This window comes from Scyliorhinus torazame, chromosome 10, assembly GCF_047496885.1.
Source record: "Scyliorhinus torazame isolate Kashiwa2021f chromosome 10, sScyTor2.1, whole genome shotgun sequence".
NCBI lineage: Eukaryota > Metazoa > Chordata > Chondrichthyes > Carcharhiniformes > Scyliorhinidae > Scyliorhinus > Scyliorhinus torazame.
In genome coordinates, this window is record NC_092716.1 from 61,039,774 (window position 1) to 61,183,952 (window position 144,179).

At 45.8% G+C, this 144,179-nt stretch overlaps 1 protein-coding gene across 1 annotated transcript; it reads right to left on the reverse strand.

Moving 5' to 3' along the window:
• Positions 1–7,817: 7,817 nt before the first annotated feature.
• Positions 7,818–58,821, reverse strand: dnaja2a (DnaJ heat shock protein family (Hsp40) member A2a). Its single transcript, XM_072518185.1, has 9 exons — positions 58,647–58,821; positions 52,535–52,594; positions 50,379–50,602; positions 50,219–50,299; positions 48,332–48,465; positions 21,207–21,403; positions 9,641–9,785; positions 9,141–9,268; positions 7,818–8,901 (listed from the first exon to the last, which is right to left on the reverse strand). Exons 1-9 carry the CDS (start codon positions 58,722–58,724, stop codon positions 8,710–8,712), a joined length of 1,239 nt encoding a protein of 412 aa, XP_072374286.1. The 5' UTR covers positions 58,725–58,821; the 3' UTR covers positions 7,818–8,709.
• Positions 58,822–144,179: the final 85,358 nt, after the last annotated feature.

Consider the following 144,179-nt stretch of genomic DNA (forward strand, 5'->3'; position numbering starts at 1 on the left):
ATCCCCTTCCACAGCCCCAAGCTCCTCAGCACAATGGCCAAGGGCTCTACAGCCAATGAAAACAGAATTGATCCCACCTTTCACCACTTCCAGGCCCATCAAAACCTGCATAGCCAGGTTCCAACGACCGTGGCCCCTCCCCACCCCAGTTGTGTTCACTAGGCTACCTTTACTTGCTAGTGTGGAGTACCCTGTCCAACCCAGTCCTGAAAAAAAGTGCAAAAATGCACCCCCAGAAAAAAAAACCAAAGCCCAAAACACTTGTAATCAACTGCAAACAAACGTAAACTACACTCCTCAGTTCAAAAAACGTAAAACCCATACAACAGGTGGAGTTATGGGGATGGCCTTAAATGGGGTGCTCTTTCGAAGGGCTGGTGCAGACTCATGGGCCAAATGGCCTCCTTCTGCGCTGTAAATTCTATGAACCCCTCCCCCCATCAAGGAGAAATGGAGAACGAGATAAAGACAAACACAGTCCCCATCCCCTCAATCCAAGTCCCATCTCTCATTTCAGTCCCAGTCCTTAGGTCTTCATGAACGCCTCCACTTTCTCATTAAATAGCAATCCCTCGAGTTGTGTGTCACTCTCAACTTCGCAGGGGAGACCACTCCAAACCTCACGCCATTACTATACAGTGCTGCCTTCACCTGTCCGAAGGCTGCCAGCCTGCTCGCCAACTCTGCCACCAAGTCTTGGTATATTTGTGTACCAACGCCGTCCCACTTCACGTCTCGTCTTTGCTTCAGCCAACTCAGGACCTTCTCCTTCACATGAAACTTATGGAAGCACATTATGACCCCCTTGGCGGCTCATTTGCTTTCGGCTTCGGCCTGATGTGGTCTGTCCAGCAGTTTACGGGGCGGGTTCTAGGCAGGTCACTGTCCAGGGTTGTTTCGCGCTGCTGAGTGACCCTGCCAAGAAGGACGAATTGAACTTGGGGACTCTACTTTATAGTCCCCAGGGGCTTCGCGCTGTTCGGGGCGGACCCCATATCTGGTTCCAAGTGATTGGACTACTTAAATCACTTTAAATGTGTCCTCTTGCTCTTGATCCAATCAAGTTTCTCCCCATCAACTCTGTCCAAGCCCCTCATGATTTTTAATACCTCAAACAAATCTCTCCGCCGCCTTTTCCTCAAAGAAAATCATCTGCTTCATACCTGAAGCTCTTCATCCCTGGAGCCATTCTTGTTAATCTTTTCTGCACTCTTCCTCAATGCCTTCATATCCTAAAGTGCGACACCCAAAACTACATGCAAGACTCCAGCTGAGGCTGAACCAATGTCCTATACAAGTTCAACATAATTTTGTTTTTGTGGTCAGTACCCCCATTTAGAAGCTAAGGATTCTGTATGCTTTTACTGCTCTTTTGACCTGTTTTGCCACCTTCAATGACTTCAGTGCACATATACAGCCAGGTGCCTCTGCTCCTGCACCCGTTGAGTTGTATCCTTTATTTTATGTTGTCCCTCCATGTTTTTCATACTAAATGAATCGCTTCACATTGAACTTCATCTGCCACCTGCTGGCCCATTTCATCAACATCTATGTCCTTTCCACAGTAACCTCTTCAATTAACAAAGCTTCCAAGTTTTGTATCCTTCGCAAATTTTGAAATTGTGCCCTGTACACCAACGTCTAGGTAATTAATATATCTCTGGAAAAGCAAGGGGCCCAACACAGCCCCACTACAAGCATCCATTAACCACTAATTGCTGTTTCTTGGCACTGTCAATTTTGTATCTGTTGCTACTTTCCCTTTTTATTCCATGAGCTATAACTTTACCCACAAGTCTGTTATGAGATAGGGGTTTGGGAGGGAATTCCAGTGCTCATGACATAGGTAGTTGAAGGCACAGGGTTTCCCCCCAAAGCTTTGATGCACAAGAGGCTAGAATTGGAGAAATGCAGGGCTGGAGGTTAGACATGGGGAGGGGTAAGGGTTGTGGAAAGATTTGAAAATAAGTATTTTAGCCTAGGTCACCAAGCACAGGGAGTGATGGGTGAAAAGGACTTGTGCACAAAGTTAGAGTACGGTCAATAGATGAATAGGGGATAAAATAGCTCATTACTACACTGTTGCTGAATTGCCTGAAGTTTTATTGTGTGCAGTCGCTTTAGTCTTGGCTTTTCTGACCTCCCCGAGAGGTTTCTTTCAAATGATTTTTTCCAACAGGTTCAGTACAATCCCTTGTAAGACCAGGAAAGTCTGCATCACAGCAAGGGATAACTTGTAAGCTGGAAACTCCTTAACATTTTAAATGGCAAGTTATATTTAGATTTTAATCTTCATTATTTTTGAAATTTCTTTGTATGAGATACACAATGTAAAACTCTCTTCCTGTGATATTAAAAAGGTCCTTTGTCATGTTGACCTCTTGAATAATTCCTGGACCCACAGCAAACAATGAAGGGTGTCAGATGAAGTTAAAAAAGGAATAGGAAAGTAATTTTAATTATCCAATAAAGAAAAGAATGGGAATGTTTGGAATTGATGTCAGTAATTTTAAAAGGAAAGAATTGGGCAGTTGGTGAGAATTAAAGCACTGAGTTATACTTTCTACTTTGAATGCTTATCCACAGAACTGGATAAAACATTTCCACACTTCTACTTAGTATGTTGAGCATAATAAGTTTTGCCCTAGAGATGTTCTTGGATTCACAATCTCATAACTAGAACTCACCATATGAAGCTAGTTTGTTTTTAACAAATATCCAGTTGAACAAAATGATCATGAATTGTAACATACAATTGCACCTTATTTCATATTACAGGTCTGGAGGCATATACCCGAGGAAGCACAGCTTCAGGCTAACAAATCATTTATTTATACAATCATGTTAATTTGGAATAGGTTTCAAGCCTTGTGCTTCTGTAAAGGCCACATGTCACAGCCTGGTTTTTGCAGTGATGTTTCTTCTGCTGTCTGCTGCAAAGCAGGACTTTTAATAAAATATTTTTAAAATCAGTTTGTCACGTCAACTAGCCAGTTACACAGTAGAAAGCAAGTGGTAGTTTGTTCATATGAACTAGTTCCACCTTCCATGGTCAGAACCAGCACTTACAATAGAGGTCCTTGAATGTTTCCTTGTGCATAATCAGTTTTTGTTAGCTTTCCTCTTACCTTCCAGATCATGAGTCAAAGTTGAAGGGCTTTGTCTTTGATTTGAGGGAAGTCCTGACAACGATGGATGTGACATTCCACAAGAATATACGGTTGAGGCAAGTTCATTGTAATCCACCTTAGCTGGGCCAACTTGTCCCAAATGTCAAGTGAAATACATTAACTTAATTATGCAATGATGCTCCAAGAAGCTGAACTCCAAGAAGATAGTCTCACCCCATTGTTTAAACGCTTCCCTAATTTACTCAGCATCATTAGTGCCATTTTGAATGGACTGGTGTTGGCACCCACACAGACAATAAGTGCCCAAGATAAACCTTTCATGAACTGCAGAAATCACTTTTATGATTCTTATATAGAGTAACTAACTTTAAAGAAATAGGAATTTCCCTGAAGGAAAGAAATTGCATACCAAGATTTCACTTCCCTTTTACTGCAACAAACTAAAATCAACATTGAACATTACTTAATGGGCAACGACACACAAGATATTCCCGATTCAGCTCTCAACACAACCAAAGCCCTTTATATGTTAAACCGCATTAATGTAGGATTGTTTATAGAATCATACAATTTAGTGAAGAACGTCCCCAGCTTTGGCTGGATTCCCACTCCTTGCCTCACCATGGTAATTTTTAAACAAAAGCACTTTCTAGCAATGCCTTGGTATGGGTGCCACTGTAGCAGTGGTTAGCACTGTTGCTTCACAGCACCAGGGTCCAAGATTCAATTCCCCGTGGGTCACTGTCTGTGCAGAGTCTTCACGTTCTGTGTCTGCGTGGGTTTCCTCTCAAGTCCCAAATTATGTGCTGTTCGGTAATTTGGACATTATGAATTCTCAGTGTACCTGAACAGGCGCTGGAATGTGGCGACTAGATTTTCACAGTAATTGCATTGCAGTGTTAATGTAAGCCTACTTGTGACAATAATTGCCTCACAAGCCCAGTTTCTTCAAATCGGGAATCCATCCTCCCTTGTGCTCTGGTGATTAAGCCAAAGAACAGTCCTTCTGCTTGGCATAGCAGGTTTCTTAACCCAAACTCTGTGGCTTGGTCTGGTGTTAATCTGTATACCACAAGGGTAGCTGCATCCTCCTTGGAATCAAAGTGTTAACTCATTGAAAGTAAAGTTCACGGTTTTTGACTTGGGGGCCCATCTCTATAGCAACCAGGTCACATAGGTTGCATCCTTCTCCACCTATTCTATTCTACTTTGAATTAAAGGAGACAGATTAAAGCATAACCAAGTCCAGCATTCATTTAAAAAAATAAATTTAGAGAAGCCAATTATTTTTTTTCCAATTGAGGGGCAATTTAGCGTGACCAATCCACCTAACTAGCACATCTTTGGGTTGTGGGGTGAAACCCACGCAGACACGGGGAGAATGTGCAAACTCCACATGGACAGTGACCCAGGGCCGGGATTTGAACCTGGGTCCTCAGCACTGCAGTCCTAGTGCTAACCACTGCACAACATGCACCAAAGTCCAACATTCATAACACTTAACTCAATTACAGGCACAATCTAATTTGCTGTACCTAAACTGGTTTGCTTTTGTAGGAATTAAAATAATTGAATTTAAAACAACTTGTTTTTGACATAGTTCCTTCATATCCTAGAACACTTCATAATCTATTAATCATTTGGTAAAATGTCACTGATTTAATGCAGAAAAACAGACAATTTGTGCAAAGCAAGGTCCTATAAAAAGCATTGAAAAATCAAAATTGTCTGTGATGTTGTTTGAAGAGTAAATGGTGACCAGGGCACACAACTCTGTCCTTCAAATATTGCTGTGGAATCTTTTGTGCCTACTTGAGAGCAGATGGTGCCTCAATTCAACATCTCAAAAGTGGACATCAGTCCTCAGTAGTCACTCAAATGACAATCTTATGCTTAAGACTCTGGAATAGAACTGGAATCATCTGACTCAAGACAGATTTATTTATCAAGTAACACTTAAAACCTCAAGATGTCCCATGTTGTAATGCAGGAAATGTGCCAGCCAATTTGCACACAGGGAAGTCCACAATGACCTATTTTAGGAAAAAGCAAAATATTGTGAATGCTGAAAATCTGAAATGATGCCAGAAAATACCCAGAATGCTCAGGTCTTACAACATCTGTACAGAAAGAAAGAGTTAATATTTCAGGTCTGTGATCTTTCATCAGAATTTGTTTTAGTTGTGTCCCTGAGAGCTGTGATTCCATCTTGAAGAACAGGTACAGTCACCAGCCAGGGTCTTTGTTCAATGTTTCATTTGAAAGGTGCCCCCCTCAGTATTCCACTGGAGTTATCAGCCTGGGTTTTTGTGCTCCACTCTTGGGAGTGGGATTTGAACCAATAATCTTCTGTGAAAATACAACCACTCAGCCATGGTATTATTCCCACTTATAAGCAGCTGTTGTAGGGTGGAAAAGGTTAGGCTATTATAATAAATACCGATTCTGTTACAACACTCCTAATTGTAATTGTGATTGGCAACACATCCGCCAAAAGCCAGTAACGACTTCCAATAGGCAGCAGTACATTGCACGGCAGCAGTATATTGTAATGAGTTAGTAGCTGTTACTATATTGAGGAAATGTAAATTTTTACTGAGCTTGAAACTATGAATTGCTGAAAGCACATTTTAATCTTTTGAATAATTCAGTTTGAAGTAGGAAAAATGCTTCCACTTCAATATGGGCCACTAACATCAAGTGCATGAATACCCACCCACCCCATCAGACTTAAACATTGGACTGAATCCACACACTAATTCAGATCTATGTCAGTGATACGAACAATTGCTCTTTCACTGAACTCTCCCAAGCACTTTCATAGATTATCATAGAATTTACAGTGCAGAAGGAGGCCATTCGACCCATCGAGTCTGCACCGGCTCTTGGAAAGAGCACCCTACCCAAGGTCAACACCGCCACCCTATCCCCATAACCCAGTAACCCCACCCAACACTAAGGGCAATTTTGAACACTAAGGGCAATTTATCATGGCCAATCCACCTAACCTGCACATCTTTGGACTGTGGGAGGAAACCAGAGCACCCGGAGGAAACCCACGCACACACGGGGAGGATGTGCAGACTCCGCACAGACAGTGACCCAAGCTGGAATTGAACCTGGGACCCTGGAGCTGTGAAGCAATTGTGTTATCCACAAGGCTACCGTGCTGCCCCTCAAACAGCAGTAAAGTCCAACTGATCTAGGCTGTAACATGGTGTAACCATGCAAATCACAGCATTTTTCGAAGTACAGCAGGTTTATAAATTACTTCGAAGTTTCAGCTTAAGAGCCTTGTATTAATGACAGGTTTGCTATATATCCATGAAGCAAATGAAAACCACGCAGCTCAGTGGCTGTAGTAGAATCATGTTCCATTTTTGTAACTGGTCAGCTTCTCAGCCTACTAGGGATTTTTTAATAAAACAATCTAACCCAAATAGTAATACAATCAGCTGTGATGTGCAAATGTACATTATAACAATAAAAACACAAGTGAAATCCTAAAAATTCAACTGGGTATTGTATTACAAAACGGTAAATGGAACGTGGCTATAAAGCTTGCCAGTATCAATTTCAAATTTATATTTATTCAAACAGGAAATACTACTTTTACAAAACGTTGGACTTCAGCTCGACATGCTGAATCCCAATATTCAAATCTTACAACTGGAAGTGGTAATGCAACTTCTGATTAGACAGCTTCCCATATTTTCTTCAAAATCAACTGGTACACTATAGGTAAAGTACTTTGTGCAAGTGCTTGCTTTTAACAGGAAGCGATATGACCAACATCATCATTCAAACAGGAAAACACATGTAGAAAAACTGGGTGAAGGAGTCTTTTTTGGACTGATCTTACAAATTCTCTTTCGCCTGCATTGCAATATTCACAAGGTTCAATAGTAGGCATATGAATACTGAAAAACTGTAGGACCACAGCTGTAAGACTTTCTGGAGCCAATAAAGTAACCATATAGAATATACTTCTACCTCAAAATAGTTGACTAAACTCTCATGCTTCAGTACTTTCATGGCCTCCATCTCGGTAATCACACCAAACTGGAGTTCTTCAGATTCTGCGCTCATGTATTTTCACCTCTTCTACCCTACCATTGGGCTACCTAGGTTTATTTCCATCAATCCCTCCACATCTTCACCTCTTTTGCCTTCTTAAGATCCTCCTTTAAACCTGTCTTTTGGTCATTCTCTGACATGGCATCTATTTTTGTTTTGGTACTTCAGAAGCTCTTGAGGTGGCAAAATACTATTTATATGCAAGTTGTTCGTGTGTACCAATAAAATCTATATTCATATACTTATGCACAAGGTTTTTAAAAAAAAAATTGCCATATCCCCAACATCTTGGCTCATTTAAGAAAATTGATCCAGTGAGTAACATGTTGATTTAAATCAAATACAAAGCCTCTGGCCAATGATTCCAATAAAATAAATGTCTGTCCATATCTTTAATTGATTCCCATTACTAAACAACAACGGATTGAATCCACAATGATCACCACTGCAGATGCCAATCTATTCAAATTTCACACAGGTAGCTTTTGCTACACATTTAGCAGATTGCACATTATTTTCAGCAAATGGCTGTTACATGTGTCACAGCTAAACAAATATCTGCCCCCAAATTCTTAAAACAGCCAAATATTTAACAGTGCATACAAATGATTCTGTTTTTTTCAAAACTTTTAATTTGAACAAACATTTTAACAGATGACTCAATTTTGGACTTCAGAAATAACTACTTAACAGTTTGAGCATGAAAAAAAACATGTTGAATTATTGTCACAATACAGAATGGTCCGAAGGCGTTGCCAGAATTTAAGGCAATGGGAGGGATGGAGGAAAAGCAAAAAAGACTGCCCAAACTTTATAAAGCAAACAGAATTGAGCCTGCTTCCAAGCATAGGTGCAGAGTTTAAAAAAAAAAAATCACTGTTGCAATTTGAATTTATTACTTAACCACAGAACTTTCAGGATTCTAGAAAAGAACCGCATAACCACATTATCTGTCACTTTGCTTGAACTTACTTTTGTTGAAGCTCTAGAAAACTTATAAATGCAGCTTGACTTGGGTTGACATGCAGTTGTTTGGAGATATGCACACCACTAAATTCTTTATTTCTACTTATGTTAGCAGCCCATGTGATTTCAGCCCATACATCAAGTGTACACAAAGAAGGGCCATACAACATCAGGAAAACAGTTTTGTTTTAAAATGGTGGCAGAAGGAAAGCAAAGAATTTACAGAAACCTTTCTTTAAAAAAAAAGAGATACAAGGACAGACAAAATTTGAGATACCAGTTTAATTCTCACCAGCTGCTCCCCTGCATAGGTCTCAAAGAATTGAGCACCTCACACTGTGCCATGGTTACTTTACTTTAAATTATACATTCGGTAAATATAATTAAAGTTACATATACAGCAAAGAGATGTCCATCAGAGTTCCTCTGGATTGAGTTGTGACATAAAGTCCAGTTTGGCTCTTAACAAAACCAGATGAAATCTGAAAATATCCAAAACTGAACAGAACATGGTTTGCAAGTGTTTTACCAAAGTTTACTGATGGGCACACTGTACACCAGGGCCAGTGTGGTGGCCACTTTCATCATCAGAGCTATCATTGTACGCTTCCCGTCGGTGTCCTCCTGCAGAGCCACGGGAGCTATCAAACTCCTGCAGATCAACTTCCTCAACGTCACCAATGACATCAGGAACATCAGGCCTTGCTGGGAGTAGATCTTCTAGTTCCTAGAGATAACACAAGTATCAACTTTGTACATTTTTTTGGAACAAAACGTTAGAAATCAATATCACATTCAACATGGAGCAAAAAGGAATTGAAAAAAAAAAAAATTCTTGGTGTATAGTGGATTAGGTTCTTCATTACAAAACCTTTACAAGTGCCAGATGCCAAAATATCAGATTGGCTAACTGACAGGAACAGAACCACCAAATAAGTAAAATAAGGACTTGAACTTTCCACTTACAGTTATTTTTTCAGGGCTAATCCAATTATTTTCAGGGAACTGAACATCAAACTTGATATATAAGTTGCCCTTTTCAAATGGATTACGATACTGTGGCATTCCTTCACCTTTAACAACACGAACACAACCTAATTGAAGATATAAAATAAAAATATTAGTATGGCTCTTTGTCAGCTGAGCACGGGATTCTAAAAGGAGCTGTGATGACAACCAGGTTGTTACATGGTCATTATCACTAATACTATTTTTTTTAATTCTGAATTTATTCCATTCATTGAATCTAAAGTCAACTGCCTTTGTGGGATTTAAACTCATGCTCTAGATAATTAATCAAGATTCCTTCCCCAGTAACAGAACCAAAATGCTACCATACCTCCCAATTCTTCTGTTTGTAATCCCCATTGTTAGAAAATGCTGTGTATTATAATTTTTAATAATCTCTACTCATTAGTAGGCTTGTGAATAGAAAATATTTTGTCAGCACCATTCATATCTACTACCTGGTTCAATAACTTTTCCTGGAGGATACTTCACAACAATCTGCCGTCCATCCAAATGTTGGAATGTGAATTGAAAGCCACAAAGTGCCTCAACAAGACCAATTTTGTGGGTCATGTGCAAGTCATTTCCCTCTCTTTGAAAAACCTAGGAATTTAAAAAGAAATGTTACATACAATGTCGTCAGTGATCTTGGGAACGAAGTGTAACATCATATTTTAAAGAGCATAAAACACACAAAACTAGATACGCGGCTCAATCATAGTTTATCATGACACAGTGTACTTCAAATGTGCTCTAGGTCATCTACTTACATAATCAGGTAAAACAAAAAAGAATTTATTAGTTACAAAGGGCAGGATTAGATTAGTTATTTAAACAAACAGTAGTTGCAGCATCACCTTCAAGTGTCTAACCTCCCAATTTAACTTTTTATTTAGTAATTTGAGTTTTGCTCATTCATAGTTTTTTAAAATAATATTTTATCAGACTTCCCGATAAATGAACTGTTTTAAACAAAAACTCTGAAAATTGTTCAAACATGGTACAATTGCCGCGCTAACACATGGAATCAGAGCTATCGAAAAACACAAAGGCTACATTCAAACCCCCCCCCTCGCCCCGAAGTATCCCCCTAAATCCCACAAATAAACCCCTACCTCTCCCCCCTCCCAACAGCTGATGGTAATGAACTCTTTGAAGTATAATGGCTGCCACCTCAGGTAGAATTGCTCTACCGATCCCTAATGGTGTACTTGAGGGATAAAAAGTCTATGAGGTCACCCAACCAGGCTGAGAAACTAGGCGGGGCCTTCCTTTGGTGAGTCCAATAACCCGAAAATGGCCACCAACGGACAAGGCTCCAGATCAATGTTCAGAACCACTGACATGGTGTTAAAGGAGAAGACACAAAAACTCACCGACTTTGGAAAAGATCAGAACAGGTGGATAGCCTTGGCTGGCCCAAGGGAACACAGCTCACACCTGTTCTCCACCCCATCAAAGAACCCACTCATCCTATTTATGGTTAGATGAGCTCTGTGAACCACCTAGAGTTGGATACGGCTGAGCCGTGCACAGGACAAGGTGGAATTTACCCTACAAAGGGCCTCATTGCACACATTCTCATGATAATAATAATCTTTATTGTTGTCACAAGTAAGCTTACATCAACACTGCAATGAAGTTACTGTGAAAACCCCCTAGGCGCCACACTTCGGCACCTGTTCGGGTACAGAGGGAGAATTCAGAATGTTCAAATTACCTAACAGCACGTCTTTCGGGACTTGCGGGAAGAAACCGGAGCACCCGGAGGAAACCCACGCAGACACGGGGAGAACCTGCAGACTCCACAGAGACAGTGACCCAAGCTGGGAATCAAACCTGGGACCCTGGCGGTGCGAAACAACTGTGCTAACCACTGTGCCACCCATCCAGATTGTGTCCCAACTCCTCCCGATCAAGCGACGTAGATTCTAATGAGATGGTCCACTCAGATATCAGAGATTCCCGCCCCCACTCGCCAACGGTAAGATTTCCTCTAACAGGGAAAACTGTGAGGAAGGCTGCGACGCCGGGGGAATTAACTAAGTCGCGCAATTGCTAATATCGAAGAGGTATGTCCCTGACAGTTGGAAATTTGCCGAGGACCCCTCCCAACTGCCGACTCGTCCAACTGTACACGGGTCTCTAAAGCACTGTAGCCCCTTCCCTTAAAAGCAGAATCCAAACCCGATGGCACAAACAAATGGTTACTATGGATAGGAGCCAGTAATGCCATGGCACTCAGCTTGTAATGTTGTTGGAGCTGTCTCCATATCTTCAAAGTGGAGATCACCACTTTGTTTGAGGTATATTTCATTTGAGAGAGTTACTAGAGGCTCGACCCTTTACACGACCTTGCCTCCATCCTCCCCCATATGGCGTCCGAATCTCTGTACCACCCCAACACCGTCTCCACGTTGGTCGCCCAGTAATATATGAGGAAATTGGATAGTGCTGTCGGCCCCTCTGGAGGTACACCCTGCAAATTCTCAGCACCCCATCTGCCCATATAAAGGAATTCACTAACTTGTTCAGCCCAGCAAAGAACAATTTAGCAAGAAAAATAGGAAGCAATGTAAACAAGAATATTTATCTTCACGGTTTGAACTCTGCCCGCCAGGGATAACAGGAGGCAACCTGATCCCTGCAAATCAAGCCTCACCATACCTAACAAACTTATAAAGTTTAACTTATGAAGCACATATGCCAATCATATGTCACTTGGATACCCAGATACCGGAAGCTACCTCTGGCCCAGCGGCTGGGTAATACCCCAAGATTGGCTGCTCTCACAAGGGGATTAACTGCAAAGTGCTCTTTCCTCCAGGTTTAACTTATAGCCTGAGAAGGAGCCAAAGTCTCAATCTCGACTATAGAGGAGACCGGATCTGTGGTGTATAGGAGGTCATCAGCAAAGAGTGACAACCCACTGGGTGCCACCCCCCACCGCGCGATCAATCCTCCTCCATCCCCAGAAGCCCTCACTTATCACCAGAGGCTCTATTGCCAGAGCGAAAAGGAGCGATTACAATGGGCACCCTTGTTCAGAAATGAAGTATTCAGAGCTTGTTGCATTAGTAGGAACACTTGCCATGGGGTTCTTGTACAGCAGCCGCAACCATCAAATAAATTTCTGTCTGAACCCAAACCTCCCAAGTACCTCAATGAGATACTTCCACGCCACTCTGTCGAATGCTTTCTACGCATCCATAGATATGATCACCTCCAGCTCAGGGGCCGGAGAAAGCAAAAGTTCAACATTCCTGCCGTATATTAGACAGCTGCCTTCCCTTCACAAATCCTTTCTGGTATTCGGTTGCTATATCTGGGACACATAGCTCTAACTGCAAAGCCAGCACCTTGGCATCACACTTAGCAGCAAATTGGGCCTGTAAGAACCACACTCCATGGATGGAGTGCTTATCTTTCTTTAAAGTAAGGGAGATGAAGGCCTGTGAAAGTGTATCAGGCAGGCAATCTAGAGCTAAAGCATCACTGAACATATTTACCATTAATTGTACACGCTGGTCTGAAAATGTTTTGTAAAACTCAACAAGATACCCATCAGGGCCCGGAGCCTTGTTCGCCTGCACAAGCCCAACCACCTGCACCTCATCCAAGCCTTGCGGGGCCTCAAGCTCTTCCCTACTCCCAGGAAGGACATCCTGCCCAGAAACTCCACCATATCAGACACCTCCTCAGGCAGCTCTGACCTATACAGAACCCTGTAGAAAGCTTCAAACGCTGCACTGACTTCCCTCGGTGCGGTCAGTAAACCACCCCATAAGTTCCTGACCTCCATAACCTCCCGAGAGGCCACCTGCTACCTCATTTGGTGCGCTAACAGATGACATGCCTTCTCTCCGTGCTCATATACTACGCCCCTTGCACGTCAGCTGTTACACCGCCTTTCCAGTAGATACCAAGTCAAACAGCACCAGGAGCCGCTTCCTGACTGCAAACAGCTCCAGGGTAAGAGCCTTTGAGTAGCATCGGTCTGTTTCCAGGATCTCTCCTACCGAACGCTGCCGTTCCTCCCTCACTGCCCTAAGTGCGCTTTATGAGATCATCTCTCCTCTTATCACTGGCTGAAGTGCCTCCCATAATGTGGAGGGAGACACTGATCCATTACTATTAAACCTAATGTACTCAATGGCTGCGGCTATGCGATTGCAGGACCCATTCTCAGCCAGTAGTGTCACATCTAAATCTCCATGGAGCCCGCTGGATGGGATCTGACCCCAGCTCAAGGTTTACAAAATGTGGAGTATGGTCAGAGATCACTATCCCCAAACATTCCGCCTTTCGGACCCCAGGAGCAGAGACTTATCAAACAAAAAGTAGTCTATTTATCTTATGTACATGTGAGAAAACAAGAATTCACGATCATGTGGATGCAGGATTCTCCATGGGCTCACACCCCCCATCTGCTCCATGAAAGTTCGAAACATTGTCGCCATCCCAGAGAGCCAGAGATTTAGGCCATGATCAGTCCATTTTGGGTTCCCACACAGAGTTAAAGTGCCCCCCCTCCACCCCCACAAAGACCAATCAATGAGTGTCCAAATCAGGGATGGAGGCTAGAAAACCTTTGATAAATGCTGCATCATCCCAGTAAGGGGCATATATTTTTACCATAACTACCAGAGTACCTGCAAAGGACCCACTCACTAATACATATCTACCGTTATAGGGTCAGCCACAACCCCAGTGGTCAAAAAAGGCACTCGCTTATCAGAATTGCTGCACCTCGGGCTCTAGGATTGAAGCTCAAGTGAAGCATGTATGTGCCCTACCAACCCCTTCCTGAGTCTGGTCTGATCCCTCACCTACAAATAGGTCTCCTGCAAAAACACATATGCTTAAGTTCTTTAGAAAAACTCTCGATCTCTTCAATGGGCCACGCATTCCCCTTGCGTTCCAGGTGACCAGCCTAATTATGGGTTTCCCAGCCTCCCTCCTTCCGGATAAGCAATTTCCACCATCAGGGATAAGCAAAGAAACCAATCAGAGGTATCGTTCAAAGGACCTCCCAAGATGTCAGCAGATCTCACCCCAGAAAAACACAATGTTCTGGATCAATCATCAGCCAGCTAACCTCCCCCACCTTCTTAAACCCTTCTGGACAATTGCTGGGTAAACCCTTACATGAGAACGTCCTATAAAAATTCCCCAGCATATTATTGGGGTACCCAAATGTGATGCTGAGTAACCAGGAGGCTATGGTCCGTTGGTATTTAGCTGAAGTGAACCACATTGATTAACCACTTTATGCTGGCCCTTTGAGGGGACCGTGTAGAAAGGCTGGTCTCACAAAGGATCCACATCAACATTGTTATTTTCTCTCTCAATAGACTGTCTAACCTGCAGAATGTTTCCAGCACCTGCATTTTATTGCTTTGCATTTAAGCACTGTTGCATAGGCCAGTGTTCTTCAAACTCGGGCGTGGGTCGTGTGCAGGTGTCGGGAGAGTCGCGGGGCCGTCCTTTGCTGCGCTCCCGATCATGCAAATCCCTATGCAGCAGCCGGCTTTTAATAACGCCGGCTGCAAGCGGCCTTTAAAATGGCCGCGAACATGTAAAAGAAATTCGGCCGCATTGCGCTTGCGATCATCGGCACGCATGCGCAAAACTATGCGCACGTGTGCCGATGATCAGGCGCGCATGCGCAGTGCGGCTGCTATTTTTTTTTTTATAAACGGTCGCAGCTTTTAGTTTTACAAGTTTGGGTTTTTTAAAATTCATTTTATTCATTTATTTTATTCATTTAATGATTATTTTTTTCATTTTTTAAAATTCATTTTATTTTTTTTACAAGTTCGGGGGGGTTTTATTTAATAAAATTTTACGGGAAAAAATGCAGAACTTTGGACAGATGGAGACTCCATACTTTCCGACACTGGAAGGCTTCACCTTCATCCAACAGATTCCATTGGAGGAGCGTGTACGAGGGCCAAAGGGACCCAAAACCATTTCCTCCATTTTTATCAGCAGCAAACAAGGTAAGAGAAAATGGTGGGCAGCTCAGGTCGGCCGGCGGGGGGCCGCTCAGGTCGGCCGGCGGGGGGGGGGGGGTGTCGCTCAGGCCGGCCGGCGGGGGGGGGGGTGTCGCTCAGGCCGGCCGGCGGGGGGGGGGGGGTCGCTCAGGCCGGCCGGCGGAGGGAGGGGTCGCTCAGGCCGGCCGGCGGAGGGAGGGGTCGCTCAGGCCGGCCGGCGGAGGGAGGGGTCGCTCAGGCCGGCCGGCGGAGGGAGGGGTCGCTCAGGCCGGCCGGCGGAGGGAGGGGTCGCTCAGGCCGGCCGGCGGAGGGAGGGGTCGCTCAGGCCGGCCGGCGGAGGGAGGGGTCGCTCAGGCCGGCCGGCGGAGGGAGGGGTCGCTCAGGCCGGCCGGCGGAGGGAGGGGTCGCTCAGGCCGGCCGGCGGAGGGGTCGCTCAGGTCGGCCGACGGAGGGGTCGCTCAGGTCGGCCGGCGGAGGGGTCGCTCAGGTCGGCCGGCGGAGGGGGTCGCGAAGGTCGGCCGGCGGAGGGGTCGCGAAGGTCGGCCGGCGGAGGGGTCGCGAAGGTCGGCCGGCGGAGGGGTCGCGAAGGTCGGCCGGTTGGTAAAAATGGGTCCCCGGAAAATAAGTTTGAAGAACACTGGCATAGACCATCCCAGGAATGACTGACCTAGAATGGAAACAACTGTCAAAGAATTCGAGCATCTTTCCCATCATTAGCAGACTATGCCATTTGAAAAATTTGTATTACTTACACAGATATCCATTTAGAGAAACACAAGTTTTGCCAAAATAACCTGCCTGAGCACAAATACATGATATAATATGGGTCTATCGCAACAATATGGCAACTACTCTTCCTTTCAATACCACAATGCTGATAAGCCAAAAACTAAATCCATTATCTGTCGTATATATTGAACAATAATCCAAACTATTAATTTGTGCACCCAAGTAATTTAATTATTTCTCTCTGTTAAAACACTGTTTTCTGGTGGACATTGTTTTTTATCCCTATGCACCCTTGTATATGAACTGTACACCTGCTCAAAAGATGTGTCTAAAAACTAGACGTATAATTAGAACAAATTATCCTGGATAGCTGGATTTATTATCCTGGATAGCTGGATTTACCATTCTGATTCAACTGTGAGAACTGATGCCGCATTAATCTTCTTGAATTAAAGTGATTCAGCAGAGTGGTTGCAGAACAGCATGCATTGCAAACAGAGTGGGAATTTGATGTGAATGGAAATTCAACGCAGAGCTGCCTGAAGCTAATTTTTGGCTCCAATACTTGTAGTGATGTGTGTTACAAGTAACCATTAATTTAATCTATCAATACCGCAAACTAGATTGGGTGGTATGGGAGCACAGTGGTTAGCACTGTTGCTTCAAAGCGCCAGGGACCCGGGTTCGATTCCCGGCTTGGGTCACTGTGTGCGGAGTCTGCACGTTCTCCCCATGTCTGCGTGGGTTTCCTCCGGGTGCCCCAGTCTCTTCCCACAGTCCAAAGACGTGCTTGTTAGGTGAATTGGACATTCTAAATTTTCCCTCAGTGTACCCGAACAGGTGCTAGAGTGTGGCAACTGGGGGATTTCCACAGAAAATTCATTGCAGTGTTAATGTAAGCCTATTTGGGACACTAAGATCATTAAGTATAAATAAAGGCAGAGAGAAGGCCCAGGAAACAGGGAGGGCCGGAGCGATTATTGTAGCATGTACTTTGTGAACTCAAAAACAAAAAATGTCAAAGAGTGGAGTCTCAGGTTTTTTTCTCCCCCCCTCTAATATAGGGCAATGGGTTAAATTAAGAAACTTGGTAACCGAATAAATAGAGATACCTCCACCCTGTCAACTACAAACCTGTGCCATTCAGAAATTCTAGGATGCTTCTTGTTTAATAAACTCCATATTTCAGGACACGGCAGTCAAACTGCGAATAGGTGACGACCAAACAGACAAGAAGAATTAGGCAGATAGTCCCACGAGTACATGGGTAGCTCACAGGAAAAGGAGGGACAGTGGCAAGGAGGAAGAGGTGATAAGAAAAGTAATAGCAAATGAAATTGCAGAGCCGTTGGCAATGATCTTTTCGTCCTCACTGTCAACAGGGGTGGTACCAGGGGATTGGAGAGTGGCGAATGTCGTGCCCCTGTTCAAAAAAGGGACTAGGGATAACCCTGGGAACTACAGGCCAGTTAGTCTTACTTCGGTGGTAGGCAAAGTCATGGAAAAGGTACTGAAGGATAGAATTTCTGAGCATCTGGAAAGACACTGCTTGATTAGGGATAGTCAGCACGGATTTGTGAGGGGTAGGTCTTGCCTTACAAGTCCTATTGAATTCTTTGAGGAGGTGACCAAGCATGTGGATGAAGGTAAAGCAGTGGATGTAGTGTACATGGATTTTAGTAAGGCATTTGATAAGGTTCCTCATGGTAGACTTCTGCAGAAAGTAAGGAGGCATGGGATAGTGGGAAATTTGGCCAGTTGGATAACAAACTGGCTAACCGATAGAAGTCAGAGAGTGGTGGTAGATGGCAAATATTCAGCCTGGATCCCAGTTACCAGTGGCGTACCGCAGGGATCAGTTCTGGGTCCTCTGCTGTTTGTGATTTTCATTAATGACTTGGATGAGGGAGTTGAAGGGTGGGTCAGTACATTTGCAGACGATACGAAGATTGGTGGAGTTGTGGATAGTGAGGAGGGCTGTTGTCGGCTGCAAAGAGACATAGATAGGATGCAGAGCTGGGCTGAGAAGTGGCAGATGGAGTTTAACCCTGAAAAGTGTGAGGTTGTCCATTTTGGAAGGACAAATATGAATGCGGAATACAGGGTTAACGGTAGAGTTCTTGGCAATGTGGAGAAGCAGAGAGATCTTGGGGTCTATGTTCATACATCTTTGAAAGTTGCCACTCAAGTGGATAGAGGTGTGAAGAAGGCCTATGGTGCGCTAGCGTTCATTAACAGAGAGATTGAATTTAAGAGCCGTGAGGTGATGATGCAGCTGTACAAAACTTTGGTAAGGCCACATTTGGAGTACTGTGTACAGTTCTGGTCGCCTCATTTTAGGAAGGATGTGGAAGCTTTGGAAAAGGTGCAAAGGAGATTTACCAGGATGTTGCCTGGAATGGAGAGTAGGTCTTACGAGGAAAGGTTGAGGGTGCTAGGCCTTTTCTCATTAGAACGGAGAAGGATGAGGGGCGACTTGATAGAGGTTTATAAGATGATCAGGGGAATAGATAGAGTAGACAGTCAGAGACTTTTTCCCCGGGTGGAACAAACCATTACAAGGGGACATAAATTTAAGATGAATGGTGGAAGATATAGGGAGGATGTCAGAGGTAGGTTCTTTACCCAGAGAGTAGTGGGGGCATGGAATGCACTGCCTGTGGAAGTAGTTGAGTCGGAAACATTAGGGACCTTCAAGCAGCTATTGGATTACGGTAAAATTATATAGTGTAGATTTATTTGTTCTTAAGGGCAGCACGGTAGCATTGTGGATAGCACAATTGCTTCACAGGTCCAGGGTCCCAGGTTCAATTCCGGCTTGGGTCACTGTTTGTGTGGAGCCTGCACATCCTCCCAGTGTCTGCGTGGGTTTCCTCCGGGTGCTCCGGTTTCCTCCCACAGTCCAAAGATGTGCAGGTTAGGTGGATTGGCCATGATAAATTGACCTTAAGTGTCCAAAATTGCCCTTAGTGTTGGGTGGAGGTGTTGACTATGGGTATGGCTCTTTCCAAGAGCCGGTGCAGACTCAATGGGCCGAATGGCCTCCTTCTGCACTGTAAATTCAATGATAATCTCTGATTAATCTAGGACAAAGGTTCGGCGCAACATCGTGGGCCGAAGGGCCTGTTCTGTGCTGTATTTTATAATGTTCTATGTTCAATAGGGGATTCAATAGTTTTGGGAACAGAAATGTTTTTCAGTGGTCAGACATGTTTCCAGGACGGTATGTTGCCTCCCTGGTGCCAGAGTCACAGATATTGCTGAGTGAGTATAGAACATTGCAGAGGTCAACAGCCTGAGATTGCGGTCCATGTCTGTCCCGCTGACAAGGGTAGAAAGGAGGTCCAATTGGCAGTTTGAGAGAGCTAGGAAAGAAATTTTAAAACTGGACCCCCGGTAGCAATATATAAATTGCTCCCAGTGCCTTACATTAATAAGAGTATAGAAATAGGTTACAGAGAAATGGCTAGAGAGAGGGTGCAGGAGGGAAGGTTTTAGATTCCCGGGACACAGACTAGTGAGACCTGTACAAGCCTAATGGTTAAACCTCAACATGGCTGGGATAAATATATGGGCAGGAGGTTTGCTAATGTTGTTGGGGATGGTTTAAAGTAACCGACAAGGTGATAGAAACCAGCGTGTAGATTCAGAAGGGCGAGAAGCAAAGCATGAACTGGAAGGCAGAAAATTACTGAAATGTGTGTACGGTGGAGGAAACAACGGCTGGAAAATAAAAAAAGGAGTTGATAAATATAGTATTGACTTCAATGCAAGGAAAATTGTGAAGACAGATGAGCGGAGGATACAAATAGACACTATGTATATCTTAGCCATTGTTAAAACATGGCTTAAAGAGGAGGCATGACAACAACATCCCTGGTTACAGATATAGATGGAGTTTTTTTTTAGAAATAATCAGAGCTGTGCAGAGGGAGTGGGCCCAAGTAGTGTGCTCTTTCAAAGGGTCGGTGCAAATTCAATGGGCCGATTGGCTTCCTTCTGCACTGTAGGGTTTGTATAGATAGAAACAATTCTTTTTTTTTATAAATATAAATTTAGTGTACCCAATTCATTTTTTTTTCCCAATTAAGGGGTAATTTAGCATGACCAATCCACCTATCCTGCACATCTTTTGGGTTGTGGGGGTGAAAGCAACACAAACATGGGGAGAATGTGCAAACTTCACACGGACAGTGACCCAGAGCTGGGGACCTGGGACCTCAGCGTCGTGAGGTAGCAATGCTAACCACTGCGCCACCGTGCTGCCCGAGATAGAAACAATTCTGAGGGACAGTATTAATTACCATTTAGAAAGACAAAGATTAATAAAAGGCAGTCAGCAAACAGGAAGATCATGTCTGAATTCACTTGAGAATTTCTCTGAGCATCAAGGAGAACTGAAGAGAGTTGCGAGTTTGAAGTAGTCGACATGGACTTTATCAAGGTCTTTAGCATGATCTCACACGACCGACTTATTGGAAATGGAAAGGTACATATGATCCAAGGAAAAGTGTCAAGTTGGATCTAAAACTCGTTCAATGGCAGGAGGCAGAAGAGTAATGGGTGACGGGTATGTTTGTAATTGGAAGGCTATACAGTGGGATTACACAGGGCTCAGTACTAGGTCCCTTGTTTTTTTTATAGCACATTTCAATGATTTAAAGTCAAATGTAGGTGGCAGGATTAAGACGTTTGCAGATGATACAAAAATGGACAACCCGTTATTTTTTTTATATAATAAGTGGTCCCGGTTCAAAATTCTCCCACAAGAAACAACATCCTTTCCACATCATCAGGTTAGCACAAAGACAGGTTACCTTCACTTCTTACTGTACAAGAACAGCACGTAAACAATCATTGGCATCAAGCCTGAGTTTCAGAACAGGAGCAGTATTCAGAACCATTAAATTGACAGCATAAAGAGTCCCAGACAGCTAAAAGGCACACAGCTTCAGTTTCACAAGCGACATGAATTTTGTTCAATTTACTATCAAATGCTTAATGAAAATAATTAGAAGACTTTGTGTTCCTAGTTTAAAAATGCAGCTGGATTTTTTCCATAATTACTTCATTTAAAGGGCACACATTCTGAAGTCAGGCCAGTTTTCTTTTGTAGCTGTTTCCACTGTGAAATATGCCTCAGAGATATTGAAATCCACTAGATGACATCAAGATTAATATGATGTGTTTTCACTCTATGTTAGACTAATTCAGCTGTATACCTGTTAAACCACAGCAGCAGTGTTTAGAAATATGAAAGCTGGCGTCATATTTAACAACTCGCAGTTAAGTCAAGTACCTCATGATCCTTCTCTTGTAGAACAAGGATAATATCACCAGGGTCCACACCAGGAGATTGGTCTGCTTCTCCACTGAATGTAATACGCTGCCCATGCTTCATGCCTTTATCTATGTGAACTTCTAGAATCTTCACTTCTTTTACCACCTTCTTTCCCTCACATTTCTTGCATCGATCTTTTTCATTAATAACTTCACCTGCAATGGTCAAAAAATAAAAAATATAGCTCAAGTTGCAATATAGAATAAACAAGCAAACTTTCAAAGGCTTCAGATTTAATATTTCCACCATACAACCTTTGTTCAGATAGTTTTAGGGATATAATAAAGACACGATTTACAAACAAGTGCAATGTAACAGATGTCTCTCTTTGCATGCACGCACTAGAATTAAAAGCAGTTTAGAAAGCTGCAGATTCAGTTTCAAAGTTCAATGGGTTCTAGAAACTTGGGTGCTTCAGAGAACCTCAGAAAATAGTAGTAGGCGCCACTGGGCTCTTTAAGGTTACTCCGCCATTCTATATGACCATGGCTGATCCTCCATCTCAACACCATCTCCCCTCTTGATGCCTTTACAGAAATCGATCTATTTCCTTCTGAAATACATTCAATGGCTTGGCCTCCACAGCCTTCTGTGGCAGAGAATTCCACAGGTTCACCACCCACTGAGTGAAGTTTCACCTCATCTCAGTCCGAAATGGTCTACCCCAGCAGTTCCCAACCTTTTCCTTTATCCAGACCATAGATGGTCATCAAAAGCTTTTGTGGGCCACAATTGACTCGAGCCGTTTTAAACATTTTTAAAAATGTTTTTGCATTGCCTACGAATGGCGGGAGTCAAACTTACATATCAACGGGTATTTAAAACGCAGCTATTTCTAATAGTTTAGGATGCACACTCACAAATACATGACGAATAATACCGTAACATCGATTGATACACACGAGGTACACGTAATTATATAATTTTCCTCCCACAGACTTGCAGTTCGTGAACCACTGGCCTAGCCCATATCATGTACAAGTTTCTTTTATAAAATAAACCTAGCAACAGCAACTCACGACAATAGGAGAGAAATTAAAAGACCATGCACCTCAGAGTCACTGTATAATCATTATTAGTGTCACAAGTAGGTTTACATTACACTGCAATGTAGTAATTGTGAAAATCCTCTAGTCGCCACATTATGGCGCCTGTTCAGGAACACGGAGGGAGAATTCAGAATGTTCAATACACCTAACAAGCACTTCTTTTGGAACTTGTGGGAGGTAACTGGATTAGCTGGAGGAAACCCACGCAGACACGGGGATAACATGCAGACTCCGCACAGTGACCTAAGCCGGGAATTGAACCTAGGTCCCTGGCGCTGTGAAGGAACAGAGCTAACCAATGTGCTACCGTGCCACCTATAAAGACATGGCAAGTTCAGGTAAGACTAAAACAATGTAGATCTAAATCTGTAACTATGCTCAGGCTTTAGTAAGGAGTTGTGCTGTAATCAATTTTCCTCCTGGATATACTAGGCGGGATTCTCCCGAATCGGCGCGATGGCCTGACGCTGGCGTAAAAAACGGCGCAAACCACTCCGGCGTTGGGCTGATCGGAAGTTGCGGACTGGCCAGAAACTGACGGCCGCTCGGCCCATCGGGGCCCGGAGAATTGCCGGGGGGGGCACTGCCAACAGAACAGCCCCCAACCGACGTGGCGTGATCCCTGCCCCCACCCAAAAACCGGAGAATACGGGACCAGGGAGCTGAAGTGTTAGACATGCCGTGGAGTTCTGTGCCTGTTACTTAACTGCCTATGCTTTTCATCAATAAACCCGTGTATTAACTGCTGGAAGCCTCCAGTGCATGTCTCGAGCCATCACTTTGGCGACGATGTAAACATTTTTGATTGCAGCCAACAATCATCGTGAATTGAGGAAGGAACAGTTGAGAAAAGTTAGAAGCTCCAGCAAGAGTTGGAATCATACAAACTGTGCGTGGAAATGCCCATCATTGGGAAACTACGCGATGGGCCGAATGGCCTCCTTTTGCACTCTAGGGATTCTATAGATTCCAACACTAGACCCATTTGAAAAGGGGTTAAGGGTTGGAGTCAATACATCGAACGGCTCAGTTTGCTTTTAACCGTAAATTAGATCACAGGCGAGGACAAGCAGGCGGTGATACTTCTGACAGTTTGCAGGCCCCAAATGTATAACTTGTTTAGGAACCTCATGATCTCAGAGGCACCCAATTCAAAGACATTTGACCAGATGGTGAAATTGGTTAAAGAACATTTCAACCCAAGGCCCTCGATATCCTCCATAGGGACCATGAAGAGTCTGTCTCAGCCTTTATAGGCAGGCTTCACCAGCTTGCTAAACACAGAGTTCCTGATCGCACTTACTGACGTGTTGCGTAATCGGCTGGTGTTTGGGATCCATAACCATGATAACCAGAAGACGCTTCTAGCAGAGCCGCAATTATGCTGAAAAAAGCGATCAAGATAGCTCAGGCAATGGGAGTAGACTCAAAAAAGCGCCACTGAGCTTCAAAGCACGGCTGAAGGGGAGGTTAATCAGGTAGAGGCGGTATGGCCACAAGGTCAATGGCGGGATCAACAGGCACAGCACAGAACCAAACGCGGTTCTCAGGATAGGACCTGAACCCAAGGACCAGGAAAGAGTCCGGGTGTCAACCCGAATCCGAGGTGGACTGCTATCGTTGGGGGGAGGGGGAGAAGAGAAGAGGAGAAAGAGACCATCCCAAAGAGATCTGCCATGCCAGGGAGTTTGTGCGCTTCCGATGCAACCAAAGCGGGCACATTCAAACATGTTCCATGGGAGGCAAAGCATGCCAATGCAACAAAATCAACAGCAGTCCACAACGTCACTGACCAAAACAACAGCATTAGCGGCAATCTATGGCGTCACTAAACATAGTGGAGAAGAGTTCTTAAGAACAGCAAGCAATGTATCGGTCGAATGTCACCAAAGTGAATAAGATGGCTCTGATTGAAACGGTCTTGAGGGCAAATGGTAGATCTCTTAAAGTGGAAGTTGACACCGGGGTTTGTTGACCCAAATGGGTGAGCAACCTTTCCAATATCTTCGAGCAGGAACGCATCCTTTAAGCTTGAAGCCAAGCTTTCAACATACACCGGGAAATAGTGAAGATTCTCGGAACAGCTAATACTGTAGTGGCATAGAGGACAAGGCCAATCTGCCGTTGGTTGTCATGGAAGAACATAGACATGGTCTGTTGAGAAGAGACTGGTTACAGAAGATCAGGCTCAATTGGCTGGATCTTTTTTTAATAAATATTTCTTTTTGAAAAATACACACACACACACACACACAATCAAACACAACCATAAAAAAGCAAGCAAACAGGAATGCAAATAATCAAAACAAATTAATATCTAACACCCCACCATCCTGCCTCCCGTTTCCCAACCTCCTTTTTTACTCCCCACTGCTGACATCTTAACTATTTTCGAGGTCGTTGATGAACGGCTGCCATCTATGGGCAAACCCCCCCACAGACCCTCTCAAGACAAACTTTATCTTCCCCAGCCTGAGGAACGCTGCTAGGTTGCTCACCCAAACCTGCGGTTTCGGCGGTCGAGTCCCGCCATTCCAATAAGATCTGTCTCCGGGCTACCAGGGAGGCAAAGGCCAAGACATCGACCTCTCTCACCCCCCCGGACTTCCGGTTCTTCTGACACTCTGAAGATCGCCACTTCTGACTCGGGACCACCTTCACCCTCAAGACCTCTGACATAACATCGGCGGACCCCTGCCAGAATCCCCCCAAGCTTCGGACAACCCAAAACATGTGGACATGATTCGCGGGCCCACCTGTGCACCGCCCACTTATCCTCTACCCGTTCAAAAAACCTGCTCATCCTGGCCACAGTCATAGGTGCCCTGTGCACCACTTTGAACTGAATAAAGCCAAGCCTATCACACAGAGGGCGTATTCACTCTCCTCAAAGCCTCCTCCCGCAATCATAAAACCATAAGACATAGGAGCAGAATTAGGCCACTCGGCCCATCGAGTCTGCTCCACCATTCAGTCATGGATGATATTTTTCTCATCCCCACTCTCCTCATAACCCCTGGTCCCCTTATTAATCAAGAACTTTAAAGACACTCCATGATTTGGCCTCCACAGCCCTCTGCAGCAAAGAGTGCCACAGATTCACCACTCTGGCTGAAGAAATTCCTCCTCATGTCAGTTTTATAGGATCGTCACTTTAGTCTGAGATCATGGCCTGCTTCTTGTTTTTTCTTCAAGTGGAAACATAGTCTCCACGTCCACTCTATCCAGGCCTCGCAGTATCCTGCAAGTTTCAATAAGATTCCCCCCTCATCCTTTTAAACTCCAACGAGTGCAGATACAGAGTCCTCAACTGTCCCTCATACGACAAGCTCTTCATTCCAGGCATCATTCTTGTGAACCTCCTCTGGAGCCTTTACAAGGCCAGCACATCCTTCCTTAGATACGGAGCCCAAAACTGCTCACAGTACTCCAAATGGGGTCTGACCACAGCCTTATATAGCCTCAGAAGTACATCCCTGGTCTTGTATTCTAGCCCTCTCGACACGAATGCTCTCTGGACATGAATGCTAACATTGCATTCTCAACATCTCTCAACACCTCCATCTCGGCCACCAACGAAGCAAGTTGCTCCTCATGTTCCCTCACCATCTCCACCTTCTGGATCGCGTGGCATTGGGTCTTCAGCCTCAGCTCCACACGGTCGATCCCCGCCTTAAGCGGGTCCACCACCTTCGCCAGGTCCTCCAGAGATTCCTTTCTCTGCTGGGTGAACTTCAAGAAGTCCACCAGCTGCTCCATAGACCATTGAGAAAGTAGGGCCGTCCCCATGCCCTCCGCCATCTTTCCCTGTGTTGCAGGAAACGTTTCCGATAACTCCTTTTGCCTAAAACCATTTCTGGTCCACAAATCCATCCACCGGTGGATTATACTCTTCCTCCACTACTCCTGCACCTTTTTCCATCAAAACATCCGCCCGTTAATCAGGAAAAAGAGCCCAAAACACCGCCACAAGCGGGAGCTGCAAAATGTGTGTCCACTCATACCATGGCCACCACCGGAAGACCAATTGGCTGGAAATCTTCAAACTATTTAATGGCATCGCCTTGAGGTAAAAAGCACAAGGATTTGAGCTGAATTAAGGACATGTGGTGTCAATCTGGATTGGATGCCTAAGTTCTTCAGAGCCAGACCAGTGCTATACGCACTGCATCAGAAGGTTGAAGCAGACAGAGCTAAAGAGATTGGAAGGGCTGGGCATAATCAAGCCTGTCGAGTTTTCAGAGTGGGCGGTACGGATATCACGGTCAATAAACCGAATTGTTCATTTAAGGATTTTTGGGGACTATAAGCTGGCCATAAATCAGGCTGCCCAAGTCTATCGGTATTCAATTCCCCGAATTGAGGACCTCTATGCTAAGCTGGCAGAGGGCCTCACCGATTCAAAATTGGACCTCAGTCATATCTTTCTGCAACTAGAGTTGGATGAGGAGTCTGAGGTTTGCTACAATCAGTACCCAAAAAGGCCTGTTACAGTAAACCAGACGGCCATTCGGCATTACTTCAGCCTGTGCCATCTTCCAGCACACGTTGGAAAGTCTCCTTCAGGGAATTCTCACAATGATGGTTTACCTTCATGATGTGCTCGTCACCGGCACTACACCAGAAGAACACATGGCCAGCCTACAGGAAGTCTTAAATGAGGTTTCATGACGCAGGGGTCCGCCTAAAACACAAAAATGTACTTTTCAGGCCTCAGAAGTGACGTCCCTACGACTCTGAGTTTATGGGACAGGGTTACACCCCTTGGAAGAAAAGCAAGACCATACGAGACGTCCCTGCACCCAAAAATGTCAGACAGCTTAAATCCTTCCTCGGTATGGTCAATTACTATGGAAGTTTTATTTCAAATTTAGCCACAACATTAGCACCATTACACCAACTATTAGGAAAGAATGAGCAGTGGCAATGAAGAGAACCCCAAAGAGGAAACCTTCTGAGTCGTGAACCAAGCATTCGTCTTCAAACCTCTTGGTGAATTTTGACCCGGGGTAAACTAATTGTGTTGACATGTGACATGTCCCCTTATGGTATAGGGGCAGTTTTATCCCACAAAATGGGAGATGGTTTGGAACTCTCTATTGCCTTTGCCTCAAGGACCCTTTTTGGAGCAGAAAGGTACTGTGCCCAGATTGAGGAGGGTGGCTTAGCGGTTATATTCAGCATGAGGAAATTCCACCAGTATGTGTACGGTCGACGGCCCAACATAATAACTGACCGCATTCTGTTAAGGGAAGATAAGCCCATACCACCCAGAGCCTTGGCGAAGGTGCAACGTTGAACCTAGTTGTTGGCAGCCTACAGCTATTCTTTTCAGCACTGGTCTGGAAGGCTAATTGCTAATGCAGATGCATTAAGTTGCCTGCTCCTACCCAAGAATATTCAGTCACCACCTGTGCATCAGGAGATCATTCTAGCTTTAAATTTCCTAGACACTCTGCCCAGTGTCCGTGGATCACATCCGCAAGTGGACCCAAAGAGACCCTATTCTTTCAAAGTTTAAACGAATGATACAGATTGGCTGCTGTTACAAGAAGTCTGAACAGCTGAGGCACCATTTCACTTGTCAGGAAAGGTTGACATGTGAATGTGGCATGATTCTGTAGGGAACCATGTCTCAGGCCAGGGTGCCCCGCTTTCAACAGTTACATAGTGCCCACCTAGGGCAGACAGAGGGTGGCACGGAGTTACATCTGGTGGCCAAGAATAGATAAAGCCATCGAAGAGCTAGTGCAACAGCGCCACCCTTTCCAAATGCAGCAATCTTTCCTGCCATCCACCAGCCTTCACCTTGCAAATGGTCAGATCGCCTGTGGAGCTGAGACCACATTGATTATGCGGCCCTGTTTATGGGCAAGATGTTTTTGGTACTCCGATGTTCACGATGTGGTTATTGGTTCAATAGATGAGGACCTCTACTTCGGCAGCCACGGTAGATGCCTTGCAGCAAGCATTTGCCATTCGTGAGCTTCCGGAGTAGATTGTTTCGGACAACAGCACCCCCTTCACTAGCGAGCCAATGGCATACACCACACGAGGACAGCCCCCAAACATCCAGCGTCCGACGGTCTGACTGGGAGGGGTGTCAAAACTTTCAAGAATGCCATGAAAAAGAAATCTCACTTCGGCAGTGGTTGGCTAATTTTTCCTTGTTGTACAAATCAACCCCTCATTCAACCTCAGGGGTCACACCAGCTGAGCTATTCATGGGTTATAGGTTGAGAACCCGATTGGATCTTGTGTTTCTAAATTTGGCAGGGAGGGCAGAAGCACATCAGGCCGCCCAGAAGAGTCAGCAGTCAGAGCAGAGGGGCAACAGGTCAGTCTGGATTGAAGACCAGGTTTTGATGTATAATTTCACCTGTTTGCCACGGTTAGAAGGGAAGGTTGTGGCCTGGTCAGGGTCGATCTTTTGTGGTCAATGTGAATGGGAAGACTGTCAGAAAGCAGGTTGACCTCTTGAGGAGTCAAGGGTGGCGACCCCGAAGAGTTGACAAGTCTAGCTAGCATCGTGAATGTTCCAGTAACTATATCCAGCCAAAGGGAGCAAGGGACTCCAGTTTCTGTTCAACCAGCTGTATCTGTCGAGGCAGGTGAAGCCAGTTCGTTCGTCGTTGAGGTGCCTCCCGAGATGGAACTGACTGTTAGCCACTCAATCACCCAAAACAGTGGCAAGTCTGTGAAAGGGCTACACAGGTCCCAGAGGTCTCTGGACCAATTTTACTTTTTGATGGACTCTTTCCCTTGTTATCTCTGTTAACACTTGTAACTTCTGTATGCAATGTGTGGGGTAGCTGTAATAAGGGACTAAAGGAGGGCGGGGGGGTCCACAGACCATGTGACCAGCTTGTGAGTATGTGAACCCCAGCTAATGGGAGAGTTGAGGGGCCCTTGGATCAGGACCCCAAGCAGTCTGGACCAGGCAGCCAAGTGTTAAGATCTGTTGTATAGTGTTCTGTGCCTGTTACTTAACTGGCTCTGCCGTTAACTACTGGAAGCCTCCAGTGTTCGTCTTGAGCCACCACAGTATTAGATCGACCATGGACAAGAAAACACCCGATTATCACTTACCATGGCATGTACTGTGGGTGAGAGACTTCATGTCCATTTTCCATGCGAAGCTCAGTACCATCACGACTGACCAAGCAACATCACGACTGACCAAGCTAGCCGAGTCCTGAAGGAAATAGCCACCATACAGCCTTTGCTGAGACAAGTTCCTCTTCACAGTGTGGACATGCCTGTCATGTCATTTGCCACTACTACCATGTTAAATGGGATAAGTTTGGATTCGACCTAACTATCCATGACGAGCTGTGAGCCAAAAAGTGCATTCCATAACCTCATTGCCTGGCTGATCCTTAACTCTGCCATTACCATGAAGCCAATAGGTCAATTTTAGTTCAATGAAGAGAGGGAGGAGCATTCCAAGAATAGTACCAGTTGGGATCTACAAGCGAGATGCCAATCTGGTGAAACCAAAACTACAGCTGAAGAAGCATGCTCTAGACAGAGCCAAGCAATCACACAACCAATGGATCAGATAAAAGGTTTACAGTCCTGGCACATCCAATCGTGAAAAGGGGTGGCAATTAAACTCATTAAAGGAGATGGCTCCACAACTATCCTACCCACAATGCTGGAGGAGCACAGCGCTTAAGTGCAAAAGATACTGCAATGCAAAAGATACAGCAAAAGCATTTGCAACAGTCTTCAGCCAGAGGTGCCAAGCAGATGATCCATCTCGGCCTCCAACATCACAGATGTCAGTCTTCATCTAATTTTATTCACCCAATGTGATATCAAGAAACAGCTTGAAGGCACTGGATACAGCAAAGACTATGTGCCCTGACATATTCCGGGAACTGTAGTGAAGACCTGTGCTCCAAAACTTGCAGCGTCCCTAGCCAAGTTGTTCCAATACAGCTACAACCCTGGCATCCACCCGGCAATGTGGAAAATTGCCCAAGTATGTTCTGTACACCAAAAAAACAGGACAAATATAACCCGGCCAATTTCCGCCATATCAGTCTCCTCATATCAGTGAAGTGATGGAAGGCGCCATCAACAGTGCTATCAAGCGGCATTTACACAGCAATAACCTAGTCACTGGCACTCATTTTGCATTCTATCAGGGTCACTCAGTTCTTGACCTCATTACAGCCTTAGTTCAAATATGGTCCAAAGAGCTGAATGCCAGAGATGAGGCGAGAGTAACTGCCCTTGATATTAAGATGCATATTGCACCAAGGAGCCCAAGCAAAACTGGAATGGGAATCAGAGGGAAACCCTTTACTGGTTGGAGTCATAAAGGAAGATGGTTGTGATGGTTGAAGATCAAACATCTCGTCTCCAGGGCATCACTGCAGGAGGTCCTCAAGGTACTGTCCTAGGCCCAACCATCTTCAGCTGCTTCATCATTGACCTTCCTTCCATCATAATGTCAAAAGTGGGTATGTTCACTGATGACTGCACAATGTTCAGCATGATTCAAGGCACCTCAGATATTGAAGCAATTCATATCCAAATGTGGCAAGACCTGGACAATATCCTGACTTGGAATGCAAGTGACAAGTAACATTCACGCCACACAAGTGCCAGGCAACAACCATCTCCAACAAGGAGGGATCGAACCATTGCCCCATGACATTTACATCACTGAATCTTCCACTATCAACATTCTGGGGCTTATCATTGCCCAGAAACTGAACTGGACCAACTATGAAAATGTGGTGGTTACAAGTGCAGTTCAGATGCTAGGAATCCTGCGGCGTGTAACTCACCTCCTGACTCCCCAAAGCCTGTCCACCATCTACAAGGCACAAGTCAGAGCTGTGATGGAGTACTCTTCCCTTGCCTGAATGAATGCAGCTCCAACAACACTGAAGCTCAACACCATCCAGGACAAAGCAGCCTGCCTGATTGGTAACCCTTCCACAAACATTCAATCCCTCCGTCACCAACATAGATGCAGGAGTGAGTACCATCTGCACAATGCATACTAAGGATCCTTAGGCAGCACCGTCCAAAACCACGCCTGCGACTAAATAGGACAAGGGCAGCAAATACATGGGAACACCCCCACCTGGAGGCTCTCCTCTAAGTCACCATCCTGATCTGGAAACATATCGCCATTCCTTCACAGTCGCTGGGTCTGCACGGCGACAGTGATTAGCACTGCTGCCTCACAGCACCAGGGACCCGGGTTCAATTACGGCCTTGGGTGACTGTCTGCATGGAGTTTGCACTTTCTCCCAGTGCCTGTATGGGTTTCATCCTTGTGCTCCGGTTTCCTCCCACGGTCCAAAGATGTGCAGGTTAGGTGGATTGGCCATGCTAAATTGCCTGTTATTGGCCAAAACATGTGCAGGTTAGGTGGGGTTATAGGGTTACTGGGAAAGGGCAGGGGAGTGGGCCTAGATTTGGTGCTCCTTCAGAGGCCACTGTAGGAATTCTATGGTTCTATGGGTCAAAATCCAGGTACTTCATGTGTTGGTGTACCTATACCTCAGGGACTGCAGCGGTTCAAAAAGGCAGCTCACCACCACCTTTTCAAGGGCAACTAGGGATGGGAAATAAACACTGCCCTGGCTAGCGATGCCCACATCCCGCAAATTAATTTTAAAAAACAACCAGGGGAAGCTTCATTACTCCAATTCACTCCATGTGAAAATGAAAGATACTGTATACAGCAACGCCTATTGGGCCTGATGTAATCATAGAATCCACAGTGCAGAAGGAGGCCATTTGGCCCATCGAGTCTGCACCGGCTCTTGGAAAGAGCACCCTACCCAAGGTCAACACCTCCGCCCTCTCCCCACAATCCAGCAACCCCACCCAACACCAAGGGCAATTTTGGACACTTAAGGGCAATTTATCATGGCCAATCCACCTAACCTGCACATCTTTGGACTGTGGGAGGAAACCGGAGCACCCGGAGGAAACCCACGCTCACACGGGGAGGATGTGCAGACTCCGCACAGACAGTGACCCAAGCCGGAATCGAACCTGGGACCCTGGAGCTGTGAAGCAATTGTGTTATCCACAATGCTACCGTGCTTCATCCCAGCTTCAGTTCTCAAGACTTGCTACAAAACTAGTGTCCGTAGTCAAACTGTTCCAATACAATTACAACACTGACATCTATCCGATAAGATGAAAAATTGCTTGGGAAGGCCCTACCCATACACAGGACAAATCCAATTGGTCCAGCACCAGCCTATTTCCACTCAATAATAAAATGATGATTGACAGAAGTTATTGACAGAGCTACCAAGTGACATTTATCCGTTGAGAACATGCTCACCGACATTTGGTTGGGGTTCCAGAAAGGTAATTTGGCTCGAAGCCTCATTAAAGCTTTAATCAAACATGGACAAAACAACAGAATTCCAGAGGTATGGGAACAGTGAATAGCCTAGCCATCAACACAACATTTGGCATCAAGGCACATGGGTCAAACTGAAGTCAATATACAGCAAGTTCATAGAACATAGAAAATACAGCACAGGACAGGTCCTTCGGCCCACGATGTTGTGCCGAACCTTTGTCCTAGATTAATCATAGATTATCATTGAATTTACAGTGCAGAAGGAGGCCATTCGGCCCTTTGAGTCTGCACCGGCTCCTGGAAAGAGCACCCTACCCAAACTCAACATAATCAAAAGTCCCAAGACACATGAGATATTAGAACAAAAGCTTGATCTGCACGGTAGCACAGTGGTTAGCACAATTGCTTCACAGCTCCAGGGTCCCAGGTTCGATTCCCGGCTTGGGTCACTGTCCGTGCGGAGTCTGCACGTTCTCCCCGTGTGCGCGTGGGTTTCCCCGGGTGCTCCGGTTTCCTCCCACAGTCCAAAGATGTGCAGGTTAGGTGGACTGGCCATGATAAATTGCCCTTAGTGTCCAAAATTGCCTTTAGTGTTGGGTGGGGTTGCTGGGGATAGGGTGGAGGTGTGGACCTTGGGTAGGGTGCTCTTTCCAAGGGCCGGTGCAGACTCGAATGGCCGAATGGCCTCCTGCTGCACTGTAAATTCTATGGTCAAAAAGGTAGGTTTTAAGGAAAAATCTGAGACATAAATTTAGGGGGGGAATTCCAGGGTACAGGCTCCAGACCACCAACTAACAAACAATTAAAATGGAAAACGCTCAAGAGGCCACAATTAACGTACAGGTAAGACTGTGGAGGTGGGGTTCATAGAATCCCTGCAGTCCTGAACGAGGCCATTCAGCCCATCGAGTCTGCACCGACCCTCTGAAAGAGAACCCTCACCTCTGCCCAATCCCCCATCTTGCAACCCCTTATAGGGGCAATTTGTCATATCCAATCCACCAAACCTGCAAATTTTTGGACTATGGGAGGAAACCGGAGCACCCAGAGGAAACCCAAGCAGACCGCGCAAACTCCACACAGAGTCAGGATCAGAATCTAACCCGGTCCCTGGCGCTGTGAGGCAGCAGTGCTAACCACTGTGCCGCACCTGTGCCACCTTGCCTTTGTTGTAGCGTGGAGGAGATTACAGAGATAAGGAGGAGCTACAAAGGGGGTTGAAAACTAGGATGAGAATTTACAAAAGAGGCATTGTTTAACCAGGAACCAATGCAGAACAATGGGCATGGGAAGATGGGGGATTTGTTGGGAGTAAAGCAGCAAATGCAGCCGGAGGGATAGTCTTGATCTTTGTAACTCAAAAAAATGTCAATGAGTTCTTCGCACTTATTACTGGAGGTGAGCGTAGAACAGGCAAGGATGGTCTGTGCTAAAGCAGATAAATCCTGTGTGTTATCTTTAACTTCTTGGATGATCTTTGAATACTGGGCAGACTTGCTAATGGAGAGCATTGGCAAAAACATTTTAATTGGTCTCGGCCGAACTGACAATGAGTGGTTGAATGTATAACATAAAGGAATGTTAATGTTAAAAGATCGTAGTCCCAGGACAGCACTGGTGTTCTTCAGGGTGCCCTAATCTCAATCAGAATCAGCTATTTCAATGACCTCTCCCCCATCAAGTCAGAGATGGGAATATTCACTGATGATTTCGGTGTTCAGTTCTATCTACCACTACTCAGACAATGAAATAGTCCACATGCACCAAGACCTGGATAATGTTCAGGCTTTGGATGCGAAGTGACAAGCAATATTTGTGCAATTTCCAACTAAAATATCTAACTACCTTGACACTGAATAGCATTGAATCCTGCACCATCACCCAGCGAGCCACTTAACTCAATCAGCCACATAAACACTGCAGTTATAAGTGTACATCAAAGATTGGATGTTCTGCAACAAGTGATTCACTTGACTTTCAAAAGCCTTTCGACAGGATCATGGAATACACCCCACTAGCTTCTATGAACAGAGCTTAAAACACAATTTATGACAAAGTAGCCTGCTTATTCAATACTCTATCCACCACCTTAAACATTCACTCCTTCCATCACCACCGCAGTGTTGACCATCCGCAGGATGCATCACAGCAACTCCAAGGCTTCTCCATGAGCACCTACCAAACTTTTACCAACTAGAAGGGAAAGGGTAACAGAGACATGGGACCATCACCCCAAATTCTGCTACAAGTCAGCTATCATTCTGATTTGGAAATATAGCACCACTCTTCATTATTGCTGGGTCAAAATCTTAGAACTCCCACCCTAACAGCAACACAATACAGACTACTTGGTTCCTCACGACCAATTTTCCAGTTAGGCTTCATGCATGCACAGCAGTCTAGAAAATACCACACAGGCCTTGTTTCATGTTCAATACCATACATGTTTTTAAAGACACCACACATGGAAAAAACTGGCCATATACAATAACAACTTTATATGGAACATTACTCAGCATCACTTTCTCAAAGGAATTAGGAATGGGGAATAAATGCTAGCCTTGCTAGGGACACCTATATCCATGAAGAAGAATGAATTTGGAACAAAGTATCAAAATCAGGATAATGCAGTTAAATGCCGATGGTCTAATGGTTCCTTTCTAGGGCATACACTTATAGAAGCTTCTGACCTCTTGACGAGTGGATCAGTTTTGCTAAACTAGCGACAAAATGTATGCTTTCACCTGTGGCAGGAATCGCGGCGGACAGCAGCACTGGATATGGCATTTAAAAAAAGTTAGTTTTCTAATGGTGGAAAAATCAGCTTAGAATTTTATTCTCCCAATTTTGAAGAGTTAAAGATAGGTTAGGTTTCCTGCTGATCCAGATCTGGAACCACATTTGCATTCATTTCCATCTCATGAATGCTCATTAAAAGGCCAACTCACTTTATGTTGCCCTCCAAGTGATAGTAGCATGGTCTGTTGTGCGAATGCATGCAAGTGATGAACACCCAGCGGGCTTTACTTAATTTATTAATTAGGGGTACTAAACTGCTTTCGCCTCCCTTTAACAGCATTACTGCAAGATTTCAGGAGCTTGTATCATAGTCAGATCCAAGGCTGGACAAAGAAGGCAGCTATCTCAGGAAGGCCAAGAGCATTTTAGAGGACAGAGTTAGTGACGTCAATTTTGTGGCTCTGGGGGTGAGCGCTCAGGGTACTGGTGGTAGGAAGGAGCAGTCAGACTTCCGGGTGCGGCGATGACCAGCTAAGTCGCACGTTTCGGCAGCTCCCGGTGGAATGGACTTTTGGGCTCTTGATAGGAGCCCCAGCGGCAATTTTAACGGCAAAAAACACTGTGCTGTAATCCAGAAGGGAATCCCCCCTGGACACGGATGGAAAAAAGAGAGGATGGTGGCCGGATTGCGGTGGATCCTCTAGAGCAGCGGCCAGGAAGGCAGGCACAAAGCAAGATGGCGTCGGAAGGAGGCAGTTTAATATGGGGCCCTGACCAACAAGAGTTCCTGCGGCATTGCGTGGAAGAACTCAAAAGGAGATGAAGAAGGAGCTGTTGGCCCCGATATTACAAGCGATTGAGGGGCTAAAGGAGGAGCAAAAGACCCAGGAACAGGAGCGTAGGGTCGTGAAGGCAAAGGCTGCTGAGAATGAGGACGACATACAGGGCCTGGTGGTGAAAACGGAGATGCACGAGGCACAACACAAAAGGTGTGTGGAAAGGCTGGAGGTGCTGGAGAATAATGCGAGGAGGAAGAATTTAAGGATTCTTGGTCTTCCCGAAGGTGTAGAAGGGGCGGATGTCGGGGCATATGTGAGCACGATGCTGCACTCGTTAATGGGATCGGAGGCCCCGACGGGTCCGCTGGAGGTGGAGGGAGCCTATCGAGCTATGGCGCGAAGACAGAGGGCTGGAGAAATTCCTCGAGCCATAGTGGTGAGATTTCTCCGATATAAGGACAGAGAGATGGTCATCAGATGGGCAAAGAAAACTTGGAGCAGTAGGTGGGAGAACGTGGTGATCCGCGTATATCAAGATTGGAGTGCGGAGGTGGCGAGAAGGAGGGCAAGCTTTAATCGGGCCAAGGCGGTGCTGCACAAACGGAAGATTAAATTTGGAATGCTGCAACCGGCAAGACTGTGGCTCACACATCAAGGGAAACACCACTACTTCGAAACGGCAGATGAGGCGTGGACATTTATTGTCGAGGAGAAACTGGAGTGAGCGGGCCATAAAAAGAATGTTTGGGACAAAGTGGGGGGGGTGAATATGTGGGATGAAAGGGGGGGAAAAGAGGGAAGAGATGACTTCCCAAGTTGTTAATCCTGCGACCCTGTAACTTTTCTCTCTTCCCCATGTCGTGGGGGAGGGAGGATGAGGAGCTGAGGGCTCCGGCCATTGGGGGCGGGGCCAAAAGGGAAGCGCGGGCCTTCTTCCCGCGCTATGGTAATCACGGCGGGAACAGGGAAGCAGGAAGGAGGGGGCCTTGCAGTGAGCGCCGAGGTCACGGGAGGAAGCAGAGGTCGGCCAGTTTGCTGACTTCTGGGAGCAACATGGGGCGTGCAATTACGCTAGTTTGGGATCTAGCGGGGGGGGGGGGGGGGTAACTGGGTTGCTGCTGCTCGGGAGAAGGGGGAGCTGGTATTGGGGGGGGGGGGTCGGGGCGGGGGGCGCCACTTGGGGGAGATACGGCTACGTGGGAACCGGGTGAGGAGCTGGATTGGAAAAGGAGATGGCTAGTCGTCGGGGGTGGGGGTAAAGAGCACCCCAACCCGGTTGATCACGTGAAATGTGAGAGGGCTGAATGGGCCGATTAAGAGGGCACGGGTACTCGCACACCTAAAAGAAACTTAAGGCAGATGTGGTTATGCTTCAGGAGACGCATCTGAAGCTGATAGACCAGGTCAGACTACGCAAAGGATGGGTGGGGCAGGTGTTTCATTTGGGGCTAGACGCAAAAAACAGGGGGGTGGCCATACTAGTGGGGAAGCGGGTAAAGTTTGAGGCAAAGACTATAGTGGCGGATAGTGGGGGCAGATACGTGATGGTGAGTGGTAAATTGCAAGTGGAGACGGTGGTATTAGTGAACGTGTATGCCCCGAACTGGGATGATGCCAACTTTATGAGGCATATGTTAGGACGAATCCCGGACCTAGAAGTGGGGAAGTTGATAATGGGTGGAGATTTTAATACGGTGCTGGACCCAGGGCTGGACAGATCGAGGTCCAGGACCGGAAGGAGGCCGACTGCAGCTAGGGTGCTTAAGGACTTTATGGAGCAGATGGGAGGAGTAGACCCCTGGAGATTTAGTAGACCTAGGAGCAAGGAGTTTTCGTTTTTCTCCTATGTCCACAAAGTTTATTCACAGATAGACTTTTTTGTTCTGGGAAGGGCACTGATCCCAAAGGTGACGGGGACGGAGTACACGGCTATAGCCATTTCGGATCATGCTCCACATTGGGTGGACCTGGAGATAGGGGAAGAAAAACAACAGCGTCCACCCTGGAGAATGGACATGGGATTATTGGCAGATGACGGGGTGTGCTTAAGGGTGAGGGGGTGTATTGAAAGGTACTTGGAACTCAATGATAATGGGGAGGTACAGGTGGGAGTGGTCTGGGAGGCGTTGAAGGCAGTGGTTAGAGGGGAGCTGATATCTATTAGGGCACATAAAGGAAAGCAGGAGGGTAGGGAAAGGGAGCGGTTGTTGAAAGAACTTCTGAGGGTGGACAGACAATATGAGAGGTGGCAAATGGAGTTTAATGTAGAGAAGTGTGAGGTGATTCACTTTGGAAGGAATAACAGGAATGCGGAATATTTGGCTAATGGTAAAGTTCTTGAAAGTGTGGATGAGCAGAGGGATCTCGGTGTCCATGTACATAGATCCCTGAAAGTTGCCACCCAGGTTGGTAGGGTTGTGAAGAAGGCCTATGGAGTGTTGGCCTTTATTGGTAGAGGGATTGAGTTCCGGAGTCGGGAGGTCATGTTGCAGCTGTACAGAACTCTGGTACGGCCGCATTTGGAGTATTGCGTACGGTTCTGGTCACCGCATTATAGGAAGGACATGGAGGCTTTGGAGCGGGTGCAGAGGAGATTTACCAGGATGTTGCCTGGTATGGAGGGAAAATCTTATGAGGAAAGGCTGATGGACTTGAGGTTGTTTTCGTTGGAGAGAAGAAGGTTAAGAGGAGACTTAATAGAGGCATACAAAATGATCAGGGGGTTGGATAGGGTGGACAGTGAGAGCCTTCTCCCGCGGATGGAAATGGCTGGCACAAGGGGACATAACTTTAAACTGAGGGGTAATAGATATAGGACAGAGGTCAGAGGTAGGTTCTTTACGCAAAGAGTAGTGAGGCCGTGGAATGCCCTACCTGCTACAGTAGTGAACTCGCCAACATTGAGGGCATTTAAAAGTTTATTGGATAAACATATGGATGATAATGGCATAGTGTAGGTTAGATGGCTTTTGTTTCAGTGCAATATCGTGGGCCGAAGGGCCTGTACTGCGCTGTATTGTTCTATGTTCTATGCGGAGGCACCGGAGGAGGGACTGTACAGGGAAAGGCAAAGGCTACATGTAGAATTTGACTTGTTGACTACGGGTAATGCAGAGGCACAATGGAGGAAGGCACAGGGTGTACAATACGAATATGGGGAGAAGGCGAGCAGGTTGCGGGCCCACCAACTGAGGAAAAGGGGAGCAGCGAGGGAGATAGGGGGGGTGAGAGATGAGGAGGGAGAGATGGAGCGGGGAGCGGAGAGAGTGAATGGAGTGTTCAAGGCATTTTACGAAAGATTATATGAAGCTCAGCCCCCGGATGGGAAGGAGAGAATGATGTGCTTTCTGGATCAGCTGGAATTTCCCAAGGTGGAGGAGCAGGAGAGGGTGGGACTGGGAGCACAGATTGAGACGGAGGAGGTGGTGTAAGGGATTGGGAGTATGCAGGCGGGGAAGGCCCAGGGACCAGACGGATTCCCAGTTGAATTCTATAGGAAATATATGGATTTGCTGGCCCCGCTACTGATGAGAACCTTTAATGAGGCGAGGGAAAGGGGGCAGTTGCCCCCGACTATGTCAGAGGCAACGATATCGCTCATACTAAAGAAGGAAAAAGACCCGCTGCAATGAGGGTCCTACAGGCCCATTTCCCTCATGAATGTGGACGCTAAGATTCTGGCCAAGGTAATGGCAATGAGGATAGAGGATTGTGTCCCGGGGGTGGTTCATGAGGACCAAACTGGGTTTGTGAAGGGGAGACAGCTGAATACAAATATACGGAGGCTGCTAGGGGTAATGATGATGGCCCCACCAGAGGGGGAAGCGGAGATAGTGGTGGCGATGGATGCCGAGAAAGCATTCGATAGAGTGGAGTGGGATTATTTGTGGGAGGTGCTGAGGAGATTTGGTTTTGGGGATGGGTACATCAGGTGGGTACAGTTGCTGTATAGGGCCCCGATGGCGAGCGTGGTCACGAATGGACGGGGGTCTGACTATTTTCGGCTCCATAGAGGGACGAGGCAGGGATGTCCTCTGTCCCCGTTATTGTTTGCACTGGCGATTGAACCCCTGGCCATAGCATTGAGGGGTTCCAGGAAGTGGAGGGGAGTACTCAGGGGGGGAGAAGAACACCGGGTATCTCTGTATGCGGATGATTTGTTGCTATATGTGGCAGACCCGGCGGAGGGGATGCCAGAGATAATGCGGATACTTGGGGCGTTTGGGGATTTTTCAGGGTACAAACTGAACATGGGGAAAAGGGAGTCGTTTGTGGTGCATCCAGGGGAGCAGAGCAGAGAGATAGAGGATTTACCATTGAGGAAGGTAACAAGGGACTTCCGGTACTTCGGGATCCAGATAGCCAAGAATTGGGGTACAATACACAGGCTTAACTTAACGCGGTTGCTGGAACAGATGGAGGAGGACTTTAAGAGATGGGACACGGTGTCCCCGTCATTGGCAGGTAGGGTGCAGGCGGTTAAAATGGTGGTCCTCCCGAGATTCCTTTTTGTGTTTCAGTGCCTCCCGGTGGTGATCACGAAGGCTTTTCTCAAAGTTGTGTGTGGGCTGGGAAGACCCCGAGAGTGAGGAGGGGATTTGCAGCGTAGTAGGGACAGGGGGGGGGGGCTGGCATTACCGAGCCTAAGTGAGTACTACTGGGCCGCCAATGTTTCAATGGTGTGTAAGTGGATGGGAGAGGGGGAGGGAGCGGCGTGGAAGAGATTGGAGAGGGCGTCCTGCAGGGGGACTAGCCTACAAGCAATGGTGACGGCGCCGTTGCCGTTCTCACCAAAGAAATACACCACAAGCCCGGTGGTGGTGGCTACATTGAAAATTTGGGGGCAGTGGAGACGGCATAGGGGAAGGACGGGAGCTTCGGTGCGGTCCCCGATAAGAAACAATCATAGGTTCGTTCCGGGGAGAATGGATGGGGGATTTGGAGCATGGCAAAGAGCTGGGGTAGTACAACTGAGAGATCTGTTCGTAGATGGGACGTTTGCGAGTCTGGGAGCGCTGACCGAGAAACATGGGTTGCCCCAAGGGAATGCATTCAGGTATATGCAACTGAGGGCTTTTGCGAGGCAACAGGTGAGGGAATTCCCGCAGCTCCCGACACAAGAGGTGCAGGACAGAGTGATCTCAAAGACATGGGTGGGGGATGGTAAGGTGTCAGATAGATATAGGGAAATGAGGGACGAAGGGGAGACTATGGTAGATGAACTAAAAGGGAAATGGGAAGAAGAGCTGGGGGAGGAGATCGAGGAGGGGCTGTGGGCAGATGCCCTAAGCAGGGTAAACTCGTCCTCGTGTGCCAGGCTAAGCCTGATACAATTTAAGGTGTTTCACAGGGCGCATATGACTGGAGCACGGCTCAGTAAATTTTTTGGGGTAGAGGATAGGTGTGCGAGATGCTCGAGAGGCCCAGCGAATCACACCCACATGTTCTGGTCATGCCCGGCACTACAGGGGTTCTGGGTGGGGGTGGCAAAGGTGCTTTCGAAGGTGGTGGGGGTCTGGGTCGAACCAAGCTGGGGGTTGCAGAAGAGCCAGGAGTGCAGGAGGCGAGAGAGGCTGACGTGTTGGCCTTTGCGTCCCTAGTAGCCCGGCGCAGGATATTGTTAATGTGGAAGGAAGCCAAACCCCCGGGTGTGGAGACCTGGATAAACGACATGGCAGGGTTTATAAAGTTAGAACGGATTAAGTTTGTGTTAAGGGGTTCGGCTCAGGGGTTCACCAGGCGGTGGCAACCGTTCGTCGACTACCTCACAGAAAGATAGAGGGAATGGAAAAGAAGTAGACAACAGCAGCAACGCAGGGGGGAGGGGCGGGAGGAATCGAACGGACTCTCAGAGATGTTATTGTATATGTATAATATGTATAGGTAGTTGTTATAGGTAATTGTATATTGGATTGTATTTTTGGAGAGTATTTATTTTGGAAAAGGCAGTTGCCATTCAGTTCTGTTTTTGTTTATATATTATTTATTTATTTGTTTAAAACTGGCCACTGTTATTTATATTGCTTTATTGTTGTGTAAAAGAAACACTACGTACTGTTATGTTTGGCCAAAAATCTTGAATAAAATATATATTTAAAAAAAGCAAGGAGCAGTCACAGTAAGAGAGGGAAGTGGTATTCCAACAGGTGGCAGGTTCAGGGTGTGCATCTGACCTGTGCAGATCATGCAGGGTGACAGGGGGTCGCTCAGATAACAGCAGTGAAAAGGGTCAGTGTGGGCAGTAAAAGGTGACAGCTCTCAGGTTATAGGGTGCAGGTTAATGGGACAAGATTCAAGGACGACAGAATGGAAAGAATAGTGATATTGGGTGAATTGCGGTAATGGGCGGATGTGGGTAACAAAGGGACAAGGGAGGATAGAAGATGGTGGAGCATGTCTGAAAAGTTGCATGCATCATTTTCTCACGGCTACACTTGACAATACAGCTGCTCTATGTGTTAATGCTCAAAGTGGGAAGGGGAGAGAAGTGGGTGGAGTTTAAGGTTACAAGTGGCTGACTAAATTGAGGCAACCAGATGTCAAAGATGCTCAGTTGCATTCTTCACATATGAAGGCCGCAATGCATCACGTTTGTTCCCAACACACGGGGGTCTCATAATGGACATTCCAGCAAAATGTGGATCTACTGTTCATTTTGTGCCATTTGCCATAGGCTGCCGTCCAAGGCAGGGATGAAGGGAGGTGGGTGCCTCCAAGCGGCATAGCTGATGGACGGCAGCCAACTCGCAACTTCAAACATACAAACTCCCAAGTGAATGGTCATGACTGACAAGGGACCATGGGTTAAACTTTCTATGCTACCAATGCAGTGGTCTCTCTATAGAGGTCTCAATGCTAGTGGAGACTAGCAGAAAAGTGTCCATGTGAGGCTTCTTGCATATGACTGCCTCCCGGGTGCCAGGGCCAGGGATGTCTCGGATCGTGTCTTCAGGATGCTTAAGGGGGAGGGGGAGCAGCCAGAAGTCGTGGTGCGCATTGGTACCAACGACATAGGTAGGAAAAGGGGTGTGGAGGTAATAAACAAGTTTAGGGAGTTAGGCTGGAAGTTAAAAGCCAGGACATCTCTGGTTTGTTGCCGGTGCCACGTGATAGCGAGGCTAGGAATAGGGAGAGAGTGCAGTTGAACACGTGGCTGCAGGAATGGTGTAGGAGGGAGGGCTTCAGGTATTTGGATAATTGGAGCGCATTCTGGGGAAGGTGGGACCTGTACAAGCAGGACGGGTTGCATCTGAACCAGAGGGGCACCAATATCCTGGGAGGGAGGTTTTCTAGTACTCTTTGGGAGGGTTTAAACTAATTTGGCTGGGGAATGGGAACCGGATTTGTAGTCCAGCAACTAAGGTAGCCAATATTCAGGACGCCAAAGCGTGTAATGAGGCAGTGGGGAAGGGAACACTGACAAGAGAGAGTACTTGCAGGCACGGAGATGGGTTGAAGTGTGTATACTTCCAAGCAAGAAGCATCAGGAATAAGGTGGGTGAACTTAAGGCATGGATCGGTACTTGGGACTACGATGTGGTGGCCATCACGGAAACTTGGATAGAAGAGGGGCAGAAATGGTTGTTGGAGGTCCCTGGTTATAAATGTTTCAATAAGATTAGGGAGGGTGGTAAAAGAGGTGGGGGGTGGCATTATTAATTAGAGATAGTATAACAGCTGCAGAAAGGCAGTTCGAGGAGTATCACCCTATTGAGGTAGTATGGGTTGAAGTCAGAAATAGGAAAGGAGCAGTCACCTTGTTAGGAGTTTTCTATAGGCCCCCCAATAGTAGCAGAGATGTGGAGGAACAGATTGGGAAACAGATTTTGGAAAGGTGCAGAAGTCATAGTGTAGTAGTCATGGGTGACTTTAACTTCCCAAATATTGAGTGGAAACTCTTTAGATCAAATAGTTTGGATGGGGTGGTGTTTGTGCAGTGTGTCCAGGAAGCTTTTCTAACACAGTATGTAGATTGTCCGACCAGAGGAGGGGCAATATTGGATTTAGTACTTGGTAATGAACCAGGGCAAGTGATAGATTTGTTAGTGGGGGAGCATTTTGGAGATAGTGACCACAATTCTGTGACTTTCACTTTAGTAATGGAGAGGGATAGGTACGTGCAACAGGGCAAGGTTTACAATTGGGGGAAGGGTAAATACGATTTTGTCAGACAAGAATTGAAGTGCATAAGTTGGGAACATAGGCTGGCAGGGAAGGACACAAGTGAAATGTGGAACTTGTTCAAGGAACAGGTGCTACGTGTCCTTGATATGCATGTCCCTGTCAGGCAGGGAAGAGATGGTCGAGTGAGGGAACCATGGTTGACAAGAGAGGTTGAATGTCTTGTTAAGAGGAAAAAGGAGACTTATGTAAGGCTGAGGAAACAAGGTTCAGACAGGGCATTGGAGGGATACAAGATAGCCAGGAGGGAACTGAAGAAAGGGATTAGGAGAGCTAAGAGAGGGCATGAACAATCTTTGGCGGGTAGGATCAAGGAAAACCCCAAGGCCTTTTACACACATGTGAGAAATATGAGAATGACTAGAGCGAGGGTAGGTCCGATCAAGGACAGTAGCGGGAGATTGTGTATTGAGTCTGAAGAGATAGGAGAGGTCTTGAACGAGTACTTTTCTTCTGTATTTACAAATGAGAGGGGCGATATTGTTGGAGAGGACAGTGTGAAACAGATTGGTAAGCTCGAGGAAATACTTGTTAGGAAGGAAGATGTGTTGGGCATTTTGAAAAACTTGAGGATAGACAAGTCCCCCGGGCCTGACGGGATATATCCAAGGATTCTATGGGAAGCAAGAGATGAAATTGCAGAGCCATTGGCAATGATCTTTTCGTCCTCACTGTCCACAGGGGTGGTACCAGGGGATTGGAGAGTGGCGAATGTCGTGCCCCTGTTCAAAAAAGGAACTAGGGATAACCCTGGGAATTACAGGCCAGTTAGTCTTACTTCGGTGGTAGGCAAAGTAATGGAAAGGGTACTGAAGGATAGGGTTTCTGAGCATCTGGAAAGACACTGCTTGATTAGGGATAGTCAGCACGGATTTGTGAGGGGTAGGTCTTGCCTTACAAGTCTTATTGAATTCTTAGAGGAGGTGACCAAGCATGTGGATGTAGTGTACATGGATTTTAGTAAGGCATTTGATAAGGTTCCCCATGGTAGGCTTCTGCAGAAAGTAAGGAGGCATGGGATAGTGGGAAATTTGGCCAGTTGGATAACGAACTGGCTTACCGATAGAAGTCAGAGAGTGGTGGTGGATGGCAAATATTCAGCCTGGATCCCCGTTACCAGTGGCGTACCGCAGGGATCAGTTCTGGGTCCTCTGCTGTTTGTGATTTTCATTAATGACTTGGATGAGGGAGTTGAAGGGTGGGTCAGTAAATTTGCAGACGATACGAAGATTGGTGGAGTTGTGGATAGTAAGGAGGGCTGTTGTCGGCTGCAAAGAGACATAGATAGGATGCAGAGCTGGGCTGAGAAGTGGCAGATGGAGTTTAACCCTGAAAAGTGTGAGGTTGTCCATTTTGGAAGGACAAATATGAATGCGGAATACATGGTTAACGGTAGAGTTCTTGCAATGTGGAGGAGCAGAGAGATCTTGGGGTCTATGTTCATACATCTTTGAAAGTTGCCACTCAAGTGGATAGAGCTGTGAAGAAGGCCTATGGTGTGCTCGTGTTCATTAACAGAGGGATTGAATTTAAGAGCCGTGAGGTGATGATACAGCTGTACAAAACTTTGGTAAGGCCACATTTGGAGTACTGTGTACAGTTCTGGTCGCCTCATTTTAGGAAGGATGTGGAAGCTTTGGAAAAGGTACAAAGAAGATTTACCAGGATGTTGCCTGGAATGGAGAGTAGGTCTTACGAGGAAAGGTTGAGGGTGCTAGGCCTTTTCTCATTAGAACGGAGAAGGATGAGGGGCGACTTGATAGAGGTTTACAAGATGATCAAGGGAATAGATAGAGTAGACAGTCAGAGACTTTTTCCCCGGGTGGAAACAAACCATTACAAGGGGACATGAATTTAAGGTGAAAGGTGGAAGATATAGGAGGCATATCAGAGGTAGGTTCTTTACCCAGAGAGTAGTGGGGGCATGGAATGCACTGCCTGTGGAAGTAGTTGAGTCGGAAACATTAGGGACCTTCAAGCAGCTATTGGATAGGTACATGGATTACGGTAATATGATATAGTGTAGATTTATTTGTACTAAGGGCAGCACGGTAGCATTGTGGATAGCACAATTGCTTCACAGCTCCAGGGTCCCAGGTTCGATTCCGGCTTGGGTCACTGTCTGTGCGGAGTCTGCACGTCCTCCCCGTGTCTGCGTGGGTTTCCTCCGGGTGCTCCGGTTTCCTCCCACAGTCCAAAGATGTGCAGGTTAGGTGGATTGGCCATGATAAATTGCCCTTAATGTCCAAAATTGCCCTTGGTGTTGGGTGGAGGTGTTGAGTTTGGGTAGGGTGCTCTTTCCAAGAGCCGGTGCAGACTCAAAGGGCTGAATGGCCTCCTTCTGCACTGTAAATTCAATGATAATCTATGATTAATCTAGGACAAAGGTTCGGCACAACATCGTGGGCCGAAGGGCCTGCTCTGTGCTGTATTTTCTATGTTCTATAACTGTGATCAAAGAGCAATGCTTCCATATGCATGAATGTATGAATGAGAGGAACACACATCTATAGTTGTCCAGCATGCCCTTTACCCAGAAGGGGCACAGTAACAGAGACAGTTGAAGTGCTTAGCACTGATCATCATAGAATTTACAGTGCAGGAGGCCATTCGGCCCATCAAGCCTTCTCCGGCTCTTGGAAAGAGCACCCTACCCAAGTTCCACACCTCCACCCTATCCCCGTAATCCAGTAACCCCACCCAACACTAAGGGCAATTTTGGACACTATGGGCAATTTAGCATGGCCAATCCACCTAACCCGCACATCTTTGGACTGTGGGAGGAAGCCGGAGCACCCGGAGGAAACCCACGCACACACGGGGAGAATGTGCAGACTCAGAGATGGAAGGAAACACGTAAAGGAGGTGTACACTAAATTTATTCACCTAAATTTGTTCATACGGCAGTCAATGGTGCTGGCTGCAGCAAACTTGCCTTGGTAAAGGCCCTTAGCCAGATGAGAAGCAAGGCCCATCATCAGTTGGCACCGGGGCAGGAGGAGCAAGGGCCTGAGCAGCAAGAGGCATCAGGACCTCTAAGGCCAGAGGCTGACGAATATGGACCACTGCAATGGCGAGCATTGACCAGATCATGGGTGTATCTTATCTAGAAATGACCAAAGATCAGTGGCAGAGACGCCCTCTTAAGTCCCACGATTAGGCTGCTCACATCCGCAAACTTTTACAGTGCAAGTTGTGGACACAAGTAATAGAGCAGAGCTTCTGGCCTGCAACGACTGTCCGTCTAGGTGCACTTTAAATGTGGTGATAGGACCATCAACCCCATGAGGTAATAGTCGGGCAGGCGGCTTCCTGCCTAACCTGCCACAAAATTTGCATTACTGATACATAATTAATCAGCCAAAAAGCGGAAGATCATGTGTTTCCCTTGCTCTGCAGGCCAGCAGGAATCACACAAAATTTCCCACTAGTCTCCAGAATGGAAAATCCTGCCCTAGAAATGGGTGTTAAGTCTGTCCACTAGATTTTACTTTTCCCATTAATTATTGGGAACAAGATATTTTAACTTAGCAACAAAACTGATGTTCAGTCACTGGAGTATCGGTGGAGACCAAGTTCATATGGGATTTACCTTGTACAAGTAGGGCTGGTTTAGTTCAGTGGGCTAGACGGCTGGTTTGTGATGCAGAACAAGGCCAGCATCGCACGTTCAATTCCCGTACCAGCTGAGAATTCTGAATTCTCCCTTTGCGTACCCGAATGTGGAGACTAGGGGCTTTTCACAGTAACTTCATTGCAGTGTTAATGTAAGCCGACTTGTGACAACAAAAGATTATTAATTGGTAAATGTAACCTTGTCATATTCACATTATCCTTAGCACATTGGTTTTCAAATCCAAATTTGTTCCCAATACTCTGGCGTAGGCTTCAATTCCAAAAGAATAAATTCTACTTAATATACAGGAAAAATTCCAACTTATGGCACAATCACCATGCATTATATGGAAACACAAAGAATTTACTCACCTTCTCCATTACAATCAGAACACACAGACTGCATCTGCTGAACCATTCCTGGCGCCAACTGTCTAATCATAATCCTTACACCTCGTCCCCTGCAAGCACTGCACTTCTGAACAGCTCCTGCCTTGCCACCCTGGCTGTGTTTAAAAATAAACGTTTAGTGTTTCAACAAATGACTGCTTGTAAAGATGTGTGATGAGAACAACTGCTGAGATGAATAAGGACTCTGGCACTTATTGAAAGATATTTAAAACAATGCCAGTATTTAGAGAAAAATTTTGGTTGAACCAAAAAAAATCTGAATATAGGATTTTCTCCCAGTTAAAGTTAATCACAAGAGATGATTATTATAGAACAAAGGTTATAGCTACATTTATTCAAGGTTAACTTCAGAAAAAAAAGTTAAAGCCACATAGATGAACCAAGAAAATATGCAAAAAATACAACACGGTGGCACAGTGGTTAGTACTGCTGCCTCAGTGCCAAGAATCCGGGTTTGATTCAGACCTTGGCTGACTGTCTGGAGCTTGCACGTTCTCCCAGTGTCTGCACAGGTTTCCCTAGGTGCTCCGGTTTCACCCCACAGCACAAAGATGTGCAGGTTAGGTGGATTGGCCATGTTAAATTGCCTTAGTGTCCAAAGGTTCGGTTGGGTTATGGGGATAGGGTGGGGGATGGGGCCTAGACAGGGTGCTCTTTCGCAGGTTTGGTGCAGACTCGATGGGCCAAATGGTCTCCTTCTGCACTGTAGGGATTCTACGAACAGATGTATAATTCAGTGATTGAAATTACTGCTCACAACTCCAAAAATGATAAAGCCACAAATTTTCAACATTTCATTATTTCTTACTTGAAGAAAAATATATATTTAGTGGTCAACTACATTATAATGTTTAAAGGAGATCCTATCTCAAATCACTATCCTGTAAATTAAGCTATGGATGCCATGAGGTCAGCATCAGGCTCTCCTATAATGCAATCTATGGTTACTTAGCCTGCCATCACTCAATGAATGGCCACTTATACCAGGCATCAGAGTTACCACTCTGGAACGGTACTTTAATATGAATAATTGCCTTCACTTGAGCGACGAATACTTGGGGAGAGGGCAAGAGGAAAACACTGGTCATTCTGCTTAGAAACAATCAAGGCATTTTAAGCGGAACTAATTGAGTCCAGTATCCTTTTGTAAATTTTCCAAAACAATAATCAGAGCTTAGAGGAGAAGCAATGATTCAAGTTCCACTCATATTTGATATTAAATTTGAGATCGGTCAAGAATCTATCCGCCTCTTCACGTGGTAACGATTGAATACCACAAAGCTCTTGGATATTGCATCACCCTCTAGCACTGATGAGTCATTCATCTCATAGATGAATGAAGGCAGCACGGTAGCCTTGTGGATAGCACAATTGCTTCACAGCTCCAGGGTCCCAGGTTCGATTCCGGCTTGGGTCACTGTCTGTGCGGAGTCTGCACATCTTCCCAGTGTGTGCGTGGGTTTTCTCCGGGTGCTCCGGTTTCCTCCCACGGTCTAAAGATGTGCAGGTTAGGTGGATTGGCCATGATAAATTGCCCTTAGTGTTGGGTGGGGTTACTGGGTTATGGGGATAGGGTGGCGGTGTTGACCTTGGGTAGGGTGCTCTTTCCAAGAGCCGGTGCAGACTCGATGGGCCGAATGGCCTCCTTCTGCACTGTAAATTCTATGATGAGATGTTAAGTAGGAAAACCTTACATAAATGATATTTTTTAAGTCTTGCTTCATTGGATTGTGGACTTTGGAAGCACAGGTACTTGGTAAAGAATGTTCAACATGCAGTTTTGTACTTCATGGTTTAAAATTCAACTAAATCAAATCATTCATGCAGTTTTAATTCAGCACAACTTACCCATTACATGCACTACACAGGACATTTTTGCTTAGTTGCAGCTTGGTTGTCTTTGCATTATACAAGTCTTCTAAAGATACCCTGTTGAATTTAGAAGACAAAATATTAACACGGCAATTGATATGCCAAAATAAGCTTTTAAAATGAGAAGTATACTTACTTAAGGGGATGCACCATATCCTCTCCTCTTCGTCTGCTGTTGCGGTTTCTCGTCTGACCACCCATGAATCCAAAGAGACCCCCACCAAAGATATGAGAAAAGATATCATCCATGCCACTTCCAACACCACCACTTTCTCGTAGGCCTTGTTCACCATACCGATCATAAAGTTCACGCTTCTCTGGATTTGATAAAACTTCATATGCAAAACTTATTTCTTTAAACTGCAAACAGAAAGAACAATAAGTTTGAGTATTCTCCAATCTCAACAATCGATCCATAAAAACATTATTTTTAGTCAGTCATTCAGTATTAGAAGCTAGAATTCACCATTCAAAATAGTTAACCAGATATGCTACAAATGGGCATATTTAACATGAAACTGTCATACATCAAACATTCAATTTTAACAACTCTCAGCTTTCCTATATAACCCCTGCCCTATCAGGAAATGATCAGTTCACTGAAGGTTTGTTCCAAAGACAGAATCATAGAATCCCTACAGTGCAGGAGGCCATAAACTATTCTCCAACTGAAAACGACTTGATTTTACAATACACATAGATAAACTCTGTCCATGAAAGTGATCTAGTAAAAGGACAGATAAACTTGTACATAAAATTTCAACAGCGTGGCCAAGACATTTTTTAAAAAACGAAATAGGCATGGGGCTGGATTCTCCAAAAATGGAGCTATGTTCCCACGCCGACGGTGCACTCTGAAGATTCCTGAAGAAAGTTTGAGTCCACAGCCACCACGTGAGAGTCCTGAACGGTCATAGCATGTTAGTTCCACACCGTCAGGAACTCAGCCAGTCGGGAGCGGAGGATTTCTGGGCGGCCTCTGGCATTACCTCCCAGCGTGCGGAGTAATTTGGGAAAACAGTGATTCTCGGGTCCCAGAGAATCGGCGGACGAGACGGGCCAGATTTCGGTGCGAAAGTGGATTCTCCGCCCCCGTGCGAAATGCAATTTTGGCACTGTACTGCAGAGAATCCAGCCTATTATTCCAGTAGTATCCTATTGACCTACCAATGAAGTATCTCAGTAGACCTGCAAGATAGTGTCCCTTAATAAATATCTCGGTGTTGTAGTAGCAACATTTGTCAGATTGTAAGGCATCTGGTGAATGACCCAAGGCCTGACATTACCTTAAAGAATATGTTTACATTAGGTTCCTTGCACACAGAATGCAAAGGATTTATTCCAAACCTCTCACAAAGTAAATACCCAACTTTGCAGTCCAGAGTCAATCTATGACAAATATCTGATTCATGATCCTTGGGCCTAATAGGAGCTATGCTTTGTAATATGGGAACAGTAAAGTAACACTATAAAATTAGATATTCCCAATAGTCACCTTTGCTATAGATTCAAAAATTGCATCTTCTGTATATTTTGTAGCCATTCTGTGGCCTATAAGCCAACCACTTAATAAAAGAATGCTCCTCTGAACATTAAGGAACATTCCATTAAGGTCTCATTCAAGTATCTGATATGCAATGACTGACTCAAACGGTTAATCCAGTTCTTAATATCATCCCCGAATGACTTGATAGCAGTAGCAATCAAGTCATTTCTTGAAAATCTGTCAAAGGATTCAACAGATCAACTGTCAACTAGTTTTTCAGGAAACAGTACATGTCAATTGGTTTCTGGGGTGGAATTGTTAATATTCCCCAATCATTCAGCCACCTATTTGAATTTGAGGAAAGTCTTATGTATGATGTTTCTAAACAACATTTATAGACTCCCACTGGAAGTGAAAGTGTGGAATGCCCGCCACAATCTAATAATCTAACATGATTCATGCTAATGATGGAACCAAATCTAAGTATGGGGAGTTACACTTTCATGAGAGGAAGTGTTCCAAAGTATCTTCATTGCAATCTTAAAATTTCAAGTATAGCAGCACCATCACTACCTTTAGAAATCGTGGTGTGCTAAGTACATCAAATTGCATGTTCCTAACCATTTCGAATAAGATTAGCATTTCAAAAGCAGTGTCTGAACATAGAGTTGCACATCACATCTGTCACTGTTGCTAACTTAGAAATAAGTGAGCCCAGGCCCATTGGTGATCCACTCATTTCAAACTTGCTCATTTCAGGTATAATGCGTTCAAGTAAAAAGTGCAAAAGGATTCTTCATCTATACCTTATCTCCAGCATTTGGATTTTTATCCGGATGGTATTCTTTAGCCAATTTACGGTATGCCTTAAGAAAAACAAATACATTATTGATCAGACAAAATGTCAAAAAAGTTCAGCTGGTGTACATTCCACATATGGAAGTTTAAAAAATAATTATACTGTATGTTCAGTGAATGTAAAAATTAGTCACAGTGGAAAAACCGGATTACATGCACTCCAAAATATGACAAAATCTCAAGGAAAATATAAAAGGCATTAGATATCTCTGGCAACATGATAAATCACACAACCAATTGATTGAAATAATGAGCCATTTCATTTTGTCACACGAGTTAAGACCAAGAGAGCTGGTCATGCCCACATTACTGCAAAAAAGGTTAATTACAACCATATATTTAAATATCAAGAACAAATTGATCTGTAGCTATTAATATAAATATTCTGTATCGTCGAAATTTATGTTACAAGCTCCTCCAATGTAGTCTCTTTTTCCCGTTTATCTGCCACTTCAAGGCTTATGCCAGGATATTATATTAAGAATGACAGTTGGCTGGAGAGATCACGACAGTTTAAAATTGACATCACGTTTAAAGCAACATCCAATCAGTTGCATCTCCAAAATGAGGATTGCTAAATAGCGATAAGGCGGGGTAACTGCTTCAAAGCAGACATCCCAAATTGCCACCTCATCAGAGGTGCACCTCAGGCCAAATATTGAACGATGGAACATTAGGGTCTGTATTTTTGATCCATACTGGGCAGTACTTCTCACGGACTGGACTTTGCGGGCAGCAGCAAAGTAACATGACTTTGAAGAAAGCCTTGGACTTCCTCTTTCCCGATTGCACTTTAAATCTGGCACCAGTATCAGTGGTGCCTGCAAGCAAAGCGAGCAGTCATTCATTCTGAAGTATTCTCTCAAACAGCAACCAGGACATTAGAAAACACAACTTTCACCTTTAATTGAAATTTCCAGACAGTGAAATAAATTTAATTGAATTAAAAGAGATTAAAAAATAAAATGTGGAATTAGCATAACAGAAAATTCTAACAATCCACAAATATAAAATTAGCTTTTTAAGGGCACGAGGGTGTGTAACAATAATTATGAACTTAATAGGTAGACAAAAAAACCAGTCAAATCTAATTCAAAACTTGTTCAAAGGCGGTTGCAGCGAGAGCAAAAGTAGATGTTTTTGCCAATTTGTTGATGGTTCAGGAACTGGAGAGCCCCCAGTTTACCTACTGAAGGTTAGAAACGTCTGCATTTTTCGGTTATTCTGCACAAGTGCAGTCTCCCATAGTTGTCAGCTTCAGTGAAATAATGAGTGAATATAGATCGTCATTATCATTGCAAGGTCTGGGCCAATAGAACTTGAACCACATTTCTTGCGTGCATTTTGTGATTAAGGTAAACAGCACCCATCTCAATCTAAGAGCACTTAACTGTACACAAATGTATTAAATGCCACCTGCCTACAAGAGATGTACAACTGCACCTGCATTGGTTATTAATGTGAAAGCAGCAATATAACCCCCCCCCCCCCGCTCTTGAATTCCTTCCTGCAAAGTTCCCAGTTTAGTTAAGGCAGAACAGTTATTCCACATATGGAAGATCAATGACCTTTAATGAGAACAGAGATTTGAGGGATTTTAGAGAACTTTGATACAGAGTAAATAAGAAGAAACTGTTTCCAGTGACAGAACAGTCAGTAACCAGAGGATACAAATTTAAAGTAATGGTAAAAGAACCAAAGTGTTTCCCCAACACAGCACATTGTTGTGATCTAGAACACACTCAAAGAGTAGCGGAAGCTAATTCAACAATGGCTTTCAAATGCATTAAGGTGCATTCTTGAGAAGGAAAAAAGTGCCAGGTTGTGGGGCAAGGGAGTGGAATTAATTAGATAATATTTAGCACCATTCAAAATGCCTCAGGTACTGAAGCAGTCCTTGTCCACATGCAGAAAGCCGTGGACACCATTTCAATCTTTGGCTGACAAGTGGCAAGTTTTTTTTCTTCTAGTCGCCATAGTATGCCACAGGATGCTCTCCCCTGTTGAGAGGGAGTTGACTGGTGGTGTTTAACCGGAGGGTCACCACAAGGTTGAGAAGGCAGACGCTCATGGATAACCTCAGCCAGTACAGCAATTGAACCCAAGCTGTTGGTGGCACGCCACATCACAAACCAGCTGCTCAGCCAGCTGAGCTAACCGACCCCATAAGTGGCAAGTAACATTCACACCACACATGTGCCAGACAACGACCATTTCCAACAAGAATCTAAATTTCCCCTTGACATCTAATGACATTGCCATTATTGAATACCCAATTATCAACATCCTGGGGCATACTATTAACCAGAAACTGAACTTGCCTAGCCATGTAAATGCTGCAGCAAAAGGTCAGAGGATGGGAATTGTTCAGCAAGTAACACCTTCTGACTCCCCAAAGCCTGCCCACCATCAATCAGCAAGGCACAAGTAACAAGTGTGATGGAATACTCTTTTTTCCAGGATCAGTGCAATAGCAGCAACACTCATCCAGAACAAGTTCAACATCAAGGACAGAGTAGCCTGTTTGTTTTGCAGCACATTTACACCCTCATTCACCCATGCACTCTGGCAACAAGATATACAAGATGCAGTGTGGGAACTTACCAATGCTCCTTCAACAGCACCTTCCAAATCCACAAAACCCCACCTACAAGGACAAGGGCAGCAGACACATGGGAACTCATCATTTGCATGTTCCCCCTCCAAGCTACACTCCATTCTGACTTGGAACTATATCATTATTCCCTCACTGCTGCTGGATCAAAATCCTGGAATTCCCTTTCCTAACAGCACTGTAGGTGTACCCGCACCAGATTGACTACAGTTGTTCAAGGTGGCAGCTCACCTGACCACCACCTTCTGAAAGTCAATTAGAAATGGGCAATAAATGCTGACCTAACCAGTGACAATCACATCCCATTAAATCATTTATCAAAAGCTCTTTCTCAGAGCCAGCAAGCAATTTTTAAAAATGAACTTGGAGTTCGCAATTTATTTTTCCAATTAGGGGGAATTTAGCACGGCCAACCCACCTAACCTGAACATCTTTGGGACGTGGGGGTGAAACCCACACAGACTTGGGGAGAATGCGCAAACTCCACACAGACCGTGACCCGGGGCTGGGATTGAACTTGGGTCCTCAGTGCTAACCACTGCGCCACCCAGAGCCAGCGAACATAATGGGCCAAACTGCCTCCTGCTTTATGATTCAATCAAATACCACATTCTCAAGTCAGTAACAGCAAAGATAGTTGATGTACTGGTGGTTGCACAAAATATATTTCAATGGACATGAGAGCAAATCAAAGACTTCATGAATATCCTACAAGTTTTAATGGTACGAACTGTGGAACCACTATTTCCTACTGCAGCTACAACGCTGTAAAAGTTAAAATATTTCAGAAGGAAGACAAGTCCCAGGTTTCTGGTTTGTGTTTCATTTGCTCACGGCTAGATTATGGTGAAATCATGCTGTTACCAGAAGGGGAAAAAATATATAGTCAAGAGGTACTAAACTTCAAATACTATAAAAGGTAAACTTGTATGTTCAGTAAATCAAGCTAAACTGGTAAGTATATCCTTTTATAATCGCAGATCTAGCAAGGTACTGGGGGCCAGATTACTTATTTCCCCATTCTGACAAGGTTATCAGAAGGGAAATTTAACACAACAGTGCTATCAACTGGTTTAATCACAGAACTACCTCCACGAACATGGTTACCAAGAATTAACTTTGTTTCCTATTGTTGCTATGAGACTGGAATTTGTGGGAAGCCACACAACTTTGCTGCTTTTACAAACTTTATTGAAGACTGATATTAATTTTGCCAATTTTATATTTGATAAATACACCCTAGCTTTTCCTGGCTACCAATGATGGAAAGTCATGCACAAAAGATCAGAGCTTGATAAGCAGAGATTTCTGAGGGGTTAAAGACTTGGAGTTTGGAAAACGATGGAGAAGCAAGGCCTCAAAGTAACTTAAATGTCAAGAGAATTTTAAATCGGAGGCATGGTTTCTCAGTTACATGGAAATGCTAAATAAATTGTTTCCACCCCTTTTAAAAAAAACACTGCCTAATCGCTTGGTAGTACGTAGTGTTTACAGTGCAGGAGGCCATTCGGCCCATCGGGTCTGCACCGGCCCTTGGAAAGAGCAACCTCGAAGCTCAGACCTCCACCCTATCCCCATAACCCCACCTAACCTTTGTGGACACTAAGGGCAATTTAGCATGGCTAATCCACCTAACCTATTATCCACCTACCCAACTAGATAATATTGGGCTGCACATGATCTGGAAAGACAAAAGATCTTTCATTATACATTGTCTGAAGGTAGAAATGATTTTGCATAGGAAAGAAACAACAGCATTTTTTTCCAAAACTATATAGAGGCATTCAGTACAAGACCTATCACAAAATGGAAGTTTAAGGACTGAAACAAATCTCTGCCAAACCAATAAATTCCACATACAAAGGAAATCAACTTGGTGAACATTTATGCATCATTCTAAGTCACAATACAATTCACAAAAAAGCCAAAACATTTATATTTTGAATTTACAACATGGAGAGTTTTCTCCCCTTATTTCCTTCCAATCTTTACCCTTATTGAAAGTATCAATTCACCACTTAAAGACAGTTCCACCAGCTTCAGTAACCTACACAAGAAACCATTCTTTAAAGAACATGGACAGCAAATGTCAACTGATTATGACTGTTAACGTCCACAGAGGCACAAGTCTCATCTGCTCCTCAAAGCAGGTCACCAGAAATCAGTCAGTAATAACTCTTTCCAATTTCCTAAATTCAGGCACCAAGAATAAAATTAGTATCCCCACAGATCAAGTAGTTCAGAACTGAACCTCAATTGTTTATGGTCTGTATTGTTCAGCTTCTTTCTCATTCAAACAAGTGAGCTACGAAGCTCAATTTCCCTTTAGTTAGCTACATACATACACACACATTTTTTTATTCATTGATGGGATGTCGGCGTCACTGGCTAGACCAGCATTTATTCCCCATCCCTAACTGCCCTCAAGGCAGTGGCGACCTGTCTTTTTGAACTGCTGTAGTCCATGTGGTTTTCGTACAACCACAATGTCAGCTCAGTCGTCTGTAAATGATTATAGGAGCTCCCGAGCAAGGTACAAAACTGAGCATCTGTCACACTTGAAAAAAGTGAGAAGCATAATTGGCTGCAATTCCATAATTTTGGAGGTATGGAGACAATAATCTATATACTCCTTCCAATTTGCAAACCTTTGTCACCCAACAGTATCCAAAACAAGCTGCCATTATGTAGAGGGACTGACTCTGTAACGTGAAAGGAACAAACTGACCGGCACAGTCCCACCACAGCAGAATAGGTTATATGGTATACGCCTCATCTTGTATAATCATTCATCAACAATGTTATTTGTCACTTACAGACGACTTCAAGTGTTGGTCAATCACCTGCAATTCTTCCAAGCCGCCTGCCTACCTACACTTGTTAGGTGCTCGAACTCTCCGGCCGCGACGCAATACACTGACAATGATACCTTCCCAGATCACAACCCAGCTAAATTTATAACAGCATGTCAAACGTTTCCGCCGTCACTTCCCTGCTGAAAAGTGCCCCCCACCCCCAGGCGCTGCGGCTGCGGCTGCGGCAGCCGGGGGGGGTGACACAAAATGGTGCCACAGTCTCAGAGTCAATGAGGCGCCCCCGGGTGTTTCTCAATGCCGCACCACTTACTGGAAGGGGCGGGGGGAGAGCGGAAGCCGGTGACAGCGGAAGCCGGCAAACACTCCCCTTTCCCCGAAGTGGCAGGCGGCCCAGCACCGTTGAAATAACCCAAACAAAACCGAAAGATGAAAGCGGCCAACTCCGCAGCGCTGTCCCCTGCGCCCCGCCCCCATCTCTCCAGGGCCTCTGCAGCGGCCTAGCCGGTCAGGCCTCCAGTTAGTTTTTTTGCCGACTGCCCCCGCTCAGCAGAAACCTGGCGGGTCATCGATCCGTCGGAGGGAATTCGTTTTCTTTCCGTCCTGTCTGGCGTCGCCAGGGCCGCTACTGACCTTCTTAAGTTCGTTCTCGGTGGCTCCGGAGCTGACTCCGAGGATATCGTACAGCTTAGTGTCGGCTACAGACGCCATTGTGACTGAGAAAGGCAGAGGAAGAAGCTCGAGCACCGGCCGCAGGCTGGCTGGCTCCGGAAATGACGTCAAACCCCGGCCTCACATACAGCGCACTGAAGCGGAGATGGGGCGGAGCGAGGAATAGGCGGGGTGAGAGAATCATGAGGGGGGGGTGCGCGGGGCGGGCAGATGCCGCCATGGGGAGCGGGGTGAGGGAAGTGGGGGAAGGGGAAGAGGGTGTCATGATATCCAGATCAGCATATCATGGTGCAATCGCACACACACTGATGGACAGGTAGTTGGACCAACCAGCACACACATAACATCGCTGCCAATCACCAGTGAGAGCACACGCACTATAAAACAGGGAACACCACAGTTCCTGCTCATTCAACCAGGAGATAGCTCAGAGCACGCCACTCAGACATAGACTGAGTGCCTCACTAAGATAGTGATAGGGCTGGGTCCACAGGTTAGCTGGTGAAGCACGAACCCAAGCCAGTAGTTCGTTGTTACCGTTGATTAGACAATAAATCAGAGTTGTACCATCTACAGCCGTGTTGGATCATTTGTGCATCAGAACACCCAACACAACATGATACCAGTAGTGGACGCAAACCAGCGACTGTGAGGCCTACCTGCACCCTTTCAGAAATCCGCCATCCTGCTCCATGGAAAACATCAGCCCGCCACAGCCGTTCTGAATCGCTGGCAATCTCGACGTAAACTGGAAGCTGTTTAAACAGCACTTCCAGCTCTTCCTCGAAGCCACAAACAGGGAGAATGCATCGGACACCAGGAAGATTGCCCTCCTCCTCTCTAAGGTGGGGCAACAGGCCATCCACATCTATAACTCCCTGGCATTCGCGGAAGGCGAGGACAAAACAAAATATAAGACGGTGCTTCTGAAGTTCGATGAACACTTCATAGAACATAGAACATTACAGCGCAGTACAGGCCCTTCAGCCCTGAATGTTGCGCCGACCTGTGAAACCACGTGAAAGCCCATCTACACTTTTCCCTTATCGTCCATATGTCTATCCAATGACCATTTGAATGCCCTTAGTGTTGGCGAGTCCGCTACTGTTGCAGGCAGGGCATTCCATGCCCTTACTACTCTCTGAGTAAAGAACCTACCTCCTGACATCTGTCTATATCTATCTCCCCTCAATTTAAAGCTAGGTCCCCTCATGCTAGACGTCACCATCTGAGGAAAAAAGCACTCACTGTCCACCCTATCCAATCCTCTGATCATCTTGTATGCCTCAATTAAGTCACCTCTTAACCTTCTCTCTAACGAAAACAACCTCAAGTCCCTCAGCCTTTCCTCATAATATCTTCCCTCCATACCAGGCAACATTCTGGTAAATCTCCTCTGCACCCTTTCCAATGCTTCCACATCCTTCCTATAATGCGGCGACCAGAATTGCACGCAATACTCCAAATGCGGCCGCACCAGAGTTTTCACCAGCTGCAACATGACCTCATGGCTCCAAAACTCAATCCCTCTACCAATAAAAGCTAACACACCGTACGCCTTCTTAATAACCCTCTTAACCTGGGTGGCAACTTTCCGGGATCTATGTACATGGACACCGAGATCTCTCTGCTCATCCACACCGCCAAGAATCTTACCAGAAGCCCAGTACTCTGTCTTCCTGTTATTCCTTCCAAAATGAATCACCTCACACTTTTCTGCATTAAACTCTATTTGTTACCTCTCAGCCCAGCGCTGCAGCTTATCTATGTCCCTCTGTAACTTGTAACATCCTTCCGCACTGTCCACAACTCCTCCGACTTTAGTGTCATCTGCAAATTTACTCACCCATCTTTCTACGCACTCCTCCAGGTCATTTATAAAAATGACAAACAGCAGTGGCCCCAAAACAGATCCTTGTGGTACACCACTAGTAACTGGACTCCAGTATGAACATTTCCCATCGACCACCACTCTTTGTCTTCTTCCAGCTAGCCAATTTCTGATCCAAACTGCTAAATCACCCTGAATCTCATGGCTCCGTATTTTCTGCAGTAGCCGCGTGGAAGTCAATGAGAGCTTCGAGAGGTACCTATTCCAGCAGCGTTTGCAGGGTAAGGGTGAGCCTTTCCAATCTTACTTAACACACGTCCGAATCCTCGCGCAGTCCTGCGGCTATGGGGCCACCTCCGACTCCATGATACGGGATCAGATAGTTTTTGGGATCATCTCAGACACCCTCCGCCAGCAGCTCCTGAAGATAAAGCGACTCACCCTAGCGACTGCCATCGAGACCTGCGTCCTCCATGAGAAGGCGGCCAGCCGGTACTCCCAAACCAGGCGGCTGAAATGGCACGGCACGGGCCCCACGAGGCGGAGCTTGTCCAGTCGATTGAGTACCTCCCGGCCAGCGGCCCGGACGAGGGAGGCCATTTCGCGGGCTTTCCGAGGCCTCCCGCGCTTGTATGCGCCAAAAGAGGGGACATTGACGCAGAGGAACGTGATGCGCAGGCGTGCTCTACGCAGGACCGCACCGCGCATGCGCGGTGGCGCAATGAACGCCATGACATCACGACGTGTGGCAACTGTGGCTCCGCCCACTTAAAGCGGCAATGTCCGGCCAAAGCGCGACAATGCCTACGATGTGGCAGGATGGGCCACTATGCTGCCTGCTGTCGAGCAGCTCAACCTGCCAACGCCCAACAATTCCGCCAGCCTCGCAGGGACGTGCGGGTGATTCAGCCCACCTTCACTGAGTCATATCCAGATAGTATGCAGACCAGCGATACCAAAGACAGGGAGCCCTTTCGCGTTGCGGTAATCCACAAGAACCGGATGTCCCCAAGTCGGAACCACCAGCCGCTGCCAGTGCACAGCATTGATCCGGGCGATGAGTGGTGTGCCGCCTTAATGGTCAACCAATCCCAGATCACATTTCGCCTGGACACTGGTGCCTCCGCAAATCTCCTCGCATGGCCAGCCTTCCAGAACTTGAAGGTTAAACCACCGATTCTGCCATCCCACTGTCAGCTGGTTGACTAAATGGAAACGTCATCCCGGCCACGGGGTCCTGCCAGCTCGAAGTTACACACAACTCACACAAAGCCACATTATTATTTGAAATTGTAGGATCCTCGAAGGACTCTGTTAGGCGCACAGGCGTGCAAGATCCTCCACCTCGTTCGGCGGGTACACACTCTGTCTCCAGGAGGCACGTCCGATTTCCCAGATGCAGACTTTAGGGCGCAGCTCCACTCACTTCTCGCGCACAACCAGGAGGTTTTCGAGGGCATGGGCACACTGCCCTACACGTACAAAATCTGGCTCAAACTGGACGCCACCCCGGTCATTCACGCACCTTGTAGGGTCCCAGCACCACTCAAGGACCGCCTCAAGCAGCACCTGCAGGACCAAGGAGTGCTTTCCCGGGTCATGGAGCCAACGATCCATGGTGTGCGTCAAGAAACCCTCCGGCGAGCTCCAGATCTGTGTCGACCCAAAAGATTTAAATCACAACATTATGAGGGAACACTACCCCATACCCAAACGAGAAGAAATCACGAGCGAGATGGCTCGGGCAAAAATATTCACCAAGCTTGATGCCTCAAAGGGCTTTTGGCAGATTCAATTGGATCAGTCCAGCAGGAAGCTGTGCACTTTCAACACTCCATTTGGCAAATACTGCTACAATAGGATGCCATTCGGCATCATTTCGGCCTCCGAAGTGTTTCATCGCATCTTGGAACAGATGATGGACGGCATCGAAGGGGTACGCGTCCACGTAGACGACATTATCATCTGGTCCACCACACCACAGGAGCACATCAGTCGTCTCCAGCGTGTCTTTGCACGGATACAGGATCAGGGCCTGCGCCTTAACCGAGCCAAATGCTCTTTTGGCCAGACTGAACTAAAGTTTTTGGGGGACCACATCTCCCGGTCGGGTGTGCGGCCGGATGCCGACTAAGTCGCAGCCATGCAGCAGCCGTCAGACAAGAAGGCAGTGCTGCGCTTTCTCGGGATGGTCAACTTCCTGGGGAAGTTCATTCCTAACCTTGCTTCGCACACAACTGCTCTTCGCCACCTGGTCAAAAAGATAACGGAATTCCAGTGGCTGCCCGCACACCAGAGTGAATGGGAGGAGCTCAAGGTCAAACTCACTCTCTCTCTCGAACAGGTATACCCCTTTGGATACTGTCGGGGGGGGATAGCCTATCAGGGGAAAACAGCAGCAGCCAGAGCAGTGGCACCACGGCTGGCTCTGATGTTCAGAAGGGAGGGTCAAAGCGCAGAAGAGCAATAGTAATAGGGGACTCTTTGGTCAGGGGCACAGACAGGCGCTTCTGTGGACGTAAAAGAGACTCCAGGATGGTATGTTGCCTCCCTGGTGCCAGGGTCCAGGATGTCTCCGAACGGGTAGAGGGCACCCTGAAGGCGGAGGGCAAACAGGCAGAGGTCGTTGTACATATTGGTACTAATGACATAGGCAGGAAGGGGCATGAGGTCCTGCAGCAGGAGATCAGGGAGCTAGGCAGAAAGTTAAAAGACAGGACCTCTAGGGTTGTAATCTCGGGATTACTCCCTGTGCCACGTGCCAGTGAGGCTAGAAATAGGAAGATAGAGCAGCTAAACAGCTGGTGTAGGAGGGAGGGTTTCCGTTATCAGGATCACTGGGAGCTCTTCCGGGGCAGGTGTGACCTATATAAGAAGGACGGGTTGCATCTAAACTGGAGAGGCATAAATATCCTGGCCGCGAGGTTTGCTAGTGTCACACGGGAGGGTTTAAACTAGTATGGCAGGGGGGTGGGCACGGGAGCAATAGGTCAGAAGGTGAGAGCATTGAGGGAGAACTAGGGAATAGGGACAGTGGGGCTCTGAGGCAGAGCAGACAGGGAGAAGTTGCTGAACACAGCGGGTCTGGTGGCCTGAAGTGCATATGTTTTAATGCAAGAAGTATTACGGGTAGGGCAGATGAACTTAGAGCTTGGATTAGTACTTGGAGCTATGATGTTGTTGCCATTACAGAGACCTGGTTGAGGGAAGGGCAGGATTGGCAGCTAAACGTTCCAGGATTTAGATGTTTCAGGCGGGATAGAGGGGGATGTAAAAGGGATGGCGGAGTTGCGCTACTGGTTAGGGAGAATATCACAGCTGTACTGCGGGAGGACACCTCAGAGGGCAGTGAGGCTAAATGGGTAGAGATCAGGAATAAGAAGGGTGCAGTCACAATGTTGGGGGTTTACTACAGGCCTCCCAACAGCCAGCGGGAGATAGAGGAGCAGATAGGTAGACAGATTTTGGAAAAGAGTAAAAACAACAGGGTTGTGGTGATGGGAGACTTCAACTTCCCCAATATTGACTGGGACTCACTTAGTGCCAGGGGTTTGTAAGGAGCATCCAGGAGGGCTTCTTAAAACAATATGTAGACAGTCCAACTAGGGAAGGGGCGGTACTGGACCTGGTATTGGGGAATGAGCCCGGCCAGGTGGTAGATGTTTCAGTAGGGGAGCATTTCGGGAACAGTGACCACAATTCAATAAGTTTTAAAGTGCTGGTGGACAAGGATAAGAGTGGTCCTAGGATGAATGTGCTAAATTGGGGGAAGGCTAATTATAACAATATTAGGCGGGAACTGAAGAACCTAGATTGGGGGCGGATGTTTGAGGGCAAATCAACATCTGACATGTGGGAGGCTTTCAAGTGTCAGTTGAAAGGAATTCAGGACCGGCATGTTCCTGTGAGGAAGAAGGATAAATTTTCGGGAACCTTGGATAACGAGAGATATTGTAGGCCTCGTCAAAAAGAAAAAGGAGGCATTTGTCAGGGCTAAAAGGCTGGGAACAGACAAAGCCTGTGTGGAATATAAGGAAAGTAGGAAGGAACTTAAGCAAGGAGTCAGGAGGGCTAGAAGGGGTCACGAAAAGTCATTGGCAAATAGGGTTAAGGAAAATCCCAAGGCTTTTTACACGTACATAAAAAGCAAGAGGGTAGCCAGGGAAAGGGTTGGCCCACTGAAGGATAGGCAAGGGAATCTATGTGTGGAGCCAGAGGAAATGGGCGAGGTACTAAATGAATACTTTGCATCAGTATTCACCAAAGAGAAGAAATTGGTAGATGTTGAGTCTGGAGAAGGGTGTGTAGATAGCCTGGGTCACATTGAGATCCAAAAAGACGAGGTGTTGGGTGTCTTAAAAAATATTAAGGTAGATAAGTCCCCAGGGCCTGATGGGATCTACCCCAGAATACTGAAGGAGGCTGGAGAGGAAATTGCTGAGGCCTTGACAGAAATCTTTGGATCCTCACTGTCTTCAGGTGATGTCCCGGAGGACTGGAGAATAGCCAATGTTGTTCCTCTGTTTAAGAAGGGTAGCAAGGATATTCCAGGGAACTTCAGTGGTAGGGAAATTACTGGAGAGAATTCTTCGAGACAGGATCTACTCCCATTTGGAAGCAAATGGACGTATTAGTGAGAGGCAGCATGGTTTTGTGAAGGGGAGGTTGTGTCTCACTAACTTGATAGAGTTTTTCGAGGAGGTCACTAAGATGATTCATGCAGGTAGGGCATTAGATGTTGTCTATATGGACTTCAGTAAGGCCTTTGACAAGGTCCCTCATGGTAGACTAGTACAAAAGGTGAAGTCACACGGGATCAGGGGTGAGCTGGCAAGGTGGATACAGAACTGGCTAGGTCATAGAAGGCAGAGAGTAGCAATGGAAGGATGCTTTTCTAATTGGAGGGCTGTGACCAGTGGTGTTGCACAGGGATCAGCGCTGGGACCTTTGCTCTTTGTAGTAAATAAATGATTTGGAGGAAAATGTAACTGGTCTGATTAGTAAGTTTGCAGACGACACAAAAGTTGGTGGAATTGCAGATAGTGATGAGGACTGTCAGAGGATACAGCAGGATTTAGATTTGGGCGGAGAGATGGCAGATGGAGTTTAATCCGGACAAATGTGAGGTAATGCATTTTGGAAGGTCTAATGCAGGTAGGGAATATACAGTGAATGGTAGAACCCTCAAGAGTATTGAAAGTCAAAGAGATCTAGGAGTACAGGTCCACAGGTCACTGAAAGGGGCAACACAGGTGGAGAAGGTAGTCAAGAAGGCATACGGCATGCTTGCCTTCATTGGCCGGGGCATTGAGTATAAGAATTGGCAAGTCATGTTGCAGCTGTATAGAACCTTAGTTAGGCCACACTTGGAGTAGAGTGTTCAATTCTGGTCGCCACACTACCAGAAGGATGTGGAGGCTTTAGAGAGGGTGCAGAAGAGATTTACCAGAATGTTGCCTGGTATGGAGGGCATTAGCTATGAGGAGTGGTTGAATAAACTCGGTTTGTTCTCACTGGAACGAAGGAGGTTGAGGGGCGACCAGATAGAGGTCTACAAGATTATGAGGGGCATAGACAGAGTGGATAGTCAGAGGCTTTTCCCCAGGGTAGAGGGGTGAATTACTAGGGGGCATAGGTTTAAGGTGAGAGGGGCAAGATTTAGAGGAGATGTACGAGGGAGGTTTTTTGCACAAAGGGTAGTGGGTGCCTGGAACTCGCTACTGGAGGAGGTGGTAGAAGCAGGGACGATAGTGACATTTAAGAGGCGCCTTGACAAATACATGGATAGGATGAGAATAGGGATACGGACCCAGGAAGTGTAGAAGATTTTAGTTTAGACGGGCAGCATGGTCGGCGCAGGGTTGGGCGGCCGAAGGGCCTGTTCCTGTGCTGTACTTTTCTTTGTTCTTTGTTTTGTTCTTATCTACAATATTGCTTACAGGCATATCACCACATCCCCCTTCCTCAGAAAAGATTAATGTTCGTTTACAATCATTATTACAATTTTAACTTTATACATTTGAGATATGTTTAAACAATGTGAAAAGGTTTAACGAGGGTGTCCATAAACATGATATGCCTCGTCAGTGTCCGTCCCTTTCGCACAGGTCATTGCGCTTCCTTCACAGGATCACCCCAGTGATCACTTGGGCTATTGCCAGCCTTTTCGAAGACTGGTTTGCCTGCTGGCCTCTTGCTTCGACTCCTCTTTACTTTGTGCCTTTGGAAGGCACACATCCTTGATTGCCACGTGTGCTTCACCAGATTCTTTCTTTTCTGTTTCTTGCCAAGAAGTTGTTTGCTGCTCCTCTGTGTGCTTGCTGTTTCTTTTGTCTTGGCTGTTAGTCAGCTTGTCAGTTATGATCTCACCTTTTTTACTTTTGTCAGTGGGATGAGCTAGCTCGCCCAGTCTTCTCCTCTTTCTTCTTCTTGTTCGGACAATGGGTTGACAAAGTCTTTTGTGTTTGTGTTGAGGCTTGGCAGCCTCTGGTTCAGTGCTGGTCTGTACCCTGTGCTTGGAGGTCTGCGGAGCTTCAGATGGATTCCGAGGCGCCGATGCGTCATCACTGGGTTGTGTGACCACGTCCACTTCTGCGGCCTCAACAGAATGTTGGAGCGCCTTGCTTTCTGGTACCTGGGTGGAGGTTAGATCAGTGGCAACAGGTGCTGCTCCTTCTTGGCTCGCTGGAGCATCGCTAATGGCTCGTCTTCACTACAGATTATAACGCTGACACTCTGGTCGTGATGATCCAGGCATTGAGTCATCATGGTCTAGTTTGAGAATATACGAGTGATCCGTTGAGCTGCATAGCGAGATTGTCATCAGGTTGCTATCATCATATTTATCATCGATGTCTTCCCATTTATCCGCAGTGTCCTCGAGGATCTCCGCTGCTTCACTCTCTGAGTCGTCAAACTCTTCGACATCAGAGTTGCTATCATCGTATGTATCATCAATGTCTTGCACCTCATCCTCAGTTTCCTCGATGATCTGGGAGTCAACTACAGGAATCATAGAACATAGAACATAGAAAATACAGCACAGAACAGGCCCTTCGGCCCACGATGTTGTGCCGAACCTTTGTCCTAGATTAATCATAGATTATCATTGAATTTACAGTGCAGAAGGAGGCCATTCGGCCCTTTGAGTCTGCACCGGCTCTTGGAAAGAGCACCCTACCCAAACTCAACACCTCCACCCAACACCAAGGGCAATTTGGACATTAAGGGCAATTTATCATTGGCCAATTCACCTAACCCGCACATCTTTGGACTGTGGGAGGAAACCGGAGCACCCGGAGGAAACCCACGCAGACACGGGGAGGACGTGCAGACTCCGCACAGCCAATGACCCAAGCCGGAATCGAACCTGGGACCATGGAGCTGTGAAGCAATTGTGCTATCCACAATGCTACTGTGCTGCCCTTAAGAACAAATAAATCTACACTATATCATTTTACCGTAATCCATGTACCTATCCAATAGCTGCTTGAAGGTCCCTAATGTTTCCGACTCAACTACTTCCACAGGCAGTGCATTCCATGCCCCCACTACTCTCTGGGTAAAGAACCTACCTCTGATATCCCTCCTATATCTTCCACCTTTCACCTTAAATTTATGTCCCCTTGTAATGGTGTGTTCCACCCGGGGAAAAAGTCTCTGACTGTCTACTCTATCTATTCCCCTGATCATCTTATAAACCTCTATCAAGTCGCCCCTCATCCTTCTCCGCTCTAATGAGAAAAGGCCTAGCACCCTCAACCTTCTCTCCATTCCAGGCAACATCCTGGTAAATCTTCTTTGCACCTTTTCCAGAACTTCCACATCCTTCCTAAAATGAGGCGACCAGAACTGTACACAGTACTCCAAATGTGGCCTTACCAAAGTTTTGTACAGCTGCATCATCACCTCACGGCTCTTAATTTCAATCCCTCTGTTAATGAACGCGAGCACACCATAGGCCTTCTTCACAGCTCTATCCACTTGAGTGGCAACTTTCAAAGATGTATGAACATAGACCCCAAGATCTCTCTGCTCCTCCACATTGCCAAGAATTCTACCGTTAACCCTGTATTCCGCATTCATATTTGTCCTTCCAAAATGGACAACCTCACACTTTTCAGGGTTAAACTCCATCTGCCACTTCTCAGCCCAGCTCTGCATCCTATCTATGTCTCTTTGCAGCCGACAACAGCCCTCCTTACTATCCACAACTCCACCAATCTTTGTATCGTCTGCAAATTTACTGACCCACCCTTCAACTCCCTCATCCAAGTCATTAATGAAAATCACAAACAGCAGAGGACCCAGAACTGATCCCTGCGGTACGCCACTGGTAACTGGGATCCAGGCTGAATATTTGCCATCCACCACCACTCTCTGACTTCTATCGGTTAGCCAGTTTGTTATCCAACTGGCCAAATTTCCCACTATCCCATGCCTCCTTACTTTCTGCATAAGCCTACCATGGGGAACTTTATCAAATGCCTTACTAAAATCCATGTACACTACATCCACTGCTTTACCTTCATCCACATGCTTGGTCACCTCCTCAAAGAATTCAATAAGATTTGTAAGGCAAGACCTACCCCTCACAAATCCGTGCTGACTATCCCTAATCAAGCAGTGTCTTTCCAGATGCTCAGAAATCCTATCCTTCAGTACCCTTTCCATTACTTTGCCTACCACTGAAGTAAGACTAACTGGCCTGTAATTCCCAGGGTTATCCCTAGTTCCTTTTTTGAACAGGGGCACGACATTCGCCACTCTCCAATCCCCTGGTACCACCCCTGTTGACAGTGAGGATGAAAAGATAATTGCCAACGGCTCTGCAATTTCATCGCTTGCTTCCCATAGAATCCTTGGATATATCCCGTCAGGCCCGGGGAACATGTCTATCCTCAAGTTTTTCAAAATGCCCAACACATCTTCCTTCCTAACAAGTATTTCCTCGAGCTTACCAATCTGTTTCACACTGTCCTCTCCAACAATATCGCCCCTCTCATTTGTAAATACAGAAGAAAAGTACTCACTCAAGACCTCTCCTACCTCTTCAGACTCAATACACAATCTCCTGCTACTGTCCTTGATTGGACCTACCCTCGTTCTAGTCATTCTCATATTTCTCACATATGTGTAAAAGGCCTTGGGGTTTTCCTTGATCCTACCCGCCAAAGATTGTTCATGCCCTCTCTTAGCTCTCCTAATCCCTTTCTTCAGTTCCCTCCTGGCTATCTTGTATCCCTCCAATGCCCTGTCTGAACCTTGTTTCCTCAGCCTTACATAAGTCACCTTTTTCCTCTTAACAAGACATTCAACCTCTCTTGTCAACCATGGTTCCCTCACTCGACCATCTCTTCCCTGCCTGACAGGGACATACATATCAAGGACACGTAGCACCTGTTCCTTGAACAGGTTCCACATTTCACTTGTGTCCTTCCCTGCCAGCCTATGTTCCCAACTTATGCACTTCAATTCTTGTCTGACAACATCGTATTTACCCTTCCCCCAATTGTAAACCTTGCCCTGTTGCACGTACCTATCCCTCTCCATTACTAAAGTGAAAGTCACAGAATTGTGGTCACTATCTCCAAAATGCTCCCCCACTAACAAATCTATCACTTGCCCTGGTTCATTACCCAGTACTAAATCCAATATTGCCCCTCCTCTGGTCGGACAATCTACATACTGTGTTACAAAAGCTTCCTGGACACACTGCACAAACACCACCCCATCCAAACTATTTGATCTAAAGAGTTTCCACTCAATATTTGGGAAGTTAAAGTCGCCCATGCCTACTACCCTATGACTTCTGCACCTTTCCAAAATCTGTTTCCCAATCTGTTCCTCCACATCTCTGTTACTATTGGGGGGCCTATAGAAAACTCCTAACAAGGTGACTGCTCCTTTCCTATTTCTGACTTCAACCCATACTACCTCAATAGGGTGATACTCCTCGAACTGCCTTTCTGCAGCTGTTATACTATCTCTAATTAATAATGCCACCCCCCACCTCTTTTACCACCCTCCCTAATCTTATTGAAACAGCTATAACCAGGGACCTCCAACAACCATTTCTGCCCCTCTTCTATCCAAGTTTCCGTGATGGCCACCACATCGTAGTCCCAAGTACCGATCCATGCCTTAAGTTCACCCACCTTATTCCTGATGCTTCTTGCGTTGAAGTATACACACTTCAACCCATCTCCGTGCCTGCAAATACTCTCCTTTGTCAGTGTTCCCTTCCCCACTGCCTCATTCAGAGGCCTGGAATGAGTCACCAAGTACCTGTGGAGCAAGGTTCTCTGAGATTGGGATGATATCGTCTGTTTCTAACTTGGTCAGTGACTGGTCCTCCATGGTTTCAGCAGCTTTGATCTCAGTTTTTATTTTGGAGTGCGCCACCTCAGAGCTCCCGCTTTTCTAAGTGTCCAGCACGGTCTGGGCATCCCCCGTGACCACCTCATCATTCTGTCCAAACCACTGGAGTGGCGCTTCTTGAACCTTTTCATTGAGCCCGTCTTTGCTCCTGCAAAAAAGATCTACAAGCAGCCTCATTTGTCTCACCTTCTGAGGCATTACTTTCTGCATCCTCTTCGAAGTCTTCAAACATATATTCATAGTAGTCATCATCGGATTTCGCATCGTCTGCAATGAATTCTGTAAAATACAACATTGCAGACGGGATTATATCTTCACGCAGTAGGCCGCCATTTTCAAAGTCAGCCTTGAGTTTGGCTGCCGAATGTTTGCTTTACATTCCACGCTTTGGAACTTCAAGAGGACTGAGGAAATTAAAGAATGATTCATTTGGTACAGTATTCGTGAATGTTCTGTGAGAGCTTCGACCTTCGTGCTTAGGTTCAGTTTTAATTGTTTTCAACGTTCCATTTTTGCCATCCCTCCAGTCAATCTTACAGCATGTGCACCTCATGATTTCTGTTTCATCAAAGAATGATTCAAGTGGCCGCGAGTCCAACTGATAAACTTTAGTGACCACCTCATTTGTGAAATACTCCTTGGGCTCAAATTTAAACTCGGCTTCTCATGCTCTGTCCATTTAACATTTACATCTTGTAGATGCTTAATACGGACTCGTCATGCTCCTGAATAACGCCACTGAGCACATACGTGCTCTTGAAGACTGTTAACCAGAATTGTGGAATGCTTGCTGGCTGTTCCGTCTATTTGTCTGATCTGTCGTTCTCCGCCTGGATTTCTTCTGGATCCTCATCAACCGTGCACACTCTGATATCTTGTAGAAATCTGTAGTATTCAGCTGGCCAGCCGTCTTCTGGGACACAAAGTCGCTCAACCAAGTTCAGGGATGCACATGAATCGGCTCCTATGATGGACTCAATGCCCAATGACTCATGTCTACAATATGAAACAGTAACATGTACCTTGTGTCATCCACAGAGAGCTCAAGTTCACATGCACCGAAGGTCTCCATTGTTCTTGTTCCGTATTACATCAGCAGCCCTGGCCGATCAGCAACTTTCAGCTGCATGTTCAGCTTGTGCAAAGCAGACCGACTGAGGAGATTAGGTCTCGTTTTAGTGTCAAAGTCACATCGTAATAATGAGTTTTTTAGGAACGCCTTCAATTTCCACCTGGTTTTAATGGTTTCTGGAGAGCTCTTACTAGTTTCGGTCTTAGTTGAAATTGTGTTTTCATCTTTTTTGTTTGGACTTTTCCGGTTCTTGGTTGCAATGAGATCGGTGAAAAACTGTTTGTCGATATTTATCTCATCAGCCACATTTACTGATCCTATGAATCTTATGGTCCATTGTAGGACGCGCAAAACACTGTTTAGCAAAATGGCCAATCGGACTGCACCTGGAACAGACTTTTCCAAAGGCTGGACATTGCCATGGGCCATGTCGAGTGCCACACTTTTGGCACAAGGTGGCAGCTCCTGTCGGCAGCTTAAAATGGCCTCCCGCACTGTGACCACGTTTCTTCATGACGTGTATCACAGCACTAATGGTGCTGGCATCTTCCTCTGAGTTGGCGCCAAACCTTTTTGAGCAGAGTGTGTTGATTTGCTGTGCAGCTTCCTCGCTAGCCTGGCAAATCTTTATTGTATGATCTAGTACCAAATCTTCTTCCCGCAGCAACCTCTCACAGAGCTTATCGTTCGCTATACCAAAGATAGTTTGGTCGCAGATGAGAAAAAGGCTAGTGAAGTTGCATGACTGGGCCTTCAGCCTCAAGTCAGTAACAAAACTGTTGAATGATTCACCAGGTTTTTGGGTACGCGCACTGAACATGTATCTCTCAAATGTCTCATTCTTTTTGGGGGAGCAATGCCGATCAAAGTACCTAATGACTTCATTGTATCTCTTGCTATCCTCTTCATTGTCTAATGCAAATGTATTATATAGTTCAATTGCTTGTGGACCTGCCACCGTTAGCAGCAACGCTATTTGCCTTTCATCAGGCTGCTTCTGCAGGCCTAGGGCCAAAACATAGAGTTTGAACAGCTGCTTGAAGAGCCGCCAGTTTATGTCTACATTACCGTATATCTTAAGCTGGTGGGGGTCTTTCAGTCCTTCCATCTCACGCTTCAGCATCTTCTAGTGCATTGAGCCGCCACAGGTTGCAGTTCACCAGATCGGTCTTTCCACTGAATTTTCACTTTGTCACTCCCGTCGTTGTCTTCAAATCTTCAGCACTCTGGTACCATGTTGTGTTCGGTCTTATAACCATCTGGGGATCACCGGATGTGCCCGCACTTACCTCTGAGTGCCTGGTCAAATGATCACTGTCTTGAGACCGCGTGGTGGATCTGTACCTCTACCTCCTGGTTGGAGGTCGCACCACAGCTATCTACAATATTGCTTATAGGCATATCACCACAAGAGGGAGGAGGGGGGAGGAAGGGAGGGAGAGAGGAGGCTCCTTTATCATATCAACCCTGTCATAGTGACACGCAATCAGAGATATAGGACCATTGATGGGTGATATATCACACACACATGCATATAATAGGCAGGGAAGCTGACTTCATTCCCCAAAACAATTTAAAAAAAAATATTGCAAATGCCAAAAATCTGAAATAAAAGTAAAAGTGCTGTAAATACTCAGCAGACCAGGCAGCATCTATGAAGCGAGAAACATTTAATGTTATAATATCAGAAAATGCTGGATAAACTCAGCCTGTCTGGCAGCATCTGTGGAGATCGGATATGGAGTTAACATTCCAAGTCCATATGACCAACCCTTCCACAAAACCCAGAGGGGTCATACGGACTCAAAACATTAACTCTGATTCTCTCTCCCTAGATGCTGCCAGACCTGCTGAGTTTATCTGGCATTTTCTGTTTTAATTCACATTTCCAGCATTCACAATGTTTTGCTTATTACAGAATTAATGTTTTCAGGCCAGTGACCTTTCATCAGAACAATAATGTTTATTAATGTCACAAGTAGGCTTACATTAACACTGCAATGAAGTTACTGTGAAAATTGCCTAGTCGCCACACTGGCGCCTGTTCATGTACACTGAGGGAGAATTTAGAATGTCCAATTCACCTAACAAGCACGTCTTTCAGGACTTGTGGGAGGAAACTGGAGCACCCGGAGGAAACCCACGCAGACACGGGGAGAACATGCAGACTCCACACAGACAGTGACCCAAGCCAGGAATCGAACCTGGGACCATGGCGCTGTGAAGCAACAGTGCTAAGCACTGTGCTACCCTGCTATCATGCACAAACATTCTGGAGTTTGTGCATACTGCCCCAAATAATACAGTGATTATACCAATCTTGAAAACAGTGATTTCAATCAGATTTCCTGAAAGTTCCTCGTGGGGATTTTACAGATGGGATTTATTTTTTACCTCCTGGCTTTCTGTCCATTAGCATAGTAGATACTGAGAGTTTCCCCTTCCGAGTAATCTTGAACTAGAGAGCACGGTTTCAAAATAAAGGATCACCTATTTATAACCAAAATTAGGAGGAATTTCTTCCGTCAGAGGGTTTCTTGTTTGGAATTGTCTTCCCCAGTGAGCAGTAGATGTTGGGCCATTCAATTTATTCAAGACTGAATGGGACATATTTTTGATTGACAAGGGAGTCAAGGGTTATGGGGTGCAAGCACGAAAGTGGAATGAAGGCCAAAATCAGATCAGCCATTATCTTATTGAATGGCGGAGCAGCCTTAAGGGGCCAAATGACGTACTCCTGCTTCTTATAAAACAGAAAATTGTAAGTGTTTGTTATATTCTAGAAATCCGAGGGCGGCACGGTGGTGCAGTTGTTAGCACTGCTGTCTCATGGCGCTGAGGACCCGGGTTCGATCCCGGCCCTGGGTCATTGTCCATGTGGAGTTTGCACATTCTCCTGTATCTGCGTGGGTCTCACTCCCACAACCCAAAGATATGCAGGGTAGGTGGATTGGCCACACTAAATTGCACCGAAATTGGAAAAAAAAAGAATTGGGTACTATAAAATTTTTTAAAAATACTCTAGAATCCAGATGGTTTTGGAGTCCGAACGTTACCATTTATAAGATTTGATTTACAGAGGTACACTTGTCAAACTTGCACCTCCAAAACCCAACAATGAGTTTCAGTCTGCTCCTTTATATATGAACATAAATGAATCACCAGTTAATACCTACCACCATAACACAATTAAATACAATTAATTTTCAATTAATGCATTTTCTGAATGCATGCATTTGTCTGTAAAAGGAAATAAAGTGTTTTGATTGTGCAACTGTTATAGTTTTTTGTTTGTATTCTATAAATGTTAAAACATGTTATATTTAAAAAACACACAGAAAGTTCCAACGCTTAAGGAACTTAACAACCAGAGTGAGTGAGATGGGGTATGAGAGAAAAAGGGTGTGTGTACTTCCTTCATTTAATGTTATTTTGGTCTTCAAAAACACAGGCACTGAACTCTGAAAGCGACTATTTATTTCTCCGACGAAAAGTCACCCAGGCTCGAAATGTGAGCTCTGTTCTCTCTCCACAGATGCTGTCAGACCTGCTGAGAATTTGCAGCATTTTCTGATCTTGTTAATTATTTCACACGGCAGTTAGAATAGTGCAATGGCCCCAAAGTTGCAGAACGATGTGAAATATGATATTTTTCCTTACCCCTTGAATCCCATTATATTTATGAAGCAAATTGTCGAGCAAGTAAATAGATAATGGTGAAGCAATATCAAAATCACATCATGATTTCTGTTCCCAATCCTTAACTAAAGTGTGAATAACAGAGAAAGAAACAGGCTGAATTAGAGTCACAATCATTACAGAGAGAGTGGATTGAATAAAAGAGAAAAAAATGGCAGAAAGGAAAAGTAAGAGAAAATTAAAAACAACAAGCAGAAGAAGAGAGCATTATAACCCAATTGTGTTTGGGAATTGTTGGATTGGAAAGTGAATAATAAGCAAATTACAGGGTAGGGGTGTGAAATACACAAACATTCTCACTCTGTATATACCATATTACAAAACTATTTTCCATTGTAAATCTATCTGATTTTCATTTTATAGTGTCAAAAATGGTTGGAGCTTAAAAATGATTACCTTTCAACAATGAAAGGAGTGGAGATGGTGTTGTAAGGTTATTTGGTGCCTCAATGAGAGGTTTGGAGGCTTGCATGGTTGAATATTAAGAGTTTATTAAGAACTCAGCTATTTACATCTTCAAGGTACAGCCCTGCATCAGGGCTGTTTTCATGCACATAGTCCTCTCACGAGACTCTCTACATGACTGTCTTTGGGCAAGAACATGGTAGATGGAATATGATGTGGAAAAATGTGAAGTCATACACTCTTGAGAGGAAAAAACAGAAATGCAGAGTATTTCTTATATGGGGAGAGACGGGGACATGTTGATGTCAAAGGGACCTGGGAGTTCTTATTCATCAATTACTGAAATCTAACATGCAGATACAACAAGTAATTAGGAAGTCAAATTATATCTTAGCCTTCATTACAAAGGGGTTTGATTACAGGAGTAAGGAAGTTTTGCTGTAAAGCATTGGTCAGACCACACCTGGATTATTGTGTGTAGTTTTAGTCTCCTTACCGAAGGAAGGTTAGACTGGCCATGGAGGGAATGCATTGGAGATTCACCAGACTAATCTTGGAGTTTTGCACTGACTGCTGAATTTTGAGTGCTATAGTAAGAGTTTGGTGACCGAGGGAGTGCTGAATTTGGTGCTTTTTGAGTGCGATAGTGAGTTTGGTGACCGAGGGAGTTAGGTGAGGAGGGAGTAAGGTGCTCCTTTCATTTTGTTTCCGATATTTCTGCAAAGAGTGAGAAGAGAGCCAGGAGTTTACAGGAAGTGTAGCTGACTGGGAGCAGAGTCGGAGGGCGGAGATCTAGTTAGTCCACACAGCAGCTATATTCTGTCAGGTAAGAGGGGATGGAGGCTAGGCCAGTTACATGCTCCTCCTGTAGGATGTGGGTGGTGAGGGATACCACCGGTGTCCCCGCTGACTATACCTGCGGGAAGTGCACCCAACTTCAGCTTCTCAAAGACCGTGTTAGGGAACTGGAGCTGAAGCTGGATGAACTTCGGATCATCCGGGAGGCAGAGGGGGTGATTGAGAAGAGTTACAGGGAGGTAACCACACCCAAGGTACAGGACAAGAATAGCTGGGTTACAGTCAGGGGGAAAAAAACAAACAGGCAGACAGTGCAGGGATCCCTCGTGGCCGTTCCCCTTCAAAACAAGTATACCGTTTTGGATGCTGTTGGGGGGATGACCTACCGGGGGAAGGCCCTAGCGGCCAGGTCTCTGGCACTGAGTCTGGGTCTGGGGCTCAGAAGGGAAGGGGGGAGAATAGAAAAGCAATAGTTGTAGGAGATTCAATGGTTAGGGGAATAGATAGGAGATTCTGTGGTCGCGAGCGAGACTCCCGGAAGGTATGTTGCCTCCCGGGTGCCAGGGCCAGGGATGTCTCGGATCGTGTCTTCAGGATCCTTAAGGGGGAGGGTGAGCAGCCAGAAGTCGTGGTGCACATTGGTACCAACGACATAGGTAGGAAAAGGGGTGTGGAGGTAATAAACAAGTTTAGGGAGTTAGGCTGGAAGTTGAAAGCCAGGACAGACAGAGTTGTCATCTCTGGTTTGTTGCCGGTGCCACGTGATAGCGAGGCTAGGAATAGGGAGAGAGTGCAGTTGAACACGTGGCTGCAGGAATGGTGTAGGAGGGAGGGCTTCAGGTATTTGGATAATTGGAGCGCATTCTGGGGAAGGTGGGACCTGTACAAGCAGGACGGGTTGCATCTGAACCAGAGGGGCACCAATATCCTGGGAGGGAGGTTTGCTAGTACTCTTCGGGAGGGTTTAAACTAATTTGGCAGGGGAATGGGAACCGGATTTGTAGTCCAGCAACTAAGGTAGCCGATATTCAGGACGCCAAAGCATGTAATGAGGCAGTGGGGAAGGGAACACTGACAAAGGAGAGTATTTGCAGGCACGGAGATGGGTTGAAGTGTGTATACTTCAACGCAAGAAGCATCAGGAATAAGGTGGGTGAACTTAAGGCATGGATCGGTACTTGGGACTACGATGTGGTGGCCATCACGGAAACTTGGATAGAAGAGGGGCAGAAATGGTTGTTGGAGGTCCCTGGTTATAGATGTTTCAATAAGATTAGGGAGGGTGGTAAAAGAGGTGGGGGGGGGGTGGCATTATTAATTAGAGATAGTATAACAGCTGCAGAAAGGCAGTTCGAGGAGTATCACCCTATTGAGGTAGTATGGGTTGAAGTCAGAAATAGGAAAGGAGCAGTCACCTTGTTAGGAGTTTTCTTTCGGCCCCCCAATAGTAGCAGAGATGTGGAGGAACAGATTGGGAAACAGATTTTGGAAAGGTGCAGAAGTCATAGGGTAGTAGTCATGGGCGACTTTAACTTCCCAAATATTGAGTGGAAACTCTTTAGATCAAATAGTTTGGATGGGGTGGTGTTTGTGCAGTGTGTCCAGGAAGCTTTTCTAACACAGTATGTAGATTGTCCGACCAGAGGAGGGGCAATATTGGATTTAGTACTGGGTAATGAGCCAGGGCAAGTGATAGATTTGTTAGTGGGGGAGCATTTTGGAGATAGTGACCACAATTCTGTGACTTTCACTTTAGTAATGGAGAGGGATAGGTACGTGCAACAGGGCAAGGTTTACAATTGGGGGAAGGGTAAATACGATGTTGTCAGACAAGAATTGAAGTGCATAAGTTGGGAACATAGGCTGGCAGGGAAGGACACAAGTGAAATGTGGAACTTGTTCAAGGAACAGGTGCTACGTGTCCTTGATATGTATGTCCCTGTCAGGCAGGGAAGAGATGGTCGAGTGAGGGAACCATGGTTGACAAGAGAGGTTGAATGTCTTGTTAAGAGAAAAAAGGTGACTTATGTAAGGCTGAAGAAACAAGGTTCAGACAGGGCATTGGAGGGATACAAGATAGCCAGGAGGGAACTGAAGAAAGGGATTAGGAGAGCTAAGAGAGGGCATGAACAATCTTTGCGGGTAGGATCAAGGAAAACCCCAAGGCCTTTTACACATATGTGAGAAATATGAGAATGACTAGAGCGAGGGTAGGTCCGATCAAGGATAGTAGCGGGAGATTGTGTATTGAGTCTGAAGAGATAGGAGAGGTCTTGAATGAGTACTTTTCTTCTGTATTTACAAATGAGAGGGGCGATATTGTTGGAGAGGACAGTGTGAAACAGATTGGTAAGCTCGAGGAAATACTTGTTAGGAAGGAAGATGTGTTGGGCATTTTGAAAAACTTGAGGATAGACAAGTCCCCCGGGCCTGACGGGATATATCCAAGGATTCTATGGGAAGCAAGAGATGAAATTGCAGAGCCGTTGGCAATTATCTTTTCGTCCTCACTGTCAACAGGGGTGGTACCAGGGGATTGGAGAGTGGCGAATGTCATGCCCCTGTTCAAAAAAGGAACTAGGGATAACCCTGGGAATTACAGGCCAGTTAGTCTTACTTCGGTGGTAGGCAAAGTAATGGAAAGGGTACTGAAGGATAGGATTTCTGAGCATCTGGAAAGACACTGCTTGATTCGGGATAGCCAGCACGGATTTGTGAGGGGTAGGTCTTGCCTTACAAATCTTATTGAATTCTTTGAGGAGGTGACCAAGCATGTGGATGAAGGTAAAGCAGTGGATGTAGTGTACATGGATTTTAGTAAGGCATTTGATAAAGTTCCCCATGGTAGGCTTCTGCACAAAGTAAGGAGGCATGGGATAGTGGGAAATTTGGCCAGTTGGATAACAAACTGGCTAATCGATAGAAGTCAGAGAGTGGTGGTGGATGGCAAATATTCAGCCTGGATCCCCGTTACCAGTGGTGTACCGCAGGGATCAGTTCTGGGTCCTCTGCTGTTTGTGATTTTCATTAATGACTTGGATGAGGGAGTTGAAGGGTGGGTCAGTAAATTTGCAGACGATACGAAGATTGGTGGAGTTGTGGACAGTAAGGAGGGCTGTTGTCGGCTGCAAAGAGACATAGATAGGATGCAGAGCTGGGCTGAGAAGTGGCAGATGGAGTTTAACCCTGAAAAGTGTGAGGTTGTCCATTTTGGAAGGACAAATATGAATGCGGAATACAGGGTTAACGGTAGAGTTCTTGGCATTGTGGAGGAGCAGAGAGACCTTCGGGTCTATGTTCATACATCTTTGAAAGTTGCCACTCAAGTGGATAGAGCTGTGAAGAAGGCCTATGGTGTGCTCGCGTTCATTAACAGAGGGATTGAATTTAAGAGCCGTGAGGTGATGATGCAGCTGTACAAAACTTTGGTAAGGCCACATTTGGAGTACTGTGTACAGTTCTGGTCGCCTCATTTTAGGAAGGATGTGGAAGCTCTGGAAAAGGTGCAAAGAAGATTTACCAGGATGTTGCCTGGAATGGACAGTAGGTCTTACGAGGAAAGGTTGAGGGTGCTAGGCCTTTTCTCATTAGAGCGGAGAAGGATGAGGGGCGACTTGATAGAGGTTTATAAGATGATCAGGGGAATAGATAGAGTAGACAGTCAGAGACTTTTTCCCCAGGTGGAGCACACCATTACAAGGGGACATAAATTTAAGGTGAAAGGTGGAAGATATAGGAGGGATATCAGAGGTAGGTTCTTTACCCAGAGAGTAGTGGGGGCATGGAATGCACTGCCTGTGGAAGTAGTTGAGTCGGAAACATTAGGGACCTTCAAGCAGCTGTTGGATAGGTACATGGATTACGGGAATATGATATAGTGTAGATTTATTTGTTCTTAAGGGCAGCACGGTAGCAATGTGGATAGCACAATTGCTTCACAGATCCATGGTCCCAGGTTCGATTCCGGCTTGGGTCATTGTCTGTGCGGAGTCTGCACGTCCTCCCCGTGTCTGCGTGGGTTTCCTCTGGGTGCTCCGGTTTCCTCCCACAGTCCAAAGATGTGCGGGTTAGGTGAATTGGCCAATGATAAATTGCCCTTAATGTCCAAATTGCCCTTGGTGTTGGGTGGAGGTGTTGAGTTTGGGTAGGGTGCTCTTTCCAAGAGCTGGTGCAGACTCAAAGGGCCGAATGGCCTCCTTCTGCACTGTAAATTCAATGATAATCTATGATTAATCTAGGACAAAGGTTCGGCACAACATCGTGGGCCGAAGGGCCTGTTCTGTGCTGTATTTTCTGTGTTCTATGTTCTATGGCGGGATTCTCCTATGAGGGGAGATTGAGAAGACTGAGCCTAGAGTTTAGATGGCTGAGAGGTGATCTCATTGAACTTCATTGAACCTTAGTTAGGCCATACTTAGAATATAGTGTTCAATTCTAGTCGCCACACTACCAGAAGGATGTGGAGGCTTTGGCGAGGATATGGAAGAGGTTTACCAGGATGTTGCCTGGTATGGAGGACGTTAGCTACGAGAAGAGGATGAATAAATTTGGTTTGTTTTCACAGGAACAATGGAGATTGAAGGGCGACCTGATAGAACTTATGAGGGGCAAAAGCTTTTTCCCAAGCTGGAAGAGCCAATTACTAGGGGACACGGGTTTAAGGTGTGAGGTGCAAAGTTTAGAGGAGATGTGCGAGGGGTGTGTTTTACACAAAGGTTAGTGGGTGCCTAAAACTCCATGCCAGAGGAGGTGTTGGAAATAGGTATGATAGTGATGTTTAAAGAGTGCCTTGACAAATTCATGAATAGGATGGGAATATTTTCACAATAACCTCATTGCAGTGTTAATGTAAGCCTATTTGTGACACTAATAAAGATTATAGAGGGATAGGGCAGCACGGTGGCGCAGTGGTTGGCATTACTGCCTCACGGCGCCGAGGTCACAGGTTTCATCCCGCCTCTGGGTCACTGTCCGTGTGGAGTTTGCACATTCTCCCCGTGTTTGCATGGGGTTTGTCCCCACAATCCAAAGATGTGCATGGTAGGTGGATTGGCCATGCCAAATTGCCCCTTAATTGGAAAAAATGAATTGGGTACTCGAAACTTATTTTTAAAAAAAGATTATAGAGGAATACGGACCCCAGAAGTGTAGAAGATTTTAGGTTAGATGGGCAGCATGGTTGGCATAGGCTTGGAGGACTGAAGGGCCTGTTCCTGTGCTGTACTTTTCTTTGTTCTTTGTTCTTTCAATATTTCAATGTTAATATTTCAAAAGCGGAACCTTTATTTTGACTTGCTTCACAGCTTTAGTTTGGTTACTCTCTTATTTTCTACTCATAGTTCCATTGTCTGCTCGCAGCTTGAGAAGCTCTACAGATTTTACTTTCAGTGCCTCCTCTTTTCCACTCTTCTGCTTCTTTCAGCTTTTCAATCACTATTTTGCATCTCTTAGTTTCTCTTGATTATTGAATACTGCTGAGTCTTCTCTGCCAAACAGTTCTTCAATTCAATCAGCATGACGTAAATTAATTTTGCTTGTCTTTGTAATTTTCCAGAGGAACAAACTTTGACCTCAGGGATCTTTGTAGCAAGCGAAAGCACTTCAACAGATTTCCCCAAACCTCAAACACTTCATCTTGAATTTTCTTGTAATTCAACAGAATTGTTGACTTTGGTCTGCTTTTCTTCCATTCTGCTATTCAAGACAGTCTTCATTTCTTCATGCTGCTGAAGGGTTACATATTCTTTTTGCATTTGATCTTGAAGGGCAATCAGCTGTTCTTTCAACTGTTTATTTTCTTGTTCCGCTCTTGTCATCTTACTGTGCATTTCAGTGCATTGCTTTGTCGCTACTGATAGTTATAACACTACTTTTTATGAAGTAGGATTCAACATTTTTATTAACTCCCTCAAATTTTTTCAGGGCGACATATTGGTTCTTCAAAGTGTCTTTCAGGGCAGCAACTTCTTTGAGTACCTTTTCTGCATGCTTTTGCTCCTGGATGTACTTCTGGATGAGTTTTTCCAACTCCAACTTTGATTTGGCAACAATGGAATTCAGAGTTGTTATTTCCTCCTTGTGCTTTTCTGGAAATATGCAAGTCTACGCACAATTATTACAGCTCTCAAACTTTCTGTGTCTTTCAAAGCCTTTTTGTGACACCTCAGAAATTTGTTTGTTCAGATCTTGAAGTTTTTTGGTTCACTGAAGATTTTAGTTTATCGTGTGTCTTCAAAGTTTTAAAAAAAATATATATTTATTAAAGTTTTTTAACACAATTTTTCTCCCTTACAAACAATAACCCCCCCCCCCCCCCCCCCCCCGTAACCAAAAAAAACGAGAAATCGCGCAGAGCAAGATATATACATGGCAAAATGATATATTTACACAGCTTTGTACACTGGCCCTCACCCGTACGTGCCAGTTTCCCCAACCCTTCATGTTATCTCTTGCTCATCCACCCTCCCAGGCAGTCCCCCCTTTCCCAAGGTTGCTGCTGCTGCTGACCGACCTTCCTCTAACGCTCCACAAGATAGTCTAGGAACGGTTGCCACCGCCTGTAGAACCCCTGCGCAGACCCTCTCAAGGCGAACTTAATCCTCTCCAACTTTATGAACCCAGCCATATCATTTATCCAGGCCTCCAGGCTGGGGGGGCTTCGCCTCCATCCACATTAGCAAGATCCTTCGCCGGGCTACTAGGGACGCAAAGGCCAGAATGCCGGCCTCTTTCGCCTCCTGCACTTCCGGTTCGTCCACTACTCCAAATATTGCTAGCCCCCAGCTTGGCTTGACCCGGACTTTCACCACCTGAGATATTGCTCCCGCCACGCCTCTCCAGAACCCCTCCAGTACCGGGCATGACCAAAATATATGGACATGGTTCGCCGGGCTCCCTGAGCACCTTCCACATCTGTCCTCTACCCCAAAGAACCTACTCAACCTCGCCCCCGTCAAGTGCGCTCTGTGGACCACCTTAAATTGTATCAGGCTGAGCCTGGCACACGAGGAGGACGAATTAACCCTACCTAGGGCATCAGCCCACAGACCTTCCTCGATCTCCTCCCCCAGCTCCTCCTCCCATTTACCCTTCAACTATTCTACCAGCGCTTCCCCCTCTTCTTTCAACTCCTGGTGTATTTCCGACACCTTGCCCTCCCCGACCCATACACCCGAGATCACCCTATCTTGAACTTCTTGTGCCGGGAGCAACGGGAATTCCCTCACCTGTCGCCTCACAAAAGCCCTCACCTGCATATATCTAAAGGCATTTCCCGGGGCTAACTCGAACTTCTCCTCCAGTGCCCCTAGGCTCGCAAACGTCCCGTCGATGAACAGGTCCCCCATTCTTCCAAGCCCCGCCCAATGTCAGCTCTGGAAACCCCCGTCCATCTTCCCCGGGACAAACCGGTGGTTACCCCTGATCGGGGACCACACCGATGCTCCCATTGCACCCCGGTGCCGTCTCCACTGGCCCCAGATCCTTAGCGTTGCCGCCACCACCGGGCTCGTGGTATACTTTGTCGGCGAGAGCAGCAGCGGTGCCGTCACCAACGCCCCCAGGCTCGTTCCTTTACAGGACGCCATCTCCATCCTCTTCCATGCCGTCCCCTCTCCCTCCATAACCCACTTGCGGATCATCACCACATTTTCTGCCCAGTAATAGCTCCCCAGGTTTGGCAGCGCCAACCCTCCTCGGTCCCTACTGCTTTCCAGGACCCCTCTCCTTACTCTCGGGGTCTTAATCGCCCACACAAACCCCATAATACTCCTGCCTATTCTCTTAAAAAAGGCCTCAGTGATCACGATGGGAAGGCACTGAAACACGAACAGAAACCTCGGAAGGACCACCATTTTGACCGACTGCACTCTACCCGCCAGCGAGAGCGGTAACATGTCCCATCTTTTGAAATCCTCCTCCATTTGCTCCACCAACCTCGTCAGATTCAGTTTATGCAGGGTCCCCCAACTCCTGGCTATCTGGATCCCCAGATACCGAAAGCTCCCCTCCGCCCTCCTCAGCGGTAGGTCCCCTATCACTCTTTCTTGGTCCCCCGCCTGTAATACAAAGAGCTCACTCTTCCCTACATTGAGCTTATAGCCCGAAAACTCCCCAAACTCCCTTAGAGTCTGCATGACCTCCACCATCCCCTCCATTGGATCCGCCACGTACAGCAACAGGTCATCCGCATATAGTGACACCCGATGCTCTTCTCCCACTCGGACCACCCCCCTCCATTTATTAGACTCCCTCAGTGACATGGCCTATGGTTCGATCGCCAATGCGAACAACAGGGGGGACAGGGGGCACCCCTGCCTCGTCCCTCGGTACAGTCGAAAGTACTCCGATCTCTGCCGGTTCGTGACTACACTCGCCATCGGGGCTCTGTAAAGGAGCTTAACCCAATTGATAAACCCTACCCCGAACCCAAACCTACGCACCACCTCCCAGAGGTACTCCCACTCTACTCGGTCAAAGGCGTTCTCCGCGTCCATAGCTGCCACTATCTCCGCCTCTCCCTCCTCCGATGGCATCATTATCATGTTTAAGAGCCGCCGCACATTGGTGTTTAGTTGCCTGCCCTTTACAAATCCCGTCTGGTCCTCATGGATTACCCCCAGGACACAGTCCTCGATCCTCGTGGCCAGCACTTTTGCCAGCAACTTTGCATCCACATTGAGGAGCGAGATCGGCCTGTACGATTCACATTGCAGTGGGTCCTTGTCCCGCTTTAGGATCAAAGAAATTGTCGCTTCCGACATTGTCGTGGGCAGGGTCCTCTCCTCTCTTGCCTCATTAAAGGTCCTCACCAGTAGCGGGGCCAACAGGTCTGCGTACTTCCTGTAGAACTCCACCGGGAATCCATCCGGTCCCGGGGCCTTCCCCGCCTGCATGCTCCCCAAACCCTTGCTCAACTCCTCCAACCCAATTGGTGCCCCCAAACCAGCCACCTCTTGATCCTCCACCCTCGGGAATCTCAGCTGATCTAGGAATCGTCTCATCCACTCTTCCCCCGTTGGGGGCTGGGATCTGTACAGCTCTTCATAAAAGGCCTTGAATACCTCGTTTATTTTCGTTGCACTCGGAACCGTGGCTCCCCTTCCATCTTTGACTCCCCCTATTTCCCTCACTGCCATCCTCTTACGGAGCTGGTGTGCCAGCATCCGACTAGCCTTTTCCCCATACTCGTAGGTCGCCCCCTGCGCTTTCCTCCACCGTGCCTCCGCCTTCCCTGTGGTCAACAGGTCAAACTTCGTCTGGAGCCGTCGTCTTTCCCCAAGTAATCTTTCCTCCGGGACCTCTGCGTATCTCCTGTCCACTCTCAAAATCTCCCCCACTAACCTCTCTCTTTCCATACCCTCTGTCTTCTCCCTATGAGCCCTAATGGAAATTAGCTCTCCCCTGATCACCGCCTTCAACGCCTCCCATACCACCCCCACCCGCACCTCCCCGTTGTCGTTGGCCTCCAAGTACCTTTCGATACACCCCTTCACCTTCCCACACACCACCTCGTCCGCCAGCAGTCCCACACCCAGCCGCCACAACGGGCGTTGGTCCCTCTCATCTCTCAGCTCCAGTTCCACCCAGTGCGGGGCATGGTCCGAAACGGCTATAGCCGAATACTCCGTCCCCTCCACCCTCGGGATGAGCGCCCTACCCAGAACAAAGAAATCTATCCAGGAGTAGGCTTTGTGTACATGGAAGAAGAAAGAAAATTCCCTGGCCTGCGCCCTTGCAAACCGCCATGGGTCCACTCCCCCCATCTGATCCATAAACCCCCGAAGTACCTTGGCCGCCGCCGGACTCTTTCCAGTCCTTGATTTGGAGCGGTCCAGTGCTGGATCCAACACTGTATTGAAGTCCCCTCCCATTATCAGGCCTCCTATCTCCAGGTCCGGAATGCGCCCCAACATGCGCTTCATGAATCCTGCATCATCCCAGTTTGGGGCGTATACGTTTACCAACACCACCCACGTCCCTTGCAGCCTACCGCTCACCATTACATATCGCCCTCCATTGTCCGCTACAATAGTCTTGGCCTCAAATGACACCCGCTTTCCCACCAATATTGCCACCCCTCTATTCTTCGCGTCCAGTCCCGAGTGGAATACCTGTCCTACCCATCCCTTTCTTAACCTGACCTGGTCCGCCACCTTCAGATGTGTCTCTTGGAGCATGGCCACGTCCGCCTTCAGTCCCTTTAAGTGCGCGAACACTCGAGCCCTCTTCACCGGCCCATTCAGGCCCCTCACGTTCCACGTTATCAGCCGGATTGGAGGGGCTCTCACCCCCCCCCCCCCACGCCCCGCCGACTAGCCATCTCCTTTTCTGGGCCAGTCCCGTGTCCATGCCTCCCTCACCCTCCAGTCCCCCAGAGGGGGGACCCCCGTCCCGACCACCTCTTCTGTGTCCCATTCCCTTTCGGCCAGTGCAGCAGCAACCCTTCCCCCCCCTTCCCCCCCGCTAGACCCCTGTCTAGCTTTTTTGCTCCTCCCATGTCACTCCCGTAAGTCAGCTGACGCCTGCTGACCCCGGCTTGTGTCTTCAAAGTTAGGTACTCTGCTTGAATCTTGTGTTTCAAGTCTTCTAATTCTGCTGAAATACAAACATTTCTCTATCTGATTTATTTTTCCTTTTGAAAGGTTTGTTTCTTTTGGGTTACATTAGACAATTTTCCTTCATTCACAGCTAGCTGCTCACTCCGCACTATCACCTGCTATTGCAATTATATCGCAATTTTCAAAAATATATATTTTTGAGATTTCTGGAAAGTTCCCTGCCACTACAGCACCTTGTGTGGTTTATTAGAGTAATTTATTTGTTTTTTTGGCACCTTACGGTGGGTTTCTGTGCTTCCTTTCAAGCTTTATGTCCTCCCTAACCTGAAGATTAAAATATTCGTCAAAGGCTTTAATATTTTATCCACGCTGATTGAGGATACCTCAATGTGGTGCATTACGAATATTTCATCAGCAAGTTCCTCACCAGTATGAAAGGTGTAAATCAAGGAGGACTTTCGGAGGTGGAACATGATCCCGCTGTCACTGGCGGGAAGGGTATAAACTGTAAAAATGACGGTCCTCCTGAGGTTTCTGTTTGTTTTCCAGTACCTCTCTATTTTCATACCAAAGGCCTTTTTTAAGCGGGTGAATATGGTGATCTCTGGTTTTGTGTGGGCGGGTAAAACCCCGCGAGTAAGGAGAGTCCTGTGGAGCAAAGCCGAGGGGAGGGGGGCAGTGTGAGGGCGAGTAGAGGCGGCATCATGTAAGGACACAAGTTTGGGGGCATTGGTAACGGCTCCTCTGCTGTTCTTGCCGGCCCGATACTCCACTAGCCCAGTGGTGGGGGTGGTGGCGGCCCTGAGAGTCTGGAGGTAGTGGCGGAAACATATGGGAGTGAAGGGAGCGTCAGTGTGGGCTCCAATTTGTCCCGGCGAGGCTGGAATGGGGGGTTTCGGAGGTGGCAAAGAACAGGGATTGAGAGGCTAGGGGTTCTATTTATTGATGGGAGCTTTCCCTGTTTGGAGGAGGAGTTTGAATTGCCGGGAGGGAATGGGTTTCGATATCTGCAGAAAAAGGATTTTGTTTCCACCTTTCCGCTTCTACCACCACAGGGCATACAGGACAAGGTAGTTTCTCAAATGGGGGTGGGAGATGGGAAGGTTTCGGATATCTATAAAGAACTCATGGAGTGGGAGGAAACCCAGATAGGTGAGATAAAACATAAATGGGAAGATGAGCTGGGTAAGGAGTTAGAGGCGGGTCTGTGGGAGGATGCTCTGAGCAGAGTCAACACGTCCTCATCATGTGCCAGGCTCAGCCTGATACAATTCAAGGTGGTTCACCGGGCACACATGACGGTGGCCCGGATGAGCAAGATTTTTGGAGATTGAGGACACGTGTGTGAGGTGTGCGGGAGGGCCAGCAAACCATGTCCATATGTTTTGGGCATGCCCGAAGCTTAGGGGATGCTGGCAGGGATTTGCAGATGTCATGTCCACGGTACGAAAAACAAAGGTGGTGACGAGTCCAAAGGTGGCGATTTTCAGAGTGTCGGAAGATCCGGGAGTCCAGGGGGGCAAGAGAGGCTGACGTTTTGGCCTTTGCCTCCTTGGTAGCCCGGAGATGGATCTTATTAGCATTGAGGGACTCGAAGCCCCCAAACCAGGGGTTTGGGTTAGTGACATGGCTGGGTTTCTCAGACTTGAGAAAATTAAGTTCGCCCTTGTAGCGCACAATGACTTACGAGAGAGACGAGTAGAGATGAAGTCGATGAGGCTTTATTAAGCGAGACTTGTCCCCAGCAGTTCAGCAACAGAATGAAGCAGCGGGGAGAAACTCGGGTTCTTATACTCCGCCTTCAGGGTGGAGCCAGGAGTCAACAGCCAACCAGGACCCGGGATCTGTCAGCCAATAGCATCACGGCTTCACAGTCCCACATGACCCCTAATACATACCACCACATTCACCCCTTGTTAAAAATGAACCCTGCGGGGTGGTGGTTCGCATGGTGGTAGGGGTTTACAAGGCTGGCCCTGGGAGGAAAATTTTGGGCACGTTATTACAGTTTTAGCCCTACACTGGGCTATGTACAAGGTTTGTGAAACTATTTACAATATTAGTAAGAGAAAATTTTTTTTGTTACAGTCCAACAACATTCTTGGTGTCACGCCGATGCCACGAGTCGAGCGGGCGGTCTGGTCTTCCTCGTCGATTGCCTCAGCCCCGGTGGTGGTGCAGGTGCTTGTTCCGGCGTTGTCGTCTCCGGGAGCGTTTCGGTATTTGTTCCTGTTTTACTCCTGGGCGGGCATGGGATGAGGACCGATCCTCCCGGGAAGGGGGCGGTCGCGGGGTGCGCCGGTGGCAGGGAGGGGATGATCGGTGTTGGGGGGGGGGGTGTGTGTGTTGCCGGTGGGCGCCAGGTCTCGCAGGGAGACCGTGTCCTGTCGGCCGTCGGGGTACGCCACGTAGGCGTACTGCGGGTTCGCGCGGAGGTGAACCCTCTCGACCAACGGGTCCGACTTGTGCGCCCGCACATGTTTCCGGAGCAAGGTGGGTCCTGGGGCCGCCAGCCAGGTCGGCAGCGACGTTCCGGAGGAGGACTTCCTGGGGAAGACAAGGAGGCGCTCATGGGCGTTTGGTTAGTGGTGGTACACAGCAGCAACCGGATGGAGTGGAGAGCGTCCGGGAGGACCTCCTGCCACCGGGAAACTGGGAGATCCCTGGACCGTAGGGCCAGTAGGATGGTCTTCCAGACCGTGCCGTTCTCCCTCTCTACTTGCCCGTTCCCCCGGGGGTTGTAGCTGGTCGTCCTGCTCGAGGCTATGCCCTTGCTGAGCAGGAACTGACGCAGCTCGTCACTCATGAAGGAGGACCCCCTGTCGCTATGGATATATGCGGGGCAACTGAACAGTGTGAATATGGTGCCAAGGGCTTTAATGACTGTGGCCGCTGTCATGCGGGGCAGGGGATGGCGAAGGGGAAACGGGAGTACTCGTCCACCACGTTCAGGAAGTATGTGTTGTGGTCGGTGGAGGGGAGGGGCCCTTTGAAATCCAGACTGAGGCGTTCAAAGGGGCAGGAAGCCTTGATCAGGTGCGCTCTATCCTGCCTGAAAAAGTGCGGTTTGCACTCCGCGCAGATGTGGCAGTTCCTGGTGACTGTACGGACCTCCTCCACAGAGTAGGGGAGGTTGCGGGACTTTATAAAATGGTAGAACCGAGTGATCCCCGGGTGGCAGAGGTCCTCGTGGAGGGCTTGGAGACGGTCTATTTGTGCGTTGGCACATGTGCCGCGGGATAGGGCATCGGACGGCTCGTTCAGCTTTCCGGGACGGTACAAGATCTCGCAGTTGAAGGTGGAGAGCTCGATCCTCCACCTTAAGATCTTGTCATTTTTAATTTTGCCCCGCTGTGCATTATCGAACATGAAGGCTACCGACCGTTGGTCGGTGAGGAGAGTGAATCTCCTGCCGGCCAGGTAATGCCTCCAATGTCGCACAGCTTCCACTGTGGCTTGGGCTTCCTTTTCCACTGAGGAGTGGCGGATTTCTGAGGCGTGGAGGGTTCGGGAGAAAAAGGCCACGGGTCTGCCCGCTTGGTTAAGGGTGGCTGCCAGAGCTACGTCGGAGGCGTCGCTCTCGACCTGGAAGCGGAGGGACTCGTCGATGGCGTGCATCGTGGCCTTTGCGATATCCGCTTTGATGCGGCTGAAGGCCTGGCGGGCCTCTGTCGACAGGGGGAAGGTAGTGGTCTGTATTAGCGGGCGGGCCTTGTCTGCATACTGGGGGACCCACTGGGCGTAATATGAAAAGAACCCCAGGCAACGTTTCAGGGCTTTGGAGCAGTGGGGGAGGGGAAATTCCATAAGGGGGCGCATGCGTTCGGGGTCGGGGCCTATTATCCCATTGCGCACTACGTATCCCAGGATGGCCAACCGGTTTGTGCTAAAAACGCACTTTTCCTCGTTGTATGTGAGGTTCAAGGCGTTAGCGGTCTGGAGGAATTTTTGGAGGTTGGCGTCGTGGTCCTGCTGATCGTGGCTGCAGATGGTTACGTTGTCGAGATACACGGTGCTGGTCAACCATTCGGTCCATCTCCCGTTGGAAGACTGAGACGCCGTTCGTGACACCAAATGGGACCCTTAGGAAGTGGTATAGATGCCCGTCTGCCTCGAAGGCTGTGTACTTGTGGTCACCTGGGCGGATGTCCCACATGACCCCTAATACATACCACCACAGCCCTGAGAAGATCACGTTAGGGTTCGTCTGGAGGTGGCAGCCGTTTATCGACTTCTTCGGAGAAAACTAAACTGTCAGCAGATTCGATAAGGGGGGGGGGGCGGTTTGGGTGTAGGGGGGAATTAGGCTATTTTGTGTTTAGAGTAGACGGGAACAAGGGGAGATGGAGGGATGTGTTACGCACTGAACTATGTGTACATTTGTATTTGTATTGTTTATTGTTAAAAAATCATAAATGCCTTAATAAAATATTTTTTTAAAAATTAAAGGTGTAAATCTGGACTTTTCCGACTTTTCACTTGGTTGTTTAAAAATTCTCTTCTCCAGGACGGGCAATGTTCTGTAAGGTTTGGCCCTTGGATGAGTTCATAATAATGATCTGATACAAATCCAAAGTGTTGGTTCAGCTTTAAGAAGTTACAAACATTCTAGGTGGCACTGCTGTCCATGTGAGGCCAACGGGTTTCCACATGCTTGCTGCTTTTGACGGGTTCCCACTGTAATGACGTTCATGCTTTGCCTTGAAAAACGTTTAAACAATGGCTGCTTGGATTGACTAGTTTCAGACTTCTCCGATTAAGGACCATGCTTTTGGGGGCAATGCTTTAGAGTCATGAAAGTTTCAAAACCTGGCCTTTGTTGTTCTTTGAAGCTGATTTTCAGCCACGATCCTCCTGCATTAATTAACAAATTAAAATGTCTCTCTTTCAACTTAGCGCCGCCGTAACCATCCTTTCACTTCTTCCCTATCAGACCTGATGGACCTGACTCTTTAAAGAAATCAATTCCCCAGGAAATCCTCAAACAAGTCACTGGGCCAAATACCTGAAGGCAATTATCTAGCTCTGGCTGCGATTTCAAGAAATATTTTCTCAATAGAGCTCAGTCAGCTGCAGATCTTTCTGAAGCTTTCTTCCAGCTTCCCTCTGGAATGCCAGGCAGAACCAGATTGCCTAAATTGTAATTTCTGCCTTTTTACAATATTTTTCTCACCCTTTTTGTGACATGACCTTTGATTCTGTATTCATTCTTCCTTTCTTCTGCACAGTGGATTCTTCTTCTGCCTTTCAATCTTTTTACTTTTAAAACATATTGCTCAGCCTTTTGAGATCTGGCTTGACTCTGCTTTCACTCAGGTCACAGTAAGGTTGCAATTTTTTTCAGTGTATTGAGAGTAATGGCAGAGCAGCATAAATTGTCAGGCATGTCGTGATATCATGGTTGTGTTGTAATTCACCGACTGACCACCAGAGTTTCAATAGGCTATAAGTGAATGTTAGAGTCAGGTGACCTCAGACTGACTAGGGTGCAGGGCATGTTTATATTGTTATTCATCTGTTGTTTTGTATATATTTGACCCACAGCTAATGTTAATAAATTGTGCATAGCTTTAGCTACAAGTGTTCTCATAATATAAATTAGGCCGTCGGACAAGAACATTACAAGGCAGTTTTGGGAGATTTGGGCCTCATGTAGTATCTTCTTCACCACAAATGGTTGGATTTTTACGAGATAATAATGGCGAAAGCTGTTAATTCCTCAGTATTTTTCCGGCATTTCTTGGGCCATCGTGCGCAGGTGTAAGGCAGATTCTAATTTCTAACAGCCAGAGACAAAGTTGAGGTGCAGGGGCAAGATGCAGGGCACAAGTAGGGAGAGAGGAAAAATAGTTTTTTTGCCATTCTTGTTATGGGTCAAGGTTTAGAGAACCCCAAAGTGTTTCATGGAGTTCACCTGACCCACAACTTTTAATAGATTGTGGTATGGGGAGTACACGGCCCACTCTAGAGGTGTGGTACTTCAGAAATGGAAAAGTTCTTTTTTTAAAACAAAACAATGTTTATTCTATGAACTCTAGTTAACCTTTATAAAACAAACAGTGAATATCTTAGCAACCATTAATTCAAAGATAACCCCCAAAGAATACAACACTAAGTAAACTGTATGATGTCCTTTTACACCCAAAAGACTTAACAAACCTTTAAACAGAAGCACATCAGGGTTTACATTCAATACTGAAAACATTTAAATTTCTGAATTCACCTAATGATCAAGAGATAGTCCTTCATGGCAGAGAGATCAACAGTACAGCTGCTTTGGCTAACTTCAGCTGCAACACAGTGAAAAACGAAACCAAAAAACAGAGACACCCCCAAGGTTTTCTCAAAGTGAAACTAAAAAGCAGAACCAGAGCTCAGCTCCACCCACAGTGACATCACTGCAGTAACATGAGCAGCTAACCATTTCTTAAAGCGACATTCTCATGACACCTCCCCCCCCAAAAAAAAAACTAAACCATCATTCAAGATGGTTTCATTTTTCACCTTTTCACCATCCTTAAAGAAGTGCACACAGTAAATATACTTTATCATTTCAAAAAACAACACACCCAAACAGGTGTATTAATATAGTCCATTTTCTTTTCGTTCTTCTTCCTCCAACTGAAATCCTTCATGATTGACAGTCTCTTTGAACAAGAAGGTCTCTGCACGATCCGTCCATTGCTCTACACCTCGGCATTTCTCTTTAAAGTCAGATACTTTAGTTCAATCTGATCACAGAGTCCCTTGCAATTCTCCAACACTGGAGCATTGGTTATCACAGCTTTCAGGCAGTCAAATGCCTGTTGAAACTCCGCTGTCCATTGAAATTTTCAAAGTTTCTTCAGCAAGTCCATCAGTGGAGCAATCATGCGACAAAAAAAATGTTTTCACCAATGTTCGATTAAATCCACTCATGCCAAGAAATCACATTATTTCCCTTTGTCTCGAGGGTATCGAAAACTCCTCAAGGAAAGTGACTTGGACTTTTCCAAATTCACTTTTGGCTAGGTTTATCACAAACCCACCCCCTGAAGTCGATCGAATAACTCCATCAGATGTTTTAAATGGTTTTTCCATGTCTGGCTGAAAATTACAAGATCATCGATGTATACCGCACAATTGGGTAATCCTGAAATGACTTTGTTAGTTAACCGTTGAAATGTGGCTGGGGTGTTTTTCATGCCAAATGGCATAACTTTGAATTGGTATATACCATCTGGAGTCACAAAAGCTGACATTTCCTTTGCCCTTTCGGATAAAGGTACCTGCCAGTAACCTTTAAGTAAATCCAGTTTGGAAATAAAAGCTAATTGTCCCACTTTCTCAATGCAATCCTCCAAACGTGGGATAGGATAAGAGTTTGTTCTTGTAACTGCTTTAACCTTTCTATAGTCCACACACAACCGTTGGGGACCATCTGGTTTTGGTACCATCACTATGGGTGATGTCCATTGGCTGCAACCCAATTCAATTATGCCATTTTTAAGCAAACTTTCAATCTCTTTGTTACCTGTGCCAATTTTAAAGGATTAAGTCTGTATGGATGTTGTTTGATTGGAACAGCATTTCCCACATCTACATCACGTATAGCCATTTTATTACTTCCCAATTTATCTCCACAAACTTGCCTATGTGATATCAATAACTCTGTCGGGTCAGTTTGTTTTTCTTCTGGAAGATAACTCAACAATTTATCCCAGTTTTTAAGAACATCCTCATTTTCCAATTTAATTTGAGGTATGTCAAAGTCACAGTCATCTGGATTTTGTTCGTCACTTTGAGTTAGAATCATTAAAACCTCCTCCTTTTTCTCTCCTTCCCTTTCAAAGTACCTTTTAAGCATATTCACATGACACACTCGGTGATTCTTCCTTCTATCTGGTGTTTTTACCACATAATTCACCTCACTTAATTTCCTTTCAATCTGATAAGGTCCACAAAACCTAGCTTTTAAAGGTTCACCTACCATTGGTAACAATACTAAAACTTTACCTCCACTGGCAAAACTACGAACTTAGGATTTCTTGTCCGCTACCCGTTTCATCACAGTTTGTGCAACTTTCAAATGTTATCTAGCCAATTCACTTGCTCTATTTAATCTTTCCTTAAAATTTGACACGTAATCCAATAATGTAATTTCCAATTTCTCACCCACCAATTTTTCCTTAATCAATTTAGGTGGCCCTCTTACCTCATGACCAAATTTTAGTTCAAAAGGACTAAATTTGGTTGACTCATTAGGTGCATCCCTAATTGCAAACAGTACGAATGGAATTCCTTTATCCCAATCCTCTGGATAATGGTGACAATAAGCCCTCAACATTGTCTTTAATGTCTGATGCCCCCTTTCTAACGCCCCCTGCGATTCTGGATGGTACGCAGTTGATTTAAATTGTTTTATTCCTAAGCTACCCATAACTTCTTTGAATAACCTGGAGGTAAAATTGGATCCTTGATCCGATTGTATTTCTGTGGGTAGTCCATATCTATTAAAGAATTTAAGTCACTCCTCCACAATCTTTTTAGCTGTAATATTACGTACTGGAATGGCCTCTGGAAACCTAGTAGACACATCCATTACAGTCAAAAGATGTTGATTCCCACTTCTCGTTTTAGGAAGCGGTCCTACGCAATTAATTAGGACCCTTGTAAAAGGTTCCTCAAATGCTGGAATGGGTATTAAGGGCGCTGGTTTTATCACTGCTTGAGGTTTCCCTATCACTTGACATGTGTGACATGATTGACAAAATTTAATTACATCTTTATGTAGTCCAGGCCAATAAAAATGTTTCTGGATTTTAGCTTGAGTTTTCCTCATTCCCAAATGATCTCCCACTGGTAACTCATGTGCAACTCGCAACACCCCCTTTCTATACTCTACCGGCAATACTACTTGATGAACTTCTGCCCACTTTTCATCCGCCTGCATATGTAAAGGTCTCCATTTTCTCATCAAGATATTACTTTTACGGTAATAACACTCTGGTATACACGCAGATTCCTCTTCCGTGTATGCTTTCTGACACATTCGTTTTATTTCTATATCTTGTTGTTGTAACTCCGCCAGTTTTCCTGAACTAAAAATATCCGCCTCATCCTCCACCTGTTCTTGTTCTTTTCCAACCATCTGATCAAAAATAGTTTCTGATAATTGCACTTCAACTTCATCTTCACTTTTTGATTTCTCCTCTTGTCTTAACCTGTGACTTTGCGACCTTGTTACTACACAATCCGGAAAAATCCCAGGATATTCATCCTTCAACACTTCAGTTGTCTGATTGTCCACTGGCTTATCAACCACAGTAGGCATCACTCCCACTTGCGATCCAGCTATATCATTACCCAAGATAAACTGTATTCCTGGACAAGATAGTTTTTCTGTTACTCCTACTACCACTTCACCACTCTTCACTGGACTTTCCAACCTTATATTATATAATGGAACACTACTCCTCTCACCCTGAATTCCACATATTACCACCTTTTCTGGCAACATTCTTCCCAACCTACATAACTCCTCATCTCTTACCATTAAAGATTGACTAGCTCCCGTATCTCTTAAAATTGTGACTTCTTTACCTGCTCCTCCTGATACACGAGTAAACTTTACCCAAGTAAATTCTTTAAATAGATCTGGCACGTTCTTATCAATCACCTCTCGATCAGTCTGTACAATCTTTTGCACCTCCTTTGCTTCATTTGGGGTTTCCTTTACCACTTTAACAAACCCCACTGTCTTATCCTGTTTTACCATATCAGCCTTCCCAGTGCTTTTCTTCAACCACCAACACTGTGACTTTACATGGCCTAGTTTATTACAGTGAAAACATTTGAAACTTTTCATGTCTCTTCCACCCTCCTGGATTTCTTTTCTAATCTGAGGTACACTCTCCTTATTATCTCCCATCAGATCTTTACCTCTACCACTTGAGTATTTGTCATATCCCCAGTTTCTATCCTTCACAGGCTGAAACTGATGTCAGAAACCAAGCTTTGATTTATGAACTAATTCATAATCATCTGCCATTTCTGCTGCTAATATCGCAGTTTTAACCCTCTGCTCTTCCACAGGAGTTCTCACTACATCAGGAATTGAACTTTTAAACTCCTCCAAAAGTATAATTTCTCTGAGAGCTTCATACGTTTGGTCTATTTTCAAAGCCCTTATCCACCTCTCAAAATTACTCTGTTTGAGCCTTTCAAACTCCATGTATGTTTGACCAAATTCTTTCCTTAAATTTCTAAATCTTTGTCTGTAGGCTTCAGGCACTAGTTCATATGCACCCAAGATGGATTTTTTACCTCCTCATACGTCCCAGATACCTCCTCCGGTAGTGATGCAAACACATCATTAGCCCTACCTACTAGCTTTGTTTGAATCAGTAATACCCACATGTCCTGTGCCATTTAATTTGTGTAGCTCCCTTCTCAAATGAAATGAAAAAGGCTTCCACTTCCTTCTCTTCAAACCTCGGCAATGCTTGGACATATTTAAATAGATTCCCACCAAGCCTTCGACTTTGACGCTCTTTCTCACTGTCATAGAACATAGAACAATACAGCGCAGTACAGGCCCTTCGGCCCACGATGTTGCACCGAAACAAAAGCCATCTAACCTACACTATGCCATTATCATCCATATGTTTATCCAATAAACTTTTAAATGCCCTCAATGTTGGCGAGTTCACTACTGTAGCAGGTAGGGCATTCCACGGCCTCACTACTCTTTGCGTAAAGAACCTACCTCTGACCTATGTCCTATATCTATTACCCCTCAGTTTAAAGTTATGTCCCCTCGTGCCAGCCATTTCCATCCGCGGGAGAAGGCTCTCACTGTCCACCCTATCCAACCCCCTGATCATTTTGTATGCCTCTATTAAGTCTCCTCTTAACCTTCTTCTCTCCAATGAAAACAACCTCAAGTCCGTCAGCCTTTCCTCATAAGATTTTCCCTCCATACCAGGCAACATCCTGGTAAATCTCCTCTGCACCCGCTCCAAAGCCTCCACGTCCTTCCTATAATGCGGTGACCAGAACTGTACGCAATACTCCAAATGCGGCCGGACCAGAGTTCTGTACAGCTGCAACATGACCTCCCGACTCCGGAACTCAATCCCTCTACCAATAAAGGCCAACACTCCATAGGCCTTCTTCACAACCCTATCAACCTGGGTGGCAACTTTCAGGGATCTATGTACATGGACACCTAGATCCCTCTGCTCATCCACACTTTCAAGAACTTTACCATTAGCCAAATATTCCGCATTCCTGTTATTCCCTCCAAAGTGAATCACCTCACACTTCTCTACATTAAACTCCATTTGCCACCTCTCAGCCCAGCTCTGCAGCTTATCTATATCCCTCTGTAACCTGCTACATCCTTCCACACTATCGACAACACCACCGACTTTAGTATCGTCTGCAAATTTACTCACCCACCCTTCTGCGCCTTCCTCTAGGTCATTGATAAAAATGACAAACAGCAACGGCCCCAGAACAGATCCTTGTGGTACTCCACTTGTGACTGTACTCCATTCTGAACATTTTCCATCAACCACCACCCTCTGTCTTCTTTCAGCTAGCCAATTTCTGATCCACATCTCTAAATCACCCTCAATCCCCAGCCTCCGTATTTTTTGCAATAGCCTACCGTGGGGAACCTTATCAAACGCTTTGCTGAAATCCATATACACCACATCAACTGCTCTACCCTCGTCTACCTGTTCAGTCACCTTCTCAAAGAACTCAATAAGGTTTGTGAGGCATGACCTACCCTTCACAAAGCCATGCTGACTATCCCTGATCATATTATTCCTATCTAGATGATTATAAATCTTGTCCCTTATAATCCCCTCCAAGACTTTACCCACTACAGACGTGAGGCTCACCGGTCTATAGTTGCCGGGGTTGTCTCTGCTCCCCTTTTTGAACAAAGGGACCACATTTGCTGTCCTCCAGCACTATTCCTGTAGCCAATGATGACATAAAAATCAAAGCCAAAGGTCCAGCAATCTCTTCCCTGGCCTCCCATAGAATCCTAGGATAAATCCCATCAGGTCCCGGGGACTTATCTATTTTCAGCCTGTCCAGAATTGCCAACACCTCTTCCCTACGTACCTCAATGCCATCTATTCTATTAGCCTGGGGCTCAGCATTCTCCTCCACAACATTATCTTTTTCCTGAGTGAATACTGACGAAAAATATTCATTTAGTATCTCGCCTATCTCTTCAGACTCCACACACAATTTCCCATCCCTGTCCTTGACTGGTCCTACTCTTTCCCTAGTCATTCGCTTATTCCTGACATACCTATAGAAAGCTTTTGGGTTTTCCTTGATCCTTCCTGCCAAATACTTCTCATGTCCCCTCCTTGCTCGTCTTAGCTCTCTCTTTAGATCCTTCCTCGCTACCTTGTAACTATCCATCGCCCCAACCGAAACTTCACACTTCATCTTCACATAGGCCTTCTTCTTCCTCTTAACAAGAGATTCCACTTCCTTGGTAAACCACGGTTCCCTCGCTCGACGCCTTCCTCCTTGTCTGACCGGTACATACTTATCAAGAACACGCAGTAGCTGATCCTTGAACAAGCCCCACTTATCCAGTGTGCCCAACACTTGCAGCCTACTTCTCCACCTTATCCCCCCCAAGTCACGTCTAATGGCATCATAATTGCCCTTCCCCCAGCTATAACTCTTGCCCTGCGGTGTATACTTATCCCTTTCCATCATTAACGTAAACGTCACCGAATTGTGGTCACTGTCCCCAAAGTGCTCTCCTACCTCCAAATCCAACACCTGGCCTGGTTCATTACCCAAAACCAAATCCAACGTGGCCTCGCCTCTTGTTGGCCTGTCAACATATTGTTTCAGGAAACCCTCCTGCACACACTGTACAAAAAACGACCCATCTATTGTACTCGAACTATATATTTTCCAGTCAATATTTGGAAAGTTAAAGTCTCCCATAATAACTACCCTGTTACTTTCGCTCATATCCAGAATCATCTTCGCCATCCTTTCCTCTACATCCCTAGAACTATTAGGAGGCCTATAAAAAACTCCCAACAGGGTGACCTCTCCTTTCCTGTTTCTAACTTCAGCCAGTACTACCTCGGAAGAAGAGTCCCCATCTAGCATCCTCTCCTCCACCGTAATACTGCTCTTGACTAGCAGCGCCACACCTCCCCCTCTTTTGCCTCCTTCTCTGAGCTTACTAAAACACCTAAACCCCGGAACCTGCAACATCCATTCCTGTCCCTGCTCTATCCATGTCTCCGAAATGGCCACAACATCGAAGTCCCAGGTACCATCCCACGCTGCCAGTTCCCCTACCTTGTTTCGTATACTCCTGGCATTGAAGTAGACACACTTCAAACCACCTACCTGAACGCTGGCCCCCTCCTGCGACGTCAAATCTGTGCTCCTGACCTCTATACTCTCATTCTCCCTTACCCTAAAACTACAATCCAGGTTCCCATGCCCCTGCTGCATTAGTTTAAACCCCCCCAAAGAGCACTAACAAATCTCCCCCCCAGGATATTTGTGCCCCTCAGGTTCAGATGTAGACCATCCTGTCTGTAGAGGTCCCACCTTCACCAGAAAGAGCCCCAGTTATCCAAAAATCTGAAACCCTCCCGCCTGCACCATCCCTGTAGCCACGTGTTTAAATGCTCTCTCTCCCTATTCCTCATCTCACTATCACGTGGCACGGGCAACAACCCAGAGATAACAACTCTGTTTGTTCTAGTTCTGAGCTTCCATCCTAGCTCCCTGAAAGCCTGCCTGACATCCTTGTCCCCTTTCCTACCTATGTCGTTGGTGCCAATGTGGACCACGACTTGGGGCTGCTCCCCCTCCCCCCTAAGGACCCGGAAAACACGATCCGAGACATCACGTACCCTTGCACCTGGGAGGCAACATACCAAACGTGAGTCTCTCACGCTCCCACAAAATCTCCTATCTGTGCCCCTGACTATAGAGTCCCCAATTACTAATGCTCTGCTCCTCTCCCCCCTTCCCTTCTGAGCAACAGGGACAGACTCCGTGCCAGAGGCCCATACCCCATGGCTTACCCCTGGTAAGTCGTCCCCCCCACAAGTATCCAAAGCGGTATACTTGTTTCTCAGGGGAACGACCGCAGGGGATCCCTGCACTGACTGTTTTTTCCCAGTCCCTCTTACAGTTATCTCCAATCTTTGGTGTAACTAATTCCCTGAAGCTGCTATCTATGACCCCTTCTGCCTCCCGAATGATCCGAAGTTCTTCCAACTCCAGCTCCAGTTCCCTAACTCGGTCTTGGAGGAGCTGGAGATGGCAGCACTTCCTGCAGGTAAAATCAGCAGGGACACTAACTGCATCCCTCACCTCAAACATCCTGCAGGAGGAACATTGCACTCCCTTCCCTGCCATTCCTCTAACTTTCTACCAAGATCTGGCTAACAACTAAATTAAATTTTTATAAAAAATAATAATAATATAATAAAAATATGGTACTTACCTCAGACCAATGGGTTTTATTATTAGGTTAGAGGAGGAGGGCGGGTGGGAGACACTACACGTGTAGTGTCTCGGGTTTCCTCTCCACCAGAATTTATTGGTGAGGGTCTTCCCAGACGTCCGCGGGTCGACTTCCTGATCCCGCCTAAAAAACTAATTTAAAAAAAAAAAAGAAAAATTCTCAGCTCCTGCTGAAATTGACTAACCAGCCAGCTCCACTCCCGCCGAAATCGACTGGCCTGCCCCTGCAAAGGGAAGTGCTTTTAAAGGTTGACTTACCTCCCAGCAACCTCCTTCCGCAATGCTCCCGCTGAAATTGACTAACCAGCTGCTCTCACGCCGCCGAAATCGACTGGCCTGCCCCTGCCAAGAGAAGTGCTTTTAAAGGTTGACTTACCTCCCAGCAACCTCCTTCCGCAATGCTCCCGCTGAAATTGACTAACCAGCTGCTCTCACGCCGCCGAAATCGACTGGCCTGCCCCTGCAAAGAGAAGTGCTTTTAAAGGTTGACTTACCTCCCAGCAACCTCCTTCCGCAATGCTCCCGCTGAAATTGACTAACCAGCTGCTCTCACGCCGCCGAAATCGACTGGCCTGCCCCTGCCAAGAGAAGTGCTTTTAAAGGTTGACTTACCTCCCAGCAACCTCCTTCCGCAATGCTCCCGCTGAAATTGACTAACCAGCTGCTCTCACGCCGCCGAAATCGACTGGCCTGCCCCTGCAAAGAGAAGTGCTTTTAAAGGTTGACTTACCTCCCAGCAACCTCCTTCCGCAATGCTCCCGCTGAAATTGACTAACCAGCTGCTCTCACGCCGCCGAAATCGACTGGCCTGCCCCTGCAAAGAGAAGTGCTTTTAAAGGTTGACTTACCTCCCAGCAACCTCCTTCCGCAATGCTCCCGCTGAAATTGACTAACCAGCTGCTCTCACGCCGCCGAAATCGACTGGCCTGCCCCTGCCAAGAGAAGTGTTTTTAAAGGTTGACTTACCTCCCAGCAACCTCCTTCCGCAATGCTCCCGCTGAAATTGACTAACCAGCTGCTCTCACGCCGCCGAAATCGACTGGCCTGCCCCTGCCAAGAGAAGTGCTTTTAAAGGTTGACTTACCTCCCAGCAACCTCCTTCCGCAATGCTCCTCATCACTATCATCCAACTGTACGTTTCCCTTTATGTCTGCCAATTTTAACTGACTGTCATGTTTCATGGCCATTTTCTGAAGTTCAAACTCTCTCTTTTTATCTTTTTCCCTGATCTGTATCTCCCTTTCTTTTTCTTTTTGTTCTGTTAGGGCTATTCTTTCTTTGTTTCTTTCTTCTCTCTCCTTTTCTTTTTCTCTCATTGCATATTCAAGCTGCTTTAATTCTTTTTCATGTTCAAGTTGCTTCATCTGCAACTGGATCTTTGCCATTTCTAATGAGTCAAACTGTATCTCAGGCAACTTTAAATGCTTAGCCACTGCCATAATTACCTCATCTTTTTGCATTTTGTCAGGTAATGTTAACTGCAATGTTTTTGCCAAATCTAACACTCTGCTTTTAGTCTCTGCCCGTAAGGTACTGCGTGTGACCGTCTCCACCCCCCAAAACATCTGAGCCTCTGAAAGAGCCATTGTCCACAACACACTCCCTACTTAAACTAGAATACCACATCTGAAAAGCAACCACAATATGCTCACCCCTCACTGTCTTTAAGTTCACTAAGCCAATCCAATAGATAGACTTTTATCCCCCTTGAGCCCCCAATTTGTTATGGGCCAGGGCTTAGAGAACCCCAAAGTGTATCATGGAGTTCACCTGACCCACAACTTTTAGTAGATTGTGGTATGGGGAGCACATGGCCCACTCTAGAGGTGTGGCACTTCAGAAATGGAAAAGTTCTTTTTTAAAAACAAAACAATGTTTATTCTATGAACTCTAGTTAACCTTTATGAAACAAACAGTGAATATCTTAGCAACCATTAATTTAAAGATAAACCCCAAAGAATACAACACTAAGTAACCTGTATGCTGTCCTTTTACACCCAAAAGACTGAACAAACTTTAAACAGAAGCACATCAGGGTTTACATTCAATACTGAAAACATTTAAATTTCTGAATTCACCAAATGATCAGTCCTTCATGGCAGAGAGATCAACAGTACAGCTGCTTTGGCTGACTTCAGCTGCAACACAGTGAAAAACGAAACCAAAAAAAAACAGACACACCCAAGCTTTTCTCAAAGTGAAACTAAAAAGCGGAACCAGAGCTCAGCTCCACCCACACTGTGACATCACTGCAGTAACATGAGCAGCTAACCATTTCTTAAAGCGACATTCTCATGACATTCTAAAAAAAATTGAATTTTGATACCAAACTGAACATCCTTTGGGAAACAGGTGGGCGTGAGGTGAATAGCAGGAGGAAAATGAGTTGAAGGAGATCTTTCAAAATGTCTCACTGGGTGAAGTGAGGCATAGTGAAGAAGACGATTGAGGACGTGCCAAGTAAACAAAAGGTGAAGTGAAAATCCCAGGATAAAGTTGCATGCTTTCTTTCAAATAGGCTGGTGAATATTTTGTCTGTCAGTGTTAGAGAAGGGGAGATAAAGTAACAGTCTGCTAATTATACATCTGTTGTATCTTTTGTGATTTGTAAACTTCAGACCATGAACCCAGTTGACAGAGGAAGAAAATGAGAGGGTAAGAGAGAGGACAAAGTGTAGTTACAATTGCTCACCTGTGCTATTGCCATTGGTCATAATTAACTGCAATTTTCCAAATATATAATCATGATTGATGCATCGACTGGAAGACTTCAGGAAACTCTGGTTTTTCATGCTTGCAGAAGTCTTCTCAGTATGTCTGCCCTGTTTTGTGGTGTACTTCTATTGCAAATAGAAATAGAAGAAACTTCTATTTCTTCTATTGTGGCTAGTATTGCAAATATAACTTTTCTTTCTCTGAAGAGGTCCCTGAAGAAAATATTGCAGGCCTTAAGAGTAGTTTTTATTTATTTATTCATTTATTTTTTAAATTTTAGAGTTCCAATTCTTTTTTTCCCAATTAAGGGGGGCAATTTAGCGTGGTCAATCCATCTAGCCTGCACATCTTTTTGGTTGTGGAGTTGAGACCCATGCAGACATGGGGAGAATGTGTAAACTCCACATGGATGGTGACCCGGGGCTGGGATTGAACCCGGGTCTTCGGCGCCGTGAGGCATCAGTGCCACCCACTGTGCTGCCCCTGAATAGTAGTTTTGAAGTCAGTATTTCATAATGTCACTTGCACAACCTCTAACAAGCATACCCAAGGATTTAGGTAGATGTGTCGAACCATAGAATCCCTACTGCACAGAAGGAGGTCATTCAGCCCATAGAGTCTGAACCAACCCTCTGAAAGAGCACTCTACCTAGGCCCCCATCCAATAATAATAATAATAATAATAATAATAATAATAATCGCTTATTGTCACAAGTAGGCTTCAATAAAGTTACAGTGAAAAGCCCCTAGTTGCCACATTCCGGCGCCTGTTCGGGGAGGCCGGTACGGGAATTGAACCCGCACTGCTAGCCTTGTTCTGCATTACAAGCCAGCTTTTTAGTCAACTGTGCTAAATTCCTGCAACCCCATCACCCCACCTAACCCCCACAAAGGGGCAATTTTATCATGGTCAATCCACCCAACCTGCACATCTTTGCACTGTGGGAGGAAACCGGAGCACCCGGAGGAAACCCACGCAGTCACAGGGGGAATGTGCAAACTCCACACAGATAGTCACCCAAGGCCGGAATTGAACTTGGGTCCTTGGCGCTGTGAGGCAACAGTGCTAACCACCGTGCCATCGTGTCATGAAAAGTCAACTGCAAAATCCAGGATGCAGACACTGTTGGACCTACATTTAAAAATAATTGATATAATCTGAGTACTAATATTTTTCCAATTTTTTGCAGAGGTGCCAAGCACCCTGAAATGTTGCAAAGCTATATTTTTGGATGAAACATTGCAGAAAAGATCATCAATTTGATCAATGCTTTTTCCACTTTTCACATTGAGTAATATCTGCAAGAGTCAAAACGAAAAATATGGGTGACATTCTCTGGCCTCCGTCTCTATTTCTTGGTGTTGTCCGGTGGTGGATCTTCTGGTCCTGCTGCTGTCAATAGGATTTACCATTGAATCCACCCACACCGCCGGGAAACCTGCGGCAGCGGTGTGCCATCGGCGGGACCGGAGGATCCGCCGGCAGGAACAGCCGGAAGATCTTGCCCAATGAATTTCAAATAAAAACAGAAAATGCTGGAAACATTCAGCAGGTCGAGGGAGAGATTGAGACAGAGCTCACATTTCAGATTGCTGATGTTTTGTCAGAACTGCAAAAAGGTAGAGTGGAAACAGGTTTTAAACAAGTACAGGGGCAGGGAAAGGAGGTGGGGGGTAAGTAGCATACAGATAGGAAGGTCTGTGACAGTATATATTGCATGTTGTATGTTCATCAGGTCTCACAAAGAGGTTCTGAATCTTGTATGGTTGAACATTAACAGTTTATGCACGTAACTATGTACATGCATACAGGGTATAACCCAAGCCAGGAGCTAACTCCAGACTTGGATCTCTGTCTAGTCCACAAATGACTTTAATCTTAGGTCATGTGTCACTTTGCATCACACTGTGAACCATACCAGTCACACATTAGCTCTTGCTATGTCAGATACTTTATACTACAATGTAGAAAGCAGGAGAGGAGAAATTACAAAAGGGATGATGATGCATGACAAATCAAGATGGTGATGGAGCTCATGAGGAAATAAATGTGAGTCTGGAGAATTGTAAATGGGAATAACAGAATTTAAAAAAAATAAAAATATTTTTATTCAAATTTTTCCAACAATTTTTAAAACGCACAAACCCCCCTTCATAACAAAAGGAAGAAAGAACACACACCCCACATTCAAAAATAATAATCTACATATATATTGGTTACTCCCACATATATTACCCCCTCCATATAACCTTCAACAGTACCCTTGGGGACCCCCCCCCCACCCCACCCAAATACCCCCCCTAAAGTGGCAACCCCCCCTCCACCCCTCTCGGATTGCTTTAGTAGACCACAAATGGAGTCCCCACCGAGTTATAGAAGGAAATACAGTTTTAGTTACAAAACTATTATTTACACGCACGAAAGATCTCAGCTGGGTCTCCCCTCTAGGTGGTACCCAAACTGGCCGACTATATACAGACGTTTAGCTATACGTGGTTTAGGATTCCCCACCCCCTTTAACGGGCAAGCTCGTTTTCAGCGAGGCTCACAGGCACTTTAATCATTGCCATTCCGCAAGTCTTGTGCAGGTTAGAACAATTACCCAGATATGTCCTGCACACAAGAAATAAGGCAAATCTAACTGGGCCAATTACTGCAACATCAGTCTATATTCGATCATTAGCAAAGTGATGGAAGGTGTCATCAACAGTCTATCAAATGGCACTTACTCAGTAATAACCTGCTCACGGACGCTCAGTTTGGATTCTGCCAGGGCCACTCAGCTCCTGACCTCATCACAGCTTTGATCCAAACATAGACAATAGGGCTTGAACTCAAGAGATGAGATGACCACTCTCTCCACCGCTGACATAGTGATATCAGTGTGTAACATCTACAAGATGCACTGCAGCAACTCACCAAGGCTCCTTTGACAGCAGCTTCCAAACTCATGACCCCTACCAGCAGGGGCACGGGAACGCCACCACCTGCAAATTCCCCTCGGAGGCACACTCGAGCCACACACCATCCTGGCTTGGAACTATGTCACTGTTCTTTGACGCTGGGTCAAAATCCTGGAACACACTCCTTAACAGCACTGTGGGTGTATCTATAGTGATTCAAGTTGGCGGCTCAAAAGGGCAATTAGGGATGTGCAATGGACATTTGCTGAGCCAGCAACATCCATACCCCATGAAAAAATAAATAGTTTAATTAAACTCTACTGCTGGGCAGCGAAATTGTTCATATTATAAGCGACAGGCCATCTCAGTATGACATGAGCAGGATTCTCTGTTTGGGAGATTATGTTCTCCTGTCGGAGATGAATCACCACTGATGGAGAGCAAATCCAGAAGCAAATTTATGCATGGCGGGGATTGCAAGAGATTCCCTTGTGAATCTGGCTATCGAGCTGCCAGTTTGAGTGGGCGGTCCGATAGCGAGGTCCGGTGGCTGGGCCTCCCCCCCCGCCCCCGCAATGTAATTCTACCGCCCCAACATGTGACTTTCTGGGTCACCTCCCACGGTACGAGGGTGACCAACCGCACCCCTCACCCCCCCCCCCCCCCACGACTCCTCACCAGAGACCTCAATGAGAGAGACCACCCTACCAGAGACCCCTCAATTACAGAAACCCCAACCAAAGACCCCCCCATAAGAGAGACCCCCACCAAAGACCCCATTACAGAGACCCCCCAATTATGGAGAGCCCTAACAGGGACTCCCATGAGACAGACCCCCACAGGAACTCCCTCATTACAGAGATGCCATCAGAAACCCCCCAATTATAGATACCCCTACCAGAGAACTCCCCTGAGAGAGACCCCCACTAGGTACCCCAAGTCTAGAGACTCCCCAATTACAGAGATCCCACTTCCTATTTCTCTCTGCACAAAGCACTTAACCGTCTCTGATGCGGTCCAGGAGTTGTCAAACATAGCTAGATGTTTTTAAACATTGCATTAGTTTCACAGCTGACGACTTGAAATCCAGTCAAGCATGAAGGGAGATGAATTAAACAATCCAGACAGCTGGGTGTGTTGAAGTTGTCAATCACAACCTAGTAACATTAATTTCACAGAGAAATGAATGAAAGGCATGCAGATCAAAGATTTGAGGGGGTTTATACCCAGCTAACTGTTTTTCTCTTTCCAGGAATTTACAGGTGCTGCTTCCTGTGCCTGAGCCAGCAGGTGTGTTGCACAGGTGAGTTTTGAAGCAGTGATGTTCTTTCACTGTCTCTAGCTGTACTGCTCTCCAGCTTCCAGGCAGTGGTCTCAGTAATGGGGCGCTTCCAGGCAGTGGTCTTTCTTATGGAAGAGGTGTCTGCTTGCAGCCTCTGTAATTGGGGGTCTCTGGTGGGGATCCCGCTTATGTGGGGGACTCTGGTGAGGATCTCTGCAATTGGGGTGGTCGGTGGGGGGGTCTGGTGGGGGTGGGGTGGGCAGGATTTGCATTGTGGGGTGTGGGGGCCCACCAATGGACCTTGGGGGAAACGCCCTTAAAGGTTACCCACTTGACCCACCGCGAGGTCCACCGGGTTAGGGCCATGCTTGTAAATACCTGCACCAATTCTCACCCACGTGAACCCCGGCCCAGAGGACCGGAAAATCACGCAGGTTTGGAGAATATGGTGCTCAGCCTGTTAATAGGCTGCAAATAGGTCAAATTGACCCATTTTCATCCTCCCGCTGGCATGGGGTGCAAAGCTCTATGTCGCCTCCCAGGGGCAGCCCAGCGCATTGGAACGGGATCGGCGCCCATTTGTTGCCCGATGCTGGAATCTCTGCTGTTTCAGGAACTCCACTGCCGGCGGAGGAGGGTGGAGAATCCAGCCCCATATGTTCTGGCATACCGAGGGCCCTGATTTCCTTCTAAAACACAACTGCAGAGGATGCACCACACATTTTCTGTGTGGCGTCAACTGAGGGTTCAGTTGATGAGGGGCCCAAAATAAGTCCTTATTTATTTTTGTAGGGCCGGGAGATGAAGGAGTATTTTTCCTTGCTGCACTAAAATAACCTGGGTTGCTTTGTACTGGTGTCCCCCCCCTCCCCTCACCCCATCCATTCCAACCCCCCATCATTGCTATAGTAATGAAACCAAGATCTCCAAAATGGATCAGGCTGTCCCTGTCTACCCCAATGAGTTCTATACATATTTTATTTGGAAGCAGATATTGGAAATCTCACCACAACCTGCTCAAGGACAACTAGAGATGGGCAACAAATGGTGACCTTGCTAATGACACCCATGTCCTGAGGATGCATAGAGGTATCTAAGTAGCTCTAAGTTAATTCCTGCAATTCCATGGTGCCATCTGTTATGAAACATTCACACACCCACAGTACATTATAGTGCATGAGGATGTTGTCTGGCACATGATATTTATGTTGGCTTTTTACTGGAGCAGTACAAAATGAATCCCTACTTTCTCTCTACACTGTAGCTTGATGTCTTCCTCTGCTTCAAATATATTTATCCACTTTTCTCTTATAAGATTCAATGGTTTCTACTTCAACTAACCCCTGTGGCAAAACATTCCCTGTTCTAAATATCTTTTTCATAAAATAAGTTTCTCCTAGCCTCCTTCTTCGCTGTTCAGTGACAATTTTAAATGCTTGCTTACATCTAATAAATTCTACAACCAGAAGAAATTGCCTTTCCTTATTCACCTGTGAAATCACTTCAGCATTTAAAAATCCTATTAAATTACTTATTGGACTTCACTGCTCTAGTGGGAACAGTCAAAGGTGTCTTGTTGCTAGTAGTTACAACTTTCTATCACTGTCAGCCTCCTGGTGAATCAGCAGTGTACATGCTCTTACTGGCTTATTATCCTTTCTGTAGTGGATGCCCAAAATTGCCCATAGAGACACAGGGCAGGATTTCCCCCTTCTGGTCAGGCAGCGTGAGTCAGGCCACTTTCCCATGTTATGTCCCCGACCTCTGGTTACCCCGAGGTAATGCATTTTGGAAGGTCTCCTGCAGGTAGGGAATATATAGTGAATGGTAGAATCCTCAAGAGTATTGACAGTCAGAGAGATCTAGGTGTACAGGTCCACAGGTCACTGAAAGGGGCAACACAGGTGGAGAAGGTAGTCAAGAAGGCATACGGCATGCTTGCCTTCTTTGGCCGGGGCACTGAGTATAAGAATTGGCAAGTCATGATGCAGCTGTATAGAACCTTAGTTAGGCCACACTTGGAGTATAGTGTTCAATTCTGGTCGCCACACTACCAGAAGGATGTGGAGGCTTTAGAGAGGGTGCAGAAGAGATTTACCAGGATGTTGCCTGGTATGGAGGGCATTAGCTATGAGGAGAGGTTGAATAAACTCGGTTTGTTCTTACTAGAACGACAGAGGTTGAGGGGCGACCTGATAGAGGTCTACAAAATTATGAGGGGCATAGACAGGGTGGATAGTCAGAGACTTTTTCCCAAGTTAGAGAGTGAATTACTAGGGGGCATAGGTTTAAGGTGCGAGGGGCAAGGCTTAGAGGAGAGGTATGAGGCAGGTTTTTTACGCAGAGGGTAGTGGGTGCCTGGAACCCGCTGCCGGAGGAAGTGGTGGAAGCAGGGTCGATGGTGACGTTAAAGGGGCATCTTGATAAATACATGAATAGGATGGGAATAGAGGGATACGGACCCTGGAAGTGTAGAAGATTTTCGTTTAGACGGGCAGCATGGTCGGCGCAGGATTGGAGGACCAAAGGGCCTGTTCCTGTGCTGTACTTTTCTTTGTTCTTTGTTCTCTGAAAGTCAGCCCACACACACTGAATTTTGATCTTCCAAATTTAGGAGTATGCTGGAGTTGGGGCTGCTGTCTCCAGATAAAGGCCAAAAGTGGGAATGAAGATGGGCGGATGCCAAGGCTGGCAGGTTAGAAGGGCCACCTCCATTCACTGGGACATTGGCCAGTTCTCTACATGGTTATTAGGCCCGCTAGTCCTCATACCACACTCCATTCAGCCTCAACTGCTTCCAATGTTCTCGCCATGACCCTCATCTAACCTTCATGTCCTCATGCATCCTCCATTCCCTCCATGTCTTCTCCACGCTCCCATGCATTCTCCATTCCCACCATGCATCCTGCATGTGCGCTCACTCAATATTCACCATATGCAGAACTCAAGAGTCATATAATAACACTGGGAAGTCTTTGAAATGCACAAGAAATGCTTTGGAAATTTAAAAAAAAATCAAACTTCAGTTGCATTTCCAGAAAAGGATTGCCCCCTCTTAGAAGCTCATGAAACTGTCAATCAAACTCGCAGCCTCAAATCTCTCCTTGCAAAAACATACTCTCCTCTCAAGTGTTTATTAATCTTTCACAAAATGCAAACACCCATTCAGAAACCTCTTCAAACATCTAATCTCATTACTTGCTCATAAAACTGTTGATCAAACAAAGCAATCAGTCCCCATCACAAGTTAAGTCATTGTAGAACTCAAACCACAGTGTTCTGCCGAACCATTTAAATCAGATATTTAATATTGCTGAGTGCAGAAGAGCACTGCATCCAGTGGGGAAAATACTTGTGAACACTTACACATGGCTGGTCAATTTAATTGCCACTTACCTTTTAAGGACAGGGTCTTATGATCAGTCACTGCATTGTAAACATACTTAAATCATCATAAACAATTATATTAATATGTTTGAAGTTGGCAAGAGCTTTTAAACTTACCTGTCAAAAGTTTTCCAACATCACTGCAGGATTCTCCCAAGGCGACTTACCTGATGTGGTTCCTACAGCCTTCAGGAACCCACCTCAATCAAAATACTGATGTCAAGGAAATTTGCTGTAGGTATTTAAAAAGTAAAGGGGCTTGTAGTGCAGTGGTAGCACCCCATACCTCTGGGCCAGAGACTCTGGGTTCAAATCCCCCTTCGGGACTTGAAATCTTTCCAACGATGGCATGCAATAGGTTCAGGAGAGTTTCCTGGTCATTTACAGTGCAGAAGGCAATGACAATCATCGACCAATCCAATGGACGTCTGTAGTCACCAATGCCCTCTTAGGGCAAGGGACCTAAAGGAGGAGAAGGATTTAAATGGTGACCCTGATGTAACTTCCTTCTTCCTAGGCACTCCCCCGGAGTCAAGGATGGAGCCCAGTGGAGCTGATCGAGTGTGGTCAATGCTTCAATGTTGGGGATGCTGGCCTGAGCAAGAACACTTACATTGATCGGTCTGCCTATCCTGCCAATTGGTTTGCAGGACATTGCAGAGGCAGTGCTGATGGTACTTTGGGGGGGGGGGGGGGGGGGGGTAGGGTTTGAGGTGGCAGCTGTACATTGTCCATGACTCTGAGCCAGAAAGGAGGGCAGATCACTTTACATGAGCATCAAAAAATGCCTGGTAAGTTGAAAATTGAGGCCCACATGTCTCTAGCTTGGGCCTCACGGATTCACTTGGCATCAGGAGCAGAAAATCCGACTCATCGAGTCATTTATGGCACAGAAGAAGGTCATTCAGCCTATGCTGGCTCTCTGTGGAGTAATCTGGTCAGTCCCATTCCCCTTCTCCATCCCCATAGACCCACAAGTTTATTTCCTGACATGGCAAAATACATTTAAATACCTTTGTGACATGGCAAAAGTAAGACTGTAGTGTTCAGTTACTCCCTAATATTATCCTAATATGATTACAAATATTTGTTTAGTACGGTTTTTTAAATTCTTGATGTAATGGCGGTGTCACTGTCAAGTGAAGCATTAAAAAATTTTTTTAAAATATTTTTATTCTCCATTTTCACATTTTCTTCAAAATTTACACCCCACCAACAAACAGTAAATGGTAACAAATACAATGTCAATCCCCTTATTAACAACAACAACCCCATCCTCCCACCAACGCCCAAACAACGGCTCGCATGACAATAAGCGCATCAAATAAAACAAAACCTCTCAAGAGAAATAAAAAGATAAAAGAAATCAGGAATCACCCATGGTCACCATTAACATATATAGTTCACCCCCCAACCCCACCCCCCTAATATTCAAAGCCATCCAATCCCCGAAAGTGTACTGTGAATGAAACCCATGAATTGTAGACGCACCCCCCCCCCCCACAGATTCCTCCCCTCCACCTTCTCTTGTAAACTCCTCCCCCCCAGCCTCGGTTCCATCCCCCAACTTTTCACCCCAGCTGGACTCATCGAAACCTGTTCTACCAGGCTCCGATGGCCGCAGCCCCTCCCCCCACCGCACTCCCGTTCACTGGCTGGCTTAAACCGGCCAGCGTGGAGGCCCCCACCCGGGTCTTGTTGCTAACTTTTGGTTGGCTCTTAATTCATAATTTGCTCTGTTTGTTTAACCTTTGCTCTTGAGTCGCCAGGTAACTTTATGATACCGCCACGAGGTTCAGGTTCAAGTACTGATCAATAACTCAACACACCAATTAGTAAGATTCAAATCAAAACACATTTATTATATACAGTAAGTCACTACTTATGCATATAACTCTACTTTCTAGACTATTTCTATCACTAAAAGGCCTATACTTAGCTTCGGAATTGGCCCACCAGGTCAGGGGAACAAAGGGTCTTTCGTTCAGGTCCTGAGTCTGCAGGATTCAAAAGCTGGTATGGGCTTGTAGCTAGGAGCGCCTATCTCGTAGCAAGCGTTGACTGGAGACTTATTTGGTTGGTGCGTCAGCTGGGCAGTTCACTCTCAGGGGTTGATTCGTGTTGTTGAGTGACCCTGCCAAGAAGACCGATTTGAACTTGGGGGCTCTACTTTATAGTCCCCAGGGGCTTCCCGCCCTTCGGGGCGGACCCCGTACCTGATTCCAAATGATTGGACTACGTCCCGATCACTTGGATCGATTTCTCCAATACTGGAGTTGTTCTCTGATCGCTGGGCAGTCCCGGAGTGTCCGTTGGCCTTCCTTTGTCTTGGCTCCTGCTGGCTCCGAGGAGTCTGGCTTGGCCTTATTCACCTGAAGTCTATCAATTGTGCCTGGGAATCGCCAATTACTATGCAGATGGCTGCTGGTTTCAGTGTCGTCTGGTTTTTGCAAGTTCCAATACACAGGATTTCTGCACTTGCTCGTTTTTGCCTGTGTTGGCTGAATTTCCCTGCAGCCTTTGCGGATCTCCATTTTAAGTCGGGAAGTGGCCAACCCAGGTGGCTACAGTCTCCTTCCCCCTTGCCCGGTCCCAGGGAAACAAAGAAATCCCCTTTAACACACAATCCCAGCATACACACCCAAGCCCCAAAGAACCATCATTGCAAATGAAAGTCCCAACTCTTCCCTTGTCCAAATATACAGCGTCGACTCATTTAGTACGTACACCAACAGCGTGAAAAAATAAAGTTACATGAGGCTACATCGGTATAAGACCAGCTCTCAGTACCATTTCTCAATTCTGCCACAGTCCTTCTGCCTTCGCAAATCACTCCACCGCTTCCGCCGTCCCAAAATAAAAGTCCTTGGATTTGTCGGTCACCCTCAACTTAGCTGGATATACTATGCTGCCCTGCACCTTGCTGATGTACAGTGCCTTCTTCACCTAGCTGAAGGTCGCCCACCTCCTCGCCAGCTCCACCGTAAAGTCCTGGAATATGAGTGTACCAGCTCCAGCCCACTGCACCACTCACTTCTGCTTTGCCCAACACAGGACCTTCTCCTTCACACTGTACCTACGGAAACAAACAGTCACTACTCTGGCGGCTCACTCGCCTTTGGTAAAGGCCTCCATGACCTATGAGCCCAATCCAGTTCGTATCGAGAGGGATCGTCCCCCTCCCCAATAGCTTCGCCAACATCGTGGCAAAATACTCCGTCGGTCTCGGGCCTTCCACCCCTTCGGGCAGATCCACGATCCTCAGATTCTGCCGCCTGGGTCTGTTTTCCGGGCCTTCCATTTGGCTCCTAGACCCTTGTTGGTCTCTGTCACTTTCCGCAACTCCTTCCCCATCGAGGTGAGTTGATCACTGTGCTGCGATAATGCCTCTTCCTTCAATGTCTCACCTTGCTCCCGCACCTCCGCCGCTGCGCTCGGTACCGCCGCTGTCACCGGGGCAATCGCCTCCTTCACCAGCACTTCCAATACCACCCCCAACTCCTTCTTCATTGCTTCCATGTGCTTTGTGAACTATTTATCACGTTCCACGGCCATCACCTTGGTCATTTCTTCTGTCGTGAGCATTGCGGCCTCCCCGGTGCCCCAGCCTCCGCTTTTCTTACAGTTCCTGCGCTGCCTTTTCCACTCCCCAGCGGACTTTCATTAACCCCCTTTTTCACGGCCGTTTTTTTCCCAAACTTGAACATTTCTCCTCACTGTGCCTTCCTTCAACTTTTTCAGCCTCCTTTGCCCCCGGGACTGGGCGTTAAAACCCCAAAAATTCTGTAACCGAGCGGGAGCCCTCCAACGTGTGGCTGCCTCCCGCCCGCCATCACCGGAAGTAAGTGAAGCATATATAACCTGCTTCTAATTGCCCTTCAAAAGGTGATGATGAGTCACCTTCTTGAACCACAGGTACTCCCACAATGCTATTAGGGAGGGAGTTCCAGGATTTTGACCCAATGACAGTGAAGGAACTGCAATATATTTTCAAATTAGGATGGTGTGTATCTTGGAAGGGAATTTGCACATAGTGATGGAGTCATAGAACCTATACAGTGTAGAAGGAGGCTATTTGGCCCATCACATCTGTACCAAACCTTGGAAAGAGTACCCTACTTACACCCCGTCCCCACCCTGCCCACACCTGACCCTATCCATGTAACCCAGTAGCCCCACCTAATATTTTGGACACTATGGGGGAATTTAGACATTCATTTGCACCCATTCATTTGCTGCATAAGTTCTTCTGAGTGGGGTAGGTCATGGGTTTGAAAGGTGCTGTTAAAAAGTCATCAGTGTGCGGATGGCGTACACTGCAGTCATGGTGTGCTAATGGTGCGTGGAATCAATGTTTTAGATTGTGGATGGGTCCCGATCAAATGAGCTTCTTGCTCTGGATGATGTTGAGCTATTAGATATTAGTCGTTGAAGTATCCAAGTGGAAATTATTCCAGCACTCCTGTCTTCTACCTTTCAGGTGATGGAAATGCTTTGGAGAGTTAGAATATGAGTCACTCTTAACAAAGTATCAGTGCCTCACTTGCTCTTGTAGCCATTCTATTTATGTGACTGGTTGGGTTAAGCTTCTGGTCAATGTTGACTCTTAGAATATTGATGATGGGGAATTCAGTAATGCCATTGAATGTCAAAGAGAAGGATTAGACTCTTACTGATGGAGATGGTCATTTCTTGGCACTTGTGTAGTGTGAGTAGGCTCAAGCCTGAATGTTGTTCAGGTTTTGCCGCATGGGACCACGAGCTGCATCATTATCTAAAGAGTGACAAATGGAACTGAATATTACGCAATCGTTTGCAAATGTCTCCACTTCTGACCAGATGTTGGAGGGAAGGTCATTGATGAAGCAGCTGAAGATGACTTCAATTTTACTAGGACCTTTGATGCCACACTCATTCAAATGCTGCCTTGATGCCAGGCGTAGTCACGTGGACTCTGAAAATCAGATACTTTTGGAAAAAGTGTGTATTGAGCCCTGAAGTTGAGTGATCCTTCCAGAACCTAAACTGAACCATCAGTGAGCTCCTTGATAGCATTTTTGCTGAACCCCCCGTCACGGTGGTGACGATTGAGAGCAGGCTGATGAAGCGGTAATTGGTCAGATTGGATTTGTCCTGTTTTTGGGCATAGCATATACCGGAGTAATTTTCCACTTGCCTGTTAAATACCTAAGTTGGAGCTATACTAAAACAATTTGGCCAGCTACGCAGTTCGTTCTGGAGCAGCAGACCTCAGCACTGTAGTTGCTGGGATGTTATCAAGGCCGGCTTTGCTACAGGGATGGTGCAGGAGGGAGGGTTTCAAATTTCTGGATAATTGGGGCTCATTCTGGGGTCGGTGGGACCTCTACAAACGGGATGGTCTACACCTGGACCAGAGGGGTACCAATATTCTGGGGGGGAAATTTGCTAATGCTCTTCAGGAGGGTTTAAACTAGTTCAGCAGGGGCTTGGGAACCTGAATTGTAGCTCCAGTATACAGGAGGTTGAGAGTAGTGAGGTCATGAGTAAGGTTTCAAAGTTGCAGGAGTGTACCAGCAGGCAGGAAGGTGGTTTAAAGTGTGCCTTCGTCAATGCCAGGAGCATCCGGAATAAGGTGGATGAACTCGCAGCATGGGTTGGTACCTGGGACTTCGATGTTGTGGCCATTTCGGAGACATGGGTAGAGCAGGTGCTGGGGTTTAGATATTTCAGTAAGCGCAAGGAAGGTGGTAAAAGAGGGGGAGGGGTGACATTGTTAGTCAAGGACAGTATTACGGTGGCAGAAAGGACGTTTGATGAGGATTCATCTACTGAGGTAGTATGGGCTGAGGTTAGAAACAGGAAAGGAGAGGTCACCCCGTTAGGGTTTTTTTATAGGCCTCCGAAAAGTTCCAGAGATGTAGAGGAAAGGATTGCAAAGATGATTCTGGATAAGAGCGAAAGCAACAGGGTAGTTGTTATGGGGGACTTTAACTTTCCAAATATTGACTGGAATCGCTATAGTTCGAGTACTTTAGATGGGTCCGTTTTTGTCCAATGTGTGCAGGAGGGTTTCCTGACACAGCATGTAGATAGGCCAACAAGAGGCGAGGCCATATTGGATTTGGTACTGGGTAATGAACCAGAACAGGTGTTAGATTTGGAGGTAGGTGAGCACTTTGTTAATAGTGACCACAATTCGATTACGTTTACTTTAGTGATGGAAAGGGATAGGTATATACCGCAGGGCAAGAGTTATATCTGGGGGAAAGGCAATTATGTTGCGGTGAGACAAGACTTATGATGCATCAGATGGAGAGGAAAACTGCAGGGGATGGGCACAATGGAAATGTGGAGCTTGTTCAAGGAATAGCTACTGCGTGTCCTTGATAAGTATGTACCGGTCAGGCAGGGAGGAAGTGGTTGAGCAAGGGAACGGTGATTAACTAAAGCAGTCGAAACACTTGTCAAGAGGAAGATGGAGGCTTATGTAAACATGAGACATGAAGGTTCAGTTAGGGCACTCGAGAGTTACAAGTTAGCTAGGAAGGACCTAAAGAGAGAGCTAAGAAGAGCCAGGAGGGGACATGAGAAGTCTTTGGCAAGTAGGATCAAGGATAACTGTAAAGCTTTCTATAGATATGTCAGGAATAAACGAATGACTAGGGTAAGAGTAGGGCCAGTCAAGGACAGTAGTGAGAAGTTGTGCGTTGAGTCCGAGGACATAGGAGAGGTGCTAAATGAATATTTTTCGTCAGTATTCACACAGGAAAAAGACAATGTTGTCGAGGAGAATACGGAGATTCAGGCTACTAGACTAGAAGGGCTTGAGGTTCATAAGGAGGAGGTGTTGGCAATTCTGGAATGTGTGAAAATAGATAAGTCCCCTGGGCCGGATGGGATTTATCCTAGGATTCTCTGGGAAGCTAGGGAGGAGATTGCTGAGCCTTTGGCCTTGATCTTTAAGTTTTGTCTACAGGAATAGTGCCAGAAAACTGGAGGATAGCAAATGTTGTCCCCTTGTTCAAGAAGGGGAGGAGAGACAACTCCGGTAACTATAGACCAGTGAGCCTTACTTCTGTTGTGGGTAAAATCTTGGAAAGGTTTATAAGAGATAGGATGTATAATCATCTGGAAAGGAATAATTTGATTAGATATAGTCAACACGGTTTTGTGAAGGGTAGGTCGTGCCTCACAAACCTTATTGAGTTCTTTGAGAAGGTGACCAAACAGGTGGATGAGGGTAAAGCAGTTGATGTGGTGTATATGGATTTCAGTAAAGCGTTTGATAAGGTTCCCCATGGTAGGCTACTGCACAAAATACGGAGGCATGGGATTCAGGGTGATTTAGCAGTTTGGATCAGAAATTGGCTAGCTGGAAGAAGACAAAGGGTGGTGGTTGATGGGAAATATTCAGACTGGAGTCCAGTTACTAGTGGTGTACCATAAGGATCTGTTTTGGGGCCACTGCTGTTTGTCATTTTTATAAATGACCTGGAGGAGGGCGTAGAAGGATGGGTGAATAAATTTGCAGATGACACTAAAGTCGGTGGAGTTGTGGACAGTGCGGAAGGATGTTACAAATTACAGAGGGACATAGATAAGCTGCAGCGCTGGGCTGAGAGGTGGCAAATGGAGTTTAATGCAGAAAAGTGTGAGGTGATTCATTTTTGAAGGAATAACAGGAAGTCAGAGTACTGGGCTAATGGTAAGATTCTTGGCAGTGTGGATGAGCAGAGAGATCTCGGTGTCCATGTACATAAATCCCTGAAAGTTGCCACGCAGGTTGAGAGGGTTGTTAAGAAGGCATATGGTGTGTTAGCTTTTATTGGTAGAGGGATTGAGTTTCGGAGCCATGAGGTCATGTTGCAGCTGTACAAAACTCTGGTGCGGCCGTATTTGGAATATTGCGTGTAATTCTGGTCGCCGCATTATAGAAGGATGTGGAAGCATTGGAAAGGGTGCAGAGATTTACCAGAATGTTGCCTGGTATGGAGGGAAAATCTTATGAGGAAAGGCTGCGGGACTTGAGGCTGTTTTCGTTAGAGAGAAGAAGGTTAAGAGGTGACTTAATTGAGGCATACAAGATGATCAAAGGATTGGATAGTGTGGACAGTGAGAGCGTTCTTCCTTGGATGGAGATGTCTAGCACGAGGGGACAGAGCTTTAAATTGAGGGGAGATAGATATAAGACAGATGTCAGAGGTAGGTTCTTTACTCAGAGAGTAGTAAGGACGTGGAATGCCCTGCCTGCAACAGTAGTGGACTCGCCAACATGAAGGGCATTCAAATGGTCATTGGATAGACATATGGACGATAAGGGAATAGTGTAGATGGGCTTTAGAGTGGTTTCACAGGTCGGCGCAACATCGAGGGCCGAAGGGCCTGTACTGCGCTGTAATGTTCTATGTTCTGTGCTGCATCCAATGTACTCAGCAGTTTCTTGATATCATGCCGAGTGAATTAAATTGGCTATACATTCAATTCTGTGATGGAAGGGATCTCAGGAGAAGACTGAGATCAATCATTCACTTGGCACCCTGGCTGAAGAGTGTTGCAAAGATTTCAACCATTACTCTTGCGCTCATGTTCTCGATTCTGCCCTATTTGAAGATGTGGTTGTTCATTAAGTTATTTGTTTAATTGTCCACCTCCATTCACAACTGTATGTGGCACGACTGCAGAACTTTGATCTGATCTATTGGTTTTGGGATGGTTTAGCTTTGTCTAGTGCAGGCTACATCTGCTGTTGAGCATGTCCTGATTGTAACGCCAATAGGCCAGCACGTCATTTTTATGTCTGCCTGATGCTGCTTCTAGTATACTCACCTGCACTCCTCATTAAACCCTAGCTTGATGGTAAAGGTTGAGGAAAAGATATGCTGGGCATGAAGCAATAAACTGTGGTGGAATGGAAAACTGCTCCTGTTAATGGCCTACAGTAGTGCCTAGATGCCCTGTTTTGAATTTGGCCAGCTACGCAGATTTTTGAAACCCACGCAAACACGGGGAGAATGTGCAAACTCCACACGGACAGTGACCCAGAGCCGGGATCGAACCTCGGCGCCGTGAGGCCGCAGTGCTAACCCAATGCGCCACCGTGCTGCCCCTCAGGCTGATTCTTGACTAGTCTTTGTGACAGGTCTCCTCAATTCTAGTATGTTAGTGAGGCAAGGTTGACTGCGTATGTCATGTCTGAATCTGATACCTGGGTGGTCGATTTTGGGTGGTCTGTTTGGTATTGTTCTCGAAATTTTGATACAACCAAGTGGTAGGACGATATATTTCCATCCCTAATGAACATTAGTGAACCAGATTTTTATGACCATTTGCTACTTTCATGGTCATAATTACCGATATTAGTTTAATATTCCAGATTCATTTAAATTCCCCAGCAGTAGGGTGGAATTTGGACTCATCTCCAAAATATCAGTGCAGGCCTTTGGATGTCTAGTCCAATGAAGCAGCCACTATGCTACCATACATATCTCTTGGCTGCTCAATTATTGGGGAGATGTAAGGTAACTATTAAGTGCCACAATAATGCTGCCAATCTCAGTAATACATTTAAATAGAGATGGGATATGATGAATAAATATCTAGCAATAACACAACTGTACAAACATTTGTAGTGAAAAATGCACAATATAAAAAGCAATTATATATGAAAAATATACTAATTAGATCCTAAGTAGCTCATAAAAAATGTCACTTCAGGTTATCTCATAAATCTCACAAATAGAATGAATGAAGAAAATGCATGCAAGCATAATGAGAGCTCAAATTATGTCAGTGCAATAAATTAAATAAGACCAAGTGGATAACAAAGACTCACACACTAGTGAAAAATAATTTGGAGTAAATGTAATAATGCAAAGTGAAACCGTAGCTGAAAGCTATCTAAAATGCAAAATGTATGATCATTCCAATTATCATTATTTATAAATACTTGTTTCTTGAAAATATTAGCAATGAGGAGGGATGCCATGCAATTGAACAACAGCCTGTATTTGTATAGTGTCTTTAACACCGTGAAACTCATAAAGGTGCTTCACAGGCATGTTATCAACAGAAGTAAATTAAAGAGAAAAGAAGTCCATCCAGCTGAGCAATGACCTGCTGTTATTTTTGTATCTGACAAATATGCCGAGGAATTCAATCACACTGCCCATGTTTCTCAGGTGTTAATATGAAGGGCAGGAAGCAGTTTGCTTCCAAGTTGGCAGTGCACTACCTGCCGTTTGGTGCTGGCAATTCTGCTGGCTTCAGGAGTACCTGCTGGAATACAATGCAATCGCAACAGTGCAGAAGGAGGCCATTCAGCCCATTGAACCTGCACCGATCCTCTGAAAGAGCACCTAGCCCAGGCCCACGCCCTCACCTTATCCCCATAATCCCACCTAAACTGTACATCCCTGGACACTAACGGGCAATTTTATCATGCAATCCACCCAACCTGCACATCTTTGGACTGTGGCAGGAAACTTGAGCTCCTGGAGGAAACCCACGCAGACACGGGGAGAAAGTGCAAACTCCACACAGACAGTTACCCCAATTGAACCCGAGCCTCTGGCACTGTGTGGCAGCAGTGCTAACCACTGTGCCACCATGCTGCCCATGTTCAGAGCTGAATAAGGCTTTCTTGTAAGACCAGGTTTTGATTTTTGTTGCGGCCCAGAAACATTCTTGCCATGTGCTGAACTCACCCAGGAACAGGTGGACCGAAGAATATAACATACGACAGCTATTATTATAAAATAATAATAGCTTCTGGGCTAATAATAGCTAGTTAGCGTCTGGGCATTTTTTCTGTGTTTGTACTTTAGAAGGACACCCATTTAACCTCCACCTCAACAGGCTCCATCGAACCGCCAACCCGACTTGTGTCACAAAACATGATTGATAGATGCTTCAGCGACTTTGGATCAGGCATAAGTGGCACGGCTGTGTTTGGCACGAGGGGAGAAGCACAGTAGGGCAAAGACTTTGATGTAATAGCGACCTGCTTCTTCAGTTCCAATCTGGGTCTCAGAGGCAAATTAAGTCAATGGGGTGTTGGGTGCAAGACATCCAATGTGGCATCGCTGGGCTGCTGACAGGCCTTCAATGTTACATTGTAAGATTCAAACTGCATGCCCTATCACCATAAAGTCAGAGTGCAGCTTAATGTTGAGACTGGCGGTTCTGAGGGGATTGGGAATCTGCAAGGGGGCTCATTCAGAGTCCTTTAATTATCTCTTGGTACAATCTTTAGTGTCCCCAGGGGTCTCTGTGTACATACAGGGACGTAATGTGAACGTGAAGCCATTGTCTCCCGTATCCAGTGAATTCCACCTCCACACAGGACAAGTCAGGGCCCCTGTGCAGCCTACCTCCACCCCGGGGCCTTAATATAAACTTGAGGAAAGACACAAACAATGTGCCACTTTACTGAGGAGTATCCCCTCTACGAGTGGTGCAGTGGTAAATTCTGACGTGCAGAAGCTCTCAGAAAATGTGTTGACAGTATAATTTTTAAATCTACTGTTGTGCTGTTTTCCTATGTATTAATCATTTGAGTCCTCAAAAGTCAGTAAACTATGCTTTTTAAGTGAAAAACATTAGTGCCAGTAGGAGGTAGGCATTTTATTGTGAACGCTGTGGTATTTTGAATCATTATGCAAAAGGTTAATTATTTAATTCATGCCTCTTAATAACATAAATTACAGAAAACGTTATTGTCTTCTAACTGGGGCATATAGAGGGGCCACTGCTTTTCTTGACTTCTATTAATGACCTAGACCTGGGGTGTTGTGATGCTCTTAGAGGGACAATCACCACAGGTATACAGGGTACAGTTTCAAAATTTGCAGATGATGCAAGACTTGAAAGTATTGTGAAGTGTGAGGAGGATAGTGATAGACTTAAAGAGGATATATGCAGGCTGGTGGAATGGGCAGACACACGGCAGATGAAATTTAATGTAAGTAAGGGTCAAGTGATTCAATTTGCTCAGAAGAGCAAGGAGAAGTGATATGAAATAAAGGATATAATTCCAAAGAGAATGCAGGAGCAGAGAGACCTTGGAGTATATGTGCCTAAATCTTTGAAGGTGGCAGAGCAGATTGAGAATGCAGTCAATAAACTATACTGCATCCTGGGCTTTATAACAAGGGCATAGAGTACAAAAACAAGTAAGTTACAAGCAGCCGGAGCAGGATCCAGGCAGCCGGAGCAGGACCCGGCTGGGGCTGGTTTAGCACAGTGGGCTAAACAGCTGGTTTGTAATGCCGAACAATGCCAGCAGCGCGGGTTCAATTCCCGTACCGGCCTCCCCGGACAGGCACCGGAATGCGACGACTAGGGGCTTTTCACAGTAACTTCATTGAAGCCTACTTGTGACAATAAGTGATTATTATTATTATTACAAACCTTCATTAAAACTGGTTCAGCCTCAATAGGAAGGATGTGAAGGTTTTTGAAAGGGGACAGAAAAGATTTACAAAAATGGTTCCGAGGATGACTGGGCCTTGCTCCGGCTCCGGCTGCCTGGGCCTTGCTCCGGCTGCCTATATCCTGCTCCAGCAGCCTGGCCCCTGCTCCGGCTGCCTGGGTCCTGCTCCGGTTACCTGGATCCAGTTCCAGCTACCTGGGCCCTGCCCCGGTTGTCTCATGCTCTACTCCAGCTTCCTTGGGCCCTGCTCTGGCTGCCTCCTGCTCTGCTCTGGCCTGCCTGGGCCCTGCTATGGCTGCCTCATGCTCTATGACCTGACTGGGCCCTGTTCTAGCTGCCTCGTGCTCTGCTCTGGCATACCTCATGCTCTGCCTGGGCCCTGCCCTGGCCTGCCTCATGCTCTGCCTGGGCCCTGCTCTGGCCTGCCTGGGCCCTGCTCTGGCCTGCCTCATGCTCTGCCTGGACCCTGGTCTGGCCTGCCTCATGCTCTGCCTGGGCCCTGCTCTGGCCTGCCTGGGCCCAGCCGCCGCAACTGCCCCACGAGGTAAAAGCAGCCTTAAAGAAGTCAGGCCTATATTGGTTCACTACAATCTCAAGCTGAAGTTATAACTTGCTTGTGATGCGTCATTTTATGGAGTTGGTGCAGTTGTCTCACACATGATACCTTCAGAAGAGGGACAACTGACAGCATTTGCTTCACAAACTCTTACTGGTGCAGAAATGAATTACGCTCAGCTAGAAAAAGAGGTGTTGAGCATCATATTTGGGGTAAGAAGGGTTCATCACCACCTTTATGGATGCCAAGTTACCCTTTTGACAGATCATCAACCCTTGACGACAATCTTCGGTCTGTATAAAGGTATTCCTTACTTTGCAGCTAGTGTGCTACAGAGATGGTCTTTGATATTATCGGCACATGTACAATATTGAATAACATAAACCAGAGCAACATACAAATGCTGATGCTTTGTCAAGATTGCCATTACAAGTCAAGCAAGAACCTGAAGATCATTTCATCAACATCCTGTATTTCTCACTGGTGCAAAACCTGTGACTTCATCTCAAATTCAGAGATAAACAAGAACCGATCCAGTGATGGAGAAGGTGATGAGCTTGGTTCAAAAAGGAACGATGACAGACACACATTGTAAAAATCCAGACCCCAACCGCTACACCACAAGAAGACATGAGTTGACAGCCCAGAATGGAGTTTTATTATGGGGAATCTGAGTGATCATTTCTCTGTGCTTATGGAACTACGTCCTTGACCAACTGCATGACGGACATCCTGGTGTGCTGAAGAGGAAGGAACTGGCACATAGTTATTTTTGGTGGCCTGGATTAAATTCTCAAATTGAAGAGAAAGTAGGGCATATTTAGTACTGTGCAAAACTAAGAAACACTCCACATTACGGGCTGGATTCTCTGCCCCGCCGCGCCACATTTCTGCCTCGTTACGTCAGCCGGTCAATGGGGTTTCCCATTGTGGGGCAGCCCAACGCCCGTCAGGAAACCCCCAGGAGCCGGCAAAACGGAGAATCCTGCCGGGGGAGATTCCCGCCCTACATCCGTGGGAATGGTCGACACAGCCAGGGCAGAGATTACACATAACTAATCTGTAACCTCCTTTCCGGTCCGCGATTTAAGTCGCTGGTCCTCCGCACATGCATGGCACGCGATCCGCAAGTTGAGCATACGGACATGCATGCTGGAAGCACGTGGTGTTTAATCACCCGGCCAGTTTTTTCCCTGCTTGAAGCCTTGTGCTGAGCTGGAGCTGCTGAATGAAAAATGCAGAGACAGTGCTAACCTTTTAAAAAATAAATTTAGAGTACCCAATTCATTTTTCCAATTAAGGGGCAATTTAGCATGTTCAATCCACTGTTGCTAACTTTTGATTGGCTCTTAATTTGGCTCTATTTAATCACGTTTGCTCAAGAGACGCCAGGTAGCTTTCGACACCGCCACAAGGTTCAAAACCGAATACTGATCAATGACTTGATACACCAGTTAGTAAGTTCAAAAGCAATGTTAATTTATTTACACACAGTCAAATCTACTCATGCATAAAACTCTACAAACTAAACTACCACTATTACTAAAGCCTATACTTAGCTTTGGGCGCTCACTCAGTCAGAGGAACAATGGCCGTTGCTCGGTTCTGATGCTGCTGGGTTCAGCTGTTTACAGAGTAGCAACTAGGAGCGTCTATCTCGTAGCGTGCGTTGACTTGGGACTTGGTCTGATGCAGCTGCTAGGCAGGTCTCTCTCTTCGGTGAGAGCCAAAGCCAAAGGAGGACGATTCTCCCTTGGGGGATACCTTTTATACTCAAAAGGGCTTTCCGCTCTTTTGGGCGGGCCTTGAACTTGGCCTCAACTAATTGGGTCTTTCTCAATCAGTTGTATCGATTTTCCTCCAATAGAGGGGTGGTTCCCTGATCGCTGGGCGTGTCCTGGTGACTGTCAGTCTGCTTTGTCTTAGCTTCTTCTGGCGCCAGGGAGTCTGCCTCAACATTGTGGATCTAAATGTTTCCCTTTTGTCCCCGGAGATGGCTTATTAGTATGTAGATTGTTTGGTAGTTTCTGTCCTGTCTGAGAGTTTAAGGTTCTAATCAACAGACAGAGCTTTTACCTGCTTGTTTCTTAGCATTGTCCAATTTTCCTTGCATTCTTTGCGGGTGTCCATTTTGTAATCGGGACATGGTCATCCCAGATGGCTACACCACCTACCTTGCTCATCTTTGGGTTGTGGGGGCGAAACCCACGCAAACACGGGGAGAATGTGCAAACTCCACATGGACAGTGACCCAGAGCCGGGATCGAACCTGGGACCTCGGTGCCATGAGACTGCAGTGCTACCACTGCACCACCGTGCTGCCCGAGACAGTGCTAACCTGGACCACTTGCCCTGATGTTAAGTGAGTTTTTACACCTTTTTATTTACACAGAGATCTTTCAGTCCAGCAGAGGCAGGAATCATCAGGAGATTTTTTTTAGGTTAATGTTCTATATTATTAGTGTTTAATGTTTATAAATATGTTTTAAATGCAAATAAAGTGGAAGGAAGATATATTTTTATTTTTTTTAAAACTTTGGTTTGTCATGAGGCTGTTAATTCCATTAAAAGATACTTTACTGTATAAAGTGAGTTTGAAGTCACAGGATCTGAAAGAATGATTTTTAAAAAAACTTTGGTTTGTCATGAGGATGTTAATTCCATTAAAGGAACTATAATGGATGGAATGCGGTGATCATTCACTAACGAGTATTCTTCTTGAAAATATGGAAAGATTGTCATTTGAAACATGGAAGTCTGGCAATATCTGGTCTGAGAGAAACATGAGAGGATACAGGGAAAGATCCCACAAAGGGTTAACAGCAGCTGCCAGGGAAGGATTGTAAAATGCAGATATCCTTGGTCAAGCAGGCTTGGCAAACAAGACAAACAGGATTTTGAATGAAGCCAAAGACAATGGCTCACACCTTCATTGAAAGTAACTATCTTAGTAAGGATCTGGAAAAGAATGGATGAGGTTCAGCTGAATTTGGTGATAATTCTAAGTGTGAAAATTTGCAAATACCAGGTAAATGAAAGAAAACTGGAGGCTATCAGTCTATGAGAAACATAATTCAAAGCTAAAATCAAAGTCAAAATTGAGCTGAGGACACAATTGGAAAATAAAACTATACAAATGACAGGAATTAAAAGCAACACCTCTATTGAAGTCAAAGCATTTTGAACATCACAAAGGAAACAATGTAATCAGATCGATGAGATGAAGTCATGTCAAAATGAATATTTAGTTGGATTAGAAGGTGTAGATCAAAAGATACTTTTTACAGTCAAAGAAAATAAGAGTTACTTTACAATAACGTCATAAAAACTTAATTGTTGGAAAGAAAATATAAACCGAGAGACAAGAGCAGGAAGAAGCAGAACTCAGAGAGAGAGAGAGAGGGGAGAAGCAGAGACAGATTATAGTCAGCTCGGCCATGGGAAGTGGACAGGGCATAGCAGCCGAGCTAAAATAGCAAATACATCTAAGGAAGACTAGAATTTAAAGAGTAGGCAGATTCAGCTCAGAGCCAGCTCTCATATCTCGGTACATGGGAAAGATAGGACACAGCAACTGAGCTAACCAGCAAATACATCTAAAGAAGACCAGATTTTAAAAAGAAGATTGATTGTCAAGTTGGGCCTGAAGGTCCCTTCAACCAACCAGAAGAATGCAGAAGCAAGATCTTTTTACTTTTCTGTAAAGACAGTGATTGCATCTTTTAAAAAGAGGAAAAAATATATAATAATAAAATAACTTAAAAGTTTTAACCTGAAACAGTGGTTATTCCAAAGTCTACTTTACTTACTTAGCAATGCGGGACCCAGGATCGATGCTACTAAGTGGTAAGTAGATGAAATCTTCGGTGAAGGTATGGGTTATACCGGGGGATAACTTGAAAATATAGTTTGACCTGAATAGCACCCACTGAAGCTTGCATCGGAGTCGGGGAGTGAGAATCCCTGATCACCATTTAGAATGAAAGCAGTATGATTGTCCACCTATGATACTCCGTGTTACTGCCCACGGATTCTGTGGGCCCTCGCGTGGCTGATGAGCCCGATCCTAGAGTCGCATCTTCACTCACATTTAGCAGGAGTTTCCTGAAGGTGGGATCAGCCCTTGAATGGTGGGTCATGGGTATACCTTTCTCAGACTCCTTTTCCAGGCCTCCTCTTGCTGTCCCTTCCATCAAGCAGAAAATACAGACGTCTGAAGACCCGCACATCCAGACATAGGAACAGCCTCTTCCCCACAGCTACAAGACTCCTCAACGATTCCCCCTTGGACTGATCTGTTCCCTGTAAGAATACTATTCACAACACCCTATGCTGCTCTCCAATCACTATGTGTTGATGTACCATTTGCCAGTGTGCTCTGCCAATTATTCTTTTGTCTACTATATACGTACTGTGTACGTTCCCTTGGCCGCAGAAAAATACTTTTCACTGTACTTCGGTACATGTGACAATAAATAACAATCAATCAATCAATTAATCAATCAAAGAATTGTGACCCTTCAATCAGGAGGTTCCTCCAAATGGGTCTCTTCTGAACAAAGGTCTTCCAGGCATTGACTTCTGTGTTCCATTTCTCAAGATAAGTCTTCCAGAAGTCTTTGAAAAGCTTCCTTTTAAGCTATGTTGTTTACGAGCCTCTGGTGTAATGTTCATCCTTACAAACTTCAGTGATTACTTCAAATGCATAAACAAAGTTTAATGCCTTGGTTGACATATACAAGCCTCCTGTAAGCAAATATGAACTATCTCTCCGACAGGTATATCAATAAATCAATCATCCACATCTCAGAGTGCACTGCTGAAGGACATCCCAAAATGATGTCAGAGGAGATGTGTGCCAGGACACTGTGCTACAGCAGCTGCTGCTTTCGGACATTGAACTTGTCAATTAACAATTGACATGTCAAAATCCTCCCCTTCCCCCCTTTACAAATAGACAGAACTGTTGCGTTTATGCAGGGAAATATATTTTATTGACCGTAGTGTTTAAGTGAGAAAATAGATTTTATTGCAAGAAATTTTAGGTAATGACATTAGAACATAGAACATAGAACATTACAGCGCAGTACAGGCCCTTCGGCCCTCGATGTTGCGCTGACCTGTGAAACCACTCTAAAGCCCATCTACACTATTCCCTTATCGTCCATATGTCTATCCAATGACCATTTGAATACCCTTAGTGTTGGCGAGTCCACTACTGTTGCAGGCAGGGCATTCCACACCCTTACTCCTCTCTGAGTAAAGAACCTACCTCTGACATCTGTCTTATATCTATCTCCCCTCAATTTAAAGCTATGTTCCCTCGTGCTAGACATCACCATCCGAGGAAAAAGGCTCTCACTGTCCACCTTATCCAATCCTCTGATCATCTTGTATGCCTCAATTAAGTCACCTCTTAACCTTCTTCTCTCTAATGAAAACAGCCTCAAGTCCCTCAGCCTTTCCTCATAAGATCTTCCCTCCATACCAGGCAACATTCTGGTAAATCTCCTCTGCACCCTTTCCAATGCTTCCACATCCTTCCTATAATGCGGTGACCAGAATTGCACGCAATACTCCAAATGCGGCCGCATTTTCTGCAGTAGCCTACCGTGGGGAACATTGTTCAGCTGATAAAGTTAAATGTTAAGTTAAATGTTAACTGGTTTCAATGTTTTGAATTTATAAAATTATTTTTGTTAATAAATGTTTAACATTAAACTTTACAAGGTTCTACAAATGTCTTACTGAAACACCAAAACACAATATTTAATTATGAGATAATTCTAAATAATTAAGATAATTGAAGTAAACGAGGCAGAAACAGAATAACATGGGTAACACAGTGGCACACTAGTTAGCATTGCTGCCTCATAGCACCAGGGTCCAGTGTTCAGTTCGGACCTTGGGTGACTGTATGGTGTTTGCACATTCTCCCCGTGTCTGCATGGGTTTCCTTGAACCATGTAATAGAACCATAAAATTCCTACAGTGCAGAAGGAGGCCATTCGGCCCATCAGGTCTGCACCAACCCTCTGAAAGAGTACCTTACCTAGGCCCACTCCCCCACCCTACCCCAAAATCTTATATGTACATCCCTGGACACTAAGGCCAACTTAGCATGGCCAACTCACCTAACCTGCACATCTTTGGACGTGGGAGGAAATTGGAACACCTGGAGGAAACCCACGCAGGCAAGGGGAGAACATACAAGTCCACACAGACAGTCACCCAAGGCTGGAATTGAACCAGGTTCCTTGACTCTGCGAAGTAGCAGTGTTAACCACCGTGGCATGTCCATTTCCTCCAGGTGTTTTGGTTTCCTCCTACATCCCAAAGATGTGCAGGTTAAATGGCCTTGCTAATATGCTCTATAGTGCCCAAAGGTTAGGTGGGGTCATGGGGATAGGGCGAGTGAGTGGGCCTGGGTAGGGTGTTCTTCCAGAGGCAAAATGGTCAGAGTTGTGTGCCTTTAATAGCATGCAATACAAAATGGGATTTTACAAATTTCATCAGTGTAAATTAGTGATCCTGATAATATATTATCCATTGTATAGCAAATGAGACGATTATTATTAAATCGCGTAATACTATAGGCGATTTGCGAAACTGGCATAAATATTTTTCACTTAAAAAGCATAGTTCTCGGATTTTTGAGCAGTCACATGACTAATACATAGGAAAACAACATGACAATAGATTTAGAAATCATGTGGGCAATACATTTTCTTAAAGCTCCTGTACCTCAAAAGGTGGTGGGGTGTGGGTTGGGGGTGGAGGGGGGAGGGGGGGGGGGATTTGAGCATTTAGTACAATTTGGTTCAGGCCTGGATTCATGGTCCATCCAATTTTCACTACTGTATGTATTCAATTTTACATTTGTTCATGGAATTTTCAATCCTATCGGTACAATTTGTAATATTTGGGCCAAATGCCTAGTTTCTGATTCAGCCATTCTCTGCAGTCGTTCCTCTGTGCCACATAAATCTTTGACCACATGGTGGCTCTAGAGAGCCATAACCATATTGACTTAAATGTCTACCAGCAGCTACTGCACCACTTGGTGGCCAACCAGAATGTCCTTCACTTCTGACACATTGTAATGAAGAAATAGTCATAAATTAAAATAGCTATTAAGTCAACAAAGGCATTTAATGCAGTGCTTGTCTGCATTTAGTGTCCCCAACCATTCAAAAATGGCCCAATCACTTTAGTCATGAAGTTTTGTTGATGAACCTTTGCAACATTCTTCAGCCTCATTCTAGACAAGCTGAATGGTAATGATTTTGTTCTCAAGTTTGGCCCTGGTGTTACTGAGTTTAATAAAAGGGAAGATTTGGAAGTATCACACAAGTTTAAAAAAGTGAATCGCGCAAAGGCGTTTATTTTACTGCATATGTTAGAAAGAAAACGAGGAGGAGAAATGAAGCGGGGACTGAAAAGGACAGAGGGGAGCATGGTTTAGAGCAAGAACTAGTTTAGGACGTGTGTACACTACAATGCTGTGAACATAAGCTAAATGGATGTATCATACGAGCTGTGCATGAAGATGACCACCAGGAAAATTGATACTGAGATGTGTTATGGGCCAGCGTATCATGGAGTTCACCTGACCCACGACTTTTAATAGATTGTGGTATGTGGAGCACACGGCCCACTCTACAGGTGTGGTACAGCAGAGATTGAAAAGTATTTTTTTAAGCAAAACAATGTTTATTCTATGAGCTCAAGTTAACCTTTTTAAAACATACAGTGAACATCTTAGCAACCATCAATTCAAATACAACCCCCAAAGATTACAACACTAAGTAATCCTTAAACTTTCCTTTTAACATCCATAAGACATTAAAAAAAAACTTTTAACAGAAGCACATCAGGTGTAAATTCACTACTGAGAACAGTTATCACTCTGAATTCACCAAATGATCAAGAGATAGTCTTTACATAGCAGAGAGAACAACATTGCACCTTATATGGCTGGCTGCAGCTCCAACACTAAAATGAAACTCAAAAAACACAGACACACCCAAGCTTTTCTCTAAGTGAAACTAAAAAGCAGAGCCAGAGCTCAGCTCCCCTCACACTCTGACATCACTGCAGTAACTTTCGCAGTCTACCATTTCTTAAAGTGACATTCTCATGACAGATGTGCCCTGACCCACAAAAGACCTATAAGGACAATGAACCATATGTAATGCTCAAATAATGACAGTAAATGCTCACATCGGTGAGTTGACCACTGAAACTGCCATTGATTTATCACAGAATCCTTACTGTGCAGAAAGAGGCCATGCGGTCCATTGAGTCTGCACAAACGCTCTGAAAGAGCACCCTGCCCAGGTCCACTGCCCTGTCTTCCCACCCTGTCCTAACTCCACAAACCAGTAACCTAATCTGCACATCCTCTGGACACTAAGGGGCAATTTATCATGGCCAATCCACCTAACCTGCACATCTTTGGCCTGTGGGAGGAAACCAGAGCACCCGGAGGAAACCCACGCACACACTGAGAGAAAGTGTGAACTCCACACAGTTAGTCACCCAAGGCCGAAATCGAACCCATGTCCCTGGCGCTGTGTGGCAGCAGTCCTAACCACTGTGCCACCGTACCGCCCATGTTTCCATGTGCTTAATAATAAGTGACAGTGCAAGCAACCTAATCTCAGCATCGTCTAATGCTGTATATTTGTTAGGTCGCTTGGTCATGCTAAAATAATTGCCCCTCAGTGTCCAAAGAAGATGTGCAGATTAGGTGGATTGGTCATGAACAATGCACAGGGTTTTGGGGGATAGGGCAAGGGAGTGGGCCGAGGTAGAATGCTCTTTCAGAGGGCCGTTGCAGAGTTGATGGGCCGAATAGCTTTTTTATGCACTGTAGGGAGTCTATGGGTTCCATGAATTTTATGGAAATTTGGAAGCAATTGACTGCTTAGGACCTTGTGTCCTTTTTTTTCAATTATTTATTTTTCCAATTAAGGGGCAATTTAGCGCGGCCAATCCACCTAACCTGCACATCTTTGGGTTGTGGGGGTCAAACCCACGCAGACATGGGGAGAATGTACAAACTCCACACAGACAGTGACCCAGGGTCGGGATTCGAACCCTGGTCCTCAGCGGCGTAGTCCCAGTGCTAACCACTGCGCCACATGCCGGCTGACCTTGTGTCCTGACAGTCACGACAATATTATGCGCAATTCAGGAGGAGCAGTCAGCATGTTGGACTTCTGACATGAACTAGGTGACCTCTCAACAATTCTGCTACTGTTACCCTTTATGTCCCACACCCTCCTTTCTCATTGAAACCTGAGTAAATCTGCTGTGATGTCAGATTCAGTTGGGATTGTGACTGATAGTGCTCAGGCAATACTCCAAATGCGGCCGCACCAGAGTTTCGTACAGCTGCAACATGACCTCATGGCTCCGAAACTCAATCCCTCTACCAATAAAAGCTAACACACCGTACGCCTTCTAAACAACCCTATCAACCTGGGTGGCAACTTTCAGGGATCTATGTACATGGACACCGAGATCTCTCTGCTCATCCACACTCAGAGCCCAGTACTCTGTCTTCCTGTTATTCCTTCCAAAATGAATCACCTCACACTTTTCTGCATTAAACTCCATTTGCCACCTCTCAGCCCAGCGCTGCAGCTTATCTATGTCCCTCTGTAACTTGTATCGTCCTTCCGCACTGTCCACAACTCCACCAACTTTAGTGTCATCTGCAAATTTACTCACCCATCCTTCTACGCCCTCCTCCAGGTCATTTATAAAAATGACAAACAGCAGTGGCCCCAAAACAGATCCTTGTGGTACACCACTAGTAACTGGACTCCAGTCTGAACATTTCCCATCAACCACCACCCTTTGTCTTCTTCCAGCTAGCCAATTTCTGATCCAAACTGCTAAATCACCCTGAATCCCATGCCTCCATATTTTCTGCAGTAGCCTATCGTGGGCAACCTTATCAAACGCTTTACTGAAATCCATATACACCACATCAACTGCTTTACCCTCATCCACCTGTTTGGTCACCTTCTCAAAGAACTCAACAAGGTTTGTGAGGCACAACCTACCCTTCACAAAACTGTGTTGACTATCTTCTGCACTGTAAATTCTATGATCTATGATCTCTCATCAAATTATTCCTTTCCAGATGATTATACATCCTATCTCTTATAAACCTTTCCAAGATTTTGCCCACAACAGAAGTAAGGCTCACTGGTCTATACTTACCGGGGTTGTCTCTACTCCCCTTCTTGAACAAGGGGACAACATTTGCTATCCTCCAGTTTTCTGGCACTATTCCTGTAGACAAAGATGACTGAAAGATCAAGGCCAAAGGCTCAGCAATCTCCTCTCTAGCTTCCCAGAGAATCCTAAGATAAATCCCATCCGGCCCAGGGGACTTATCTATTTTCACACTTACCAGAATTGCTAACACCTCCTCCTTATGAACCTCAAGCCCTTCTAGTCTAGTAGCCTGAATCTCAGTATTCTCCTTGACAACATTGTCTTTTTCCTGTGTGAATACTGACAAAAAATATTCATTTAGCACCTCTCCTATCTCCTCGGACTCCAAGCACAACTTCCCACTACTGTCCTTGGCTGGCCTTACTCTTACCCTCGTCATTTGTTTATTCCTGACATATCTATAGAAAGTGTCGTGGTTCCCCAGGACGACAATTCGTGTTTATCGATTAAATCAGAGAGTCTGAACAGCGATCTTCCAAGCAGCAGATTTTATTCAGCTAGTACAAGAGAATAAAATCGGGATGTCCGGAACAATCCGAAGAGCCCTCAGGCTTACAGGCTTTTTATGTACATTTCAGTTCCATATCTCAAGGTTCTCATCTTCCTTATCTTACTTTACAGCCGGACCTCGCTTTTGGCCACTATTATTTTTAGATGCCTTTTATCTGTTTTAGTCACGATTGGTCGCTTCCTTTTTCCTCTCTCTGTCTTTTAAACCATAGTGGTTATAACTCCTGCTCTTATCTTTACTTTTCTGCTTGTGCAACAATCGTGGTTTAGCTGATTTAGGCCGAATGTATAGGAAACATCTGCTTTCTTTATTCTGTTTTATTACGGTTTATTATTAAAGTAAGTCACGAAGCAGTATTCACTATATTCCCAAGTGATTAGTAGTTGCTTTTATTAATTAGTAATTGCTAAGCTACTTTTCTGGGTCTTCTGCTTTGATTATATCAACTATACTTGATTACCTTAGGTTGTCTATGCTATGTTTAATTATGTTACTTCACACAGGGTTATTCTAAATTACATCAGGTTACATAGGTCACACATTCATTTCATTGCTCACCTAACTCTACTTTATTATTTCACTAAACCCTATGATTCTTTATACCATATCTAGGTTATATCATATCTAGGACAAGTTACCTATACTTATACAATACTCAGTACAAATTCCCAACATGTCCCCCCTTTGAGGCTACCTCCTAGCCTCATCACAATTTACCAAGCTCAAATAACCCCTCATTGTTTTGAAAACAAATCGTTCTCTGCAGGCAATGTGGAGGAGCTGAAAATTTTGGCCAGGGACCAATGCCCCTGTTATACTTTTTAACATAATGCGGTTAGACAGATTCAGATTCTCAGGCTGCTCCCCCAGGTTGCCTGCCCCTAACAGTCATCAGCCAAAAACCTCCCCATATTTGTCAAGGAAAGGAAAAAAGACTGATTCCTGTTTACAGACTAAGTTCTTTTGGGCAGCCGCGTTGTTCAACAAGGCGCGTATCCATGTCACCAGGCGATCGTCCAGAACCTCAGTTAGTTCACAGAGTGACGAGATTCAACTTCAACCAAAGTCATGGTAAATTCACTTCGTGGGGGCGATTTAAAGTCTCCCCATTCCTCTGTCGTTCGTCCTGGGCGTGAACTGCTGAGCACCCGAGTTACCATCTGTCGTGCCGCGATCTTGGAAAGGAAGGATCTCAGAACGGGTAGGAAGCAACAGAAGATTAATCCCAAAATAACTATTGTTGTGACTGCTATAGCTCCGGCCTTGGCAAACCATGCCCCCCATTTTCCGAACATTCTATCCAGCCAACTCCATACCCCCTGTCCAAACCCAGCATTATCTTTCATTTCTGTCGCAAGATTCTTTAACTTATTCATGGCCTTTGTAAATGACCCCTCTGGACTAGTGTTGTTAGGGATAAAGGTGCAACACTGATCTCCAAACATAACACACACACCTCCTTTTTCAGCTAGAAGCCAATCTAATGCCTGTCGATTTTGCCATGCCATTTTACTGGTTGCATCCAACTGCTCTCCCAAAGCCGCCAGGGCATCGTTCGAATAATTAATAAACCTCTGCTGATTATAATAAATGTAATTGATCCACTCGGTATTCTTATTGGGTGATATCCAGAAAAAGATGGATTCAAACCCAGCGGCTATTTCATTCCTAGCTTTAAACTCATTCGGGATACCTCGGGGTTGGCCAATTGCATCCAGTTTTACATTAGGGTCAAGGGTATATGCTCTTTTAGCTCTATGTGATGTAATACCGCTTTCCACAGGTAGTATCACAGTGCTCTGGGCCAGCATTACTCGAGCACACAGGCCATGCCAATCTGGTGGTAACGTAGCCAGCAGCCCTTTTTCCGGGCCACACAGCCACCAGAGATCGGCCAGTTGATTTGATTGATGTTCCAATACATAGGGAGGGGGCGACATTCCCCCTGTTAGGTTGGCAGTAGCAGGATTGAGCAGACCATGGATGTCAGAAACGTCCCAAATCCTTTCACACTGCCCTGTGTAATTTCCCAAATCACTTCCCGCGTCTTGTTCCCTCCAGTAGCAATCTTGGACTTGTAAGTTGGGTTTCACCTGCCATTCCTCTGGGACAGCATCCATAGCCGATTTTGGCCATATGGGACACTGACGGGCCACATGGGAGGAGACATGCTTTGCCCCAGCACGTAGGATACACTCGACTTGACATCTCGGCATTGTCCCCTTACAAAGGTTCTCACATGAATCAGCTGAACAATCTATTGCGTCATACTTGTAAGTTCGATTCTTGTGTACATAGATACGTGGGATTGTGTTATATGGACGACACATTTCTTTTTTCCATTTTAATATCATGGTCCAACAGTCTCCTGACCCCCATGGTATATCAGCTACCTGGGTGCGTGGTCTGTCTGCCGCACATATCACACAGTCTTTCCCATCATTATTTTTCTTACCAGTATATGCAGCCCATTTCCACCAGGCGTTTGTTTGTGCTTTCTCCCATACATTATCTGTGCTAGCTGATCGCTTACGTCTTGCTTGTCTTAATGCTCCACTTCCCTGAATCTGCACCCTTATGGTCTCTGTACCCCATTTCCCGTTGTCATGGTTCAAGGAAGTCCTCAAAGGAAATAGTTTCCAAGTCCCAGGTAGGGAATGAGGGCCCCTCCCTGTTCTCACCTTCCTCGGCACCTTGACTAACAGGCTCAGGCTGGGCATTTGTACCATCAGCCAGCCCATGCACAGGACTACTTTCATCATCATCTACTCCTTCCTGTCTACTTTGATTCTGTTCTACCTCCCCACGAGTCTCCTCGTCTTGCTCTATGTCTTCCTCACTGCTACTTTGATCCGCACCGGCACCGTCCTCAACCTCCCCTCTCTCTTCTACCCCTGTTACCGTTCTGGTACAATGGTTCAAGTGATACCACAGTGTGCTGCCTTCAACTTGCAACGCCGTGGGAGACACTTTAGTGACTTCAAATGGTCCTTCCCTTCTCGGCTCGTTCCAACGTCTCCGGAACTTCCTGATGTATACTCGGTCTCCAGGTCTGATCTGGTGTTCTGCTGCAGGGCTCTCTTCCTCTTTGGCTTTTTCCTGTTCAAATATAGTTCTATGTATAATAGTTAATTGTCGCACATACTCTCTTGCGTCCTGATCTAAACATTCCAGCGCAGGGCCACCTGCTCCCCTGATCTTTGGTACCGGCATTACTCTTCCTGTCATCATCTCATGTGGGCTCAGATGTGTGATTCTGTTCTCCTGACACCTGTATTGCATTAAAGCTAATGGCAGAGCATCCATCCAATTTTTTCCTGTGTCACTGCAAATTTTGCTGATTTTAGCCTTAAGGGTCCCGTTTGCTCTCTCCACCATCCCTTGGGATTGAGGATGATACACACATCCAAACCTCTGCTTTATTCGGAGTGCTGAGAGCGTTTCCCTCAGTGCCCTCCCTATAAAAGCAGACCCATTATCGGAACTTAATTGCATGGGTATGCCAAATCTCGGGATAAGTTCTTTTGACAGGAAGTTAATGACAGTTCCAGATCCTTGATCCTTGGATGGTATTGCTTCTATCCATCTGCTGAATCGATCAATAATCACTAGCATGTATCTTTTCCCCCTCACCACCTTTCCCATATCTACATAGTCCATGCATAAATGTTGAAATGGTCCCTCGGGAATGGGTATATGTCCTATTGGGGCAGTAATGCCCTTTCTGATATTATTCTGAGCACACACCTCACACTGACTCAATATGTAATCAATTGAGTTTTGCAGGTATGGTGACCAGAATCCTTCTTTCTTGATCTTTCTAGCCACCTCTCCTCTGGCACAGTGGTCCACTCCATGTGCTTCGCTGATTAGTACGGTCAGTAATGTTGTGGGTGCTATGACCAATCCCTCCCCATTTCTCCACACTTGATCATGTTGTCCTTGTATCGCTCCTCTGTCTTTCCACATTATCTTTTCAGCTACAGGGGCTTCCTCCTGTAATTGTGCCACATCTTCTAAAGTGATTTGAGGTTCAATATTCCCCACTCCTGGCCCTGGGTGTGGCCTTGCTATCTCTACTGGGGCTATTGTAGCCTCAATGTATCCTGATGCTTCCTTAGCTGCCTGGTCTGCTTTGATGTTTCCCTGTGTGATGCTATCCGTCCCCTTTTTGTGCGCCTGACACTTAATTATGGCTAATTCTTTTGGGCCCATCATGGCCTTTATTAAAGCTCTAATTTGACCCTCGTGGTGTATTGGTCCTCCTCCACTTTTCATGAATCCCCTTTGCTTCCATATTGCCCCAAACAGGTGGCAGACCCCATGGGCATAGGCCGAATCAGTATAAATTTCCACTGCTTCTCCGTTTGTCAACTCACATGCTCTGGTCAATGCTTCAAGCTCCGCTAACTGGGCTGAACATGGCTGTTCACATTCTTTCGCCTCTATTACCTCAAACGATTCCCCTTTTTGTTCAACTACTGCATAGCCAGCATGATTTCCCTTATGATCCCTACAACATGAACCATCCACATACAACGTCCTCTTCCCTTCTGTGCTTAAGCTATCTGCCCTCAAATCGTTCCTTAATTTCATAAACGCTCTTGTCTCTCTTACGCACTCATGCTCCTCTCCCTCATGTGGTAGTGGCATATAGTCAGCTGGGTTGGCCCTATTACACTTCACTATCGTAATGTCCGGGAAAGTGGTCAACATTTGAAAATGATGAATTCTAGCCGGTGTCAAAACAAACTTCCCTTTTTCAATCAATTCAGCCACCTTATGGTACACATGTATGTTTATCGGATATCCCATTGTAACTGTAGATGCCTTTTCATACGCCCACCAAGCTGCTGCCAGGCCTTGGTAGCACGGAGGATATCCCATTGCTACGTCGTCTAGCCTGGTGCTGTAATATGCTACAGCCTGCCTTCGTCTACCCTTGCAATTTTCCTGTGTTAGCACTGCTGTAGCAAATCCTGCCTCCCTGTTACTCACAAATAAGTCAAAGGGTTTGTCATATGTCGGTAAAGCCAATGCTGGAGCTTGTGCCATTTCTGTCTTTATTTTCTCAAATGCGTCTGAAGCATCGTTATCCCATTTCAGCTTGGCTCTCAATTCTTCGCAACCTGCCTCCTTCATCACCTTTCGTAGTGCATGTGTCTTTTCTGCATAATTTTCCACCCATTCTGAACTGAATCCTGTCATTCCCAAAAATGTCATCATTTGGCCCACTGTCTGCGGTTTCGGAATCTTTAATACAGCTTCGATCTGTTGAGAAGCTATCCCTTTCTGTCCTGCTGATATTTCTCTTCCCAGGTATTCTACTTTCTCCTGGCACATCTGCAGCTTTTTCCTGGACACCTTGTGGCCCCCTTCTGCTAGTCTTTCTAACAGTTTTAAACTATCCTTCCTGCATTGTTCTTGTGTTTCTGTGCATAACAACAAATCATCCACATATTGTATCAGTGTTCCTTCCAACTGCACTCCTGTTAAATCTTCTTTCAACACCTGATTGAATACATGTGGAGAGTGTTTAAATCCTTGGGGCATCCTGTTGTATGTGTATTGTTTCCCTTCGAACGTAAATGCAAAGAGATACTGACTTTCTTGAGCTAATGGTACACTAAAAAATGCCGAACATAGGTCTATCACAGTAAACCATTTACTTTTAGGTGGTATATTTGTCAACAAGGTGTAAGGGTTTGGAACTTCTACCGGCATATCTTCCACTACCTCATTAATTGCTCTGAGGTCATGCACCAATCTCCATTTTTCTCCGTCCGCTTTCTTCACCGGTAGCAGCGGTGTATTACACCTGCTCCGGGTCTCTTTTAATACCCCTGCTTCTATCAATCCCTTAATTGTTCCTCTAATTCCCTCAATTGCTTCTGTCTTGATTGGATATTGGGGCCTATAAGGCCCCTGACGTCCTGTCTTTAATCTAACTTCAACTGGATTAGCAGTTTTAACCCTTCCCACATCCGTGTCCTGTCTGGACCACAACTCCTGTGGGAGGGAGTTCAAATCCTTCTCTAAACTCTCTCTCCATTCCAGTTCCTGTCTCTCACTTTGCACTCCTATTGTTACTTGCTTTGGTTTCCCAAGCAACTTAACATCCAAAATTATCTTCGTCATTTGTCCGTCACTGGACGTCCAAATATTTTCATTGTCTGTCTGAACAAATTCTAAGTCTTGTGCTTTCAACACCATTGGTCCTAGGTCTTTTGATCTATATTGCGGATTCACTTTCAATGTGACATGTGGCTCTGATCTAGGTACAGAAAACCATTTATTAACCCATTTATTCCTAACGATTGTGAGGGCTGCTCCCTCTAGTCCAATTAAAATGCTTCCTGTCTCTATTTCCTGTTCTTGTCCCACCTCTCTTTCCCATTTCTCCTGAATCTCAGGTTCCTGCTTCTCATCAAATATCATTGTACTGTGTAATTCTGTTCTTGGCCATTTGGCTTGTGGTATCCTGGCGTCTATAAGTTTTCCCCAAATTTCCCATATTTCTCTTTTAACTTGTTCTTCTATATCTCCCAACCAATATACATTAACCCTTTCATCTCCTGGTATCTCAAGTGGATATATTCCCATCAAATCAATTCCCTGTTCTGTACATTCTAATTTTAGTCCCAAACCTAGGATTGCATCCCTTCCTAATAGATTCAAAGGAGTTTTATCATATATTAAAACAGGTACATGGGTAGTCTTGTTTCCAATGGTAACAGGCACCGGCGTCGTCATTCGAGCTAATGTTACTTTTCCCGAGAACCCCACAGTTTTTATAAACTGGTTTGACAATGGTAAGTGATCCGCATATTTCGTTTGTATGCACGTACATGTGGCGCCGGTGTCTATCATCATGGGGACCTCGATCCCTCCTACTCTAACGTTAACTATAGGTTCTTGCTCTGCGGTTTCTGTTATTTGTACGTACTGTCCTACCATTTTGGGGTTCTCTGGGCCTCCCTATGGGGAAATTTGATGATTTACCGGCCCTTGAAACGTCGGGATGCTGTTTGGTGACACTTGGATCATTTGCTGGCTTGTCTGCCGCTGGTTCTCTCCCTGCCTGTAGGAATTTCGCGGACAATTCCTTTTTATGTGCCCTGCCTCCCCGCAACCCCAACACACACCTGGAGGGCCAGGCAATGGTCCCTGTCTTGGAGCCTGATTACTAACCTGTCCCTGTCCTCTTTGATTCTGATAGGGTGGCCTACCACCTCCCTGTCCTCTCCCATTTCTATTCCAGTCATTTTGACTTTGCAGGGCGTATGGGTTTTGATAATTTAGGCCACAAGCTTCTGGGTTCATGGACAGCGGGAAGGCAGAAATGTTATAGGTTACGATGGGTTGGCCTCCATCTCCGCTCCCCCCTAATATTATTGGTGCTGGTTGTTCCTCCAATTTTTGTTCCACCACCACCGGTGCTATCTTTCTGGGTACGAGATCCTCTTTTGCCTTTATCTTATCCTTGTTTTTGATCTCCTCCAACTGTGCTTGAAGGAGTTTACGTTGTATCTCCTTCAACTGTTTATCTGCATTCTTTTCATCTTTGCGATATCTCTCCACTGCATGGGCCACATAATCAACAAACTCTCGGTAACTTTTTGAGTCCAAGCCCACTACCTCCTCCAGTCTTGTTTTAGCTGGGACTGGCAAGCCCTCCAGTACTGTAGCCCGAAACATGGCATTGGTCAGTGGGTCTATTAGAATGTCCCTTTCCGTGTCCCTTCTCCATCTTCTTAATTGTTTTTCCACATACACAGCCGCATTCTCCTCCTCACCCAATGGCTCCCCCTTTAGGGTTTTTACATCCATTCGGGTGGGGTATGTATCCCGCAATGCCTGCCATATGTCTTGGCGATACGGGTCCATGGGTGTCCCATCTACGTCTGGGTCATAAGCTGCCATCGGGATACCTGCACGTCTCATTATCTCTGCCATTTGGTCCATTCCTAGCACCTTTGTCAAGAGAGCTTTGATGTCACCCAGTGCCATCCTTTTCCCCATCATTCCCGCCTCCAACTGTCCAATCCACCTTCCAGCTCCATCCAAAATATTAGGTAATTCATTAATTAAACTAGGCAGATCCTGTCCTGACCAAGGGATATACTGCAGTCTGCCACCCTTCAGAATCACCGGGAACACGCTCTTTTCTCTCCTATCCTCAGCTGGAAACTTCACAGGTTTGTGT

Excerpts from the sequence above, each read along its gene's own strand:
- dnaja2a (XM_072518185.1), bottom strand. The coding sequence starts at position 58,724 with ATGGCGTCTGTAGCCGACACTAAGCTGTACGATATCCTCGGAGTCAGC. Across the intron at positions 52,595-58,646 it reads CCGAGAACGAACTTAAGAAG|GCATACCGTAAATTGGCTAA; the intron begins GTCAGTAGCGGC and ends GTTTTTCTTAAG. Across the intron at positions 8,902-9,140 it reads TTAGCCCTGAAAAAATAACT|GAACTAGAAGATCTACTCCC; the intron begins GTAAGTGGAAAG and ends TGTTATCTCTAG.